General features: G+C 36.6%; 8 protein-coding genes across 9 annotated transcripts in view; 3 read left to right on the plus strand and 5 right to left on the minus strand.

Annotated features, from left to right (window-relative positions):
* LOC128235324 (ETS translocation variant 1-like) overlaps positions 1-11,737 on the minus strand; it is a 29,796-nt gene extending 18,059 nt beyond the window's left edge. Inside the window, exons 1-3 of the mRNA XM_052950138.1 lie at positions 11,645-11,737; positions 10,461-10,851; positions 6,605-6,755 (exon numbers count right to left, since the gene is read on the minus strand). Of these exons, the coding sequence (XP_052806098.1) occupies positions 6,605-6,755; positions 10,461-10,814 (505 nt within the window). The 5' untranslated portion in view covers positions 10,815-10,851; positions 11,645-11,737. The remainder of the gene's footprint in view (positions 1-6,604; positions 6,756-10,460; positions 10,852-11,644) is intronic.
* A 9,950-nt stretch (positions 11,738-21,687) lies between these two features.
* On the minus strand, positions 21,688-61,683 carry LOC128234391 (uncharacterized). Of its 2 annotated transcripts, none has more exons than XM_052948605.1 (26): positions 61,621-61,683; positions 59,942-60,031; positions 58,913-59,130; positions 57,347-57,514; positions 56,176-56,283; positions 55,804-55,875; positions 55,160-55,289; positions 51,721-51,824; positions 50,765-50,896; positions 49,485-49,704; positions 48,462-48,577; positions 47,016-47,151; positions 46,262-46,415; positions 45,116-45,231; positions 44,193-44,332; positions 43,065-43,211; positions 42,429-42,491; positions 35,749-35,978; positions 34,997-35,061; positions 32,407-33,703; positions 32,000-32,063; positions 31,011-31,105; positions 26,873-27,051; positions 25,998-26,186; positions 24,868-25,028; positions 21,688-24,112 (listed from the first exon to the last, which is right to left on the minus strand). In XM_052948605.1, exons 2-26 carry the CDS (start codon positions 60,009-60,011, stop codon positions 23,909-23,911), a joined length of 4,578 nt encoding a protein of 1,525 aa, XP_052804565.1. In that variant the 5' UTR covers positions 60,012-60,031; positions 61,621-61,683; the 3' UTR covers positions 21,688-23,908. The 2 variants fall into 2 exon arrangements, with proteins under 2 accessions (XP_052804565.1, XP_052804566.1); XM_052948606.1 differs by having other exon boundaries at positions 61,524-61,660.
* A 7,555-nt stretch (positions 61,684-69,238) lies between these two features.
* Positions 69,239-72,089, plus strand: LOC128234392 (glucose dehydrogenase [FAD, quinone]-like). The gene has a single exon (XM_052948607.1). It carries the CDS (start codon positions 69,306-69,308, stop codon positions 71,100-71,102), a length of 1,797 nt encoding a protein of 598 aa, XP_052804567.1. The 5' UTR covers positions 69,239-69,305; the 3' UTR covers positions 71,103-72,089.
* A 1,766-nt stretch (positions 72,090-73,855) lies between these two features.
* LOC128234394 (haloacid dehalogenase-like hydrolase domain-containing protein 2) lies at positions 73,856-94,361 on the plus strand. Its single transcript, XM_052948609.1, has 7 exons — positions 73,856-73,966; positions 85,886-86,094; positions 90,438-90,522; positions 91,181-91,263; positions 92,183-92,316; positions 93,598-93,661; positions 94,165-94,361. The coding sequence occupies exons 1-7, from the start codon at positions 73,872-73,874 to the stop codon at positions 94,257-94,259; spliced, it is 765 nt and encodes a 254-aa protein (XP_052804569.1). The 5' UTR covers positions 73,856-73,871; the 3' UTR covers positions 94,260-94,361.
* Positions 94,362-101,716: 7,355 nt separating this feature from the next.
* LOC128234397 (uncharacterized) lies at positions 101,717-105,609 on the minus strand. Its single transcript, XM_052948611.1, has 4 exons — positions 105,213-105,609; positions 104,618-104,820; positions 104,252-104,378; positions 101,717-102,929 (listed from the first exon to the last, which is right to left on the minus strand). Exons 1-4 carry the CDS (start codon positions 105,426-105,428, stop codon positions 101,733-101,735), a joined length of 1,743 nt encoding a protein of 580 aa, XP_052804571.1. The 5' UTR covers positions 105,429-105,609; the 3' UTR covers positions 101,717-101,732.
* Positions 105,610-107,789: 2,180 nt separating this feature from the next.
* On the minus strand, positions 107,790-111,423 carry LOC128234396 (uncharacterized). The gene is made up of 2 exons (XM_052948610.1): positions 111,032-111,423; positions 107,790-107,961 (listed from the first exon to the last, which is right to left on the minus strand). The coding sequence occupies exons 1-2, from the start codon at positions 111,359-111,361 to the stop codon at positions 107,923-107,925; spliced, it is 369 nt and encodes a 122-aa protein (XP_052804570.1). The 5' UTR covers positions 111,362-111,423; the 3' UTR covers positions 107,790-107,922.
* Positions 111,424-114,183: 2,760 nt separating this feature from the next.
* Positions 114,184-117,563, plus strand: LOC128234393 (putative nuclease HARBI1). Its single transcript, XM_052948608.1, has 3 exons — positions 114,184-114,919; positions 115,102-115,713; positions 115,806-117,563. Exons 1-3 carry the CDS (start codon positions 114,564-114,566, stop codon positions 116,167-116,169), a joined length of 1,332 nt encoding a protein of 443 aa, XP_052804568.1. The 5' UTR covers positions 114,184-114,563; the 3' UTR covers positions 116,170-117,563.
* Positions 117,564-134,761: 17,198 nt separating this feature from the next.
* Positions 134,762-137,585, minus strand: LOC128235854 (zinc finger protein 862-like). The gene is made up of 2 exons (XM_052950645.1): positions 137,385-137,585; positions 134,762-136,642 (listed from the first exon to the last, which is right to left on the minus strand). Exons 1-2 carry the CDS (start codon positions 137,583-137,585, stop codon positions 134,762-134,764), a joined length of 2,082 nt encoding a protein of 693 aa, XP_052806605.1.
* Between the last annotated feature and the right edge of the window lie 6,594 nt (positions 137,586-144,179).

Below are 144,179 nucleotides of genomic sequence, written 5' to 3' on the forward strand. Positions count from 1 at the left end.
GCAACTCGAGAGTTAAAGCGAAAAGGTTATATCTGATTCATTATTTAATGTAATTTAGAGCAGTTTCGCTTCCGCGCCTCGTACGATACACGCGTTGGGTGGTGAAGCGAACATATCCTATCTGGTTCTTTATTTAGTTTCAATTAGAACCTTTTGCTTACAATCTTTTATGTATTTCTATCATTCGATTTTCCCGTAAGTTTAAAGCGTATAAAAAAGCACGTACAAAGTGATAGTAACATGTTCTCATATTCATGCCGTAGCTTTAGTAGTGTACAGTTGACACCCTGATAGTATTCATTGTTTTATGTACAAGCGAAACTGACTGCCCCTTTAACAGGATGGAGACGGCAAGATGTCACAGCCTCCATTATATCGCAGCACTTTATTTTACGAGGTAGTTAGTGTGGAACAAAATGATGGGCCAAGGACTGACAATTTAAGGCTCAGTGATTGAATTCAATCGACGACAAATTGCCCGCACGTAGTAAATTGTCAGAAAGTCCCGTAAATGAGTCGAGAACGAAAGATATATATGTTTTATCCAAAGCTTCGTTTACAAACTGGTCCATGCCACGTACATTTGTTTACAAATGTTCGGAAGACAAAGTTGTACTATACTCGAAATAAATGTTTGGTATACGAGCATTTATTATATTTTAAATATTTCTTGCATTCGTAGGATGTTTAAATTAGTTTGTAATTAAATTGTTGAGAACCGTTTTTAGCACAAGCTATACCTTCTTTGTGGTTTAATATAACCATCACGTATTTTTTCTGTATTACGAATGTGCAATATAATGGTGCTCTTTTCTATTGGTCAGAAAATAGATCACTCCGCATGGTTGTAAACAAATCAATTGGAAAAAAACCCTGCTTAATTGGCAATATTCTAGCGAGTCAAACGTTTAGTTCTCATTTCGTATTAATGATGAAGTTTTATATAAACACAGTAGTACATTTTCTTTAGAGGAAAGCGTGCTATTTCGTATTGATTTCTTAAAAAAAAAACATTTTTAAGGCGGTCGTAACTTAAAGTGTTGAAACTGAAAATGACGTCATGACCATACCAAGACATATGATGTCATGTTACTGGATGACGGCACAATTTAAAAGAAAGCAGTATTCGATAAAGGTATAGTGTTTTTTGTTTTAACTCTTATTTGATATCATCTTAGTATACATGGTTCTTATTTATAAAATAAAAACGATCGGATGTGTCTCTGGTTTTAAATTATTACGGGTACCTCATTTCTACAATGCAAGTAGCGCGGGAAATGGCATTGCTTTGTGGTATTCGCCTAATAATTCGGCTCATGACTAATGCAGGTGGAACAGATAGGTCGTTTTGCTATTTTTTACTTCAAAAGCAAGCGATATAAAGAACCTGACACTCGTCGTCATAGAATACAACAGGGTTATTAGTACTGCGTTTTGATCCGGAAGGTTGTATTCGACGCGAGTGGATTTTTGCAGATTCGGATTTCACGAGGCGCAAGCCGAGTAAAATCAAAATCTGCAAAAATCCACGAGAGTCAAATACTACATTCCGGATCAAAACGCAGTACTAATAACCCTTTCATCATATACATTACTGGTATGATCACTTAAAAGCCACATGTTTGCATAATAAATGTCATTTTAACTACGCACTATTTTGTTTTATGACGTCACTTTAACATCGCGCAACGACACTTGTTATGACGTGACGTCACAAGAGTGGAATACGGCCGTATTGCACTGGAGTGGAATACGGACTACCGTATACCGATATGTATTGCGAGTGGATTTATGATGGGTATATATAATAAACAAATTTATTCAACTCACCCGGGAAATATGTTAGTCAGCTCCCCAAAGGCTCGCTTACTAACATATTTTCTGAACTCGTTGAATTAAATTGTGTATAATATGACGACTCGTGGCAGATCCTATATCTCTTGATATGATTTATGCATTGATTTGTCATCATAAACGATAGACATTGATTTTTATGAGATTGGTTAATGAAATACACCATTTATTGCAAGACATTTCTATTTGTTATTTGAATGTTATACTAAATGTATAATAAACCTATGTAGTTACTTCGTATTTTCTAAAAATGACTAATAAAAAGGGACTAATAAATAAAACAGTCATCATAGATGTTAATTGGCAAATGGTTCATTTTTATTAAAATGCTGTTTTTTTAGTTCATAAATTGTACTAAACGGCGTGTGATGAGAAGTTGGAATTATAATCAAAACTAAGAAAACTACCAAAACTGCACAAATGTGTCCACTACAATATTGACCACTTCATTTACATTGACCACTAGACAAAGGACTGCTGTTGACAGGCTAATTACAGACTTCCTCGCTGTCCAGTGGTGTTCAAGTATGCAAGGCAGTAATAAAAGTTAAATTGGATTCACCATAAAAACAACACGTGCTCCGCTATGTTTCTCAGTTCCATAGCTGCTTGCAAAATGAGAGGTTAAATCAAGAAGATTTTATCTGCGTCTTTATTCAATGTCACATAGATCCTTATCGCGTCCATCCCTCGTGTTATAATAGTAACAACCATATTGTTAAAACTCGGAAGGGGCCATTTCTTGATGTCGGGTTAATCAAGCGAAAGGGTTCCCTTTAAGGTCAAGCAATGAGCCGTGAGATACGAAGGGCAAATAAATAGGAATGCCTTGTTTGATAATTTTAAGTGTCATTTCAGGTCAGAAATAGCAACACTTTCACCAAGGGTGAATTAATTCATTAGGAGAGGGAAGTTTAATATTAAAGTTAAGAAAACGTCAGTGAATATGAGGGTTTGTAAATTGTTAAACACAAACAAATTAATCTAATAGCCTCTTGTATCACATGTGATCCATAATACTTTTATGTTTATATGTATTGTCTATATCGTGTTTCTGTTTCTATCCACGTCATTCGTTTTGCCGTAAACATGCTGTCATCAAACAGACGTTGGCATTACTTCCTTTCTAAAAAAAAATTTAGCGCCTAAACATATACATTTAAAAGTTTCAATTACGAAGTTATGGGATATGTCTAATTATGCTGTTAATTTTGATTATAGTAAATTGGTATATAATATAATTTTGCTAATGATATATTTTCACATTAAATCTATCTTTTAAAACTAATTTGGAATCTTATTATTTTTTTATTCTTTAATTAATCATGATTATAATCTACCTTTTAAATGTGTCTTAACTAATATTAGACCAATAACATACATAACGTCAAATGTATGTCTCCTGCCTCCATAAAACACGATATAATAGTCAGTTAAAAATAATGTGTGAAACTGCAATGGCTAAAAAGGCCCCACTCGCTCGCTCCGCCCTTAATAATCGTTAAAATGTTGCTCAATGTGTTGTCATTATTAAACACAACTTATCATTTTTGACCACATCCAGGTGCGATCCTAACTGAAGAAGGGTGCGACGCTTACTAAATGGACTCTGCCCATCAAATACCGCTTGTTATGCTTATGTGTATAATGTCATATTTACCAGCATCACACAAATAGCAATATCATACACCAAAAGTTTTAGGTTCACATCCGTTGCTAGAAAACCTAAAATTTTAAGACATTAAATCCCGTTTTATCACGTCGAGTTGTGAGAAAGTAGCGAAAGTAGATATAGTCCAGTATTTATCTATTTGGTATGAGATTCAACTTTGCAACTTAGTCATTTATTTATGGATACGCGAAGATAATCCGCGGTTAACAGTTAGCAGTTAGAAATTAATCACAAGTAAATGAGGATCAGCCATGGGACTTTTTGTCTGTAAGAATTAAATGACAATCAAGGGCGATGGGATGTCAAATTTTTAACAATCATTCAATTTACAGAGAAAAACATCCGTGCCGACTTGTCTTTCAGGTATCCGTACAAGTTAAGGCACGTGCAGGTCATTGTATTGCTTATGTTATAACATTTGTATTTTATAACAACTGTTACTATTTGAATTAATTATTAAAATGCAAGATATATTATATCCATTCTATATTAAGTATTGATTGGAAACTAAACAATATCTTATCAATGCCCATGAAATTGCAAAATAGAGAAGCCGTACGTAAGCATAGACATGTATAAGCATATGGCACTACAAGCATGTATTAAAAGCATACATTTGAAAACATATTATAAATAACAACTTCACCACATCAAAAATATCAAACATTCTAACTATAAAACTATGCGATGACACAGAGTTGACACGGGGATTTCTTGAATGTCTTTTAATTGGATTAAGTTTCACCGACATCAAAGAAATATAAAATGATTATGTAATGGTGCATCAATTTCAAGCATTCATTCGGCGTTCCTCGGTGGCCGAGAAGCAAATCCTCGAGCGCACGCGACTTTAAGCCGATCACAGGATCTTGGGCAGCAATAATTGACTCTGATTAGAATTTCATTAACGCGCCTTAATCCTAGAACAAGATTGCGACTTGCCGATTTGAGCTATGGCAGGAATTTTAGCCACATTTTGACAGACGTCTAAATATTTAGAGAGGTATGTTTTGTAGTGTAAACTCTATCGTATTAAGAAATAATTCGTCAACGACTGCACACGCCATAAGTTTCATTGTTTTGTCAAAAGAAAGACGCTATTTGTTTCTATTTGTCAAGCAAACCTTTCCATTTCAACTTTAGAAAAGTAAGGCCATATAAATTGATGATTCGTTCTACGGACTCATCTCACCTATTTTTCAGAAAACGAAAGAATAATAATAATAATAATGCGACCACTTCTTTTTAACCTTAAAAAGCAAAGTCAAAAAAGCTTCTTTCATGATTAATACAATGACAACTACAGGGTTGAGCCAAGAAGTAAAGTAATAATATATAAATACTTATAGGAAAAGCTACAGAAACAAGCTCAGAAGCCAAAAGTTTAAACAAAGACCACGTTTAATGGCACAGGGAGAACGCTGAAGACATAGAACGCAAAAACAAAAAATCACAAACAAGAAACATGGAACAACAGCACAAAACTCCACAAACAAAACAGTGCATAAATACTATATAAAAAAACTAGGTGTGTTTATAAGGGACTGTAAGGTACCGCATTGGAACGGTCAGTAAAATGTAAATTTACTTGAGATTTAAACCAGTTTATGAGCACAACCTCACTCTTATCCCAAAAAAGTTAAAACGTAAATGGTAAACCCTATCAAAGTATGCATTAACTTTAGGAAACATAAACTCCGTTTAATGGCACAGGGTAAACGCCAAAGACATCGAACTAAAACAATTACAAACCAGAAACATGGAACAACATGTTTAGACGCACACTGTAAGAGCCAAACATCACTGAACGAGAAACAAAAGCGTACATTCACCACAAACATACGTCAACACACCATAAACAGACCACACACGCATCAAAAATAGCTTTACAGATAAATGATGGGGTAACCGTCTCGGAAGGGTTATTGAGACTCGAGTAACTGGAACACAAGTCTACTGGGGGTTAAATGTTCGTTAATATGACCATAACCTCAAACTTGTCCCGAAACGCTATAATAAATAACAATTCAAAGATCCATCAGTCAAGCAGCACAAAGTCATTCACAAACATCTTATATTATAACGGCTGTGACAATATCTTTATGGATGAAACAAGTATACAAAATGAATAGTTCATTGGTGATTTCCATTAATCTACACTCACACGGGTGAACTTGTTTCAGTTGTTCAGGATTATCATTTTAAGAATAAGTCCCATTAAAGGAAAGGTTTCGTCTTCGCTCACCCCTCTTTTTAAAAAGAAATGGACAATGTGTTTCATTTTTACTGCTCTAGCACTCGCCGAAATCTGTAGAACAAACAATTTGATTTTGCCTTTATTAAACTGCTGCAAACAAATGGTTACATGTCGCAATGTTAACTAATATAAAAATAAACAACTGGAACAACAAACAACACAAAACACATGTACATTAAAAAAAAATATGGATTGCATTTGAAAGATGATGTTTACCGTTAAATGCACACCCATCGGCAAAACCTTCTGCATGTGCATTGCTTACAATATGCAGACAATTATATGAGCACACATTCAGCGGTTCAACTTATACAGGTAATGACTAATTTCCTTATGCACATCAAAAACCTACATACGGAAATGAACAACGATAACAGATTTGTAGACGAATAGTGGTTACTAGCGTGAAGAGATAAAAATGACTAGCTAAATTTGCGATGACAAGCAAGGCAGTTGGTAACACAGACACAAAAAGAAAGCCTGCGCCTTCACACCACAACTACCAAGCGCAAACAAAGCATTGAAAAACAAGCTGGAAGCATAGCAATATATCATATACAAACAATTACTGGGAATACTGTGTCTGCCTAATCAAAGTGGCAAAACACCTAACAAGCAGAGCAGGCTCCAAATGATAATAAGTAAAAAGATAACAGCGCGTAGACAAACATCCACCTCATGCTTACAAATAACTATCAAACGACTCATATAACTTCATAGCCTCGATCTTGTAAATAAGCTTTAGGACCAACGTACAGACAAACAAATGAACAGACGATAAACTACCACCAGTAGGCCAAGAACAAACGGGAAACACATACCTCCTGCTAGCCAGGTCTCCTGCATCTGACTGAGATCCTGAAAGAGTTCTTCTGACTCCTGAAGGAGACCTTTTCCGGTCGAGTCCTTGTAGCTGCGTATCTCTTTCGAGCTCACTTTTGGAGGAGTAGGTGTTTCTTTCGGAGGGTTAGTCTAAATGAAGATTGCAAACAGTAAAAAATAGGGGAAATAAGGCAACTATCGAACTTAGACATTTTTGGTCGGATGAATTATTTAGATAAAGCAATGGAATGGAATTTAGTGGATAGGAAGATTCCATAGACTAGTATATTTTGGAAAATCTACATAATTTGGACCAAATCAATATTGGCTGTAGCGACATCCAAATGCCATTCCATACCTATGGGTTAGATTAAAAAATAACTTGTAAAGATATAAAACAGAGATCAGCAAAAAAGAGGTTTCTTCATTTTTTGAAAACAACCGGAACTTGCCACTTGACAGTAGCATACTGATAAAATTATATTTTAAGTTAATGGTAATATTTGTCATTCAATCTATCAAGAAGACGAGTCAAAATAGCAAACACGCCTAAGCTTTCTTCTGTATGTTACCGCTACGGTCGCTGTAGTTTCAAGACTGTGCGACCTGAAGATTTGGGCGACACGAAAAAATGTGCATGTATGCGATAGAGTACTCGGACAAAACAGCATATAAGAACAATACATAGAGGACATGCCACCGATGGTGAGTGTTTGAGTCGTGATTTTCATGGCTTTTTAGCTATTTGCAATAATGCTTACTTGTCGCTATTTATAGCCATTAGTATGAATCTCATAAAAAAGCTACACACGAGATAGTTACAATGGCTGGTATAAGGAGTTGCAGTGTGTTGAGAGTGTCTGGTAAAACAGGTGTTTAATTGGGAAGTATAACGCGTTATTTGCACTATATGCCTAGTCTATATATTTATCCTTCCAATAAAGTTGTTCCTGATAATAAATAAAGGTGAATAAAATACTATCAGCGTATCCGGAAAGCGGACACAAATTTGGAGTTTCGAGGAGCATGAGTCCTAGACCCGACGGGAGCCTTATGAGCAGAAAAGAATCTAAGAAGCTTCGACTATGAGTGCCAATGATATATATTAGGGTTACGGCTTTGACCCTTTCAGTTAAGAACACGTGTACAGAAGGTAGAGAAACCTGTTAAAATATAAGTAATTTTGGGATGGTCAGCAGTGATCCTTTATATTTGCTTGCTACAATTACAATCGAATGTATATATAGTTTATTTGATTAAGAAAGTTATACATTTTGACTGTACTCAATATAACAGTAAACATAATAACATTTAATTAAATATCACGAAACAAAGCACCTAGCACGATTTTATATGCCCATTAACTTTTTTCTAAATATCCAATTATGAAATACAGCCTTCCTTACTGAAAGACATACCAGGTAAACCTGCGTTTTTTTTCTTTTTATAACTGATCAAGGCTAATACTGTCACTGGTTGTAAGAACGGTGGCGTCGTTAAATAAACGTACACAACCAAATCACGTTCGGTGTTTAAACATGCATACGTCAAGACCGCGAAGTTTACACACCGCACTCGACGTTATACAGGATATCAGAAAAACGCCCTTCCATAATGCCGTCGATATATTTTGAATGAATTATGTTTATTGATACTTGAAATTGTAACCAAAAAATAATCTTTACATTTATATGGAAGTTTAATATGTAACAGACCACCTTCATTTCGATAGAATCATTAATAATTGTACAGATAAAATATTTGGGGACAAGGCAGTGTCCCCTTTTCCTAATGGTCCGAATTGCTTTTCCATTTTGCCAATTTTCCTTTTCCATGTTGCCATTATGAGAGACATAAAAACGGCAATCAAATTTGAAGTGAGAATTTCAGGCTTAATTGACTCATATCAAGCTTCTAATAGACCAATTTAAAAACGGCACGTGCGCCGAAAAACATCCAGGGTGTTCCCTTAACTATAGGGGACATGCGAAAAAATAGGGGCCGTCATAATTATAGGGAGGATACACCGTCTCCTTTAATAGTTAACGAAGCTCCGAAGTATTAGTGTCATACATTCAACACTACAGACAAATCCACAATAGAATCATTTAAAATTTATAGTTACGCTATTAATGAAATTTATTATTGTTTTGATTAATGTGTTCTTTGATAAGTTTTACACGTTTACATTGTATCAGCTAAACATTATGATTAAAACAACTTCACAAAGTATAATTAATTTCAGCGTGTTTAATGTGTCATTTGGAAACAGTCTACGCATAGTGTACATGAACTTTATGAATAATAAAGCAAGGCGACTAATATAAGAATAAAAAAGTTTTAATCAAATAACGTAGTTTCTCGCATACAGGACAAATGCTGGAAAATATGAGTTTACACTTCCCATGTTAGATGATTCACGCCCAACAACGCGCCAATTTAAATATTTTGATGTGGCTTTATATAAATGATGATAATTTAAAAAACAAATCAAAATCCAGTTAAACAATTAATTGAACAAAACAGAATCACAAAACTATTTAAATACTGTAAAATGGATTTTTGCGAGGATCTCTTCAGCGTCAATAATAAATTAAATTAGTGCGAGTCATGACGTCAGTAGACCACGACGCATGCGCTTTTTGGTGCAATGTACAAAAATGATAATTTTGACGATAACTGAAACATGCTTTATTTCGTTATATATTTGGATTTTATAGAAACGTAAAGGGTGCCGCTGTTTATTCGGACGTGCATTTATGGGTGGATCCAGGATTTAATATTTAACGCACTTTAGTGCACCATTTTGTGTGCGCTTCGTTCACTGCATTCCCAAAACATAGTCCCTATACCATTCGGAGCTCCTCTGCCATTTTTATCGAAAACAACCTCGGATGTTTGCCGATACATCAGTTTAAGTAGTTTGTAATGTTTATATCATTTATTAAATGTTTTTTTTTTTCAGGAGTGTTTTAGAGTTGTATTTATTGATCTAAGTTTAAATTGATTACCAGTGAATAGTATAATTGCAAACATAATTAAGATTCCCAAGAGTTAAGTCATAAAGTTTAACTGCTAAATAAAATTACTACGCGATCTACTTGCAGCGGACTTAAACGTATCACTTTTTGAGTATGACCGTCCAAATACATCCGAGGTTGTTTTCGATAAAAATGGAGTTCCGAAAGTCCCTATACATGGTAATGTCAGGTTATGGTTCTCCCCCAATAATTTATTAGCTAAATTTAGTGTCAACTGGCGCATTTCTGGGTAATTGTTGCATATTGTTTTCTTTAAATTATTGACATGAAAATAGCACTTGGAAAATTTTCGGGCATTGTGTATATTATAATTTAGGAAGTCCTCGAAGATTGGAAAAGGTATTGAAGTTCTGAATTATTTGTTATGGAATTTGTACATGTTTAATTAAACGCATATCAATATATTTGATGTTAAAGTGTTACCTGACTTTTTATTTCAAATACATACACAGCTAAATATCGCGCATCGGTCAACGTTTAGATATAGTCATTAGGCAATCTCAGAACTGAGGAGCATTGCAATGTAACTTTCAAACATTACTAAAACCAAATACATTTGGCTTTTTGTTTAATAGCAAAAACAATGCTACTCTTCGAGGCGGCAATGCAACTGTGTGTGATATATATGTTCCTTAAGTCTCAAATTCACTAGAAAATGCGGGTAGCTTTACTTAAGATCATTAAAGGCAAAAGGCGATTTGTCTTCCAAACAACTTCATTGCTGAATCATCCGTTTGGTCTAAACCACTTGAAAAAGGCTTAAAAACAAAAACCGCAAAAGGTGACCACATAAACGTACAGTAATATGACATACCTGTGGTATTTCGTCCTTGCCCGGTGTGTGCTGAGGCTTGTATTTTGAAAATACCGTTTGCGAATCGAAAGTAGCTGCGTTCGACGTCGTGGTTTTAAAGATTTTCTCGGGTTCTGATGGCGACTCGTACGTTTGTCCGGTGTCCGTTTGCCGATATATTGTAGACGAGTCGTCAAGTTTATACGCCGGACAGTCCTTCTGAGGCTTATAAGAACTTGGCGAGTCGGTTGCCTCGTAGATTGACGGGTTGGTTGGATGTTTATAAGAACCGGATGTGTCGGGTGGTTTGTTGGTTGGACGAGTGTGTGCTGGCGTGGGCTCTTGTTCACCTATCGCCAGAGTAGGCATGTCCATGCACAGAAACGGTCCGATATCAATCGAGCTTGAAACACTGAAATTAGTATACAGAACTGTCATAATTACATGTACGCAATACTTATGGAATAGTTTTTCACTTAGATTCAATAAACTTTACTGCTCTCCAATTCTGAAGGAATTGAGCGAATACGTCTACATGTCCGTTGTTCTTACTCGGACAACTCATTGTTTTCATCGTAGGCAAATCCTTTCATTATTGAATTGAAATTCTCAATTTATATCATTTTTGCAGTCCTGTTTTAATCCAAAACGCTTCAGCAATTGATCAAATTGTATTGTTTTAACGAAAAGCTCCATACACACGAAATCGCCCAAGTTTGAGTTGTACGACGAATGCTACTTTTTCATTTATATATCGAACCATAAGAAGGTCACGCCATTCGCGGACAAGGCATATTGTAAGTACTCGTCATCTGTCATCTACAGTTATTTTTGACACCCAGCTATGCCTTTTCGCGGCAGTTAATGCAAGAAATAGAAACAGAAACTTTTTATGGACAAGCCGTTTCTATTTTAAGAACTGTACTAATAAAGCAAGAGAGCTGTTCTGTATTTGATGTACTTTTTTAAAATTGATATTCGCACCTGATATGTAATGTAGATCCGTTACTAATTTAAGAATTGCTTATTATATCTTTAAATTCGTTCGTTCAGACCGTCGAACGGAAAATGAAGAAATGAAATAAATGTTTGTTTTTCATACTTTTTGTTATTCCTAACTAAGCTATCTAAGATATAATACCATATATATACTCAACACAACTATAATATAAGTACATTTTGGAGTAACAATATATCATACTTACACAATTCATTTATATATTTCGTAATAAAGACAAAATCAAGAATTAAATCAAATAGCGACAATTATCAACACCGGCATTAATAATTAATCCTCGGACACCCGCAATGATCACAACGCTGTCACAAATCCGCAAGATAATTATGTCTTTCCAAACTAGAATAAAATCACGCGCTATCTTCTGCAACCCAGAATAGAGTGTTCTCATTGGTCAAGACGTTGCTTAGCAATCAATTGATTGACAGTTGGGTGGTGACTAGTTAGGGAGAATTTAAACATCTTCGGAATTCGTAAACAGATTCAATGACGTTGAGAATTTCATAGAGATGAAACTATCTAACAGATCTCACTAGATTGTTGAATGGGCTCTTGATTAACAGACAAACATGCTTGTATTTTATGTACCTTTCATTTCATTAAAACATAGCCGAGCGATTCGACAATATCTGGTGTGTAAATATTGTGTTCAAAGATGCGTCTGGCAAAATCCATATTATGTAAAGATGTTTGACGGAACCTGCTTTGAAACATAGTGATTTTTTTCCTAAGAAGAAGTTCATCATTTCTCTGTCCAGTAGTCAAAGAAACACTCAGTTTATATCATAACATTTACATCATAATATTAAACAATCCGATCAAAGGATTACTCAGTAATGATGCAAATTGAAACCTGTTACATTTTATTCACTATTAAAAGTGTAATGTTCATACATGTACTCTGGACCCATGATAAGAAACAGTCTCAAATCCAAGTCTAGACTCAGACTCAGAAAAGAAAACTTTTAAAAAGGTACAACAAATCATCTTTCAATTTCTTTCTTTCACCTGTTCAATTTATTGTAATTGTAAAACATTTAAATTGTAATATAATTCAAAAAAAACCACCATCAATTCTTTGCTACAAGGGAAGTTACAATGAAATGAGGATTTGCAATTTGGAGGCGCTCGTCTGAACTAAGACTAGAGGCTGTTTGTAATCATGGCCCATTGTCTCAAATATGCGCTCAGTTCATAATTCTAGTTTATATTTGTAAACTTCACAATTACATGCAAAGAAGAAGAAGAAGAAGAAGAAGAAGCAGAAGAAGAAGAAGAAGAAGAAGAAGAAGAAGAAGAAGAAGAAGAAGAAGAAGAAGAAGAACAACAACAACAACAATAACAATAACAACAACAACAACAACAACATGAGATAAAAATACGAAAAAAGAAGAACAACAAAAGAAGAAGAAGAAGAAGAAGAAGAAGAAGAAGAAGAAGAAGAAGAAGAATACTTTGATACTTTTCATGCAAATTTAAGAAGATGCATTCCATTCTAAATTTGAAGAAGAAGAAAACGAACCCAAACCAATAATATAATACTTTAATATTTAAATCTCCTTAAAATGATCAGAATATTATGGAATTATTATATAATGTACAAATAGTATATTGTTATTATCGAAGTATATATCAAGCACACATATGTCAATTCGGTCAACCTTGAGGCCGGAAACGAAATGTTCATCTGCAGACATTTAAGAAACCACGTGATCAATTGAAAAATGCAATTCTCTAATTGGCCCAACGGTAGATGTGAATTAATTGTGCATCATACTTCATTAGTGAGGACAAGCAAGGTCGGCAGACGTCAGTTTGTAAAAAGTTCCATTTATCACTTGAAAACAGACCGCATAAAGTCCTTCATCATTTGATTAAAAAGGCGCCAGAGCTTCAGTTTGCTTCTGGTTACAGCAACATTGTCAAGAATTTACATTTCGCTGTTACAAGGTGTAAGCTTTCAACACTTTTGACCTTCTCTGACACCACTGAAGATATGAACGTGTATTTCTCGTTTTAAACAACACTGAGACGTCAATATGGTCGTAATTGTGATTTGATCACTGTGTTTGTCCCAATCCACTCCAGCGTGATAACATTGCAGGTTCGTTGCTCCGTCCTGGGGTAGGGTAGACACATAAGCGTGTATACATTCAATACAACTGTTAAACGGAAACTAAGCATTTTAGGAAGCAATGGGCAACATAAGAAGGGTTTAGATAAACTTTCAATTGAGTTCATTTTGATACACTAAAAGCCACGAAAACGTTTTATTAGCAAAGAAATTGCCAAATGAGTGCATGATTAAGGGAAATACTTGAAAATTACATCGGAAAAATAATAGATTGTCAAAAGTGTACGAATGTAAATGCGTGATTAAAAGCAGCATTCTGAACTTGATTAGTAGTTCTTAGAACGAGGCAAAAATCTTATAAAAGTGATACTATCTTTCTGATGTTAGAGCATTTTCTATTTCTTTTCAATGTTCTCTCTGAGCTTTTTACTGCCTCGCCTGTGCTAATGGATTAGGCGAGCAATGACTGAATCGCAATAATTAACATGAAAACTGACTAGAGTAATCGCGTATTTAAGAAACCGACATGAAATGTGCTTTTATCCCCAAAGAAAACAAGCAATACCTGGTAATGTCATACTAGCAATTAGAAGCGTATTATCGGCAGAAATCCATTTTCAATATGAATACGATCTTGTTAAGGAAATGAGTTCTGTTGAAGGTATTTCATATTAGCGTGGTCAATGCGCATAAATTGTAAATGCGCCTGATGGTTTTCATCGAAATGGTTTTTATATGGTTGCAGAATGCAATACAGCGTTGACAGGTAAAGGTCTAGAAACCCCCCTAAGTTTGAAAATATAAGGATTTGATGTGGTTTCTTTCTTGCACTAGTTTCTTCTGACGCAAGTTCTGAAATTTAGTCTTTCTCAATCTATGCAAATTTGAAAATTGTAATTTGAGATTTGGTTAACTAAAATGCAAAAAGAATGTGAATGAAAAATGAAAGCATATTTTTTGCTGAAATAAATATCACTTTCATGGGTGTTTGGTCAGCCCGTTTTGATGGGATGTGATTTTATATGGTCGTTTCAGACGCAAGAGTACGCCTTACACATTTCGGTCAGTTTCAACAATATTAATAATTATTAATGTATAATAATAATACTAATAATACTACTACTAATACTTCTAATAATACTACTACTACTACTACTACTACTACTACTACTACTACTACTACTACTACTACTACTACTACTACTACTACTACTACTACTACTACTACAAAAATAAAAACAATAACAAAAAAGAATATTGATAGATAATGCTGCTGCTGCTGCTGCTGCTGCTGCTGCTGCTGCTGCTGCTGCTGATGATGATGATGATGATACTTATGCTGATGGTGATGATGATGATGATGATGATGATGATGATGATGATGATGATGATGATGATGACGACGACGACGACGGCGATGACGACGATGATGATGATGCTGATGATGGAAAAATAACACTAATAATAATAATAATAATAATAATAATAATAATAATAATAATAATAATAATAATAATAGTCATAATAATAATAATAATAATTATTATCAATATCAAAGAAAGTTTTAGCCGTATTGACCTCGTATGTTTGTTCATGTAATTTGTTTTGCAGGAGAAAAATATCCAGCGGTGGAAAAATGTTTTAATAAATTTTTAAAAAATGACAAGCGTTGTAAGATTCGACACTTAAGAAATAAACCCATCGTACAAAACATTTATGTGTACATAAATTAAAAATAAGTTAAACCCTTAGAAACATTTTCAAACATCTACACTATTTACATCCCATATAAAGCCCTGAGTTTAGCGACTAATTTTTCAAGCAGATTCCTATTTACCATCAGACGCCTGACAGTCGTCTAGCTGTGTATATTCTTACTAATTAAACGTACAAACATCTTTTTTTTATTTCCTCCGTTTCTGATTCAGCAAAGGACGAACTTCACAAACAGTATGTTAGAGTTAAGATTAGGCCCTTCAGCAAAGGAAACCATTAGAATGTTAGGTGACAGTCCCTTGATAGGACTTTAAAAGTCGAGTTATTAATCTTATGCTGTAGATAGTACATCTCCTTTTGCTAACATAGAGGCGAGAGAAAGGTTTTAAAATATTTAATTATCTGTGCATCACTGCGATTTGCTTGTGAATATGGTTATTAAAAAGGAAAGTTTTGTTTACTTTAAGCTTAAAACACATATACTATGCCTTCATCAGGTGGATGCATTCTATCATTTGCTTTTGCCGCCAAATCATATTAGTTGCTCGTTTATTCTTACATAAACGTGACGTATGTGTTTTCAAGGGTGTGATCATTACTTCTAACAATTCTAAAACCAATTATCTGCATCCTCTTTTTCATAATAATTATAATTCTATATTTGATAACGAATGTCATAAAGAACTAAAAAAATCATTTCAAAACATTATTATGGTACAATCTATTTATACATTATGTACAGATATAACCTTACCAGCGCTATTGTTTTGAAGTTTAAAGACTTTTTGCAATCAGATATTTTTGTAAAAAACAACAACAAGAAAGTGCCTGTTGTATAATTAGTAAATATATACGTATGAATATAATTTATGTGTGTGGTCGTATATCTAGAACATAAGTTTTATACCATTTATCAATGTCAAAACATTACAATATATTCCCCTGACGCTGTATTTGACAACATGTACATACTAGTATCTGTTCATCGCCAACCATATGAATGTATTAATCATTGAATTGTGTACTCAATTGCCTAAGCCTACTGCATATGTTTTCCCCAATAAACCAACCAACATATATAGAACACTGTTGCGAATAGTGTGAATGTCAAATGCATTTACAGCATGACTTTCGGCCTTTCCCGAATCCCATGATTGAGTGCAAAACTGATCCAATTAATCATTGGATGAACCGATCCAGGTGATTAAAGCAACTGGATTGTTACCCTTACCGAAAAATATGATATTATCTCCGACGTTCAATTCGGCTTCCGGAGAAACCTATCAACTGTAGACGCTTTTTTTGTCCGAGCAGTATTTGGAAAACTGGAAAAGGTTGAACTGTACTTTTATTGATATGAAGAAAGCCTTTGACTACATTGACGGAAAGCGCTATGGTATAAAATGAGTAGAGTAGGAATCACAGGCTAGTACTAAATATTGCAAAAACTATGAATACGTCAGTGAGACGTAAAGTTCGACACAATGGGTGTTTTTTATTATCTATACGTACAGGATTTAGCCACTAACGGTGACGGTGGTCTAAACCGTGAAACATCACTTCATGGCTACTACTATACGCGAAAGATATGGTGCTGCTGGCTGAAACTTCTGATCACCTGCAAAGATGTGTCGACCAATTAAGTACATATTGTGAGATATGGGGAATGCAAGTTAACAATATAAAAGTGATTGTTTTCAAGAAAAGGGACTGACACATTAATAATGGACGTTGGCTCAAATGTGCAACTAAAAAAGGTTGCTGAACTTTCCAACCTAGGGTCAGTATTCACCACAAGCTAGAAGAAACATTAAGGCTATGCATATGTAATTAACAATTATATTTCCTAAAGTTATTGTGGACTGTTTGTGAACGATTTGTGGCACCGTTAATGAATTACTACTATTTGTGGAAAGCATAGATACATACATACAAAGATAGGTGTATACTAACAGATATGAACGATTGATTAAATTCTGGTTTAAAATCCTTAACCCTGGGTCATGTTTGACAGTGCTCCGTCAGACGGCCGCATTGTGAAAAGATTTGTCGAAGTGTTTAAAGAAACTAAACTTTTAATCAAACTCTAGTAAAGACCGATGGAAGGGTTCCGTATGCGGCGTAGACTGCGCTATGTTTCATTTAAAATGGTGAAAAAATGGTGAAGTTATATTTGTTTAAAGCCTTCATTCGAAGCAAAATATTGCCTTTCGACGTAGCATTTATGACGCAATTTATCATGTGGTTTTACACACATTGGGTTATCAATGGAGATATATACTTTACTGTTTTAAAACAGAATGGTACTGAAAATTTCATACAGGAGTGGTTTAACGATTAAGATTCAACTATTACCTTTACTTGGGGATATCTATTCATAACTTCACTTAAGAGTATAAACAGTGGTAGAAAAAGTAAATACAGACATTCAACCACGCAGATGATAAATAAAATGCATAAACCTAGAATCGAAACGGGAAAATATGAGCGAAATAGGTTTGGCAGGAATCAGCAAGTGTGTCAAATGTGTAACTCGCAGGAGATAAGAGATGAGTTTCGCTTCCTTTTAAATGTAACACTCACAGTGATCAACGGAGAAGACCAGTTAATACACTGTTGGGTCAATCCATGAACATCAAGAAGTTTGGTCGCAATATGTCAACCCTAGTTTTATTAGTACCATCTTTTTTTTCTAATTTAAATAACAGTGACTTTGACCGGGGGCCCCAAACGTAATTCCATGAACTGTCTCCATAAAATCTTCCTATATACCAAGTTTGGTCACAATATGCCAACCCTTAACTTAAGTTATTCAGTACTAACCATTTTTATATTTTTAGTAACAGTGACCTTGTCTTTGTCCATGTTTCTCGGAGTGCCAAATGCAATTCCATAAAAGGCCTCCATAAACTCTTCCTATATACCAAGTTTGGTATGTCAACCCTAACTATAGTCATTCAGTACCAATCATTTTTTTTCTATTTTTAGTATCAGTGGCTTTGACCTTGACTCTATGGGTCCCAAACGCAATCCCATGAAATGTCTCCATAAATTATTTCTATATACCAAGTTTGATTGTCAAATGTAAAACCTAAAAAATACCATAGGTGAGTTTTGTGCCACCCTCTTGCTGGCCCGCCCCAGCAGCGGCATACGTCATTCTAACAACCAGGTTTCATATTTAGGTTGTGCCTGTCACAGAACGGCTATATCCCCCGCCGTTCTTTTTTAGTATGTTTTGTTTTTTCTCGCAACCTGTCTAGTACATTTAATCTGACCAAAAGTGTACACAACCACTGGTCAAGATAGGGAAAGTATATAGCAAATACAAGTTGTGCGATCGGTAACCTAAATATTCTTGGATATATGAACATATTATAAAAGGAAATTTGTTAAATTATTCATATTGTGTGTAGTGTAGGTAAGACCAATGTCAATATTATTTTGGCTTTTCTGAAATTATTTTTTACTAGAATAATAATTCAATATATAACTTGCATTGACAATATGTGATATACTTGCATGGAATGTGTGTGTGTGTGCGTGTGTGTGTGTGTGTGTGTGTGCGCGCGCGCGTGCGTGCGTGTGTGTGCGTGCGTGCGCGCGCGTGCGTGTTTTGTGTGGGTGTTTTTGTGTTTTTTGTTTGCTTTTAATTATTATTTTCTTTCCTTCTTTCCTCTTCATTGTAATCATGGATACTTCTTCGGCGTTTAAAGCGCTAAAATATAAAACAACTTATTATTGAGTGATGTTTACTAAAATCATAAATCACTTAATATAAGATCATCAACTTAGAAATTGTTAAAAACATATCGTTGTTTTGTCTATTCTTTGAACTGTAAACTGTACATGTACGTATATCTTTAAGGACTTTAAAATAGACCCATTTTTTATTCCTTGGAATGTATAACTTTAATATATAGCAAGTGTTTACGTATAAATGTTACTTTTGCTTGATCTATATATACTTTATACTTACTGTTTGAAGCAAGTGTTTACGTATACATGTTACTTTTGCTTGATCTGTATATACTTTGTACTTGTTTGAATATATGAAATGCATGAAAAAACAAACAAAAAACAAAACATAAATTTATGTATACATATATGATATATTTCGTTTCCGGAGTAGGTGCAGCACGGTTAAAGTTTTGCACCAAAGTTACGCCCCTCTAACACCCACACCTTGATCCGCCCCTGACAACTGGCTGATAAGGCGGATATAAACGTGGCGAAGATAAACATTAATGATTGTTATTTATCCAAACCCCATTTTTCGGTATAAAAAACTACGAAAATACCACAATGATATCGTGTTATGTCACTGTGTTCCGTTAGGACCACCGTGTCTTCGCTCCTACGCGAAGAAGCAAATTTAAGACGCAAAGGAAAGACGGCGAAGACTACTAGCTTTGTTGTGTAAAGTTTCAGATTATTTTGGCTAAAAAAAGAAGGAAAATGAGTCCTTCATTTATAACAATGATGAAATAGCAAGCCGTAAGTATTTCGAATAATATCGAAAATAGTAATATGGTAATCCATCAATGCATATAAGTAAGTTATCGCGCGGACACGAGCATGTCTACTCTGACCTTTAAATGTCTCGTGTTACCTTTGAGGTATGGATCCGGGTCAAGGTCACTGCATATCGTCTCAATGAAGACAACATTTGTACCAAGTAATATGGTAATCCACCAATGCATAAGTAAGTTATAGCGCGGACACGAGCATGTGTACTCTGTCCTTTAAATTTCTTGTGACCTTGACCTTTGAGGTATGTACCCTGGTCAAGGTCACTGCACATCGTCTCAATGAGGACAACATTTGTACCAAGTAATATGATAATCCATCAATGCATAAGTAAGTTATAGCGCGGACACGAGCATGTCTACTCTGACCTTTAAATGTCTCGTGTGACCTTTGAGGTATGGACCCGGGTCAAGGTCACTGCACATCGTCTCAATGAAGACAACATTTGTACCAAGTAATATGGTAATCCACCAATGCATAAGTAAGTTATAGCGCGGACACGAGCATGTGTACTCTGTCCTTTAAATTTCTTGTGACCTTGACCTTTGAGGTATGTACCCTGGTCAAGGTCACTGCACATCGTCTCAATGAGGACAACATTTGTACCAAGTAATATGGTAATCCATCAATGCATAAGTAAGTTATAGCGCGGACACGAGCATGTCTACTCTGGCCGTTAAATGTCTCGTGTGACCTTGACCTTTGAGGTATGGACCCGAGTCAAGGTCACTGCACATCGTCTCAAAGAGGTCAACATTTGTACCAAGTAATATGGTAATCCATCAATGCATAAGCAAGTTATAGCGCGGACATGAGCATGTGCACTCTGACTTTTAAATGTCTCGTGTGACCTTGACCTTCGATGCATGAACCCGGGTCAAGGTCACTGCACATCCTCTAAATAAGGACATTATTTGTGCCAAGTAATATGGTAATCCATCAATGCATAGGTAAGTTTGACATTTAAATTTCTTGTATGACCTTAACCTTTGAGGTATAGACCCGGAACAAGGTCAATGCACATCGTCTCAATGTAGACAACATTTGTACCAAGTAATATGGTAATCCATCAATGCATAAGTAAGTTATAGCCCGGACATGAAATGTTACGGACATGAAATGTTACGGACACAGACATACAGACGGACGGACAGACAGACGGACGAAGTGCATTCCTATAATTCCCTCTCCACTCCGTGGTGGGGGGGGGGGGGGGTAAAAAAAGAAATAAACGCAATCAATCAAGGGCCATAATTGGTATTTAGGATGAATATGGAGTTATGTAACCTAATTGTGTGACGGCCATAACCAACTTTGTGAAGTATAAAATCAATTAAATGAAGGGTATAGAAGTAATTTGTCAAAATCCCAACTTGCCCTTGAACTTTAACCGGACATAATGTGCCTTGAAACTTTAAATTCTAAGTCAATCAGAGGCCAAAATTTGTATTAAAGATGAACTGGTTTTGTGTAACCTAATTGTAAGATAGACATAGTGTATAGAAGTTGCCTTATATCTGTTGCCTGAAACAATGAATTCCTTAGTCAATCAGGGGCCATAATTTGTATTAAGGATAATATGTAGTTATGTAACCTCATTGTGTGATGGTCCTAAACCACTGTGTGAAGTATAAAGTGAATTGAATGAATGGTATTGTGTTAAGTGAATTGAATGAATGGTATTAGAGTTATAAGGGAAAATGCCATTTGCCCTAAAACTTTAACCAGATGCCGAAACCGGGGCGAGTAGTATAGCCTCGTTATTCTTGTAAAAGTTCAGCTAACAAGAACTGTCACAGCAATTCAACAAATATGCCCCTATTGGGCATTGTCAGATGCTTAAAATTAATCCTAATGGTTGTCAAGCAACAATTGGAGGGTACTTCATTAACAGAAAAAGAGCATTGGGTCTTCAATTTCTTTATTGAATTAAACTTAACATTTCAACTCAGAACTGAATGAAAGCTAACATACCAGTTATATGTATACACACCAAACTATGGCCTCAGAGAGTAGGGTTTATACAGACAAAAAAAGCTTCAACTCAAAACAGATTGAAAGGTATACCATTCATTCGTATACCCACCTTCAGACAGAAAGGTTACAGACAAATATATATATAAACAAATATATCTAACATGTAAATGTGCATTTATATAGTTTTTCAAGATCTTAAAAAATGATTTTTCTAGTTTTAGGAATAGTAAATGAAGCAACAAAGTTAATATTTCTGAAACAATGAACTTATTCATTAATTCCTTTTATTTTTTTGTAGTGATTGGAAATAGCACCATCCTTACGAGTGAATTTTAAAGCGATAAAATAACAAAACTCTTTGATGGTTGGATATATAGTTAATCATTGATTATGCTACATCACAAATAAATTACAATAATGATAATATTTACAATAAATAAACTCTGAACTAAAACTTAAAAAACACGAATACATGTACACAAATAATAAGTACAAAGCTGATATTTGTTTATTTTAGTGTCAGATCTTATTTAATTTCGCGAGTGTCATAAAAACAAAAACGTTTTGGCATCCTTTTTGCTACCTGTGGGACGCACAGTTTTGATTGCCTTTGATGAAGACTTTCATTCCCACACATATTTGGAAGGTCCAAAGTTGAAACAGAACAAAGTGGTTTAACATTGGATTAACAACACTTTCCAATTCTAAGAGTAAGTTTCATAACAGATGGGTATTCAATCACTCTGGCAGTCATCCAGTTGTAGACGGGACATATCCTTTTGTAGACGAGACATTTATCCAGATGAAAATATAGGTACTCAGTTTTGTTCAAAGGGAAGTAACTACAACTGATTTTCAAAGAAGCCTTTAAGTTGATATTTCACTCCTTAGTGAACACTGAAAATATAACTGTTGATATTACACAGATAAATATCCATATTCTGCCAAAAAGCATGAAAGAAATACAACTCTTCCATCAATGTTTTATAAGCAAGTTTTGGCACACACAAGAATGACGAAACAAACATACTGGTAATATGTAGATGTACAATAGAGCAGTTTGATAAAGTAGTCTAAAGGCGGTAAGATATGATGGAATGTTTCAAATGCATACATATTAAAAGAAAAACACAATATAAACAATAACTGAAAACAAAATCACACAAACCACATGATTTTTTTTCATTTGTTACTCAACTCATACTTACATATATAACTGAATAATATATACATGACTATGAAACCCAAATTGTGAAGCAGTAAAGGTATGCATTGCATAAGCAAACACATGCTTACGGTAATACGTTTGTAGATTTTTACATGAATATTTTTAATTGCATTATTAAAATAACGTAGTGTATAAAACTGACTAATATAAACACATTATTGCCATTCTATACAGATAATAAAATACATTGCAAAAATATCTTAAATAAGTACAAAAATGCATTTATCATAAACTGTAAGAACACACATGTAATAATTACCCAGAATGCCCCCGAAAATATATATACAAAAGAAATACATAGACAAATGTGTTTGAATAGCATGATCCTAATATGGTGCACCATATTTTGGCGACGCTTTAACTGTATCAAACAAGTGTTAAGTGTTAACTATGTCTATCCATTACAACTTCATAGTTTGCAACAAGTACTGCAATATGTTCATATTTTTGTCATACAAAGTTTCAATATAAAAACTTAATAATATCACTGTGGTTCAATTCATTTCCAAGTGGACCCTAAATCACCCAGTGATATCTTATAAGAGTCAAATGGTGTTTGGCCCTTTTTCTGTCTCAAGGGAAAGAAGCCTTTCACACTGGTTCAGAGAAGTAAACTATTGAATATCAATGAAGATTCCCAATTCGCTCTCCCAGAGAAAAAAAGTAGAGGTAATATCCAGTGAAATTTAAATTCGCCCTCCTAGGGATTGCTTATAAAGTCCCAGGTTTTTTCAGCTATATAGGGAATATGAGCCTACTAAGGTGGGAAAAATTACAGCCCTTTCAGCATGGTAAAACCTGTTGATTGGGAAAAACAAGGACTAGAATGCTTTGGAAATCTTACAAAATGGCTGAAAAACAATAACAAAATAAACGAATCCACTGGGGATTTGACCCATTAGCCAGTCTTTGGGGATATTAACCAATCACTCTGGTTCAGAGAAGGAGGTAGAGGTAATATCCAAGGAAACACCAAATTCGCTCTCCCAGGGATCCCTTATAGAGTCCACCAGGGATTTGACCCCACTCCCAGTCTCCAGTGATATGAGCCATTCACTCTTGCCATTGTCGGTGTCAGAAGTCTCGAAGAACGTGACTTTCAGTTCTGTGGGATTTTCTTCATTGTACATCTGAAAATGTATGTCATAAAAACTATTCAATTCATGCTGCACTCTCACAGATTGACATTTTTTAACCATTTTTTGTTTCATTGTCTTAGAATGAGCCAATTTTTGTGTTTAAGAATTGACACCAGTGATATATGACTGCTGATAAATTATCACATAGCAGGTTTTCATATTTAGGTTCGGAAATTTATGTTTTATGTCTAAAAGTGTTTCTAACACTTTAAGAAAAATGAGTTTTACAATCAACTGAGATCGGTTCTTTTGTGAGTTATCTTATAGGATTGAATTAAATGCATTGGTGCCAAAATCAGTCGATTCTGAGACAAAAAATAAAATGAAAGTCAAAACTGTCAATCTGTGAGAGTGAGGCTTTAAAGTGTGCATTTAAGACCTGTATTTCAGATTTTTGCTTGAAAAAATCCAAATCAATGATGTTTAACGGTATATCAATGCCAATTATTTGTTTACATCGAGATAATGCAGAGTACTTCTACTTTACAAGCTCTCTATGCTACCATTATCTCCCTTTACAGTTTAATTTGTCATTGAATTGTCTCCCTTTGTACAATAGTTATTGTTCTCCCCTTGTACATTCACTTTGTCAATAGTGAATTACCTCCCTTTGTAAAATAATGAATGTTGTTCATGTAATTCCTTTAAAGTAAGAAGTCTCCTTTGCCAAAGAAAATCAATACTGTTAATTTACTAAATAACTGAATACTCAGATTTTACCAATACTTCACAATAAATGATCTTACCAGACTCTCAATGTTGTTAATTTTCTCCCTTTGAATGATAGTGAATTGTCTCCCTTTCAGGTTATCTGACAATGGAGCCTGCAGCCGGGGTAACGGCCACTGGTGGTTTTCCTCCACCATTACAATATCGGTGGGAGTTACAACTAGGTTTATCAGCTCTCCTGAATAATAAACAACAGCCATGTGCATAATCTTTGTTAATTTATCCTCAGGTTATCTTTAGGCTAAATTGAAGACTTAAATGATTTAATTGGTTGATAGTAATTATGGGATAAATAATATACAATACATTTTTTGTCTTATTTTGACTAAAACATTTTTTTTTATTAATTCAAACAAATGTTCTATTTTTCGGATTTTTGGAATAAAAAAAACATTTACCATAAGTTTATATATGTATAGAATATATATAAATATATACCATCACAGTATTTCAATTACAAACTTTATAATATCAAGTATATATTATCAACATAAACTCTCCATTCTTGTATTATAAGAAGACATATATTCACTCCATTATTGTCACTGTGTAGTTGAATGTAGAGTTTCAAACGGTACACAGTTTGTGGGTTCAACCCCAACCAGGGACACATTCTCATGGCCTAGGGGTTAATTTCAGTACAGGCCCCAATATCACGAAAACACTCCAGTCAAATCTCAATCTCGACTCAATTTACCACATAAAAGTATAGTATGATTTAAAATATTGCATGTTTTTAAATTTTTGAAAGCAAATTTTCTCAAAGAATGTGTTGATAAAAAGATATAATCAATATTTCAAAGACAACTAATTCTAGAGCAAAGAATAAATTTAATTGAGTAATTGTGAAAAGACAATGTTTTGTGCTTAAATACATGTTTGGCTGAAGAATATTTTTCATGACCAAAGGCATTAATCAACATATTCTATCATACAAAGGTGTAAAACTTCATTTTTAATAACTTCTGATACTATGTGGTAAAATGAGTTGAGACTGAGATTAAGTTATTATCATGATATTGTGGCCTTGTGTCAATTTAAAAAAGGGACTTGAGCAATATAATTTTATATAAGATATAAACTTTTGTCACAATCAAGCTAAAAGACATAAGTTTAAACTAAATGAAAAGATTCAAGCTATACAAACCTTTCTCTGACTCCTCATCTATCAACCTAGCAGCCAGGTACCTGACCAGAGTCTGAGGGTCACCTTCGGGGTCAGGGTCTACGTCAAAGGTCAACACCTGGCTCTCAAGGTTAGATAAGGTCGCAGGGTTACGTTTTATGATCCCTTCTAGCTTGCTGTGGTCTGATAGGGCTGCCGTCTGAACAATGTCTGAAAAGTGTTCAACATGTTTCTCACATTCAATCATACATGTACACATATTTTAATGACCTGTCACTCAATAGTCAAAACTATAGTACAGGTATAAAGTAAAACTATGGATTTTAATATGTTTGCAGATTCTCATAATTCTATGTGAATAAATTGTTTTATCTGTATCTGATGTAAGGCAGCTATCTATATGCAAAAAAAATGTATATTACTGAGTGTGAGTGGACAATATTGAAGAATTGACTAATATATTGACGAAATCAGAGAGCATGGTATCAATATTATTTGTATACTACCAGTACCACTATAGAATGATTGTTGGAGTACAATTAAATCAAAATATTTAATGATTGCAAACTTGGTTCAAAAAATATTAAGATTTTATTGAGTCAATATTATTGTTAATTTTATTGATTGAGGATGGGTCTCATTCAATGAGCTGTCAGTCAAAACTATTCGCACAAGGTCATGGAAGAACCAAGGCCAACTTAATTTGTTTGTTTGTGTTGTAATGAAGTCAATTCTGGGACAACTTTTATCTTAGTGCTGCAAAACTTGCAATCAAAGAAAAGATACAACTTAAATAATACAAAAAAGCAAGAAGGTGTAAAAAGTATAAAGCACCCACAATTGTGGATTTTATTGTTTGCAAATTTTTATACATGAGTACCTTGTGTACTCAGTACCTGAAATAAGTGTTAGGAACTTTTTGCATTTCCCTTCATCAGCTATAAGGAGTGTATAGCTGGCACACTCAGTGTCAAACTCCAGTCTCAGGCTCTGGTAGCCAAGCCCTATGTCAATGTAATGAAGCTCTGTGATTGGCTGGTCCTCATAGCACTTCAACCAATCAGATCCGCTGGAACTGTAATATCAAAGAGATTCAAAATGCCATGACAAGTGCAATTCATTCTTATGTCATTATGCAATTAATGTAGAAATGATATATGCTATCATATGTTTAGCGGAAAAAAGTAATAAGCGTTAGAGATCCCAGAATGTATTCACTTTTAACAAATTATCATTTTAAACAACAGTTTTTCCGCTAAACGAAAACAAATATCAGCATAATTATGATATTACAGGATTTACCACATCAATCTTATCATAGTTCATTTTGGGAGGGCATGTATGTTTTGCCTTGGAATATCTTTGCCACATTTAAGGCTTTCTGTCACACTCCTGGTAGACAATGTGTCAGTAATATTGAGGTGTGTATTTCCTGGTATATGTGTTGTATGCAAACAATGGACTAAATGGACAAACCATATAACTGTTGTCAGATATGTTAACTTATATACAACTATATGTTGCTTGGTGAGAAACAATTATATAACATAATGTTGCTTGATGAGATAGGACAACTTTAAAGAATTATATAACAATAAGATATGGTAACATAAGTGTATAACCAGGGCTTCTAAAAACCGGCAATTTGCCGGTCTGGACCAATTTTGACCGAGCCAGACCGATTTCAGTTTCAAAAAGTGTAAAAAAATCGGTCCGAAATTTTCTCATTTTTTATAATTTCGGTCCAAAACGACTAGGCCATTAAAAGTTGTAAAAACTAGAGATTGCTTTTTTGAAAAAGCGCATGTCTCCCCCATTGTGTGGTCATAGGTGAGAAATAATCAATGATGTACATAAAATTTGTACTTTTGGACTGGAGACGAACAAACATAGGGGTCATCTACTGGTCATGACCAACCTGCATACAAAGTATGAAGTTCCTGGGTCCAAGTATGAAGTTCCTGGGTCCAAGTATGAAGTTCCTGGGTCCAAGCTTTCATAAGTTATTGAGCCAAAAGAAGTGTGACGTACGTACTGGTGACAAAGAAATTGACCTTGACCTACTGACCTCAAAATCAATAGTGGTCATCTTATAATCAAGACCAACTAGCAAACCAAGTATGAAGTTCCTGGGCCGAAGTTGTGTTTAGTAAATCAGCGGAAACTGTTATTTTACCTCAAGGTCACCTTCACCTTTGACCTACTGACCTGAAAATCAATACGGGTCATCTACTAGTCATGATCAACTGGCATACCAGGTATTAAGTTCCTGGGTGGAAGCATTCTTTAGTTATTGAGCGGAAACCATTTTTTACCTCACAGTATTGTGACCTTCATCTTTGACCTTCTGATCCCAAAATCAATAGGGGCCATCAACTAGTCATGACTAACTGGCATACCAAGTATGAAGTTCCTGGGTGTAAACGTTCATGAGTTATTGAGCAGAAACCGGTTCTTCACCTCAAGGTCAGTGACCTTGACCTTTGACCAACTGATCGCAAAATCAACTAGACATCATGACCAACCTCACTTCAAAGTTTGGTGAACCTAGATCAAAGCATTCTCCTGATATTGCACGGAAATATTTTTTTACATTAGAGGTCACAGCGACGTTGACCTTTGACCTTGTGACCACCCAAAATATAGGAGTTTTCTAAACCTCATGATCAACCTCCCTACCAAGTTTGGTGAACCTAGGTCAAACCATTCTCAAGATATTGAGCGGAAATGTTTTTTACATTGGGGGTCGCCGCGACCTTGACCTTTGACCTAGTGACCCCAAAAACAATAGGGATCTTCTACACCTCATGACCAACCTCCCTACCAAGTTTGGTGAACCTAGGTCAAACCGTTCTCAAGATTTTGAGCAGAAATGTTTTTTATATTGGGGGTCGCCGCGACCTTGACCTTTGACCTAGTGACCCCAAGAACAATAGGGATCCTCTACACCTCACGACCAACCTCCCTACCAAGTTTGGTGAACCTAGGTCAAACCGTTCTCAAGATTTTGAGCAGAAATGTTTTTTATATTGGGGGTCGCCGCGACCTTGACCTTTGACCTAGTGACCCCAAAAACAATAGGGATCCTCTACACCTCACGACCAACCTCCCTACCAAGTTTGGTGATCCTAGGTCATGCGGTTCTCCAGTTATCGATCGGAAACGAAGTGTGACGTACGGACGGACTGACGGACTACCGGACAGGGCAAAAACAATATGTCTCCCCCAGAGAGGGGGAGACATAATTGTAATACACAAATATTCATGGGTCATTCACACATTCAAAACTACCCCCAATTGGTCACAAAAGTCTTAGTTTCAAAACTACCCCCAATTGGTCACAAAAGTCTTAGTTTCAAAACTACCCCCAATTGGTCACAAAAGTCTTAGTTACTATGTGACTAATGTGACCTGCTGCTTTTTCCGCTACACTGATCACTCTATAGCCTATCTGTTAATTAGCAGACGCTTGCAATCGGTCCAATCACGTGTATTGGTAGGTTGCAGACGACACAATTAAACAAACTATATATGTGTTAATTGTGTGCTTGCAGCTATCCTGATGAGAATCTCATTTGAATTAAGCCTGTATCAATGACTATCTGAATCGGCTATGCGGCTCTAGAACCCTCTTAGAAATTGCGATATCGTGAAAAAATCTTGACAGAAAAGACGTTGCGAAAATGTGTGACATTTCTAAATAATCAGACTTTTGAACAGGCCTTTCTTTTTTTTTGGGGGGGGGGGGGTCGTCGGGTCCAGACCGATTGTGGCCAGGTCTGGACCGATTGAGGTTCCAAAATTTTAGAAGCGCTGTGTATAACGATGAAATATGTTAACTTTAACACAGTTATATAATGATGAGATATGTTAACTCTTACATTACTATATATGCTAATGTTGCTTAATGAGATATGTTAACTTTTACACAATTATATAACATAATGTTGCTTGATGAGTTATGTTAACTTTTACAACATTATATAACAATGAGATATGTTAACTCTTACACAACTATAAAGCCTAATATTGCTTGATGAGATATGTTAACTCTTACACAACTATAAAGCCTAATGTTGCTTGATGAGATATGTTAACTCTTACACAACTATAAAACCTAATGTTGCTTGATGAGATATGTTAACTCTTACACAACTATAAAGCCTAATGTTGCTTGATGAGATATGTTAACTCTTACACAACTATAAAGCCTAATGTTGCTTGATGAGATATGTTAACTCTTACACAGCTATAAAACCAAATGTTGCTTGATGAGATATGTTAACTCTTACACAGCTATAAAACCTAATGTTGCTTGATGAGATATGTTAACTCTTACACAGCTATAAAACCTAATGTTGCTTGATGAGATATGTTAACTCTTACACAGCTATAAAACCAAATGTTGCTTGATGAGATATGTTAACTCTTACACAACTATAAAGCCTAATGTTGCTTGATGAGATATGAGATATGTTAACTCTTACACAACTATAAAGCCTAATATTGCTTGATGAGATATGTTAACTCTTACACAACTATAAAACCTAATGTTGCTTGATGAGATATGAGATATGTTAACTCTTACACAACTATAAAGCCTAATGTTGCTTGATGAGATATGTTAACTCTTACACAACTATAAAGCCTAATGTTGCTTGATGAGATATGTTAACTCTTACACAACTATAAAGCCTAATGTTGCTTGATGAGATATGTTAACTCTTACACAACTATAAAACCAAATGTTGCTTGATGAGATATGTTAACTCTTACACAATTATAAAACCTCATGTTGCTTGATGAGATATGTTAACTCTTACACAACTATAAAGCATAATGTTGCTTGATGAGTTGTGTTGTCTTAAGCACCATTTTATGACGATGAGATATATGTTAACTTGTTCACAACTGTATGAGCTAATGTTGCTTGATCCGATATGTTAACTTTTACACAATTATATAACTTTATGTTGCTTGATGTGTGGGTCTTAGCACCACTGCTTTAGACAGTTCATGAGGACTTCAACTCACCTATCTCCTGTGATTTCAAATATGAGTATTCTGGATGTTGAGATGACCAGCAGACTTTTGATATCTTTAGGCTTCATATACTGGACAATTGCACACTGAAACAAATAAAAAAAAATATTGGTCCGTATAATGTGACATTGTCTTCCCTTCATAATAATGTTTTCAATTGTAACATAACAATCACAGTTCTCCAGCCAGGATTTGAAAAGGGCAGTGTGCCAGGTCAGAAAGGGTAATTTCGAATTGCATTGGAGGAGCCTGAATGTGGCACTTGCAATGGCCAATGTTCAATCCATATTGAGTATGTTTTGTATCTAGTCCTTTAATACTAATAGTTTGTTACAAATACCTCAGCTGTTATCCATACTGTCTTGAATGTCTTTCGTGTCAAATTTATGTTTATTTATTATTTTTATACTCATTTCTGAAAAATGACTGTCAGCAAAAGGGCACAGCAGGACGTAGTTAAAGGCATCAGGGTGCAGGAAAAGGGCATGAGACTGCCCAACCCTGCTATTAAGGCCTAGCTGAAGCACTGAATCGGAATATTATCATCTATTTATATTATCATCGTTTTTCTTAAAACTCATAACTTTTGATTGATTGTCAAGTACAGCCTGATTACAGATAAGAAGATTACTTTTTCAGAAATATTATGTAAAATGTACAAAGCATGTATAATGCAGAAGTCAGGGCCCAATCCAGGATTTTATTTTAGAGGGGGCGTAACTTAGGGGCCTTACCTTTGACTTGCACCCATCACTCAGAACCAAAATTATTTACAGGGGATTTGAAAATTTCAACAATTCCTAGTCCAGAATGATGCATTTTGGGCGTATTTCTTAAATTATATTGAAATAAAAAGTAAACATGGGCGATTTTAGGGGGGTCGCGTGCCTGATTCGCTAGTGAAAGTTAAATCCAATATTTCATGTGAAATGACATGTCAAGAGAAGTTTGAAGTTTTCAGTGTATGAAAGATCCCATACCTGTATGGCACACTGGGCAGTCTCCTCCGCTTTGAACACTCTCAGCTCAAGGTACAGCTGGGCTCTAAATAACAAAAATAAATAGAGGTTATTTGTTGATTTCAGTGTAAGATACCTAAGTTCCCAATATATTTGGCAACATTAAAAGATCATTTCCGAGTAGAAATTGCAATTCCCTGAGAATCTTTTGTTCAGGCATTGAGAAATAATACAATGCAAACTATGGGGAGCCCAGTTGTCGAAAATTAAAAATAAACCCTTTCTAAAGGCATAAGACATAGGCCCAAATGTCAATGAATTAGCAACACAAAGAGGTTAACACCACATACTTAAATACAAACACCATAACACCATTTTATGACAACAACAAGGCTATAAGAATATCTCAAGCAAGTTAAAATTTATACCTATGATCAATGTTGATGAATTCATCATGGTTGAGACTCTCATTTTTCCCAGAATCCTTTGTTTTGTTTACTTCTATCTCCCATGGCAACATGGCACTTCCTGTTGTGTTCAAACTTCCTGTTGTCTGTAAACTGTCGTCTGCTTTGGATTGTGAAGTGGCACTTGAGTATTCAGACAAAGCTTCAGTGGATTTTTCAAGGTCAGTACCTTCATTTTCAATGTAAGCATCCTTTGGTTTCCTGGCAGAGTTTTTGATTGGTGAAAGATCTGAAGGGAAGTCTTGTAAGCCTTCTGATAGCTCATCATAAAATTTTCCAGCTTGCCTTTTTACTTGCGATCTTTGAGAAGTTTTGTTTCTTCTGATTACTGGTGAAGAAATGTTCGAACTCTGATCGTTTTCAGAATATATGTTACTATTATTTGTATCTAAGTATACACTTGAGTTATTCTGATCAACGCCCATAGAATCTTGTTCCGAAACTGCGCTATCATAAATAGATGTAGCGTTTCTATTACTATCACTTTCATAAATACTGAACTCCCGATTTGATTTGGTTTCTTTTCTTTCAATATCCGAATTCTCTGACTTTCTTTTTAACCCTTCACTATCATCAGCATTGTTATTTCTAGACTGAGATAAAGCACTTTCAGAACCATAAAAAGCCATAGTCCTATTCCTAGAACCCCTGAGCCTGGTTTGTTCTGGTGTACCTAAAGACCTTCTAAGGGTAACAGAATCGGTACTTGACCCTGTCTGGCTTTCCTCAGTTAATACTTCAAAATCGCCACCCTGGGACTTATCATCCCCACCCCCTGCCAGGGTATTCTCATACACACTAGACACCATACTGGAGCAAACACTATTAGACAACGGAGATCCCATAGGAGTTACATGCCCCTTTCCATCTTCTAGCCAATGAACTCCATTTGATTGAGTGTTGTGATCACTCTCTGCAGTCACATGACCATTTTTTTCAGACAAGCTAACAGTCATTGAAACCTTTTGGGAGACATTTTCTTTTGTTGCTTCAGTAAAAGAGTCTGAAATTCTTGATTGACTAGAATTTTGCCTGAGAATGGCAATATCACTCTCTACAGAGTTAACACTTTCCTGTGTAGTATATGCGGTAGATATTGAAATTCTCACATCAGAACATGAAGAGTTAGGTACGACATTGCCTTTTGTACTTTCTTTTGGAGATGTAGAAAGGTAACTTTCAGACTTTATCTTGTCAGGTTCAACTTGCTGGCCTGAATCAGGCTCATCATAGCCTCTAAAACTCTTTCCACTCCCACCTTTAACAAAGAAATGGAAACCTTGTGATTTCAGATAAAGAATGATTATATACAATAACAATCAATATGGTAAAGTTAATGTCTACATCAACTGAACAATATGATGTTTTGCATTATTGTGATCTTTTGGGGTTTAAACTTGTTTACCGTGTTTGCCCTAATGGATGTATGTGTTCTAATAGACTTGATAGGGTCTTACCATTTTCACACATTCTAGACCCTAAATAATGCTTATCCTTATCCCAACCATAACATAGCATAGGGCTTAACTCTAATACAATCTATAAGTCTGAATAAAAATAACTGACAAAAATGGACAAGAGTTTAAGTGGTAGTAATATGCATGAGTAGCTTATAAAGGTTGAATATGGTATCTGTTTTCTGTAGTGGTGGATCTGTGGTCTAGTGGTAACACACTTGACTGTAAATCCAGGGGTCTCAGGTTTGATTCCCCGCCGCACCACTTAAAAACATACTAATCAGCTTCCAGGAGGTTCAATAAATGGGGGTCCCGTGTGACAGTGCAATACACTGGAGCACATTAAAGAACCTGGGTAGCTCTAACAAGGGTAACATGCAGTATGCTCTTAAACCCTAAAAGGACTAAAAAACTTATTGGAGCACTCGCCGAATGGTCAAGGCTCGAGTGCGAGTATAAATAAGCTTACACACAAACTCTGTTTTCTGTGAGTGTGAATGTGATGTTTGCATAATTATATTTAAAGGGGCTGTACTCAGTATGATAAAATAGCGAAAAAAAAGAGAAAATTGTCGAAAACTGACATAAACTTGGCATTGATGTGTACAATGCATTGAAACTTACTAACTGAAGTACCACATAGTTAAAAAAATTATTTAAGTTTAGCAGTTATTTCATATTTTTCCATTAAAAAAGATTACTGGGTATGTCTACCATGTAGAATTCATTCCTAATGCGCGATTGGCTAGTCGGTGTTATCACGTGATATAACCGAGGTAGGTGTATAGCTTAATTATGTCGCCCTATGAGAGTAAGCCGTCGTAGCTCAGTAGATACGACGCTGGACTGCAATTTTGGCGACACGGGTTCGAACCCGGTCTTCAACACATTTTTTTTTTTACATTTTGGCACTTTTTTTTAAAGTTATGATATCAAAGCATAACACTATTAGATAATTGTCCTGAGATTTGTTACAGAAAAAAAAATTTTTTGGTGCCAATCTGGTGAACAGTCCCTTTAACAAGCCACTGAATGGGGAAGTAAAACAAGTGATCAACTTTACACTAAATACTCCAAAGCAGGCATTCACTCACTGTATCTTTGCGGAGATTTTCCTCTAAGTGGAGACTTTCTGCGAATCTTGGGTGACTTGGATAACCTGAAGTACATCAATCAGACAATGGCCAGATTGTTCAAAACTTTGTTAAAGTTAACGATGGGATAAACAACATCGTTGTTAAGTTTTAAAGGTGAAATATTTAATGATGAGCTCATATTATTTAAATAAAACAAGAATAACTGAAACTGTTGTCTCAACTCTGGTTAGGAATACTGCATGAATGTATCTGTGAGTTTAACAGAGCAATATTGCTTTTAAAGTTAAAACTGCACTCTCACAGATTAAACGTTTTGACAACTTTTTTATTTTTTGCCTTGGAACGAGCCAATTTTTGCGAAAATCCATGGAAACCAGTTATATAACTAAAGACTGCTGACAAAAAATCAGATCGCAGATTTTTATATTTAAGTTCAAAAATTGATGTTTTATGTGTTTTTTCTTAAACCGTTCGTACCGGTTTAAGCCATAAAACATTAAATTTCGAACGGAAATATGAAAATGTATGATCTGATTTTTTGTGAGCAACCTTATATTATTGGTTTGCAGATATTTACGCAAAAATTTGCTCTTTCCAAGACAAAAAATAAAAAAGTTGATAAAATGGTAAATCTGTGAGAGTGCGCAACCTTAACAACGATGATGTTAACAAATTGTTAACTTTAAATTTTATTTCGTTAAAAAAAATCCACATATTTAGAGATTTGCACTTTTTCATATATTATTTACTTTGTGTCTGGCTGTAGGAACTTCCCTTGCTCCCTCAAATCGCCCACACTCGGCTTATTTTCCCTGCCATTCCCAGCCTGCATCGGGCTCAAAGTCCCTGCCGTCTTCCCAGAGGTCATGACCTTGGAAGAGCCGATCACCATGTTACTGCCACACGAGGGGCACTTTAGAAGGGAATTTGGCTGACTTTCTTCTGACAACTGCTTGAAATCTTTTTGGCATTTTAAACACTGTAATAATAAAATAAGAATTAGCTAGTGGATATATCGTATTATATATAATTATATGTATTACGTAGCAGGCATGGCAAGCTTTTCAATATGTTTAAGAATCTAAAACCTAATTATTAGTGTACTGATGGAGAAATATAAAAATCTATAGCATGTAAATATTCAAACACCATTATATGAAATACCCAGTACACTCTTGATCCGGTGAACTTCAGTTCACTGATTGCTCCATGGCAGTGAAGCTATTTTAACGTGTGCGTGGTCTGTTTGTTGTGTTTGAACATTTTTGTCACTCATTCAGTGTTGTTTGAGCCCTTTAAATGTTATTCCTACTTGCCTTGTCCCTGTAGTTTTTCTTGTATTATTATATATATGGTGCATGAGTATTATATTATAATATTTCTTTTAACAAAATTGCCAGGGATCAAACACCAATGATTGTATTATTATATATATGGTGCATGAGTATTATATTATAATATTTCTTTTAACAAGATTGCCAGGGATCAAACACCAATGATTGTATTATTATATATATGGTGCATGAGTATTATATTATAATATTTCTTTTAACAAGATTGCCAGGGATCAAACACCAATGATTGTATTATTATATATACCAGTATGGTGAATATTATATTCTAATATTTCTTTCAACAAGATTGCTGAGGATCAAACACCAATGCTCTCCTGTTTGTTTTTACCTAAGTCATTAAGGGGCATCACTTGATAACAATTAAAGCCAGAATTATGTGCCTTCATATAAATGTCTTTTGTAACTTGCCTACCAAGTTTCACTTTAAAATCTTGAACAGTTTTTGAGTTATGGTCAAGGTTAAGGCTTTTGCATGACGCCACTGGTAACAAACAACACCAAGGCTATGACAATATTTTGGGGTTTTTTTCCTTGAAAAACAAATAAGCCAATAAATTGAAACAGAAAATTTGATTCCAGTGATGAAGGCTGTACAATGGAACCTTTACATCAGAAGAATGCACATTCAAGCAATGTGTTTATATATTTCTATAAGCATTGTTTTCAAAAGTATCCACTGTGGCATTTCCCTCCTCAAACATTTCTTAAAGTGACTAGACACCAGATGGTCCCGAAATTGGCAAATGAATTATTCCCACAAGACAAGCCTAGAATTGTCAATGGGAGCTAGTAGGAGGCCAATAATACATCATTTTACATGAGTAAATAATAAATGTGACAATCATAAATGCAACAATCATGGTGCTGTCTCATCTGTGTTTTCCCATTTAAAAATAGCGCACAATGGCTTCCCAGGTTAAATCATATCTGTTATGAGTACAGATAAATATACTGATACGATTTTTAAACTAACAGGGAGTCACGTGGTAGACAACCCGAGTAATTTTCGAATTGGACAAATGCGCAAAAACTATGTAATTTATTTTATATAAGTTTTTGACAATTTTCTTTTTTTCTTGTAATTGTATCTTTCAGTGTCTAGCCCCTTTAAAGGATGTCATTATATTTTAAGGCTTACAAACCTGAATTAAGTACATCACAATAGTTATTATAATTCATCTTTATATCAACAAAAATAAGGATCAGATTGTTTCAGCTATCTAAAAGATTGCAAAATATATAAAACTGAAGATTTATAAGTTACTTTTTATTTCTTAATAACTCAAGGTAACTGGAGAGAAACAATAACCATGTTTTAGACTTGTTGAGACATACAATAGCATACATTGAAATAACCTTGTGCAGATAGCAATTATTGTTAGAACATACATGCCATATTATTGGAGAGCTCCCCAGGGGATTTTGTTAAACAAAACGTGGAATTTTAACATTAGCCCAGTGGTTTTTTAACACCTATAAAAAACATGTCAATATCTCATACATGTCATATTTCTGGAAGGCTTCCCAGAGTATTTTCATGGTTCAGCATTTATCAATAGGGCACAGGCTTTTTTTTGTATGTTCTATTCTTAACAGCATTTATCTAACTACCCAGTAAAAAGCACTGTATTGAATTCATATGTCAGAAGAAAAGGTGATGTTCTAAGTACCTAGTATTAATTTTTTTCCAATTACCCACAAAAATTGAATTCCGGGCAATATTCATTCCCTTACTGGGAACCCAAGGGATTGCTTGAAATTTCCCGAGAATTTCCCTCCACCAATGGGTTATATGGCATGCATGTTAGTTCACAAACAGAGAGAAAAATAATAGGAGGTAACACTTTTCATAAGTATATTATCTGATCCTCAAGTTCTGTTGAGCAATGAGAACACTATATTTAGATGATGTCATCACACTATGTTAGTTAGGGTCTTTATTGGTAAAGTAACCCTTCATGAAATATGCCATCAGTCGCACAGAAGTCTTTATATATTCAGTCACTGGCAGAATGTCCCATAAAGCCATTCAAAGATTTGATTCTCAAGCTATAAAAAATGATCTGTTACAAAGTTTCCCAGTTCGTGTATATCCTGTTAAAGCAAATCATTTGAAAGCTTTTTAGTAAATATATGAATATAAAAACATTCAACTGATTCTAATATTCACTTTTATAGAGCTGTTTTCACATTATCTTTCATTTGTTTCCAGCCCAGATAAAAAAATTGAGGAGAGGGCATGCATGTAAGCCAGTAACACGCCTGTAATGAGGCATAACAAATGCTTGGATCTTTCAATCCAGACTGGAAACACATGATTTTTCTAACAAAACTTAAATAAACCTATTGTGAAAAGAAATCAACTAAAAGCGTGTGCAGCATAAAAAGTGTTAAATGATGTCATAATGAGTTATTTAAAACCAATGTTGAAGTCATAAAATCCTTCTAAAAAATTTCAGCGATCATTTTTTTCCTTTCTTGATTAAAAAAGATTTGTATATTTAAAGGGCTAGACACCAGATGGTCCCAAAACTGGCAAATACATTACTTCCACAAGAAAAGCCTTGAATTGTCAATATGAGCTAGTATTAGATCAATAGAACATCATTATACATGATTAAAATGATTTGTTGCTGTCTCACCTAATTTAACCCATTTAAAATCAGCGCATAATGGTTTCCCAGATTAAAGAGTGTTTATTTAGCATGTGAAAGTCCCGTGTTTAGTACAGATACACATACCAACCTTAATTTTAAATTGACTGGGATTTACAAGGTAGACAACCCCAGTAAATTACCGATTGGAAAAATATGCAAAACTGCAAAAGATACCTGTGTCGTAAGTGATGTGATACATCAGTCAGTAAGATTCAATGCGTTGTACACAACGACATCAATTTTATGTAAGTTTTTGACAATTTTCTTTTTTTCTTGCAATTGTTTCATCTGGTGTCTAGTCTCTTCAAGGTTTAATTTTGGTTTGACATAACATGATGTAATTGTTAAAAACTAAGTATTTTATAAGAAAGAGCTCAATAATGCTTGAAAACACTCCACTCTGTGAACTGTTTTGTATCAATATGAATTTTCTCTGTATTATTATTATTCGCTACTTTCTAGCTTTTTTAATAATCATTTTCAAATAAAGCATACTGTCAAATGAAAACAGGATGAAAGAAATTTAAAATAACTTTATATCCATCTATCCAGAATGATTCAATTTAACATGACATGACATGTAGGAAAACATGCATGAGGCCACCCCATTTTATTTGTTTGTTCTACAAAACTTAGCTTGAAAATATTATAGCAAGCGAGGGCAATGAAAAAAAATCCTTTTCTGTTTCATTTTCCAATTTTCATATTAAAGAAAGTAGTAGTCGAAAGCGAAAACCATTGTTTTTCAATACATAACTTGTCATTAAGTTTAATAATCCTAAATACCGTCAAAACCTGTTGGCTCGATATCCCAGGGACCGGCCAAAATACTTCGAGCCTTGTGAATATCGAGCCAAGCCAGAATGCTTACACAGAGTAAAACAAAATAGGTTCTTACAACCAACAAGGCAATCAAGCCAAGCTGTATCAGGCCAACAGGTTTCAATTGTAATTATATCTTTATACGCCCTTCTGTGTTTGAAAGCATAAACCCCATGGTACATTCATCTTATATAGCTATTTCAGTCTCATTTGAGATGTAAGTGACATAAACGAATTTGTGGCAAAAGTAGGAGCAGTCCCTCAGTTTTTTAACAAACGATTGCATTTTCTGAAAAATAGGTGATTCCATCAAACGAAACATCAAATTGGTGTGGCCTGAATGGGAGTTGTGATGTCTTGACCTCTAACAGGGAGGATATGAAAACTACCGTAAATGACTGGGTATAAGACAGTAGGGGGTATTAGACGCAGGGAAAAAAATCTGTGAAAAGTCCGAGCAAAAAACTTTTAATCTATGTTTTTGGTTAAAAGACGCATAGAAAAAATGTCAAAATCGTCCGGCATTTTCAGCCACCATGTTTGTTGACAGTGACAAAAAAAAAATTTTTCGTGAAAATGGCGATGGTTATCTTTAGGAATGACGTCACCATTACGTCATATGTACTTCTGTTGTGTGGAAAATTCTCAATAATAAAAAAATGTTCTTATGATTGATAGACATGTTTTCACATGCTCCATACACTGTAAATCAAAAATATCATTATTCCTCAAACTTTTAAACCTTAAGTATCTACTCTTGCTTGATTTATCATTGAGAGTAGAGATTAAAGCATAAACCACTGCCCTATAGTTGAAAGGTCATTTTGGAAGAACTGTCATGGCGGATGGTGCAATTTTTAGAGTTTGTTTTTCAAGTGGAGTGATTTTTCTTAGGAATAACTTGACCCCCCTTTTTTATTGGCTTAAAAGGTAATTTAAAGCTTGTACTTTAAGAATATATGTGGTTATCATAGCCTGCATTCGCTCGAAATGCCTTTAAATGTTGTCTAAAAATTATAATTTTACATTGAATTATATAGGGAATAACAATGGTGGTGTGTAACCTTTAAAACCATACAACCATACTGTCGAGAATGAAAAGTTATGTTATGCAAAAAATATTTTGACAGTGCCCAACTTTGCTTTTTTATATGTAAGTTTGATTATTGTTTAATTCAATTTATTATTCAAAATAATATTTTATACCGTAATTCACAAGAGTTCGGACACCATAAATTAATTATTTTTTTCGCTCTCCGAATACATAGAAAATTATCATTTTAACATTTTATTTACATGTTTGTTTAACCTGCCTTTTTTCTTCATGTTTGCTTTTTACCACTTATTAATTTATCCGTAGTAATCAATGGTCATAAACTTATTTATTACGCCTATAAGTGTAAATCCTCCATCAAGTTAATTAAAACACCATTTTATATATGCACTGAACTGAATAAACACATTCTATCGGCTTCAGATCAAAGAGTCACACTGTGTGACGTCACATAACTTACAGTTATACCCACGAGGATCTCGTGGAGAGCATGGACATTGCTATGAAGGATTAATGTATAACTGTACGATTATTGCTTCATATAGTCTATAAGTGTGGTACAAGTTTGAAAGCTTATTGGCAGATCGTTTTACAAACATGTCATGTCGATGTTTTCTTAATCCCTTGATTGCCCTTGTTGTTTGTTTAATCCTCAAATAAATATATCACACTTCCTTTTCAACAGGTCCGCCCGGTTAGCTCAATCGGTAGAGCGTTGGTCTCTGAATCGGACAACCCGGGTTCGATTCCCGGGCCGGCCAGGTCACTTCTGTTGTGATTGGTTATGAAATCCTTTCTACGACCATTCGCACTGTACCACTGCCCATGGCATGTACAGAAGTTGTCAGTTCCTTGCAGAGGTGAAGGCACCTAGTACTGGTTCTGCCCAGGATAGGTGTGCGGTGGTCGAACTGTCACTCTGGGACCCTTCAATGTGCTCACGCTGGGACCCGGAGTATAAACTACTAACACCACCACTTCAACAGGCAATAAATCGTTTAGGATGGGTAGTAAGTAATTAAATTGTCACAGTGGTGTATACGGTTAGGTAATCTAGCCAGGCATTGTAAAGATAAAAATCAATAAACTTCGTATGTGAAACTTGGTAACTATGAAAGTTATGATTGATGTCCTTTGGGTGTCCGAAAATTAGGTACGCAAAATGAATTATTTTGGGAAATAATTATGGGTGTCCAAATATTTAGGGGTCCGAACTCTTAGGTGAATTACGGTAACTTTAATCGAAAAATATTTTTGTTGAAATCATAAACGTCTTACGATATACCGTATCCCGATCTTCAACTGCCGTTTTAACCCGTATATACTCGATCAATATGACGCGAGTAACATCCCTTTCTACATAAATCTAAACAAACTCTCGGCTTGAAACTGACCTCAGAAAAAAAGTTCAAAAAATTGTTACTGGGTATTATACGCAGGCATTTTTTTGCATCAAAATCTAAGGGAAAAAAGTGCGTCTAATACCCAGTCATTTACGGTAATGGTACCTTAACTCTTATAGATCTACTACTAAAACTTACCTCCATGAGATTATACTGTTCATCTGAAGACTGAATGTGTTTGCTGAGTAGAGATTCCAGTGACTGAAGAAAACAAGCACATTATTTTTAAGACTGAAAATTGCTACCAATCCTGAATGACAGAAAGCATAAATTCAAGTAAGATTGTAATTACCGATTTTCAGTAATTGAAAGAATGCTTAAAAGGTATCATATTCTACTATTGCTATTGAAACCCTATTTTATTTCAAAATCAAGAGCGTCTGCTTGTCTGGTTAATGTAGAGGTCAGTGCTAATGTCAAAGTTTTTGCACAGCATCCTCGCCGCCTCAAGCGATGCCGCAAATAATGACAACAACAACACCATGGTTATGAGAAAATCTCTATTAAGATGCATGTATCTTATTAACACTATGTTAGGGTCTTTATTAACTGGACAGAAATGCATTTAAATCTGCAAATAACATTTAATTGGTTTAATTTCTAACACCAGAATATATGTTTGAAAAGTTAAGAGATTACAAGTGGATGTAAATGGAAATCTGCCCATTTTGCCCATTTGCAAGATTTGTACCATTATCACATAATCTGCTTGATACCAGTGATTACTATACGGCAAAGGGAAGTAACTGCTGTGTGGAGTTTGCCTGACCATACCATAGCATCATTCTCATCCTCCAGAGCATATGTTCTCTTGCGCGCGTCTTTCTTCACCATGTCAAAGGTGAGATGAATCACATTGTACATGAGACCTCCGATCTGGTCCTTTCCTCCATCACATATCTCCTCTCGTCTATTCACAGTCTGAAGAAAGATAGATTTGATGAACTGGTGCTCATACATTTTTAATTCTTAATGTGGTCAAACTAAGCATATCACATTATAATTGTGTTTAATTAAAGTACAGTTGAACGTGATGATTGAGTTAAAAATAAGCACTAATTTGTTTACTTGACCTATTTTACGACCGGAACCATGCTGGCCATCGATTAGCTCAGCAGAAAATTTACTCATCATTTTCTCAGCTACTGTTTCTATTGTTTGTAATTGATTTTAATGGTAAATTAAACTGACATAATATATTCAATGATTTACGCATCAATGTTTGGGGGGAAATTCCATACTGTACAGTACTGCTATTCCTCGAGGTTTTATTACGTCACAGTGAGTGGTATCTCACACCTGTGATTGGCAGTATAAATAATAACCTTCAAGTTTTAGCAGACAACATTTTTGAGGGAAAATCAATACACAAAAGGTTAAGCTTCAGCGTTATAAACATCCGGGATATTGTTTATAAAAAAAAAGATGCAAAATTGAAGTATTGAAATGACCCTATTGAAATATGCGGGAGATGCGTTTACATCCAGTAGTGTATAGGGTCGGCCAGATGCGTTTATATCTGCTAATGAGCTATGTCGGCCTATCTCGTATACATGCGCTAAAGGGTTAAACAAAGAAGGAATAAAATCAGGACCAAAATATAATTTCAAAATAGCGATACTTTCGGATAAACAGTGTTCAGAATAGCGGTGTTCAGCTGTAATAATAGGTTTCAGTTGTTAAATATGTCAAGTTTTATGATTTTATAATAATGTTTATAAAATTTATAATAATATTTAAAGTTTTAATCAAAACAAAATATTTTTTATTATCCTAAGCGTTTTATTGTATAAAAGCAGAAGGGTACACATGCTGGTCTCCATGAGGGCAGGGTGCAGCACCCTTCCATAAATCTTTAGCTAAAACTTAAGGAAAAAGATCACAAATTTACAACAAACTGACCAAAAGACACTTCAGATCGAGGGATCCAATCTTGTGTCCATTCTGGTCCTTCTCTATAAGGAAGCGGTCATTCATGGTCAGGATGAGGGAGGTCATGTTCTTCTCCGGAAGCAACACGAAGAACGGCTCACACTCCTCACCTGCAAGAGAAATGTCTTAGTTGTTTCTGGTCTACCATTAGCAGTTTATCTTAACCTACATGTAGTATACATGGGCAAGTCACTGATTTGGTGTTAATGCATCTTTGAAGGCGCTACTTGCCCTAAGAAGTATACACTTTTTATAGACTGAAATGGTGCTATATTAAATTCACTTGGATAATTTCAGGAATGACTGTAGGGTGGTGGGGGAATATTCCTCCAATAAGGATTTGTTGGTCACAAGATGTAGACAAACATGTCATTATCACTAGTTAAGGATATGAATTTGTGATCGATAAAAAATACATGTTAATGTAACAAATGCAACAACAAAAAATTGATTTTATAATTACAATTTATACTACTGCCCTGGTTAAAACATGATTATGTGTATTTGAAAATAACTGTTGGCGAGTCTGAAAAAGAATTTAAGTTGAAATAAGTCTTAATAATTTCGTGGAATGGAATTTTATCATGTACAGTTTAGAGTTGTGGCATTAAAGGGGAACATATTAAATGTCCAAGTGATAAAAAGTTTCCAGGAACATCCAATATTGTGGCGACATATTCGTACTTTTGGCATTATATCCTGTTCAATCCATTTTTTTTCCTTTCTGTTCTATTCCATTCCATCTGTCTTAGTTCTAGTAATGGGCCACTTGTGTATCTACCTTACACTTCAGATAATCATATCACTACACATAAGTAAGGCAGAGGAAAAACCAACATATCTATGACTAAAGCAAAACATTTGTGAGTTACTGTTCAGTTAAATGTACCTACCATATATGCCTGAATCGATTGTTGATGCTGATGTTGTAGGAAAGTCTACGCTGGTCTGAGAGTAGATCTGCAGCACACTGGCGGATGCACTGGCAATGCCACTCTTCATGCTATCCCTGGGGAAACAATCATAAAATACAATTGTCTGGTTAGCGTAGTGGTTAGCGCACTCCCTTCTCACTAATGCGACCTGGGTTTGAGTCATGGCCTGGATGCATGTGAGTTTGGTTAGTGATCACCAAATCGGCCTCTATGGGTTTTCTCTGGGTACTCTCATTTCATCAACAACACAAGACTACACTCATGCACAACACTGTGCCAACGAGAGTGACTTAGTTTAAGTTATCATAACTTTCTTCACAATCATTGTGAAATATATAATGTTTAAACTAAAATACATGAACAGATCTTTACTTTAATTTTCAAGAATAAAAATGCCTGGATGTTATTGTTAATATTCCAGTTCAAATAAGGTCTAAGAATAAAAGCTTTATAAAATATCCAGTATAATAACACAGGAAACAATGGTCATTTTTGTTGTATTAACAACAATACTCAAAGTACTACAATAGACAATGAGTTAAATTGCATAACTTCCCTTTAGTCATAAACTCTATTGCATGCATTGTTGATTTCATACAGATACGGTATACTGTAAAAGCCCTTGTTAATCATACTTCATATATCTCATTACAATGGTTGTCGCAAAAAATATAGAACAAATTTTTTTTTTTAATTTTTCACAAAGATGTAGCATCATTCAAGCATGTTCTGAGAAAAGTTCAATAAGACATCTTGCCAAATATTTTTTATGATGTACAATTAAAAACCTGATATGTATGCTAATTTTTATGATTTATGGCCTTCAGCCCAATCATTTAAACAAGCAAATGTAATGCAAGGTATACAAATAAAGCTGTGTTTCTTTATAATCAATTCATTCTGACATGATATAGCAATGCATGAAAATTTGATGGAGTGCTATGTTATAGGAATACATGAAGATATGATATGGCAATGCATGGAATGCTGTCAAAAACTATTTCATTTATTGATGTTTTTAATGTTTTTGTGAGTCAGATATAAAATATATAAACAGCGTATGATCTTCTGGATTTACACCCCTAATACATTACAAATACTTACTTGGAGGCACTCTTAACTGGCTGGCTGTATATATCCGTGGTATCACTGATATGGGGAGAAATAGAAGACGTAAGTGGTTTGTTGACTGTCGCCTTTATGACCTCTTCTACTCGAGCAGGCTCTGGTTTATTCATGGAAGTTGGGTTAACTGGTGCTGCAGAAGAGGAACATTTCAGTTTAGTGATCATTGTTTATATGTTTGGTTGTCCGGTTAGCGCACTCGTTTCTCACCAAGGCGACCCGGGTTCGATTCCCAGCCTAGGCGTATGTGAGTTTGGTTAGTGGTCACCAAGCCAGACAAGTGGGTTCTATCCTGGTACTCCAGTTTCCCCCATAACACAAGACCACACTCTTGCGCAACATTGTGCCAATGAGAGTGATTAATATAAGTTGCAATGGCTTGTTTAACAATTGTTGTAAAATTAAATAAGTTTAAACTAACTACATGTCCTAGAAAAAAATGAGTGCTAATTGTAAAAGAAATAGAAAACAGACATAGGAAAATATATGACCTCAATTTACTTTTAAATATATGGCTTAATGTACTGGAAAAAATGAGTGAAAAGTATATATTTATGACCTCAAATTATTTTTCAATTTCAGAACGATTGAAATTGAATATGGCTCTTAACCTTATCTCTATCAAATTCAGGAACTTTTTTCAAATTACAAAAAATTAAAATGAAAATCAAACATATCATGCACATGTACATTTATCACCATTTTGGCAAATAAGTGTATAAACAGAACATACATTTTGTCCTTATGTCGTTTTTCGAGTTTCGAAAATTTGGAGAAGGTTCCCTTTTTGCTCTGACATCAGCTTCATCTCGGCTTTTTGACTTGTCGCTACTATCTGTTAAGTCCTGACTCTTCTCTGCTGTCAATGCCTGTCAAAAAATGAGGAAACAATACTTTATAATAAAGGTATATAGTTAACAGTGATATAACATCAGGGCTTTTTTAGCATAAAATGGCCTTTTCCTTTCAGGGAAATTTTAAAGCGTTAAATGCTTCAAATTGGGAAATTTAACAGGGTTTCGTGTAAGCACTTAGAGCTCATTTATTTGAATAAATAAAAGATTGATATATAATGAGAAACAAACACATCCATTATAACAACAGCACAAACAACAATTTCATGATTAAAAAAAACAACAACAATAATTCTGGTAAAAAAGTGTCTATAAATTTGAAGAAAAATTATACTTTTATTTCAATTGGGAAGTACGGTAGCCAAATTTTGACCTCCACTAAGAAAGTTTAAAAGTCTTGAACATAACTTGAGAGCGCAGCACAAAAGGGACAAAACCCAATATTAAAATAAAAGAAGTTATGGCCGTCTTGCGCTAAGCTCTCAAACATGTGTACTTTCAGATTTTGAGCAAATCCAGCAAACATTGTAACATTGATAATTATTGAAAGTCCTGTGACCCTATGTAATACAACACTTGACTTAACATTTTTTTAAGCCCTACTATCTAAATTTCAGATTTCAAACAAGACTGGTTGCTAACATTTCACCAGTGCAGGGCTTGCAAACATTAATTGCTTATTTTGAGAGCCCATGACAACAGTTTACTTTCTCCAATATTCTATATTACAAAACAAGGTCAATTTTCAGACATTTATTTTTATGTTCTCAAGTTCAGAGTTCAGACTCTAGATTTAAAACCACAAAAGGGCATTTTATTGTAATTTTCCTTCTTTCAGAGCATTTGGGGTAAAATTTGCTGTAGAGATTACAGCTTAAACGTTTCACTTTCATTAAAATATAGCAAAAATGAACTGATACTTGCGACTGTTTGAAGAAATTTGCTTAAATTTATTACTATTTGAAAATTTAAAATTATTTACATTTATTTTGTAAAAGATGATTCTTTGAAATTAAATATAAGTGCTTTTTTGAGACTTGGACATGGGACTGTTTGTAAACCTAGCCCCAATTTCTCGAAACTTCTTAACCCTTATAACAGGATCTAGCTAAGCATACAGGTACTATTTTTGTTTTGGTATAATTTGTGTAATGTTTATTTCTTTAAGAGTTTTAAGACTCTAATAAATAAATCCTTATGATATTATAATATAATTTTTTTATTTAACAAAATCAAATTTAAGTATGTATTTTGGCTGATTGAAATAAGCTACTTAAGGCAGTAAAGCTTAAGAAGTTTCAAATAATTGGGGCCTGGGTCCTGACCTTAAGCCAGTCGTGGCTGTAGTGCTTCCTCATGATCTCGTATCTTTTCTTCTCCTCTTCCGCCTCAGCAGAAAGCTCTGTGGAGCGGTCTTTGTAGGACGAACTGGGGGTCGCACCTGGGGTCATTTAATATATTGAGTATCAATGTGGGTATATTGTATGATCTCTTTTTCAAACCTATATTTATCAGGAGTTAAAATTACCTATCTAAATGCTAATGTCTTATTTGCTGGTTTAGGCAAAGTTTCATTTACTTTGCAAGTAAAACATTAAATTCCATTTGTAACATTCACTAAATACTCTACTTATACTCTCGCAGATTTACCGTTTTTCCAACTTTTTTATCTTTTGTCTTTGAATTTACAAATTTTTGCGTAAATGCCTGCAAATCAGTGATTTAAGACTGCTGACAAAAGATCAGATCGCAGATTTTCATATTTCCATTCCAAATTTAATGTTTTATGGCTTAAAGAAAAATGCATAAAACATAAATTTTGGAACTGAAATATGAAAATCTGCGATCTGATCTTTTGTCAGCAGTTTTTCATCACTGGTTTGCAGATGTTTACGCAAAAATTTGCTCGTTCCAAGTCAAAAAAATAAAAAAAAGTTGTCGAAACATTCAATCTGTGAGAGTGCAGCTTTAAACTTTTTTGTTGTACACTAGTCGCTGATAAGATGGTCTCTGTAAATCTTGGTCTTTGTAAAATGATCTTGATGTCATACATGTAAGACTATAATACAACTTGTTCTATGAAAGGATGTATAATAAAAGCTGACTAAATCAGTTCTCTCAAGGAAATTGAGTATTGTTAATTGTATGTAAGTTGAAGATATATGCTGTTATAAAGCAAAATTTTGCCACCCCACCTCCCCTTGTCAAAATTTAATCAAAATTTCTTTTTTATAGTATATGCAGACAAAAAATAAATTTGCCAAGCAAAGGCATTGTGATACACACAACATACATAACAAGATCAATCTATAAGAGTGCCCCAACATGTTAGCAGATTAATTCTTTACCAGTTGAACCTGACAGATGCTGCTCCATTAAAGAGTCCTCTATATTAGAGATGGCTGGTATCCGCTCCTTGCTAGGCACCCTTCTATGGCCCCTTTTCTTCTTCATTGAGTGTTGGGAAACGGCAATGACCTTAACCTCAGTCTCATCATCATGGTCTTCTTGCTCAGGGTCATTAGTGATCTCATTTTGGTAGTTACGGTACTTGTTCTGTTTTAAGACCTGTTTTGAAAACAAATACAAAAAAAACCATAAAACTCTTAATAGTTTGGCTTCATTTTATTTAAGTATGTTTTGTGTGAACAGTATGTAAAAAGTTACCGTTAACAATGTTTAAATGGTAGTTAATAGCTTATCTTCATTTCATTTTAGTAATTTCTGTGTGCACAGTATGAGAATGAGTAAAACCGTTACCGTAAACAATATTAAACACTTACTACATTTGCTTAATTAAGTCAGACTACTCACTTACAAACTTCAGAAGTGTTATACAAAAGCAAGCAGTCAGAATTTCATGGTCAAAGAAAGAGCAGAATTTAAAGCCTATTAGTTTCCAAAATAACTTGTTAGAAAGTTATGGAGTTTTCAAAAACTCAAAAATATTTTAATTTATCCAAAAAAGCATACTGTCTCAATTTGCCTGTTTGCCTTTCCAAGGAGTTTGATGGATTACTAAGCCCAAAACTCTAGGTTTAAGTAGTCTTTGACCGAATTGAGTAGTCTTGGAATCTCTTAAGTGTCAAACCCTGCTTTTAAATATCAAAATATGCACAAAAATTGTGTGAATTAATAATTTCTTCTTCTGAAAAATCCGCAAAGAGTATAATGTCCAGGAATTATGATATACCGGTATGTTTAAGTTTAAGTTAAAAAGCCAGACAGATGAGACTTACTATACATATGCACACTACATGTCATTGTAAACATTACAGTATGTACCAAGAACATTATCTGACACTTTCTTACCCAAAGCACATTACTGACAGCATCAATGTTTTAACAAGGCTGTGATTTTTTTTTATAGAAAAACAGAGCAGATAAAATTTGTTTGAGGTTTGAACAATATAAGCAATACCAAAATACAGCAGTAAGAAATCTTTGAGTAAAACAACGTTTGTTAAATACTTCAATTTATTAAACTATCACACGGTCTGTTGCATTTAAACTGGTCAAATAAATAAATGAACACTGATAAGACTTTATTACCTCCAAAATTAAGGAGAAAATACTTTGTAGAAAGTGAAAAGCCAATGTTTCTCTGTCTCTTATATATCTCACTTACGCTAATCTCCTCCCCATTCAGTCTCTTGCCATCTAGGAGGAAGGCACCAAACCCACACAGGGACGATAGATGGCCAACAGTCAGAATTCTGTGTTGGGGCTTGTAACACATAGGGTTGCCGGACACACACAGCTGGAATAGGAATATCATATCTTTGTTTGGAAAGTCATACAAATATCAAAAGTCAAAATATGTAAGTCCCTAGGGTGTGTTAAAATGAAGGCTACTAAATATCTTATTTGAATCTTATGCATTTAAATAATTCAAAGAAAACTAAAGGAACAAGTCCATTAGACAAAAATTAAAAAATAAACTATGTATAGAGGCACAAGGCAAGAGCTCAAATGACAATGAACTAGAGACACAAATGTATAAACACCACATACACGAATACAAACACCACAAACAAAACACACACCCATCAAAATAGCTTTACCGAAAAATGATGGGATTACCGCCTTGGAACAGTCAGTGAAACCCGTGTTTACTGGAACAGGAGTCTACTGGGGGCTTACACTAGTTTATATGGCAATAAAGTCTTGATGTATAATATAATTTATGTAATACATCAAGACTTTATTGCCATATAAACTAGTGTAATGTATATATTTATTGACATGATGATTATTTCATATGAAGATATAAGAGAAATGAATAAATAAAAGTTAATATTCATTCTGTATATAGTCTTATAATATGTCAATTGCGCGCAAAATTTCACAGCGTAAAAATCCCCTGGTATGTTATCAAAATCCCCTGGAAATCAGACCAAAATCCCCTGGCAAGCCTCTCAGAAATATGGCATGTATGCACAGTATTTCAATAAAATATTGAAAACAATTGCTAATGCACTTATGTATGTAATATCCTTGGAGCATATTAATAACTGCTTCACAAAGACAAGTCTGGTGTGTTATACATATAGTATGTGATTGGATGTTCTAGTTTCTACCCACCACGTTTAGTCTAGTGAGTTCCTCTAGTGGTTCCAAGCATTTGTGGTCCAGTAGGAAATTGTCAGCAATGTCAAGCTCCTGTAGACCTTGAAGCTCCTCAATGCCTAGTAATAGAAGACAGGGCAATATATAAATAATATTAGCCATATTAAACACCACATGTAGTCTATTAAGTCTCTCTAGTGGTTCCAGGCTCCAGTGTGCCCTGTTGCAACTCAAAACCTAGGAATATAGGACAGGGTAAAACATATAAGCCAAAATAAACCCCCATACGTAGTCTATTGAGTCTCTCCAGTGGTTCCAGGCTCCTGTGGTCCAGAAGGAAATTGTCAGCAATGTCAAGCTCCTGTAGACCTTGAAGCTCTTCAATACCTAGTAATAGAGGACAGATTAATACACATTGTATCAGCCAAATCAACCCACCCATGTAGTTTATTTAGTCCCTCTGTTGGCACCAGACTCCTGTAGGCCATGTTATTCCTCAACACATGGAAATAGAGAACAGGGTTTATGATATTAACCATTTTAATTATAAACCCACCACATTTAGTCTCAAATCCTAGGAAAGGTGTTCAGAAGGGGTTGACAATCAGGCAAAACAATAATCGATTATTGTCTATAATTGGAAAACTGACCGATGCACAGAATATTGAACATTTTTCAAAAATAAGTAGCTGACATATCAATGAAAGACTCTTAAAAATGTAAAGATAGCTTTGAAATATAGAAAAGCTTAAAGCTGCAATCTCCCAGATTGGCCATTTTGACAACTTTTTTATTGATGTCTTTGAATGAACCAACCTTTGCGTAAATGTCTAAAAACAAGTGATTTAAGACTGCTGCCAAACGATCAGGACGCAGTTTTCATATTTCCTTTTGAAAGTTGATGCTTTATGGCTGAAAGCGTTACTAATGCGTTGAGAAAAAAGCGTTATTCAGCAGTTTTCTAAACAATTGAGATCTGTTCTATTGTGAGTTATCTTATATGACTGAATGTAAAGCATTGATGACAAAATCAGCTGAGTTTGAGACAAAAAAATAAAATAAAAGTCAATCTGTGAGAGTGCAGCTTTAAGATAGTCAAGGCTCTAGATGTATTTATGTGCATTTTAGTTCCTAGCGGTTCTTGGTCTATTTTGTTAAGTGTTGTCTGAAGTTCACTTTTAGCAAGGGTGGACAGTTGGCTACATGCAGGTTACCATGGTTACAAAGACAACAGCCAAGATAGCTTCTGGTTTGTGAGCCCATGCCTTATCTTAGTTTAATCAATATAACTATTTAGCACAAATATGTATTGACTTTAATTGTGTTTTAAAGGTATGTACAGATGTCACGCTTTCTAACAAACCGTCCATTTAAGTCAACAAGGTCAAGGTCATTTCAAGGTCACATGTGTAAATGTGATTGGGTATTCAATAGAACCAAATTTCTTACATTCAAGATAGTAAAAGCATTCTTTAAATTTTTTGTTGTTGCTTTTTTGAGTTACATACATGTAAAAAATTAAATGAATAAATTACAAGGATCATTTTGATAAAAGTAAAAAGTTGAAGCTTACTTTAGTATTAAATGATTTACACTTGAAACAGACCATTGTGTAAGTACATCCTGTTAGAACAATTGATCGATTCAATTTCATAATAATTACAACAGATGTTTCCGTAAATATGCTTATAACAGGATGTGAATTACAGTTGTTGAAGTATTGAAAAATTTATTGTTGAAGTTGTGCATATCTCACTTTATATATTTCAAAATTTCAGAATCAGCAGAGAGCTGTGTTCAAACAACACAGTAGGCATATACTAGTAAAATATAAAATCAATTTGTAAAAAATATTTATAACATGACTGAAAATAAGACTCATTAAAGTCAAGTCAAGTTAAGTCAAGTCAATATTTGTTTGTTGTCGGATTCCATTTAGTATGAATAAATTAAAAATATTTCTTATGTCACTGGTCATGAGTTATAATTTTTTGACAATATCAAAACAACTTTAATTTCTTAGTATTTAATGAAAGTCTTACACAAATGTAAAAAACACTTATTTTTATATTTAAATTTGACTATTCTTTCCTTACTCATTTCATTTCCTTGATTTAAGTATCTCACTTAAACTTATTGCTGTCATGTATTATAACTTGATTATTTTTGAAAGTCTTGATTTTAATTGACTTAATAATTTAAAAAAACACACTTGTATGTTAAATAAATAAAAAATATATCTTTAAATGTGAAAATAAAAAATTCAAACATTAGCTGTCACAGAGAAAGCATGCTGTACTAAATGTTCCCGCTTTTAACAGAATTAACATTATTTTCATTATATGCAAGATATTTATCTGACTTGATCAGGTATGTCGGTTGGATAGTTGGGAGCCCTTGTGTAAAGTTTCAATGCAATACATCAAGTCATTACTGAGTATTTGTTTTATGAACGCTTACATGCAAATCCTTAAGTCTAATAATAAAGGGCCATAATTTAAATTATATGCATAATAGTGATCTTACTTTACTAATTAAGTAGGTTAGATAGTAGTAAATGCATGTCTTAAGTTTCAATGCAATACATGATGTATTTGAGATATTGAATTAAAAGCGGTTATATGCAAAATCTTAATCAGAATTTCTAAGACAAATATTAAAGGGCCATTAATTGTGTTAAATGCAAAATGGAATTATCGTATTTAATGTTTTAAGTTGGTTTGAGTCACGCTGTATAAAGTCTAAATACAATAGATCACATATTTGCTGAGATTTTGACTTAAATGTGGTTACATGCAAAACCTTAACCAGATTTTGTAAGTTGAATAATAAAAATCCCAAATTTGCATCATATTCAAGAATGTTTGTGTTAAGTTCCAATGCAATTTATATATGCAGTATTTACTTATTAAATAATCTTAGATTCAAACTTTAACCAAGGTGTGATGCTGATGCCAGGTTGAGTAGTAAAGCTCTCCTTATCCTTCTAATAGTCAAGCTTTAAATTGACTTAAGTTAGGAAATGACACCATGCATTATTGAGTATGGCTACATGACCAGGACATATAATATCAGTTATTTCCATTGTCACAGTTCAATTCAAACAGTTCTCAGCTGCCTTATCTATACATGTCAAGTAACAGGAAAAAATGAGAGGTTTTTTTCAAAGAAATTTTACAATAACATACTTGTACAACAGCATGATAATTTAAAACTCTGTTAATGTTAACGACATTGTTAACATCATTGTTGTTAACATTTACTTTTTCATTTTTACTATGGCGTTTCATGACTATACTTATGAGCTGCAATAATACTACAAATTAAGGGACAACTCATTCAGCTGTGCATCTTTTATGCAAACATATTAGCACATCATAAAATATTTCACGTTTAAAAGTTAACAATGATCCGGCTAAAAACATCGAACAATCAGCCCAATGTCGACACATACCATCGATTTTATCCAGCTGATTGCTTCTCAGGACGATGGTTCCCAGCTTGTGTTTACACGTGGATGAAAAAGTGGGAACCACTGACAACATGTTGTAGCCCAGGTTCACCCGCGTCAACTCCGTCAGGTACTTGGGAAACAAACATACAGCATTCTTTTAGTTTATTGGTATACTTATAAGTCTAATTTCCTTTAGCTTGTTTCTGATGAAAGCTGATAAAATTACTCTCAAATCAGTTTCCTGGGTAGAAACCAGTACAGGGCACATTCTCTTGAACAAGATAAAGTCCCTTATAACAGGATTAAGCCAATCCCAATATTTTTTGTTGCGGTATAACTTATGTTATATAAGGTATCATTTTGAAGAGTTTTAAGATAATATTTAAAGGAATTCATTTTCATGATAATCATAATAAAAAAAAATCATTTTATAAAATAAGTTTACAAGAAAATAAGTATTAGGGCTAAATGGAATAAAAGACTAAGCTTTTTCGAGAAATTAAATCTGGTATCCATTTTGAGGCAATGAAAAAGTTTGTCTGTTGGGGATCAAACTCCTGGGTGAGAGGCAGGAAATAATGTCTTTGCCATTTTTTGGACCATCTGGTATCTAGTCCCTTTAAAGAGTACAATGTACTACATACTGTGAGATACTCCTTGGTTTCGGTAAGGTTGTTGTGACTGAGATCTAGCACCTCCACGAACGGAACAAACCTCTGAAATGGCAAGGTACATGGAGATTTAGCTAGCAGTTTAAATATCAAATATTGACAACTTCTATTCTTATTTTTTAGTTTATAGAATACATAATATCAAGCAGATACTATACACTAAACTTTAATTAATTTGAACTGTATTTTTTAAATGAAACAGCAAGTAGAATCTATACAAATACAAACCATCAGGATTAAACAAGGTCATTAGAATATATTTTATATGCCTGAGACAAAACTTTTGATTGCAAAATTTTATTCACAATGTATTTCAATATTTATTTATATAAAATCATTCTTTACCAATGAGGTATCTAGGTGTTTTAGGGAGTTGAAACTAAGGTAAAGATTCCTCAGATAGGACCAGACCAGCCCAGGGCTTCGGTCACCACCACAGATCTCCAGCAGGTCCTGAAGTATAACATACACTGGCAATCATAAATTCAGTCCCTACATGTACTGGAGAGGTATCTTGGAGTATAAGGGAGTTATAACTGAGGTAGAGATTTCTCAAATGGGACTTGATCAGACCCAGGCTTCTGTCACCACCACAAATCTCCAGCAGGTCCTGAAATATACCATAGGCATACACAGGTGATTACAGACTAAGTCTCTTCACGTACCAGAGGTACATGTATCTAGGTGTTTGAGGGATTATAACTGAGATTTCTCAGAAACAACTTGACTTCTGTCACCATCACAGACATTTAGCAGGTACTAGAATAAAAATAGATTATGTCAGGCAAACTACTGTTTGCAAATTACCTCAGCAGACATGCGTGTCAATCATTTGAACAAAGAATATTCAAAACCATGAATTGCAATTTTGCATTGATGATGTAGGTAGTCATCTGAAACAACCCACATTAAAAAAATCAGACTAAACATTTCAAGCAGATTTGAAGTCAGTGCTCCACGAAGACATTCTGACCTGTGCCTGTTGTAGAACCTCAATTGTATTAGTGTCACACCTAAATCAGAATTTTGTCACAAGAAAAATAGCAGGTAAATATTTGGCAAACAGTAGTATGTACTGCAAGACTCATTAAATAGAATAAACATGTATACCAAGTTGTACAGCATAATTTTGCCATACATCTTGCAATAGTGTGCTTGAACTTATTAGGGATAAACAAACCTACACTATGCGGATTTTTGGCAGGAAGGCAGGACGAAACGGCAGGATTCTGCGTTTTATTTGTAAAGCCTGCGAAATTACCGAGGAAAGTTTGGGCTTCTTTCAATAACAACGACGTTATTTCTGAAGTGACCTAACGTATGCATACATAACGTACACATACATTTTGGCACATTTTTCTAATAAAATGCAATTAAATGCGCAAGACTGCAATATATTTACATTGTGAACATAAAAGTGTTTGTCAAATATAACTTAAAGATGCTCAACTGGTAAAATATATGACGATATTACATTGTACACTGAAACAAACAATTATCCTCGGTGCAATCTCACCTTGACATCCTGCAGACACTTGCTAACAGTGATCTCTGACAGTTGACCCCTGACCCTTGACAGACCCTCTACCATGTGGATGGGCAGTTTCTTCACTTCCAGGACAGTTATGCTCTGAAACCTTGCAATCTTCACGGGAGTTCGCATTGTGCTGCTGCCATGGATAATCTGAAAAATGTGATCAGGTTGTGATGGTAACAGTTACATGTAACATGTTACACTTTAATTTGGCATTCTTAAGAAAATGCAGTGATCAAGTTATAAAGAACAGAGAGGCTTTTGGAAACTTGGCTGGAAAATAAATTGATAATTTACAGCGTTTTTTATTATAATAAGGTTAATTAAAAAGGATATGTGAAAAACACAAAGAAATTTTGTCAAAAACAGGTTTTTTGATGTGCTTAGATAGTGCCAGAATACACCATTTACACATTCTCATTCAAAACCTAAAACAAATTACAACATAGAAGGGAATCCCATTCTAGCCGCCCCCTCCATCCTTGGCATTTGTTTCGCCTGAATATCCTTCAACACACAGTCTGGACAATTTCTACAAAACTAAATGCTAAAATCCATTAATGTCATAAATATAAAAAAAAAATATGCAATGTCATTCGCCCACAAATAATTGTAAACACCAAGCTTTACTTTGTCTTACTTGAGGATAAAGTTTTATTTAAGTAACATTTGATCCATTTTGAAATGAAAATGATCTGATAAATGCATTAAAACTTGCGTGCATCAAACTTGACAGGTGTTTGGGAAGATTTTATAGTGTATAAAATTAATGAAATGATGCAATCATATAGTGTTTCCCTATTATCAAAATATAATCCTACTGGTTAACTGATTGATTGACTGATAACTGGCATCTTTTAATTATCCTGGAGAATAACAAATGATATGCTTTCCAGTGGTTTATAGGGACTTATCTATGAAATAAAACTGATATTTCACTGTTTTCAAATTTTAGTTGCTCATAAATTCTTATCAAATGCACACTAGGATCTGGAACACAATTAAAATGACATTGTTCCAAAAATGACATATCAATTGCATACAATGAAAAACTACAATAAATTGTCCTACTATATCCTTTTAGGCATATAATGACAAGAAAAACTGCCTGTTTCTATACATGTATGATTGCAATATATTTCACCTTGTGAACACACCAAAAGTATATTTTTCACTCATGGCTACACCACTTGTGAAATATAGCCTTCAAAACTCACTCGGTGAAATAATACATTATGATCTTATGCTGAAACAAAAAACTATTCTCATTCTCACTTTAATATTTATGATTGAATTGTATTATGCTGAAACAAAAAACTATTCTCATTCTCACTTTAATATTTATGATTGAATTGTACCACAGAATCTAATAGTATGGATTTTATCACAAAATCAAGTTTTATTGACATGCTGAATCGAACAAAAAATACAATTTATATAATTAGATATATTCAAAGTGCTTATGTTTATAATTTTTATCATAAAATGTTGCCATAGGCATAGTTGAAAAAAAGGCTACTATAAATCTTTAATAAAAATGCAATCTACCTTCAATGCTTTTACTTTCAGCACAAAGTCGTAGAGGGCACGTATATTTTCTTTCCATCTCCTTTTTTCAGCCTCTTGTCTGGCTTTACTGACATTCTTCCCCGGAGTTAAAGGCACATCCTCTGAGTTCTCGCTGAACCTTCGGAAAGTGTTGTCCAGAATACAAAGGGAGCTTGGTGTCAGACACAGATTTGTCTCCCCTGATAGGACCTTGCTTTCTGCAAATAAACAGTGGGATATAAATGATAGGCTGAATAAAGATAAACAAATGGTTAAATATATATACATATACGTGTATATATATAAAGAAAATAAGAAGTGCAGAGAGAGTATACGAATTAATGTAGATCCATCCAGAATAGCACTTTGACAAGTAGAGTGGTCAAAATTAGCAAACGCCTGCAAGCCCTGCACTGGTATAATGCATTCCGGCGTGCTCAAATTCTGGGTTTCATACAGCAGGATTTTTTTTAAAAATGTAATGCCATGCAGTAGTATATGAATTCGGGCTTGTTCATCCAAAATACTAATTACGATGACTGCAAGTACTCTGTAGATTCAGTCATTGAAAGGCAACTGCCGCATGAAGTCTTCAAACAGGCAAGTATGTGATAAATAAGCTAGCTATTACTGAGCTACTCACCACTTGCAAATCATGTACATGTATTTAGTTTTATACATTAATAAAAGAATTATTATCTTTAAGCAAAACATGTCCTTATTAACCCAATCCTATAGATTGATATCCTTAGGCCAAAAAACATTGGTCTGTTTAGGGTTACCATTTCAAAACAGGTAGGCTTTATGTAAGAACGTTATTGTCATCATTTCAGAATGGTTTTAAAGTTATCTCCTGTGTAAAACGTTTAATTCTTTAACCTATGTATTAAAACACACACCATTTTAGACAAAAACTAAAGTAAACAACCTACAATAAACAGCCTTAGAAAAAAATAATAATCATAAGACAAATGATTAAGCGTGGCTGCAGTCATGACTTTTTTATTGGAATATATCCTATCTTTTTACCATTTTTCTGAAGCAGGTCTGTAAGTTCGAGGACAATTTTCCTCTCTGCAACACTGGATTGGGCAGTCATGTCTTCATATCAATTTTTTTCTGGAAATAAATAAATAAAAATGTTATTAACAACTTATCTTACTAGGCCTAAAAAAAGAGGTTTGCTTAGGCTTACATCCTTTTCAAAAATAGGTAGGGTAGGTAGGCTTTTTATTTTTTATTGGGCTTTGTATAAGAATGTAATTTTCATCATTGGAGAATGGTGTTAAAATTATTTTTTTAGTTTTTCATTTTTTCTTTCAAACTGACTATAAAAATGGTAGGGTTGGGGCCTATTTCGTAGGTAGGGTCGGGTAACCCGCACAAAATGTATTTTTTTAGGCTCTATGATAGTTAATTTAGTTGGTACATTCAGCATTCCACAAAAATGGGCTTCAGGGAAACATTTTATAGCAAATTTTACATTCTCATGATGCCAGTGACGCAAAAACAGTTGAGAAAACCAAAATTACAGGACAGAATTCCAAATATCACGTTTCAAATCAACTTATATTTTATAAGCCAGGTATCCCAACTACAAACTGATAATAAATCCTTTGTGAGGCTTTCAAATAAATACGAACTATTATAGGTTTATACAGCACTTAGTATAATCTTTTTTTTAAAATATAATGCATTATTTTTTTTTAACATTTTTTGAATAGGTCAAAGTCCAAACAGCTTGCCGTATTGTGCAAGTAAAATTAAAGATTGGTTTTCGTCAGGGTAAAGATATTTCAGGTTATGCATTGTACCTAAAATAAAGCAAATTTATATTTATATGAGCAATCAAAATGGCCCAGCCAACCTTATTGAATTGCTGGGAAATATATGGGGGAAAACAGGCTCACTTTTTCCACTTCAGTTGTATTAATCAGCATCCAGAGTATTTCATATATGAAAAGTCCTAATACTATAACTTGAAAGAATGTATGCCCATCAGTGGAGTCCAGGACCCTCTGTTCAACAAGACACCATAGGCCAAATAATTGTACATGCTTGGATGTTTTAATGATTTTTTGATATTTTAAATCCTTCATGTACAAATTGTTTTTATGCCATTTTTGGGATTCAATGTTAAAACATATTACGTCTATAAAAGATCATAAAAACAAGCTAAATTACCATTTCATGATATTTCATATAAGATCCTTGCATAAAAAGTAAATATCAAAACAAATACATATGAGCTTCAGGTGCTTTATTTTCATTCCTTAGTATCAAACCATAACAATGTTTACATGATCCCCTCCCCCACCCCCACCTGGTTTTTGACAAACATGTTTAGACATATAGGGATTAGAAGAATTCCATTTTGAACGTCTATTATTTTAAACTAGTTGATATCATAAATGTATTAATATACCGTAGAGCAAGCCTGTTAGATGTGCCTTTTAATACTGACTCTTCAATTATTTAAAAATAAAAATAGCCATAATTTCGTCTTTGTTTCAATGAATTAAGAAATCAATTTCAGAACTTATAAAACAGGATATGTAAAATGTCAAACTGTCAAATAGGAGTATCTAGTCACAAGGAACAAGGAACACACGTTTTAGCTGAGGCTCGTCGAAAAGTTCAATACTTGAAGCAATATCCCATCTCCAAAGTGTTGTGATTAAATGATGTACAAGGTGTAAAATCCTCACCTTAATAAACAAACGTAAGACGATCCTGGTAATGGCGTTTATTTCCTTGTTTACTAGTACGACCGGAAATGAGAACGAATATTTTATTAAATCACTACGTCTGTACAAGAAACGGTTTCACGGCTATGACGAGCCAAACACAAGCACGGTGATCTCCCTTAAAACATACGCGGTTATTGCAATCTCTAAAACATCATATACTACAATGCACTATTCTGTAAGAAAAAAATCTCGTTAATTTGAATTTATTTTTATTTTCATAGGTATTAATGTGCTCACGAAAATTACTGCAGTCTTATGACTTGTAATAGGACAATAACAGAATGTACTTATGAATAATTTAACAATTATTACTTGTCATGTTCAAGAAGTGTCCTAAGTCAGACTTATCGCGGCTTGTTGTTAAACAATATAGTTAGTTCTTTGGCTATTAGGCTTGACAGTGATGATAATTTGTGTTTAGATGTGGCAGAAAAAGAAAGACAAAGTTATTATCAACTTGGACCAAGTTTACTCCCACTTATCAAAATCAAGAAAAAAAAAAATTCATATTATTCAATGCTTTGTAATTAAGAATTTATTTTATTTAACTTAAACTTTATCTTCCAGTTGTCAAAACAATTAAAATAAAAACCCACACTTTGAAAATAAGCGTCGTAATTATTGAAATAAATATATCACACAATACATTTTTGAAATAGGCCAACAAGACCCGTGATCAAATCAATGTAATACAATGACATATACATAAATGTATGGCGGGACAGATAAATATATCACAAATTTAGCAACTTTATGTATATAATTTAATATAATTCTCTTAAAGATATCAATTATGAATTTTATCTTTAATGTATATGCTAATGACTTTAAAATAAGTGATAAACGTTACTATTTTACTCATTATGTACAAATAACTTAAATACTGAATGCATCGTCTCCATGGCCTAGTGGTTAACACGTCCGCCTACGTAACGAGAGCTCGTGGGTTCGATCCCTGGCCGCGCCATACCGAAAGACGTTGGTCCAAGTAGCTCCTTGTCTGGCGCTTGGCATTTAAAGGGTAGTGCTTCGAAAAGTGGTGTACTCAGTACTGGTGTAACCCAGGAAAGTTGTACCCCGTGTATCGGTGCTTTACACCGAGCACGTAAAGTGATCAAGGGGCCTCTTCGAAGAATGGCATTCATCTTCAAGTACATGACATGACTAACAGATGCCATTTTCTCTTGTAACATTTGCCCATCGTCCTGTTTCTATCAGTAAACGATGGGAACTAAGTCTTAACTGTGACATAGCAGTTCTGTATTTTTCTACATTAACAATATTCAAGTTTTTTTGAAATTCACCGAAATATATATAAAATATAGCTCTAGATAATTCATAATAATAATAATTTATCCGACTATTAAGACTTCAAATAAAGTTATATTTGACTCTTTGCTGATAAATACATTTTCTCATAAACACCTTGTGCTAACCATACCTCGTTGAACCCAAAATTCCACAGCATGTCACTAACACTAGCAGCCAAGTACTTTTACTTGTTCTAGTATCAATGTCGTTTAACATCATTGTATACACATTGTTAGTTCTTTTTTATCCGAGCACTCTATCACTTAAACCAATGTTTTAGAATAGATACATAACATAGATGCACAAGTCAAGTCAAGAATATATTTTGTAAATAAAGGCCTCCGGCCCAAAATACATTTCAAAATAGTAAACATCATACGTAATGCTTATAGTTGTGTCATAGTACATTTATACATGAGATGAAAAAGTGTACAAAAAGTATAATTATTCTTATTCCTTGATACAATTCATAAGATGAAATATGTACACTGCTAATTTTCTTATTGTGTTCAAGTCATTGAAACGAAATCTAATCTTCCGAGCACGTTATACACAAAATCATTATGTGTTGACGTCTTAACTTTTAATATTGATTTGCAAGAAGTATGTATGCGTTTTACACATAACGCATCTGTAAACCCTCAAACTTCAAAATCATAAAATAAGTTAGGCTTTACCACTTTATGAAAAAGATCTAAAATATGTTCTGGATATTAGCAAAATAAAAGCATGCATCTTTAAATTGAAAGTAGCTTTTTGGGCTTGGCCAGCTAATGTTCTGCATGTGTTTTGAAACGAATCACCAGGCGTGAAAACAATACCCAGATACTAATTTTTTAAACAACAATCTCAATATTACCACCTTCATAAAGGAAGCAAATTATTAGGCAGTCTACAACCTTTTCTTAACACCACTATCTTTGTCTGATCTCAAATAACAACTTATTTACAGCGTTTAATGTATTGCTCCAGAATATGTGACTTTGATTGAATATCTTCTGGTGATGTTGCAAAAATAACTTTACCTTGTGCTTACATCAACAAGAATATTTTTTTGCGATTTACATCAATACCATCGCACCTTTCGTCAAAAGCTCCTACTCTAAATCGTTAAGATACACAGAGAATAAAAATAGACATAAACTTTCACCTTGCCTGACACCGAGTAAGCATTCAAAGGCTTCACCTGTTTTACCTCAAACAAACAATATAGTTATTATTATTTTACCAATGATTTATCAATGCATTTAAAACGAAAACAGTGTCAACAGTGTCACCCATTCTGTGAGGCGAGCATTCATATCTTTTGTTAACAGTTTTCCAATAACACCTAATAAGTTTACTCCTTAATAGAGGTATATCCCAAAAAATAAATTCCTCCATATAACAAGTTCAAAACTATGGGTTTTCAATTTTGAGCTAAAATGAAAATGCTATTTTGATTCAAGTGCATAAGATTTATATAGTTTCCAATCTAAAAGAAAAACTGGAAAGGAGTAAGAGGTTAAACTTAACAAAATGTGTTTTAATTTTGTTGATTTTTTTTTTGCGATTTTCCTTGAACTTTAATCCTGCTTATATTATCTAATATACAGCACAAGAAATGCATCACTAATTTCTATTTTATAGGGTTTAATGAGTTAAAAGATAATTTAATGAAAATGACCTTAAATTATTTTTTACTTGAATTTTCCTGTTGTGGTAAAAGTATATCTGCTATTAGTTGCTTGGTTTCATGAAACATATTGATACAACGTCACGGAAACACATGTACAAAATTCGACCCAAACATTGACAAAATGAAACCAAATCGGACTTGTTGATAATTTGTTTCGTTTGGAAAGCTATAAAATGGCAATTCTATGTTCTTTAGATTAAGCGTGGTAAAATGTCTGATGTTTTTTCGACTTGAAACTTGAATTCATTTAAAATCTATGTAGCTTCAAATCATGTTCTATTTTACTTTTTTTAAGATTACAGAATAGCTTCATCTTTATCTTTTAATATTTGCACCCATCTATGCTGATTAATAATCGGATATATTTGTTCATGCCATGTTTACAGAAGGTGACGATGTGGAGAACATTGTGTATACATACATGTTGTTTTACAATCATCTTAGCATGTTTGTACGGATTTTCATTGGTTGCAGGACCTTTGAAAATGGCCATTGTTTCTCCCGACTTGAACCCGCATTATGTGCACAAAGTTGATCCAGCTTTGCTGGATCCAACCAGCCTAACCAAAACAAATGTAAGTCCATCATACCAGCACTTAAAAGAAGTAGTCCACCATTTATCCTATATACATGTGGAACGTTGGATGAGCGGGAAGTTACTAGCCCCGGTATTAAACATTGAAAATGAATAGTTTATTATTATAAAATGATATTTCCTACTTGATTGTTTCAGTAAAAACACAATGCAAGTCAAGTCATGTCAATATGTGTTTATTGTCTGATATCGTGTAACACTTAATGCCCTTACACATATGCTAATGCAGTAAAGTAAACCAATATTACGCCACACACGTTTGACAGACGGTCCAAAGTACACCATTTAAGTCATTATCAGTACAGATGTGAAGAGTGTAGCAAAGCGACATCTTCATTTATACTCATGATTTTTAAAATGAACTACATTAAAAATGTAATCACTTAAAATTCGGAAATTGGAAACAATAGCTATAAGGTTATTTCAAGCGTACATAGAAATTGATGGAACAATTTTGAGTCACTTATTTATATTATATTACCATTGCATTTCACACAAAAAAACAATTTCATTTTTTTAATTCGCTGATACATAAGTTGATGCCACGTGTCTGTTTAAGATACGATACAAAATACTTTAAGCCTGTTAACCGGTTAGTTTTTCGAGATGACATCTGAAATCACCAATGACAAACAGTTTTACTTCGTTTCAGTCTCATAGTTACTGCAGGTACCTTATTCGTATAAACGTTATTTATACACGTTTCCCTCTGAAAAGTAGAACAAATAAGAACTGTGAAAATTGTAAAATGAGTTAGTTTCTCCAATTGCTGCTTACAGAAATGCACAAAATCATCGAGATCATGTATTAAAGGTACCTAATGTGATGTGGACTGCATATACCTTTTACATTTGTTATAAAACTACACGAGTAACTGTCTATTGTCAAATTATTATTTTAAATTAAAAAATGGTCCCATTCGATTGCAACAATTCAATAAAAAAGAATAGTACTCTAAATAAATTACAAAAATCCAATAGCAATATCTTTTATTCAAAACTAAGATCAAATATATTTAGTTCACAAATAGAATATAAATCTACTGTCAATGATTGTTTAAACAGCATAGTAAATATAATGATAGTTTAACTTCATAAATTTGTGAATTTGAGATACTAGGTTTTCTATCTTACAAAAAATATTGCAAAAACATCCATATTCAGCGCGATAACGGGATGTACTCAACCATACCTTACTAGAAGATTTAGAGGAGGGCTTGTCTAGCGTGTGCCCGTTTATAACCGATAACTTGATTATTTGTGTTTATGTGTTAACAAAGCTTTCATATAAGACGTAAGACTGGCAGGGTAGTTAGGTATTTTTTGTTATACAACGTTCAAATGAGTATGGATGGTAACGTTTTATCCCTAACATGAATTCAGGGATCAGCTTTGTAGTTTATATTTAAATGTAGAACAGGGCACTACGGGAACAAATGGCATATTAACATGGCGTTGTAGATGCTATTTTTGCAGTTATTACGTTTTTGTGGTTGACCTCCTCACCGCCGAAAGAGGGGAAAAATGTGATTGACGGAAATCCAGATACTGAATATGACTTTATCGTGATTCGCGCTAGATCGGCGGGTTCGGTAGTTGCTACCAGACTTGCAGAAGAATCAGGAAATAAGTTTTACTCTTGGAAACCAGTGGGCATTCTGACGAATGTGAAGAGTTTCATATACCTCTGAAGAATACAAAAGCGCTGCGAACGAAGTACGATTGGGCATACTTCGCCGAGCCGCAAACATCATCAAGCCTTGGATTGAATGGTTTCCAAAGCTATTGGCCACGAGGTAAGGTGTTAGGTGGTTCAAGCTATTGGCCACGAGGTAAGGTGTTAGGTGGTTCAAGCTATTGGCCACGAGGTAAGGTGTTAGGTGGTTCAAGCTATTGGCCACGAGGTAAGGTGTTAGGTGGTTCAAGCTATTGGCCACGAGGTAAGGTGTTAGATGGTTCAAGCATAATGCATGGCATGCAGTATACACGTGAAAGTCTATTCCATTATGATGAGTGGGCAGCGGCCGGGTGCACTAGATGGGGTTACAAAGACATACTTTCATACTTTATGAAATCAGAGGATTTGCAGATTGACAGTTTGAAAAACTCGCCTTATCATAGTACCGGCGGGCCCATAGGTATTTCGCACAACCATGTTACAGACCTGCACGAGAAGGTCTTGGAGGCAGGAAAAAGTCTTGGATATGAAATATATGACTACAACGGAGTCAACGAAGATCAACGAGGATTTAGTACGACACAGAAGTTCATAAGGAATGGTGTTCGCAGTAGCGCCGGTTTAGAATATGTAGGCAGAGAGAAAAAAAACAACCTACACGTTTCTCTGTACAGTTTTGTCACGAATATTGATATTCAAGGTAAAGCTCCAAAAGGTGTATACTTTATTAGAAAAGGTAAATTCACATCTCAGGAAAATTAAAAACTTTTTTAAATTTGAAAACCTATTGTAAAACATAATGAACGGTCCAGTGGGAAACCACACACTTAACAAAACTGATGATTATAATGAAAAAGTTATCGTCAGAGGACAGATTACTTGCAGGAAATGATTCAGTCGGATATTTAATAAACGGTTAAACTCGCTAAAATGGTTTGATCAATATGTATATTAAAATACATTGCAAAGTTTAATTTGATTATTAAATCAATTAAAGTACAAACCTAAATAATTTTACAAGATTCCTAAAGTAAAGTATCTCGAATTTTATTTCCAAATTAGACGCATGTCCCAATGAATAATTTACAACAGAACGAAATTAACATGATTTGCATATTAGGTTATTAATAGCTAGCTGAAGATAAAATCTCAATGTTAAATTAAATGACGAAGTAATACTTAAACTTTGTATGAAATTAAATGAAGTATAAATTGCAAAACATACTTATTATACGAAAACCCCAGAACAATGCCAAAAACTTGTATAGCAATAGAAAAAAAGTATCGCAACATCTTTAAAACATCCGGCATCCATCACTGACTTCCGGTAAAGTTTGTGGGTAGATCCCACAACATATTAAAAGGCAACAGATATGTGCTAGTGTTTTTGGTTGTTGTTTTCACTTTCATTTACACATATTTTTTAAAATAAGTTAAACTTATCATTTGATTACATTGAATTTAGTATAAATTAAATAAAGCGTTCTATTTTATTTTCAAAACATCATATCGTATTTTAAAACTAAGATCATAATAACGTTTCACATGCAAAGTTCAATACGAGTAAACGTTACTTTGCGCTAAACCTCATATTAAGTAACTAGGAAAATAACATTATTCGGTACGCAGATTCTTAAATTAGTAAGATATTATTTGTTTGCATGAATCGGGTAGGCAATGAAGCAGTATACGGTGCTCAATGGACAAAGGGTAACTTATTAAGGGTAACTGTCTTATATTACCCAAATCCTCCTTTTCGTTGTCTTAAAAAACATTTTCAAATAATTAATGATGGATACGGCCCCACCAACATGAATATTGGAGCCGCACCTGTTCGAGCCACACAAAATATTGTATGAACAAGAGCATGTTATTGGCAGTGCTCCAAATTGCAAGACTAGTCGATTTGATGTTTATATTTGTAACTTTTATTTTACAATGACAGTATGAATCAAATATATACAATATTTGAGCACAATCAAAGGATTAACTTTAGTTATTAATCTTAAAATGCAAACAATTGATATAAAAGAAAAAGAAACCAATCAGAAAAGAATAGTGCAGGCAGCTTTGAAGCCAATATATATTTATATACTTATACATGTATTCAATTTTATTTCTGTAAAGTATACAAAAGCAATGAATGATAGAATGAAAATGTGTTATAGAGAGTCAAATAGTTTTCTTCACAGTTTTTTTAAACGACGAGTACTTCAATAAAAAAATGACATGTAAATCTAGGTCAAAACTGAGGTTTAACAGCTGTCGCCGAAAAGGGAACCAATCAGGGAAGAAAAGCGCAGACAACCTTGAGGCTTAAACAATGTCTTGCTTCTGTCGATAGTTTATCTTCATTCGTAGTGCACACACCAAAAGGTACATATGTCGTTCTTTAAAGGAACTGTAGTTGCTGTTTTTGCAGTTATTGCATACTTGTTTCTGACCTCCTCACCTGCAAAAGAGCGGAAAAATGTGATTGAAGGCAATCCGGATTATGAATATGACTATATCGTGATTGGAGCCGGATCGGCGGGTTCGGTTGTTTCTTCAAGGCTTGCAGAAGATTCTGAGAATAAAGTTCTACTCTTGGAGGCCGGTGGGCATTACGACGAAATGGAAGAGTTTCATATACCTTTGAAATTCGCGAAAACGTTGCGAACAAAGCACGACTGGGCATACTTCGTCGAGCCGCAAACATCATCAAGCCTTGGATTGAATGGTAAAAGAGCATATTGGCCACGCGGCAAGGTGTTAGGCGGTACAGGCATGATAAATGCCATGCAGTATACCCGTGGAAGTCCATTTGATTATGACGAGTGGGTAGCAGCCGGGTGCACTGGATGGGGCTACAAAGACGTACTTCCATACTTTATGCAATCAGAGGATTTGCAAATTGACAGTTTGAAAAACTCTCCTTATCACAGTACCGGCGGGCCCATCGGTATTTCGGAAGGTTATGTTACAGATCTGAGCGAGAAGTTCATGGAGGCCGGTCAAAGTCTTGGATATGAAATAACCGACTACAACGGCGAAGATCAGCGTGGGTTTAGTACGGTGCAAAAGTTCATAAGAAATGGAGTTCGAAGTAGCACTGGTTTGGATTACGTCGGAAAAGAGAAGAAAAATAATCTCCACGTTTCATTGCACAGTTTTGTCACGAAGATTGATATCCAAGAGAAAGCTGCAAAGGGCGTCTACTTTATTAAAAATGGTCGCAAACTCTATGCAAAAGCCAGAAAAGAGATCGTATTATCAGCCGGAGCACTGAGCTCACCCAAAATTCTGATGTTGTCTGGCGTTGGACCAAAGGAACAAATAAAGAGCTTTAATATACCCATTCAAGCAGATTTGCCTGTGGGGCAAAACTTACAAGACCATCAAGTAGTTTTCCTTTTAACTAACATTAACAGACCGCTATCCATTACTCAAAGTGTTGAGGACAGTATATGGAACAAATTAAACTATGCAATTCGGGGTCAGGGTCCCTTTGCAACGCCCGGATTGGACACATCAGCGTTCATACACATCGACAGATCAATGGAAGGTCGCACGCACCCGGATATACAAATAATATTCTGGGCAAAACTCCTTCGGGACAATATCGTCAATTACAACGACAAAGTTGCCAAGGAATTTTTCGAACATGACCCGAATCAGCATGGGTTCACAACGGTCATGTGCACGGCTCGACCATTTAGTAAAGGAGTAATTAAACTAAAGAGTGCCGACCCTTTTGATGACCCACTTATAGATTCTCAATACTACACGGACAAACGGGATATAGACGCGATGATAGGAGGAATAAGGGTTTGGGAAAAGCTCATGGAAACCCCGGTGATGACACAATTAGGTGCGAGTGTCAATCGGATGAAACTGTCCATTTGCTCACATCTAGAGTTTCAGTCCGATGCGTATTGGGAATGCTTTATCCGTCATTTGTCAGTTACTGAATATCACCACAGCGGAACATGCAAGATGGGTCCAGCTAAAGATTCACGTTCAGTCGTTGATCCACAGTTAAGGGTTATCGGAATTAAAAATCTTCGGGTGGTCGATGCTTCAGTGTTTCCAAATATAACATCTGGAAATATAAATGCGCCAACAATTATGATAGCAGAGAAGGCTGCTGATTTAATTCGAGGAAAAGACACTGTTTCACACTTAAGACGAAAGTTGTAAATGCCATTGGTCAATGAATTGATTATCTTTCTTTCTTGTGACCCCGTTTAATTCCATGCAATGTCATTGATATATTATATTACGCTTATAATATGAATACGAAATAACGAATTGATCAAAAGAAAAGTGATGATTTCTATGTTCTGTTGGTTTGACGCTTAATTATGTACACGTTTCGCCCATATAAACAGACGAAAGAATGTTTGAATATTTGTTTGCAGTCGTGTGTCATTTACAATACACTCCTGTTTAAACTTGCAAAAGTAACTAGGTTACATGCATAACTAGTGCAACTACCGATACGAGGCAAATGGTCTATATTTGAGTTAAGGCACTACCACAGATATAAAAGCGAAAAGTTTTTTTTTTCATTTATTGGTTAAAATATTTACATCTGTAACTCGTATTAACAAGTTAAGACATTAAAATAAAATTTCATTTGAATACATTGGGAAAATGTTATACAATACATGTACATTGATTTCGATTTTTTTCGAAACCGCCACTTTCATAATTAAAAAGAGAAAATCATTAACGTATTAAATATATTTAAAAACAAAATTATTTGCAGTAAAATTTGAATTTGCAATTTCTAATTAATTAACCAAAATACTCCATTGCAAACACTTTAGATGAAGTAAAGATTGCAAATTTCCATTTTACATTTGAAATGCATAATATGTGTATAAGAAATTTATTCATAAACGTATAGAAATGTTCTTCATTTCAGGATTCGTACTACGCGGTTACCTTAAACCATGCCACACATCTGAGTTGAGTTCAAGGGTATATGTTTATCTTTATGTTATGATGATAAAACATGCGGTGTGTAGTATATATAGTTTGCTTTCAAGGTGACATTCAGTATATTGTTTGTCTGTCATTCATTTTTTTTTCATGTGTTTGGAGTTGGCTGTATATGTTTTAACATTCAACATGTATTGATAGATACATAATTTTGTAAATATAAACTCATTAAAATAGCTATCTTTAAATTATCTGTTATCTACTTATACCTGAACAACACATGGTTAGAGTTGAAATATCAAACCTAACAAGTGTTAAGAACGGTTATTATACCATACGAAAGCAAGTTATTGGTGACAAATATATAATAAATACCTACTGTTTAAAAACTAGACACGTGTATTCTGACATTATGTTTATCAATGACATAATTTCAATGGATTTAAGATTTAAACGTTAAGAGCAGCTTCATTTCAGATGTAAACATAATAAGAACAGTTGTCCCTGACAAATAGAAACATAAAACTTAAATCAGCTCAGTCAATAAACACTAGGGTTAAAAATTAAAGCATCGCTAACGATAAGCCAATGTTACAATAAGGTCTCACCAAGGTCATCATCATTAAGATTTCATCAATAAAGAAAAATATCAAATATATTGTAATTCATTATTCTGAGCATGGTATTCCATTTAACATTGAGTGATTCAAGGTAATAATGTTAAATAGTTTAAGTATTATAACTGCTTAATAACATCATGGCAACACATTCAAACTTATTCCGCTGGGATATTTGAGTAAGTCTTTTATGTAATCATAAAGTGGAAGACTAAAATCACTTATAGATTTGCCGTATCTTGCTTAATTCTTGTAGATATCAGTTGTATAATGGTGGTAAACACACGAATAACATGGAATCTCTTATAATTGTTCATACAATTGAATGCAAAAAGTACAATAATATTATTAACAATAGTCTCTGCCAATTAGCCTACTGTGTTACTCACTACGAATTGAAATAATAGCATATTAGTTTTATACTGTATACTGACCTTTATGCTATCCAAACACTACATGTATCAATGTAAATTAACCGCATTCCACTACTTAATAAATACATAACATGTAATCTATTTCCTTAATAAAACGATAACTTTTGCGTTTTTTATTATTCTAAAAATATTCAAGATAAATGTAAAAACAGTTTAGCAGTTCTTGTTGAAATATATCACAATGCTTATTTATAATAATTACATTGCTTGTTTTCCGATCAATTTTAACTTACTATTGATATACTGTTATTTTTGAAAATATGAACTGAATAAATTATGTTAAATCTAAAACATCACCCGAGCCCAGGATAAAGAAAATAGTCGTTTAACTTAAAGTTCATATACAAGTTCATGAATAAGTCAGAGGGGGTGAGGGAGCTTCCCAAGAATATCTTTGATTTTTAGTATAGTTTGGTACGTCACTAGCCACAATAATGTGCGTTTTTGGAACTTTTTTAACATTTGGATATTTATTTTGTTCACTGAAAACAGCAAGTGGTAAATGGACGTGTAGAGTCGCCAAAAATAGAAATCGTCAAATACTCTGAAGCGGCTGGATATATGGACAAGTACGTCACGATCGTAACTTTTTCTTTATCGTATACGTCTTAAGTTCAATTGGACAAATATTACGGGTTCTCCTACTTCTAGGCCATGCTCTGAGACGCGCTTCTCAGCCTTCTGGGTTTATAAATAAGTCACACTGCCTTTTCTAACACGATGGTGGGTCCATTTTAAAGTTTCCAAACAGTTAGTGATATGAGCATATATACAACGTAATGCATATAAAGTTTTTGCGTCCTAAGAGCAATAACTCCCTATGCTCAAGGATCAGCAGAGGTACGACTTTACTTGGTGCAAAATAACCTACCACGTATTACCTCCCTTCAAAGTAATATCCCAGAATTAAAAACCGCGCCAAATGACACGCGGATTTGCTGGGTATGCTGAGAAAAAAAGATACTTGCAAGATGTTTGCAAACATAAAAATGGTTTTGATAGATTTAAGCGGAACTATTCATATTGAAAATAAACAAATTCCGGGTGCAGTTGTAGCTTTGGAACGGTAAAGTTATGTTTAATCAGTATAAACAATTAATATAACCAATCGGATTGTATTTCGGATAATTATTTCGGACATATTTAATTTATGTCAATTTTCCCATTTTGCATATTATTATGGCTAGACTTATTTTGCAATGATAACATTTGCACTGCAGTCATGTTTCAAGTTTGTTTTATGCCCCGAACGTGAGCACATTTAATTCGCATTCGTCCGTCCTGTTCTATGTGTATGGGCCACAGGTAGCCACAATAATGCGCGTTAAGGGAACGTTTTTTAACATTTGGATATTTATTGTGTTCCCTATAACGCCACAAGTTGGTTTATTTATACCAGTGTAAAATAAAATATTAGACTACAGTGTTTTTTTTAGGCCTGATTTGGGGCCGAAATTCGGCCCCATTCCCCTCTCCAAAAAGTATATATTTTTCCCCTATTTTAGTAAAAAATTCCCCTCCCGACGAAGTCAAAATCGTCCACTAAAATAACTTTGCCGATCGTAATTACGGCACTTTTCAATACAGTAAACGCAGTTTGGCGCCGCATTTTATACGTAGTGATCATACGTGCTAGTCTCCCTTGATTGATCGGTATCGTTCAAGCGCTCGGAAAATTAATTATATTACGATTATACGAAAAAACAAGCGTCCCGTCAATGAGTATATATATATAATGAGTATATATGAGTCCCGAATATGTATGAGAGTGCCAAAAGAACTGTCAGCAGGGGACATTGACAACATAATCAACCTTTACAATATGAAACAAAGAGATATTGCTTTGTAGATTGCTTTCACTTTCACTTTGATCTTGTTATGTATATGCATATGATCAATTTATTAAAGAGGAAGGCAAAGCTTTAATGATTTTTGCATTTATACATTTTCCCCTTTTTGCCCTTTTACGACGCGATTTTCCCCTCCTGACGGGCCCTGGCCCCATTCCCCTAAAAGTGAAAAAAAACACTGGACTATTATATTACAACAACACTGAATTGTCAAAAGAAAACATAAAAGGGACACATAAATGATATACTGGTTAATACCTTTTATTTATAACTTAAGTTTTCCATGATAAACTGACGCTGATCGGCTTCTGTCAACTTTTCACTGCCATATTGGGTTAGCCACTATTAGTATATTTATCCTACGCAGTGACCTCCCCTGTTGGGACATCAATATTCTTGATACATTATTCATAAGGTTGATTTTTTTTCGACTGTTTTCCTGGTTAGTATATATATATAAATGTATTTGTTTTATTAAACCTTTTAAAAAACCTTATTTATATGTGTTCACATTTTTATCAAATATTGATGCCCTTAACTGAAGATGACTACCTGATTTCAAATGTGCATTTTATTAGTGGAGTTTAACCGGAACAGGTGCGCGTTATCTTTGCGCTAAATATACTTAGCGCTGGGATCTTGGCTAGGAAAACAACAAGTGGTATATGGACGCGAAGAGTCGCCAACACAAAAAATATCAAAGACTCTGAAGCGGCTGTTTATATGGACTAGGCCACAGGTAGCTAAAGAACTTCAGCGAACACGTTGTATATTACCGTTTTGGACGTGTTCGCTGAAGAGAACGCCGTATCCAAACCCTACCAAAATTCGTGACATTTTTATGTCACGCTGTTATTTCACTTGTATGCATTGTACATGCAAAATAACTGTACCCTCAGGTAAATGAAGTAAAATGTAGTTCACAAACACATTTTCAACACCAAAAAACGCTTTAAAGCATTTTAATAAATCCTATTACAAGCATTCCTTAACTAGGTCATAGTTGTGTTCAAATTTAATCATGTGACACCAAAATTTTCAGAAAATACCCATGTGACCTACATTTGACCTCACAAATGTAGTGTTTATTTTGCTGTTATTTTTTCTATTTCGAATAATTAGTTAATAACTAATACCAAATTTGGAATAAACCAATTGTTTTACTTATCTAAAGGTATTTTCAGCCTTACTGCAATTGGATTCAACTAAATGAACAATGTGATTCCGATACTATAAATAGAATCCATCGACGTCATCATGGTCATGTGATTGCATTGCATCATCACACTCAATTGATTCTGGTTGACTTTACTATGGGAGTTACGCCAAAACTTTAATGTGTTGTAAACATCAAAAAAATAAATATCAACATTAAAGTTATGGAAGCCAGAACTAGGCCACAGGAACTGCTCTATCCCCTGTGTCCAGGGCTTTGTCTTTGGCAGGCAGCGAGGGATTTTAAAATTACTTCATTCATGTGTTCGGGAAATAGAGAAAAGGTGTTGCGTACAAGATCAATGTCCCTTCATAGAAGATCAAGTCATGCATGGAAGTTAGGTACAATAGTGAGCGATCGGGATATCCTTTACTTTTTTGACATTTCTTATTCACCAGTCAATTTTAACCAAAGCTCCCCTCCAGTTCCGGGGGTATACTGGGGATAGCTGGGGAAATTGGCCGTGTTTTAACTATCCAGGTGGCCCTGCAGTGCCAGATGAATGTGGTGGTATTGTCTTCACGTTAAAAATAGTGGGGAAGCCGGGATTTTGCCAGCTGTTAGTTCCCCCAGGGCAGGGATTTTACCCGGCTTGACCGAAAGTCAAAGTCTCCCCCTATTCCCCGGACCTGGTGGGGCCGTGGTTACAAATAACTTGTGCATTATGTATCCCTGTCTCATTTCTGCCACCGTTAAAAAAATCATCAAAAGACTCCTTGACAGCCATTTAGGTGGACTATCACTGGAGTATGAAAAGAATTCTGCATATTTGGTGTGCATATATAAAGTTGGCTGTGTCTGAACCACAGGGGCAGGGTGCATTGTTTTGACACACCCCTTTGACCATGCCCCTCCCACCATTTTTTTTTTATAAAATCCCAGACTTATTAATTATGATGCAGTCTTTGCCTTAATTTTTATGCCCCCCTTCGCAGAAGAGGGGGTATATTGCTTTGCACAGGCATGTCGGTCGGTCGGTCCGTCAGTAGACCAAAGCTTGTCCGAGTGATAACTCAACAATTCCTGGACGTATGGTCATCAAACTTGACATGAAGGTTGGGCCTGACCACTAGATGACCCCTATTGATTTAAGGGCTCATTGGGTCGAAGGTCAAGGTCACAGTGACCTTTAATGGTAAATAATTTTAAAGCTTGTCCGAGTGATAACTCAACAATGCCTAGACCTATGATCATCAAACTTGATATCGAAGTTGGGCCTGACCAGTAGATGACCCTTATTGTTTTTGGGGGTCATCGGACCAAAGGTCATGGTCACAGTGACCTTGAATGGTAAAAGGTTGTCCGAGTGATAACTTGACAATGCCTGCAGCCATGGCCCTCATACTTGACATGGGGGTTGGGCCTGACCAGTAGATGACCCCTATTGATTGTGGGGGTCATCGGGCCAAAGGTCAAGGTCACAGTGATCTTGAATGGTAAAAGGTTGTCCAAGTGATAACTCGACAATGCCTGCACCCATGGCCCTCATACTTGACATGAAGGTTGGGCCTGACCAGTAGATGACCCCTATGGCCTTGGGGGTCATTGGCCAAAGGTCAAGGTCACAGTGATCTTGAATGGTAAAAGGTTGTTCTTGTGATAACTCGACATAGCCTGCACCCATGGCCCTCATACTTAACATGGAGGTTAGGCCTGACCAGTAGATGACCCCTATTTTTTTGGGGGGGTCATCGGGCCAAATGTTAAGGTCACAGTGATCTTGAATGGTAAAAGGTTGTCCGTGTGATAACTTGACAATGCCTGCTCTTATGGCCATCATACTTGACATGGAGGTTGGGCCTGATCAGTAGACGACCCCTATTGTTTTTGGGGGTCATCGGGCCAAAGGTTAAGGTCACAGTGATCTTGAATGGTGAAAGGTTGTTGGTGTGATAACTCGACAATGCCTGCACCCATGGCCCTCATACTCGACATGGAGGTTGGGCCTGACCAGTAGACGACCCCTATTGTTTTTGGGGGTCATTGGGCCAAAGGTCTAGGTCACAGTGACCTTGAATGGTAAAAGGTTGTCCAAGTGATAACTCGACAATGCCTGCACCCATGGCCCTCATACTTCACTTGGTGGTTGGGCCTAACCAGTAGATGGCCCCTATTGGCTCTAGGGGTCATTGGGCCAAAGGTCAAGGTCAGAGTGACCTTGAATGATAAAAGGTTGTCCGAATGATAACTCAACAATGCCTGCACCCATGGCCCTCAAACTTGACTTGGAAGTTGAGCCTGACAAGTAGAAGACCCCTATTGATTTTAGGGGTCAAAGGTCAAGGTCAGGGCTTGACATTAACCACTGCCCGATTGCCCGGGGCAAGTAATTTTTGCAGACGGGCAGTAGTTTTTAGAATCTACCTGCCCGATCGGGCAGTAACAAAAAAACCTCGTCATAGTGGCGACTTTTCGGGTAAAAAATAATAGTCCGTACTCTCCTTCTTGGGAGTATTTATCAAACCGAAACTAATGCACTCATTGGTTGTTGACTTGAAAAATCGGGTCAAACGGCGCTCCTCTGACATTTTCATTAGAAACTGCGATGGCGAAGACTGCCGAATATTTTCCGATAGAGCTGAGTAATTCCGTCTAGATCCGTTGGCCAATCGCGTGAGCTGCACCAAATCCATATAGCTAGCATTCCAGTTAAGGTATTAGCCGCGTAATACACACTTTTTTAAAAGCTTTAACCGACAACATAGTTATAATCACGGTACACTATGGGACTTTTATCCAAATTTTGAAGATTTTTTACCGTAAATTAAAAAAGTTATTTATGTTTCATTACACCCACCCCCAAACTCAAAGGGCTACAAAGAGCGACAAGTAAATATTTTGTCTATATTTGAATTTTTTTCGCATTATCAGAGATTATGAAATAAACACAACAGTTTCTGGTAAAATAAACTTCAGTTAACAGAAAACTAAAGTTCAAACGAACACATTATTGATACACATGGAAAAAAATCATTTTGATTGATCTTATGATTCTTCGGAAAAGACCAGTTTTTCGATGTTTGAAAATATATAGCAGTTTTATAAAATTCATAAAAAATAGTTAACTATAAGGCAAGCTGCTGAAATCATTTTAGATATTATCTATGATGTCTATTGAACAATTTAAAAGACAATTTATGATAGTTTACCGTCCAGTTTTGAAGAAAATATACATAATGTCATGTTACCATACATTTTTATAGCTAATAAAATGCTTAAAAATCAACCTTTTTCTTGTAAAAAATTATAAAGCTTAATTGGACTTATTCATAAAATGTACTCTTTCCAATAAATGAATTTTACTTATGATACTAACTCAGAATACAGAATTTAAAACAAATGAGTGTACTTTTAAACTAAAATATGTGAAGAAACAAGAACACTAAGTGGGCTCGCCCCTCCAAAAATATCAGAGTGAAAGTTCTCAACTAATGTTTTTTTTTAATATTATAACATGTAAACAATCTCTGTGGGTAATTTGATGTATATCTGTTTTATTTTGTCATTGGTATTCTAACAATTAGTTTTTTTCACAATAATTCTTCACTCTTCAACATTTGAAGTTTGGTCTGTTCCCATGCTGATTCAATGAGTCAATGCTGATTTGGTTTTCATGCACCTTCAGGTACTTTACCCATCAAGAATGTTTAGTGCTGTAAAGGAAAAAAGTTGTACTTTAAAGCCTTTTTAACTTATTAGTATAGATAATTATACTGCCATACATGTACAAAATAAAATATAAACAGTTTAATATTTCTCGACATTATTTTGAAAAAACAACAACAAGCTGATACATACATGTATATATATAAAGAAAATTATTAAATTTATCAATAAAATTTATCATCATCATCATCATCATCATCATCATCATCATCATCATCATCATCATCATCATCATCATCACCACCACCACCACCACCACTTGATTATTAGTCCAGGCTAACCATCATTAAAAAAAGAAGCCTGGACGGCATTTTAGAATGACTAGTAAAATATGAACATGCTGTCTAAACATTTAGCTAATAAAAATGATTTAAGAATTCCAAAAATAAATTAAAAAACAAACGTTTTTGAACACATCAACGTACAAAACTGCTCAAGGATACTTACATTCAGAGCCCTTTGATACGAATATCCCAGTTCCATGCCGATTGTTGACAGTTCGTTTTTTCGAGAGAAAATCTTCTCTTACGCGTATATTTCACTTATAATCCATGTTTAACTGTAATGACTCAAATTGTTGGATGTATCGTAATCAACTTTCAGCGTGTACTTTTAGTGTTTATTTATTTTAAACGTATATTCATGAGAAAAACATCACAATGTTTCCAAATCCTACGATGTAGAAATTCCATTATTGACCTATGAATAGCCGGGAAATACCTTCTGTTTCTAAAAATAGCAACATCCGCCCGATGCTCGTCGCGATCTGTTACGGCGAATGGCGATATATGTCGATGTTACCCGATGTTTCCCGAGTTGTATTACATGGCTAATACCTTAATGCCCTCACAATGTACACAAATGGTGTTTTGACAGTCAACACTGTCAAGTTTTTTTAATGTTTCAAACAAAAAAGGATAAGTCATCCGAGAAAAAGACCAGCTATGAAAAGAAACAAAAACGACGCTGGTTCGAGTCTTGGGGAAACAATTTTCCTGGACTCAGACACAGCGAGAATGGTCATTTTGGCTATTTTTCGGACTGCTCCAATTTTCGGATGCTCGGTTTTTGGAACTTTACGATTTCACTTTACATTGCCATAAATTGTAATTTACTTCAAAATAAATGTAAGATTACAAGGCTAAGATAATAAGACGTTGACTCGTTTTTATAATTCAATTTTATTTCATCCTTAACAATTTGAATGTATGTGCTATTAGTTACAAATTTCATGACAACTGATTTATTTCAAATACAGCAAGCCTTGATGTGCAGGTTGAATCTGGAAATGGGTTTTAATGTGAAGTATAACAACAAAATGAGCCCAAAAAAATTGGGCAAGTAAAAAATCCATTCGGGCAAGTGAAAATGGCTAGGTGGTTGCCCAAAGGGCAACCAAGTATTAGAATAAGCGTCAAGCCCTGAAGGTCACAGTGACCTTTAAAGCAAACTCGACAACTCCTGGACTTATGGTCATCAAACTTGACATGAAGGGTTGGCCTGACCAGTAGATGACCCCTCTTGATTAAGGGGGTCATCGGGCCAAGTTCAAGGTCACAGTAACATTTAACGCAAAAAAGTTAACAATTCTTCTCCCTTTGATATCGTAACAATGCCTGAACCTATGATCATCAAACTTGACATGGAAGTTGGGCCTGACCAGAAGATGACCCTTATTGATTTTAGGAGTCATCGATTCAAAGGTCAAGTTTACAGTGACCTTGAATGAGAAAATGTTTCGAGTGATAACTCAACAATGCCTGCACCCATGGCTCTCAAATTTGATTGATGTTGCTGCTGATCTGTAGATGACCCCTTATGATTTTAGGGGTCATGTGGTCAAAGGTCAAGGTCACAGTGACCTTGAACGAAAAATTATTGTCTGTGTGATAACTTGTCAATGCCTGCATCCATGGCCCTCAAACTTGACATTTAGATTTTTTGTGACCAGCTGATTTTGAGGTCAAAGGTCATGGTCGTAACACACTCTTTCCTCACACTTTGAATGGTCATAATCTTAAAACTGCCTCAACGGCATCCAATGTCAGTGACAAACCAGCTGTCATTTCGGTCCATGCATATTTCATTCAATTGTCCATATAATCCTGACAACATGGCGCTCAGGGGGGCATAATGTTTGACAAACATCTCTTGTTTTTCTCGCACTTGTCCTCTGGGGCAAGTAATTGAAGAAAACATCTTGCCCGAAAACTGTTTTACTTGCCCAAAATAATGAAAAAACCCGAACAGAAATCAAATTGTAGTGTTCATTTATTCCCTATAGGATAACAGCAAATTGAAACAAGGTCTTCAGTCATTTCTCGAGACTTGCCCATGTATTTCCCCATATTTGCTGAGATGACCCTGTCTAAGAGGCAATAACTTTGTCAAATCACAACCAGTTGAGTTAATACCAACCTTGTACAAAATGTACACTTTCATCGAAAAAAAATGCAATTTCAAACCCGAAATGCAAAAGGCATGTTACTCGACGAGCCAACTACCTGCTAATTTCACCAAAATTTTCCTGTTTTGCATTTTGAACCAGGTTTTCCCTTTTCTTAAAATAAACCCTTTGTTCGCGACTCACCATTCCCATGCAGACGTTGGCCTTAAAGGCAGGGCTTTTTCACCTTCTTTGTTAGGGGCTGAAATAAGGCTACTTCACAATTGGGAAAAATGACATATTTTTCCAATTTCCAGATATATTTTTTTAACAATTCCCAGATAGTTTTCCCAAAAAGATCTTACTTCAAAAATTTATTCTGTTTGAGCAGATTATTCTTTTAGGCCAAATAAAAAAAATGTCTTGTTTCTGGTCACCCGACCGACCCTACTTTTAACCCCCCGACCGTTTTTTTTTTATAGCGTAAAGACCGTTTTTTATAATTAGCGTAAAGTGAGCCGGGATTCCCGGTCCCGGCGCCGAAGAGTAAACCGCGCTATCCGACAGTAATATTATATTCGTGACGTGTTTTTTATACGGCCGTGTCGAAGATGGCTGGCCCTGCGCAGACGACGTCTGTTACGCATTTGATAGCCATAAAAATAGACAAATGTTCGCACTTCGACGGTTGTAGTGTCATTAAAGTTGCCCATTCGCAAACAACAATAAAAAGTCTTTTCATCGATTTACATGGCGAGCGAGAAAATGTCCGACTTGAAGCTAAATGTTCGGTAAGTTGTATGGTTGTTTAGATATCGTAAAAGGGCCATCGTAAAACAAATAATGCCTCGACCGAGAATGACAGTTTTGGCACCGACATTTTCGTAATTGAAAAGACTATCTATACACATATACAAGGTTTATTTGAATCGGACGAATTAAGGCAAAATAATGCCGACGAAGCGTGAATCATTATGCTGAGTGAATGGATTTAAATACTTCGTCTCTCTCAAATACCGAACGTCATATTAAAACGTTTCATTTTTGGACCTTCGTTTTTAATGTTTTAAAGGATTTAAATTAATTTTCTGTATGAAGAACCATTGACATTACACTTAGTTAGGTGCCCGATACTATAATTAAAGCAGATAGAAGAATGAAGGGGCGATCTCTTATCTGGGTTATTTGATCAGTTTGCTTTTAATAAATAAAGTAGGAACTGTGGTCATTTAGATAAAAAGAGCTCCAGATATAAAACATATTTTGTGTTTTCATGATAAATATTTTCTTTGTGTATCCATCAAATCCTATCTTGTAACACCCAGCTTTTTGAGGCAATACTAGTCCTGCTCACATAGAAGATAGGGTTTGCTGGATAAATATAAAAGAGATTTATGTGACAATTGTTTCTTGAGATTATTTCAAATTCTAGTCTTGGACTTGTTGCTTCTTGTCATGTAATAGTGCTGTTGTTGTTCTGTTAAACTAATAAATACATAAATATGGTTATAAACTTGTGTCCAGTTTCCTTTAAGCCATATTTGATGATGTTGTATTGGCAGACAATATTTCATCATTTTTCAAACGCTATACTATTTCATTCCAAAGGTTTGAATAAAAAAAAAAAAAAAAAAAAAAAAAAAAAAACCTACCTACCGACCCTGTTTTTTTTTGAGGCATGTGACCAGAAACAAGACATTTTTTTTTTTTGGCCTTAAGTTGACATAAGAAGAATGCTGTATTATTTAAACGTTATTGGATGACCTAATTTTAGTCCATAAAATTATATTGTTTTCAATTCTTTCCCTAATTTAGAATCAACTCTATGAAGATTAAAACTAATCTCTCTCCCTCTCTTGTCATTGCGTAGTGTAAAAAAAGCGAAGTCAAAGACATGATTTCCCCCCCAATAAATTAAAAAAATTCAGGTAGAAGTAGACTCACATGTAAGATATGAGCCTGTTTTTTGTAACATGAGTTCCAAGTTTCATATGGATACCTTGACCCTTGTCAAAAAGGTGTCTTCAATCCTCATAATGTGGAATTTCCCATTTTGCGACGTATTATAATTTCCCAATTTGCAGAATTTCATGCGTTTAAATTTCCCAAAATGAAAAGGCCTCTTCACATTTTTTGGTGAAAAAGCCCTGAAAGGTGAATAAATTTAATGTACATTGGTAAAAGATCATCAGATTACAGATCAAATCATAGTTATAATGAGGAAAGAAGGAAGGAAAAAACATGATTTTTTGTTTTCGAAGGAAACAAAAGATGCTGGAGACTGTCATTAATCGTAGCTAACAATTTCATAAATTCTACCACAACCTTAAGCCACTGAGTAAAAGGTTGTGATATTATTGCCCTTAAGCTGACACCAACCTTGACAAATATGAACTTATGTGTTTGACTGTATATACATAATGTTCAGTTACAAGGGGTCATGTTAAATTAATTATGAAATGAAAATATATTTGTAACACATGTTCAGGTTTAAAAATTTAAAATATTAAAAATGCATAATTATTTATTTTTATGTTTAGTATGTGTTTTTAATGCAAATAAAATGCGCTTGAATGAATTATTGCGTTTTCAGTCCCCCCCCCCCCCCCCCCCCCCCCCTTAAAAAAAACACGACATGTTTCATACAGAAATAATCACTTTTAATGCAGAAAAAATGCTTTTAATGCAGAAAAAATGCACTTTTAACATAGAGAAAACACAATTTTAGTGCAGAAAATATAACACAGAAAGTATACAAGTTTAATGCTGATAAAATGCGCTTATTATTGAATTCATGCATTAAGTCCCAAAATAGTACACTTAGAATGCAGAAAAAATGCAGTTATAATGCAGAAATAACACTTTTGTCACAGAAAAAGATGCATTCAGGGCATTAAAGTGCTTTTAGTGCATAATAAATGCAGTCAGCGAAATTAGACTCTTGGATGAACAAGCCGAATTCTTATACTTTTGTTTGAGGCATCAAATTTTTTGAACAATCCCTTTTATATAGATATAAAATTCAGAATTTGAGCTAACCTGGAAGCCATTTTACCTGTGCAGGGCTTGCGGGCTTGTGTCACAAAAAATACACTTTAATGCAGAAAAAACGACACTTTTAGCGCTTCTATCACAAAAAGTGCACTTTGTTTATAAATCACATGCATTTATGCCCCCCCCCCAGATTGTCCTGCACCCCCAAATTTAAGCAGTGGGTGTTTGTACCCAGAGAAAAAAAATGAGTGGGAACCCTAACTTGCTACAATTTGTGTTTGATACATAGAGAAGGCCTCTCGTGCTCAAGACCCACAACCGTACTTGAAAGTTGAAGATGATGACACTTGAGTTAAATAGTTTCGGAATGCTACATTTATATTCACAGAGTATCTGTGTCCAAGCTGTAATGTTGTCTTGCACCGTGGGACTTCATAATATATATATACAAACTTGTTCAATTCTTAAAGCTGCACAAATTTTTGGCGAAAATCCATGGAGATCAGTTATATAAGACTGCTGACAAAAAATCAGATCGCAGATTTTTATATATATGTTCAAAAAATGATATTTTGTGCAGTTTCTTAAACCGTAAGTAACGGTTTAAATTTAAACCATAAAACATTAATTTTCGAATGGAAATATGAAAATAATTATACTATCTGATTTTTTGTCAGCAATCTTATATCATTGGTTTGCAGATATTTATGCAAAATTTTTCTCTTTCCAAGACAAAAAATGTATAAATGGCCAATCTGTGAGAGTGCAGCTTTAAAGGCTTATTATGAAATTAAGAGAATATGCTGCTTGTCATGAGTTCTGTTGTCAATCATTGGAACAATACTATTTTTCATGTTGCCATAATTACTACAGATTGAGAGAAAAGAAGACCAGAGTGAAGTTTGTCACAAATACAACAAAAGAGTCCAAACGTGTCCTGCTAGATCGCCTGCATCATATTGGTTTCCAAGTGACTGCTGACGAAGTGTTTACGTCCCTCACGGCGGCACGAAATCTCGTGGCTTCACGTGGTTTGTCACCGCTTCTTCTTGTTGACGATAAAGCGTTGGAAGATTTTAAAGGTACGATAGTCCAGTTTTTTTCACTTTCAAGGAAATGGTAACAGAGCACTTTGATTGATGAAAAATAGTGTTCTTTTGGCAAAAAGGGGAAAAATACAAACATAAAATGTTCAACTTGTTTTCAAACCTTTTATTCAATAAACCTAATGATCATGAATGGCACTATATTCATTTTTATTGCTACATTTGCCTAATGTTAAAGAGGTCAATGCTCCTCTTCCCAATTTTTTTTTTTATTACCTGGGTAGGGTAAAAATGTTAATTTCTCAGAAGGGGAATGAGGCCAAAATTTAGCCCTAAAAATGGCCGGAAAAAAATCACTGGTGTTCAAAGTTAGTTAGGTTGTATAATTCAAAGGATAAAAATGCACTTCAGGGCTCGACATTAACGGTGGTCCGATGGTCCGGGACCACCAGATTCATGGTCCGGACCAGTAGAAACCAGTTCTGGCTAGTCCTACTGGACCAGTGAAATTTCCAAGAAGAAATAATTTAATCAGAAATGTTAAGCACGATCCCTGATTAAATCTGACAATATGTATAATCCAACAAATAAATGCAGTGCAAGCAGCGTTCGTTGTTTTTATTTACATTCCCTTGCGCATGCGTTACATCTGCGACCGGAAGTAAACAGCACAGAACAGTTTATGATAGCTGTGAAATCATCGGAATTAGGTCAATCTTTATTACGATGTAAAATTCCAATAACTTATTTTAGCAAATCATTTCGTCCATATTTATAGCATTGAATTTGGTTTTTAAGTATTTATCGTATGCATAGTAAATTAAAGCCATTTGCTAATGTGATTGACAAATTTTAATGTACATTCAAGTCAGATATGTACTATATATCTTTTATTGCTGCCTGATAATCCAACGTATATTCTAGTCAATCCTTATACTATTGTTTCATTGTTGTAATGTTAACCAGTTAAAGTTTTATATTAAAATTAAAAGCTCACTATTATTTTCATCATGTGTGTATATAATAAACCTTCACAGGCAAAGAATTAAAATCATATCATCAAAAAGTATCAATTTGGTCAGGACCAGTGGATATTAGGTCAGGACCAGTAGAAAATATATCTACTAGTCCGAATGGACCAGTGGATTTAAAAGTTAACGTTGAGCCCTGCACTTGAAGCTCATAAGCATATCTGACTTTTATGTTGAACTAATATTTTATGTGGATTTCGGAAAGATACGAAACTGAGGCTGCTTATAATTGAAAACTTTTACAATTGAACCTGTACCTGTTTGAATGCAGCTTTTCTTTTTTACCAAATTAATATATATAAATATGATGACCAAAATGTTAAAATAAATGTTCTAATTTGATGTTTTTTAAAAATCAACATTGAAAAACTCCTACAATTGGGCCTTCGAAGAGTTTCTGTATGGAAGATTTGATGTATTCATAAAGCTGCACTCTCACCGATTGACCGGTTTGGCAACTTTTATTTTTTTTTTGTCTTGGAATGAGTTTTTTTTTTTGCGTAAATGTCCAGAAACCAGTGATAAAAGAATGCTGACCAAAGATCAGATCACAGGTTTTCATAATTACGTTCAAAAAGTGATTGCTATGACTAAAAGCTTACTAACAGTAATGCTTTAAGAGAAATAAGCGTTATTTTAACAAAAAAATAAAGTTTTTAAAATGGTCCATCTTTGAGAGTGCAGCTTTGAAGAAACAATCTTTGAATAGGAATAAAATGAATTCTATGAAAAAATGTGAAGATTTTAACAATAATAAGTTGGGACAATGCATTTGAACATAACTCTCACAATTAATTTTTGTGAAACTTTGTCTAAATAAAACATTCCTAAGACTCTTCCTTGTACTTCTTGTCGACTAGTATTATAATATTAAGTTGTAATCTTTTATGCCCCCGAAGGTGGGCATATTAAAATCGCACCATCCGTCCGTCCGTCCGTCCGTCCGGCTCTGTAACTTTCCTTTGTATGGACAGATTTTAAAATAACTTGCCACATGTGTTCCACATACCAAGACGACATGTCGCGTGCAAGACTCGTGTCCCTACCTTAAAGGTCAAGGTCACACTTAGTGTTTATTCACAATGGAGTGCTGCATATAAGAACATAGAGTATAGGTTGTCGTGTCCGGGCTGTCACTTTCTCTTGTATGGACAGATTTTAAAATAACTTGCCACATGTGTTCGACATACTAAGACGACGTGTCGCGTGCAAGACCCATGTCCCTACCTCAAAGGTCAAGGTCACGCTTAGTGTTTATTCACAATGGAATGCTGCATATAAGGACATAGAGTATAGGTTGTCGTGTCCGGGCTGTAACTTTCCCTTGTATGGACAGATTTTAAAATAACTTGCCACATGTGTTCCACATACCAAGACGACGTGTCGCATGCAAGACATGTGTCCCTACCTCAAAGGTCAAGGTCACACTTAGTGTTTATTCACAATGGAGTGCTGCATATAAGGACATAGAGTATAGGTTGTCGTGTCCGGGCTGTAACTTTCTCTTGTATTGACAGATTTTAAAATAACTTGCTACATGTGTACCACATAACAAGACGACGTGTCGTGTGCAAGACCCGTGTCCCTACCTCAAAGGTCAAGGTCACACTAAGTGTTTATTCACAATGGAGTGCTGCATATAAGGACATAGAGTATAGGTTGTCGTGTCCAGGCTGTAACTTTCCCTTGTATGGACAGATTTTAAAATAACTTGCCACATGTGTTCCACATACCAAGACGACGTGTCGCGTGCAAGACCCGTGTCCCTACCTCAAAGGTCAAGGTCACACTTGGTGTTCATTCACAATGGAGTCCTGCATATAAGGACATAGAGTATAGATTGTCGTGTCCGGGCTGTAACTTTCCCTTGTATGGACAGATTTTAAAATAACTTGCCACATGTGTTCCACATACCAAGACGACGTGTCGCGTGCAAAACCTGTGTCCCTACCCCAAAGGTCAAGGTCACACTAAGTGTTCATTCACAATGGAGTGCTGCATATAAGGACATAGAGTATAGATTGTCGTGTCCGGGCTGTAACTTTCCCTTGTATGGACAGATTTTAAAATAACTTGCCACATGTGTACCACATACCAAGACGACGTGTCTCGTGCAAGACCCATGTCCCTACCTCAAAGGTCAAGGTCACACTTAGTGTTTATTCACAATGGAGTGCTGCATATAAGGACATAGAGTATAGGTTGTCGTGTCCGGGCTGTAACTTTCTCTTGTATGGACAGATTTTAAAATAACTTTCCACATGTGTTCCACATACCAAGACGACGTGTCGCGTGCAAGACCCGTGTCCCTACCTCTAAGGTGAAATATACACTTAGTGTTTATTCACAAGGGAATTCTGAATATAAGGACACAACAGTGTAGGTTGTCAAGTATGGGTGGTATTTTTTTATGTTCAGAGGCAATTTAAAATAACTTGCCATATGTATTTGACACGTAAAGGCAAGATCAACTTTTCATGTACTGACCTTGTTCGTAGGTCAATGTCACATTCGGGGGCATTCGTCACATACTGTGACAGCTCTTGTTTTAGAAGTAAAATGATCGTACATTTGAACAAGTTTATCTGTTGTGAAGAATAACAAAGACTTTAATTTCTTCATACTTTATTTGATTGCATACATATTGAATCATGTTCTTGCTATGGAAACAAATGCATTTTAATATTATTGTATCTGGGTTTATGATATGTTTATATTGGCACTTATACTGTCTCACTATAGAGCTTGCTTTTATCATATGATGATGCAGTCGAGTCCACTTGCAGAGTGAGAGGTTGTGGGTTCGAACCCCAACAGGTGCACATAGCAATTTGTGCAGTCTTTTACATTATATATTTGTTTCACAAAGGACTGCGATAAGGGGAAACTATAAATGATTTATTCACAGTATAAGTAATCCTCTATATCCTGTATAATGTAAACCATATAAAGAACAACTTATCAGTTTACCTAAATGTGATTTTTTTTTATATTATTAATTTTTTTGTTTTTTAACCTACCTATCTACCTAATTACCCAAAACATTTTTCGTGGGTTGCAGGAGGGTTTACAAACTTATCTTATTATTGGCCTTAAAACCTTCATTTTGTGTACATTTCCTTCAATATAAATGATGTAACTGTTAATGGCTAAAGGCTTCTTAATTGCGGATATTGCCAATAAAACTTGAAAACTTGACACATTAAATGGCTACATCATCACTCTTGTTTTATGTGTATCATTTTGTTCAATTGATATACGTGTATATATGTAACAGTATATACGTGTGTATTATCGAAAAACTCTTGGATTGGAACTTGCTTATTTATATAATGGATAACTATTCAGGTTTACCAGAGGGACCAACTAACGCTGTAGTGGTTGGACTAGCACCAGACAAGTTCCAGTATGGATGCCTCAATGAAGCTTTCAGGTGAAAAACCATCTCTTTTACAAAGATGATATTCTGTGTATGATGTATAAAAAGAGAAACTTATCGAACAATTCTAAAATGCTATATAAATGCTATGTTTGTATATAGAGTTTTTGTTACTTCATATAAGAATATATAAACTGTGGTGTTAGTCTTATGGTGATATTAAGAAATGGAATAAATTTATCTGTACACTGAAACATAAAATAACTTCAATAGGACAGTCATTAGTACTGTTTACACGGGGAAAATTGAAGATTTGAATTTGCTGTACATACTCTTTCCGACTAAAAAAAACACGAGAATTGGACATTGAATTATGCTTGTTTGTCTAAAGACATTATAGATACACCAACATATCGCACACCATTTTAAAGGTAATTGACTCTTCTTTCCATGTCACTTATTTAAAAATGGATTGTTTATATGTTGGTTGAGAAATTTGCATAAAACTGGACTCTACCGTGAAATCGGGTAAGTTTGAGTTACATACCTTGTTTCTTTTTTGTATATGAAAGACACTAAATATCTTCAGAGGTGTTGTTTATCTCATTGTATGTACCCAAAATGGTTTTAAACAACATTTAAGTGACAAACAATGATCCAGATGCCTGTTGTTTGAAGACATATTTAATCCATATTTACAAACTGTTAACAGATTAATTCTTGATGGAGCGCCACTGATTGCAATACACAAGGCACGCTACTACAAACAATTGGATGGGCTTGCATTAGGACCAGGTACTATACTTAGAGCAATTATTTCATGGTATGAAATTAATTCTCATGCAGCTTGAAACTTGTGAAAGTGAACAAAAAGTAGAGGTATTGTCATAACTGTGGTGTCCTTAGAAGCATCTGTGTCATCAGTATACTAAAACATAGATCTTTAGGATAATTTAAAATCTGTTAACATAATTATGCAATTGAAACTTGGTACAAATGTTGCCAAAGTATGCACAGGTTCAGCAAGGCCCATAACTCTCATAAATAATTGTTGAGTTATGCCCCTTTTTCATCTGAAAAATAGCAGACTACAGTTGGTTTTTGTTCTGCAGTGCTCTTGTTTGTTTAACAATAAAAGATATTAACTGGCAAGATTTTTTTTGTAAAAAACAGATTATGGGATTGGTACACATGTTAAAGGATAGCCTACATTTTTCTTTGGTATTTTGCATCGTTTGGATCACTGTTTTAGGGAACATAATTGTGTCATTGTGTCAGGTAAAAGTTTTAGGGTAAGTTGGGATTTTATTAATAAGTTCTATACCCGTTATTCAGTTGACTCAATACTTCACACAATTATTGACGACCATTGTAAAATCCAAGAACAGCTCTTCTTTTATAATTTCCCTTTTTGTCATGCAAAACCCTTTCAAATGATATACAATAGTATGGGGTTGCTAGGCATCCAGATTCACATATTTCATTGTCAGAGTACTTAATTTGGAACATCAAATGTACATCATTTAAAACACGAATGTAATGTTGCAAGTAGTCTCATTCAGAAATTACAAGCTCCAATTCTTACATTACTACATGGCCTCAGAAATTGAAGGTATAACAATTGCAAACCTTGCAGGTTGCGAATTGGTACCACAAGTTCATTCAATGAGTTACTTGCAACCATTTATAAAACGAAACATTTAAAATATTTCAGGACCATTTGTGACCGGGCTCGAGTATGCAGCAGATTGTAAGGCAGAGGTAGTCGGTAAACCAGAGGCTGCCTTCTTCTTGTCAGCGATTGAAGGCATGGATGTTCGACCAGAAGAATGTCTTATGATTGGTGATGTGAGTTGTAGAAATTCCCTCTTTTTATCTGAAATGAAATTAAATGCTTAAAGACCTTAAAGGTTGAACGTTTTATGTAGAAGTGTAAACTTTTGTAAGAGGTAAAACTTACTGCATTTTTTAATGCACATGTTTATATCTTGAGAACGGTTTGAACCAGTTGATAGGTTTTGAAACAGCGTAATAAATATTAATTCCTTAGATGTGTCGTGAACAATTCTTGGTACACATGTTGCAAAGACAATGTCCACATAAGTAACAAGGTCAAAAACTCTAGCTTTGATAACTGTAGAGTGATTCCCCTTTTTTGCTTAAAACAATCTCAACATCCAAGTATGAGCATTTGCTCTGTTATGTCCTTGCTTAAAGGTGTACAATAAAGGTTGATTGGTTTTATTTTCTTTTTAAGCATTCTGTTTAACTCATTTAACTCATTGACTTTAATGATAACAAAAACAAAGAATGTAAGATTTAGGCACAAATAAAAAAGAATAAGCTTTTACAAACTTTTTATACGCCCGAAGGGTCGTATTATGTTATGGCCTCCATCGTCTGTCCGTCTGTCTGTCCGTCTGTCTGTCCGTCCGTTAGCAATTCCGTGTCCGGGCCATAACTTGGTAACTAATAAAGCGATTTTCAAATAACTTTATACAAATCATCACAACATTAAAAGGATGTGTCGCGCGCAATTTCCAGGTCCATACCTCAAACACTAGAATCACCATGGGGGGGACGTTAGCAATTCCATGTCCAGGCCATAACTGGGTTACTACTAAAGCAATTTTCAAATAACTTTATACAAATCATCTCTACATTAAAAGGATTTGTCAAGCATGCTTTCCAGGTCCGTACCTCAAAGGCTAATTTCACTGGGGGGCGTTAGCAATTCCGTTTCAATATTGGAAGTTTAAGCCTTTGTTGTAAACACTTCACACCTAGTAAGCAGTATACTAGCATAACCTAAATGTTTATTAAAGACCTCGAGCCAAATCTTCTTCGGGCGCATAATGCTCCATTTCGCGGTGCTCTTGTTTTAATTAATTGCTACATGGCAACAACTTCTCCAATTAAAAAAGTGCCAAAATATTACCACTATATTTTTATCTGTACCTAAATCATTTGCATTTTTTGTTTATAATCATTGAAGTCAAATGAGTTGATCACAATAATACATTAAAAAAAAAAATTATTTTTTGCATCAATCTTTATTGTGTGCCTTTAAATGTATACAGGTAGAATGTTTTAGATGGCTTATATAATTATGCGTTGCTCCACCTACAGGATGCCCGTGACGATGTAGTCGGAGCAGTCAATGCAGGAATGCAGGGTGTACTAGTAAGAACAGGTTAGTTGTCTTGCAGTTAGAGTTTCCGATTTCAACAGTCTCTGCAATTCTGAAATATTAGTCTTGTACACAAAAAATTTGAGCCGTTTCGGTCTGTGTGAGTATGAAATTCATGACGGACATCTTTCTATAGCAAATAATAGCTCATATGGCCAGTAACACTGTTATTCATAAGGCCAAAAAGATCATTTACCTTCCCCAGGCCATGTAAGAATGACTGCGGCTGATTTATTATCCATACTATTCATATAAGAAGTATTTTTTCAAAAAAAATAATGAGTGAGGGACCCATTTAAAGAAATATAGATCAATAACTTATCAAAGTCACAAAACTTGTTCAGTTTGGTGACAAACTTGTAAGTTGCTTATTTCATAAAAAGTAAAATGATAATTGAAGGCAAGTTGTACACTGATTTCCTTCGAGTAAATAATTTTTTTCAGGCAAATAGTTTATTTCAGGCAAGTCAAATACTTAATTGAGGCAAGTGAACTGTTTGTTTCAGGCAAGTACCGCCCAGGAGATGAAAACAAGTTACCCTCAGGTACACAGGTAGTGGACAGCTTTCCTCATGCAGTTGACCTCTTGTTGGATTCTTGACGCCTGTGACATCATGGCTGATGGAGGTCAAAAGTTACCCTCAGGTACACAGGTAGTGGACAGCTTTCCTCATGCAGTTGACCTCTTGTTGGATTCTTGACCCCTGTGACATCATGGCTGATGGAGGTCAAAAGTTACCCTCAGGTACACAGGTAGCGGACAGCTTTCCTCATGCAGTTGACCTCTTGTTGGATTCTTGAAGCCTGTGACATTATAGCTGATGGAAGTCAAAAGTTACCCTTAGGGACACAGGCAGTGGACAGCTTTCCCTGTGAAGTCGACCTCTATTTGGATTCTTGATGACTGTGACGTCATAGCCAATGAAGGTCACAAGTCACCCTCAGTTAAATGGACAGTGGATTGGATTCTTGATGCCTGTGACATCATAGCCGATGAAGGTCACAACTCACTAACTACCCTCAGTTACACAGACAGTGGACAGCTTTCCCTGTGAAGTTAACCCTCTCATTGGACTCTTGATGCCTGTGTCATCATAGCTGATGGAGGTCAAAGTTCAAGGACAGAAATAGTACCAAACATAGCAGCTGTGTGGGTGCCTGGTAACGAGTAAGATGTTGTTTGTTAAGGCAATGGACAGTTCCAATATTAATTCAGTTTAATTGTCTTGCAGATGATTTATATTTATTTTTGTATTATAAGCTATATTTTCCAGTAATTGACAAAAGGGCCAATCAGCAATGTTACTAATGAAGACTGATAAGTCCTTTTGGCATCAATGGACAATATGCTGGCATGAGTTACACATTTCCCTAATGCGGAAAACTGAAATCCCCTACAAAAACATCCGGCTAAGGAATCCCATTACCAACTGAATTTGCATTGCTAGGATCCCTTTAATTTCCTTGATTTGAGAAATTATTGTTATATTGGGACCACAGCATTTATCTGAGACCTGAGACCTCCAATGTCAGCCATGAGGGTTCTGGGGATGGTCCCCAAACCCCACCGGGAGGTTGTTTATTTTAGGTAGAAACCTGTATTGGTATGGTGTCCATTATGAGGGGCCATTGTCACAGTGAGTACCCATTCTGTTGACTCTTAGGATAAATATCCAGTTATTAATTTATGTTTGGAAAATAAGGAGCTAACATTGTCATAGGTTAGTTTAATGAAAAGCCTAAGAAATGAAGAATTAATTTCCTGTCTCTATTCATATTTGCTCAGTTAATGCAAAAAATAGTAATTATGTTGCTGATTTTTTTAGTTATGTTTATATCTACAGATGTACATGTAGGCCCATATTTACACATGCAGGGCTGTCTTTCCACTGGAGGGGAACTTTGCCGACAAAAAAGAATGTTTAATGCACGCGATATTACTTAATCATATAATATCAGATTAATGAATTATTTATCTCAGATGAATGCCAATGACAGTCTATCTAAGGCCATCCCAAATTATTCATTGTTTCAATTGTTCTTTTTGTGCCATAAATAATTCTGGGAAAAAATAATTAAGGTGTGAAACACTAGAAAGACAGTCCAGACATGTTTTACTTGTGATGATATTTGTGAGCAGTAGACCTGCACATGTTATAAGTATAACCTTTCATTGTTAACACTTTCCTTCATAGATACGCCTGTTTAAGCCTCTTGGATACACTTTTTGGCTCAGGACTATATCCATAATCTCACACACAAGATACACATTTTTTCTCAGTTATGTAGAGAGGGGATTAACAATGTGAGGCAGATTTGGCCACTGCTCTATGAAGAAAAGGGTTAACCTATGCCTAATTTAGTCACAAGGTGGAACTGTCCATTTACCAGTCGTAAGTTGTAGTCCTATGATCAATTACTGTTAAATAATCAATTAGAGAATATGCCTTGGATTAACTCTTGGCTTAGAGATATACAACTTGGCGACTGGTCACTTGCATGAGTTTAAATATTTTGATTTGAATTATTTGTATTCATTTTTGAATTGTTTTTGAAATCTTGAGTGAAATGTTTCACAACTGATTATTTATGATTTTATTATGAAAAGTTGAAAGTTGTATGTTAAGGTAGATTGCTTTAAGTTTGTGAGGGTAACTTTTGTTCTGAATATTTGTGATTCAATTATGTTGTTAACTCATAACCTTATGCCCTAAAATTGTTGAAACAGAAAACACTTGAGAAAGGGACCTCACAAGTTTAGAGCAGACTCCATAATGCAACATGTAACCATCTTGGATAGAAGTTTCTTATCAGTCTTCTTGCCTTTTGAAACGTTAGAATGAAAGTGTAGATAGAGAGGGATTTATACTGGGTTTAACATTTTGAGAATGATATTCAGATACATACTCTTTGCTGGAGTTGTACATTGATTTAGATGGATGCTAAGGTTTAACTCTTTCAGAATGATATTCAAATTTAGATAATACATACTCTTTACTGGAGTTGTACTGACTAGACATTCAATGATGATCGTCTTAACTAGGAACTTACACATTCAGATGGATTATGAGGCTTAACATTTTCAGATTGATATTCAGGACAAAAAAAATAAAATACATGCTTGATTCTTCAGTTGTATAACTACTAGACGTTCTATGATAATAGTCAATATTCACAATGAGATCAATGACATTTTCTGATGCTAGATCAAATTGATTTACTGTACCAAAAGGGGATGATCGTGTAATGGAATGTTGAAAAAATCATTTGATTGATTTATAGTGTTACTAATTACCTGATGAGTTGTTTCTTCATTATTTGGATAAGGGGCTTTTTCTCTTTCAAATTCATTCTGTAAATGTCATTTAATCAGCTGTCAATGAACATGTCCATGTTTTTTTTTATCTTCCCCCTATCTGTGTTGTTTGACTTATTTATATTGAGTACATAACTGATGATCACTTCTGATTCTGAATTTTTGTCACTTGTATGAAAAGTTGATTTGTAAAGTTAGAACTTGAGAAGACGGGGAGTTTTTTCCCCGCTGTTTAAGATGGACAAAGAATGGTTGTTTGTGGTGTTCATGCCTGTGAACAGGCAATGTTGTTGGAGTGAAATTGTGATTCAAAACACCTTCGCCTTGAATGGAGTCTATTTTTTGAATCTTTTTCTGATCTATCTTCAAAATGCTAAAAGCGCAAAACACAATTTAAGTGTTTCCATTTACATGAATTAGAATGCTTATTGCACAATAACAAAATAGGAAATACTAATTTTATAACATGAGAAACACCATCTCATGATCTGTGTTGTTTTACATATCAGTCCCTAAACTGGCATATATCACACATTAAAGCTACTTGTTGATTGAAAAACAATTGTGAAAAATCACTCATTCATATTATTAAACTGTTTATATGGTTGCTTTGTTAGATGACTACATCTGATTTTCTTTGAATGACTTTTGCTCGGACTTGGCTCATTTGTCTACATCCGGTGATGTCTGTATCCAGTCCTTGATCAATCGAAATTACATAAATTGGATGTTTCTATTGAAGTGCTGAGCAGCTTAATGCTGCTTGCACAGTTGTCCATATGTGCCAATGGTGACCTACCCATAATCTATTGTGATAGTCAATAAAAGAGTTAAGAGATATTGTCATAATGTACATGAATTCAAACACCACACAACTTAAAAGTCCAGGTATTTTCTCAGTCGTAAAAGCATTATAACTAACATGAAATAAACACAACAATTTTGTTGTTTCGCTTTGTTTTGGAGGTATTTCATTTTTCGGACTTTTGTTTTTGATCTCAGTGACTTGTTCACTATTGTTGCCAAACCCTTTTGTATTGGATTTCCATTTTCGACGTTCTGGACAAAAAACCTCTGATATGGCATCCAATTCATTCACTCCCCCGTCACAGACCCCTTCATTCTTATCAGTAAATGCTGATCCTCATCTGAACCCGCATGATCTGTATCACGGCTGATCTATTTCTTGCACACGGCCAGGGGTCACCATCTTCTGCTTTCATGCTTTCCATCATCGTCATCATAACCTGATAATTGACACGACCCGATTCCTAGAGTAGCTCCACCCACTCGTCACGTGACCAAGCAACCTGATGACCTGCGACACACATAAACCAAAACAGCAGCCTCACGAAGTTTACATCATTTACCGAGTGATTTTGGCGAAAGCTTTTTACCGTATCTGCCAACTCTTAGGCAACGAATTCAGGGCAGAAAGTATGCAAATGAGAGCTACTTTGCATCAGTGGATGATGCAGAATGTACTGTAAAGGGAACAATGTACTGGTCGCAGCGAAAGAATGAGAAGCCGCATGTTCATATTTCGATGAGGCTTCACCAAGTCACTGATGCACACTGTTCTTGTAAAGCGGGATAATTTAACTCTTTAATTATTATCAAATATCAAATAACCAAGTGTATGTTTTTATAATATTCATCATGACTGCCTTATTATTGTTCCATGAGTGCGATCTATACAGCACCTCTCAAGATAGGCATTAGTTGATATTAAATATTTTTAAGTTATATAAAAAGTTGTTTTTTTAAAGTTGTCATTGGATATGACATAAAGTCAAAGAATTTAAAGATTTTGTGGCAGGTGTGCACTACGTGCCTGCACTACATGCACATCAGTGATAATAAAATTGGGGGTTAGGCCAAAAAAAAAAATATGTCTGGTTCAGGAAACGTTTGTCCCAAAAAATTAGGAGGGTAGGCATTTTTTCCATTTTTTTTTTTTTTTTTTTTTTTTTTTTTGGACGTATGTTGTCTATGTGTAGACGATGCACAGAGCAGTCAGATCACTTTGTAACTCCCAGCATGTGGTATTGTGATGTGTGCTTGTTTCAATGCAGTCATTTAACCACATAATAACAGAGCATTTCAACCCTGTATTATCTGTAAGGACCACAATGGAAATAAGGTTTTATTTTTAACTCTTTTTTTGTGTTATCCTTGACATAAATGTTATATATGTTTATACATGTTTAAATTTGTATTTGTCATGTTATATGCAATTTTTATGTCGAATAAATCTATCTAATCTATCTAACCATGTATCATCTTTGTTTATTCACATTATTTTCCTTTTCTACGCTTGCTGTTTATGTACCCTATGCCTTTTAGTCACCCTCTGTACAATGCTAACCTGCACAAAGAGTTCACAAAAGAGATTCATGTACAACCTAGTATTTTATAAAAAATCCATTTTTTAAAGATTTCTGTCGACAATTTTGTTTAAAATATCTTGTAAAGATAAGTCACTTTAATACATCTCTTTTGTGAATTCTGTCATTGTAACAAATGCACATTGTGAGTGGTGTTGCACAAAATCATATAAGGCATTAGCTAGGCAACCTTAGTGCACTGAGGACCTAGGGGTCCAGGTTAATAGAAGAGCAACAAAAGTATTATCCAATACTTTGTGAGTTTAATATTATTAATTGACTGTTGATATATTTCCCAAACACAATTATTAAAGTACAAAATGCGTACATTCAATGACATGGCAATTTTTTCACTGATATATATTTAATGACATTCACTGAAAATCTTCTGATACTTTTACTTAAAGGGGTTGGTACTTTTTACTTTATATAAGTTTTCAAACATATGACAGTGTACAATTCAACACTCCAATGATAAAATGTTTGCCAAAAAATCTAGCAGTGATAGATACAGTTACTTGTCACTGCATTTTCAACTACATGTACTGACAGAAAGCACATGGAAAAAATCTTAAAAAGAGTTTTACAGTTTAACATTTGCCCATTATGTATTCATATTCTTCAATACATACACTCTAAAATTATTTTGACTTTGGCTTTCCATATTTTCTCTGCACAATGGGCTCTTTCTTCAATTCTCTGCATTTCTGACAGATAGGCAGTACAGTTTTGTATAATTTTTTAAGCTCTGCATCTGTCTCAGATTCCAAGTCAGCACAGTAGGTACACAGATCCTTGCGACCAAGGTCAGCGCCGTAGTAGCAAAGTTCGATTGGACTCGCGCACTGAAGGAATGGCCTGATCACAACTGAACTTTTTAGAGTGGAGGGTGCAGATGGGGGAAACAATTGAGCCCCACATGAATAGTCATAATCACTCAGACAAGTAGCCAACAATACCTCTTTTCTCTGGCTTAACTTTGTTTTTGAATAAACAACTCTGGGTTTTCTGCATTCAATACAAGTAGCAATTGCCCGTGCATTTTGTGTCGAGAGTGGCACATCAACTCGCCGATTTATTTCCACAGGTTCTTCATTCACAAGAGTTGAGTTTCCACCAGATCTACTTTCTTCAGAGTTCTCTGGTCTAGTTACTGTAGAGTTCCCTGGTCTAGGTTCATTCGAGTTTTCTTGTCTGGATTCATTTGAAACTGCTGTTCTTGGTTGATTTGTGGTCTTCTTTACCTTTTGAACTTGAAGTGAAGGCCTGTCTTTCTCTGTGGTTTCCTTCTGCTTTGCTTCTTCATAATTAAGAAAGTGTTCACGTGTTTCATCTAGTTCAGGTTCTGGAAGCCACATTAACTTTTCTTCTCCCAGTTGCTTTGGTGGACAACACGTAGAATTGCTACACTTTCTAACCTGAAAAGTGTATTGTGTCTCCCTGCAATGTCTGGTCTTCCAGTCAACATACTCAGCACATCTGTTAGTATGGACTTTCTGCAGCTTATCTAGGTCTAAGTCAGGAAACAGCTCCCTCAAATGCCTCTTCAGGAGATCAATTTCAGCATCAGAAACTGGTGTCAAGCAGCGTATTGGTTCATCCTTTAATCTTAGTCTCATGAATCTGTTTTCAATCAAAGACTGTATTGGTTCAATTGATTCAACCCATTTTGGCTCTAGATCCGGTTCTTTCTTGAGTAACTCTCTCACCGAAGACATACCGTTACATCTGTTCAGCTTTTTCTCTGTCTCCTCGTCAAGTTTCTGTCGCTCGGTGGCTACATTCTGGAGACCATAATTGAGAATTGACATAATTCTCTCCGCTGGATTGACATAGCTTTGCCCTGGGGCGCATCTAACAGTGATCAGCATATCAAGGTTAAGTTCTTGAAATAAACAAATGTTTGCGCATTTCACTTGCTCTAACGTGTTCCGCTGGTCCGTGCCACCATCAGTATATTTCAGTAGAACTTTTGGGTTTGTTTCTTGGTTGCTCTCTAGTATTTTCACAATATGCGCTGCATGTCTAAATGGAGATGACGTCTGGGTAACTGTGTCATTTATAAATGTTGTCACCTGTCCCCGAACAAATGATTGCTGCACAGTGTCAGGAACTCTACACTTCAGCACAACACTTGGAGTTAGACTCGACATCTTCATATCATGGTCTAGGCTACTCAATTCTATGTCGACAGGAGCAATACTCTGACGCCCTCGAACCCCTGTAGACACTGGTCGATCAGGTTCTCCTATAGGCACCTTGGCCTTGTCATCAGCACAGAACAACACTCCATCAGTTTTCAATTCAACTGACCTATGTTTAAGATACTTGAACAAGGCTGCACAGTAATGGTCATCAACATGTTGTGCTCTTAGCTGTCTTCGTTGTATTTATATTGGACTGGAATTCGTGATGTAAATGTCAGGGCAGTTGACGCATACGGGTTACGAGGAGCAAACTGTAAACAGACAAGACTCTTAGATGGTACAGGTGTTTCTTCTGGGCACAAACTTACTGTTTCTTTGATCATATCTGACAAAGATATCCACCTGGATAAATGTGCAACACCGGAACCGTGTCTACGTTCATCAGCAGCAGAGTTATCTTCAACCAGCTCACAAAGCTTCTCAAAAAACGAATCATACCTGTCATTTGGCCTTCCAGGATTAAGATGTCGTAAGTCATTCACCAATCCTGATTCACCCAAGGACATAACATGCAATCTTTGCTGCATATCTGGATTGTCAAATGCAGATGCATCTAAGGCCAGTTCAGAATACATGTAATCAAGAAGACTAGGCTGTACTTTTGCAATATTAGACACTTTCCTTTTGAACTCCTTTTTCTGCGACCTAGTATGGAACTCTTTCAAACTTCCTCTCATTCTCTGCACAAGTCGAGCTGCATCAGTCATCATTTGTGGTTCAGACCTGTTTTCTGGCACCTGTGAAATAATAAATGTAGTACCAACCCCACCCCCAGGACAGTATTTGATTACATCTACAGAAACACTTAATTGTAAATTATCAAAAAAGCGAAATCTCTGCATGGTATTCTCAAAAGGTTTATCAATGTGCAAGTCTTCATCAAACAGGACAGGGTTTCCAATGTCAACACTAGTTACAGCTTTGTCAAGCACTTTGTACTTGTCTTTTACAACACATAATACTGATTTACTGCAATGGTATACAGATGCATTTTGATCTACAGTTCTACATGGGTGTGGTTGAACCTTGTTCTTTGCACTTGTGTTTGATTGAGTGTACAAATATTGTCCGTAAGACGACAAACATGATGCCAGGGCCTCAATACTTAAGCGAAGTTCAGGCCAATTTCCTACAGTAGAGTTCAAGTATGGCTTATTCAATAAACCGAAAAGACATTCTGCATCTGATCTTAAGCCCCTTGAAGACATTGGCTGACTTTTCTGCTTTTTCCGTTTCGTCTCGTTGTACCCACAGAAATTGTAGAACAGTTCAGGTACTGGATTAACGTCTTTCTGTTGTCGTGCTGCTTCATTGATAGTATCCATTTGGTTTGTAATATACCAAAGAGAATTGCAGAGTACCTGAAATTGCAACAGCAAAATATTAAAACGACTTGCCACATCATGAGAAAACCAACATGTTGTATTTGCGACCAGCATGGACCCAGACCGGCCTGCACAGTGTTTGAAGCCTACATTAATTCAATAGAGTAGCAAACAGCATGGATCATGATCAGACTGCGCAGACCCTTGCTGGTGGCAATTGCAATATGTTGGTCTCATGACATGGCTCATGTGGTGTTGTACAATAAATTTAATTTTAATATATAAATTCTGAATACATTTCAGACACTTGACAATTACTTCCATATCAAAATTCTGTTTTAATACAGTTAAAATGGTTCATTCCAGTTCTATACTTTTTTCTAGTATATTAAAAGCAAAGCTCTAAACAAAACAAAACCCAATTTCTAATTCTACTTTTAATTTTCTAGCTAGAAAAGAACCCATAACAGAAGAGTTTAATATATTAGTAATATTAATGAAGCACCACAACACACAAATGAACGGCATTAAACAAATATGACAGATTGTGCAACCAGTTAAATACAATTTTTTCGGATCTGTTTAGATATCTTTTCAGACAGGTATTAAAAATGCCTCTATTCACAACCAATACTTTAATATTGAAAACCAAGCACTTGTGATTTCCAAGAATGGTGAAAGTCTAGAGACATGTGAAATCTGTATCTATGAAAGGCAAACTCAGCCTATAATCAAATCTTAGTACTGAGGATGTTGATGTTTCTGGTTTATATAGCATTAGTGGAATTCCATATATGATACTGTTTTGAAGTTAATTTTGTAAAATATTAAAAGTATCGTTTGTAAATCCCCCATTCTAGTTGCACAACTACTTTGCTTCATGCTGCTCAAGCAGAAAGAGTATATGTGTACAAATAGTGAAAAGAACAAAATGCACGTATTAAAGACGACAATTTAACCCAGCACCTTTTATTGCATTATCTATGATTAAAATATACATACTTATATCTGAATTCCACCTGTATTTTCATATAAATGTAAATATTTTTGAAAAATATAAAAAATACTGAATTTACCATCAAGTCTTGCAAGTAGGAGTATCAATGATTTTCAAACCTCAAAATATTAGATCTTTTATTTAAATATTAAATATTTTCAAACTTGAGTAAAAATTAGTTCCAGTACTATATTAAAACCACCATTTATACCACCATTGGGAAAAGATGGTCAAAGGATCAAATCTGTCAATGTTTCTATCAAATATGCCAGGATCATTGACTGTGTTTTTTTTCCATTGATATATTTATATTCTTTTTAAATCTTTAATACACCTTTACCTGCCCATATAATATACACACCTGCACGAAGTACCTGCCATCAGACTCAACAGTGTCTTGGGAAAATTTGGCACCCATCTTGTCACACAGGTCTACAATATCGTTGAACAATTCATCCTTCCTGTTCAAACCAGTCTGAACGCCAGAACTGAAAGAAAAACACTTCGACAGTTTAATATTAAATAAATACAAAAACTTAGACCCAATGTTGTTTTTCAAATTTAAATTCAAATTTTAGGTGCCATTTTGATATTTTAGAATAGAATATTAATATCGTCACATACTCTGAAATACAAACATTTATCACGTTTGGCGAACAAGGACAACTTTTGGACAGCGTGACCCAAGTTTCAATATTTTTTAAATATATTTAATATATCTATAAACCTTGAAGTCTTTTTTGACGGTATTGAGGCTTGTCTCCCCATCATTAATACTTCGAAAGCATTCACTGTTTTCGCGGTGGCTTCTTCAGAAACATTTTGCAGTGTGGACATCAAACCTCCCTTAGGAAGTAGGGTACAGCTTAATCGGATCACTTTCACATCAAATGAGGCAATGAGGTCCCCCATTCTAGTAGTGGGCTCAATCTGAAATGTTCAAACACATACGAAATATTAACAGATGTACAGACATACTGGACAATGTCCGGACAATCATTATACTTTCAGTCTCCTGTTAGAGCACGGGTTGGAACCCAGAAAGCAGATGACTTTATTTAATTGTCCGACGGTCATTCGCCATGCCTGCCTTGGTCGGGGTATAATACCCCGATGGAGGATATACCTCGATCAGCAAAATTCCCCAGCCTGTAAAATACAGGTATGACAGATCTGACTGGATGAGTATTTATTTTAAATAAATCTGACCTCCTATGGCTTTATCAACTACCTGTACCTTTCTGGTATTAATTTTAAAAGACATCAAAAATACAAATATTAAATTCGATCTTTTTTCAAAAGCAAAGGAAGGCACATTTCACCTGCCAAAACGTTCCGCCCGGGCCTAAACTAGTTGGGGCTTCATATTTGGTGGCAAACAGTTTGGGGTTGGTTGGCCCATGGAGCTCCTCGAATACTTCCGAAGCTGTGCAACCATGCTGGACCGCTTTCATAACCTGCCGCTCTGCTCCATGTTCACATTTTTGGAGTTTTATGGCCATCAAAGTGGCTGGTGAACACGCCATGGGCGCCGCCATTGTTGTGCGCTCTATTAACCCAAAGATCGATATAAACGCGCTCTATTAACCCAAAGAGCAATAACTACAGAAAAGAAAATTTTCAATACGCAGTATAGCGGTTTTCGGCCGCGATTTCGAAAAAAAAGTTTAGGGTCGGCGGGTAAAAAATAGGGTCGGTCGGGTTTCCTGAACCAGACATATTTTTTTTTTGGGCCTTATATGTGACATTGGCTTTCATTAATTTACATCTAACTTATTTGTATGTCAGGGCTCGACATTAACTTTTAAATCCACTGGTCCATTCGGACTAGTAGATATATTTTCTACTGGTCCTGACCTAATATCCACTGGTCCTGACCAAATTGATACTTTTTGATGATATGATTTTAATTCTTTGCCTGTGAAGGTTTATTATATACACACATGATGAAAATAATAGTGAGCTTTTAATTTTAATATAAAACTTTAACTGGTTAACATTACAACAATGAAACAATAGTATGAGGATTGACTAGAATATACGTTGGATTATCAGGCAGCAATAAAAGATATATAGTACATATCTGACTTGAATGTACATTAAAATTTGTCAATCACATTAGCAAATGGCAATAATTGAGTAAGTTCAAAACATGTGCCTTTAAAGAATCTATCTTAAATACATCTGACCCGGATGCCAACGAGGACCCATGTTCGTCTGCGTATTTTTCGCAAGACTTGCAAAACATTTTGTCAGTTTCCTCATCATATCGTAACCACGGATATTGGTCCAGCCATGACGGGACGAAATGTCTCTTTCTCTTATTTTCATAGGCCTTTTTGGTCACCGCCAAACCTTTAACAGTTTTTGATTTTTCCGTTTCTTTACTCATCGTAAACCCGAAAGAAAGTAGATTCTGTTTCGACATCTTTTACGCTGTTCAGCAGACGATCATTCCTCCATTGTAAACAAACCGTAAATAGGTCAACGGGTCAACTGTTGTAAATTCTCGCGTTTTTTTGTTTTGCTTTAATTTACTATGCATACGATAAATACTTAAAAACCAAATTCAATGCTATAAATATGGACGAAATGATTTGCTAAAATAAGTTATTGGAATTTTACATCGTAATAAAGATTGACCTATTTCCGATGATTTCACAGCTATCGTAAACTGTTCTGTGCTGTTTACTTCCGGTCGCAGATGTAACGCATGCGCAAGGGAATGTAAATAAAAACAACGAACGCTGCTTGCACTGCATTTATTTGTTGGATGATACATATTATCAGATTTAGTCAGGGATCGTGCTTAACATTTCTGATTAAATTATTTCTTCTTGGAAATTTCACTGGTCCAGTCGGACTAGCCAGAACTGGTTTCTACTGGTCCGGACCATGAATCTGGTGGCCCCGGACCATTGGACCACCGTTAATGTCGAGCCCTGTATGTACATCAGCTGAAGCTTGATGAAGTATAATACTCTATATGTTTTCTTATCTGCTATCTTTTACGTGTTATTGTATTAAAAACATGAGACCTTTCTATTTGATAAATCAGATAAGAAATAATACAAACATTGAACCATTTTTATTTCATATTAAACTAAGAACTTAGACTTGTATACAGCTAGTAAATGGAAACCAGTGTTTCACAATGATATATTGTTCGCAAATGTTTTCCTTTCAACAAAGTCACAAAAGAGTTAAAGCTGCACTCTCACAGATTGACCATTTTGACAACTTTTGTATAATGTAGTGCTCGACTTATAGTCAGAATAACATTGTCTTTGAGATCGCAAAGAGCTTGGCCGCTCAATTTTTGATTCAGTTCCATCTAATATGAGCATTGTTGTTGGAAAATCAGTTTTAAATTTTGGTGGCATATTGTCTATAATATTTCTCGCTCTTGACAAAGAGGCACAGATCCAAATCAATAGAACATGATTGTAGTTTATCCATTCTCGGAAAACTACCCCTGCGTATTGAGGCGAAATGTTGAACAAGTGCCCAAGGTGTTTAAACTGGTGGTTGAGTCTAAGTTTCATCATGGTTAACAGTAACTGGTCTTGTAGTTTCATGTTTTTTACAGAAGAAACTGTTCTCTTCCAATTGAATGGACACTCAAGTTTATTTGGCTCTAGGAAGTTGAAAATGGTCATTAACTTAACATAAACAAAACCAGTGTAATACTGAAAGTTGACTCTTATTAGACAATTCCAAACCTTTTCAACTGAGAAGATAAAGTCATGGCTTTTCTTTTCTTCTTTAGGTTTGTCCTTCAGAGCTGCACATTCCCTTTTCAAATCAACATTTTGTAGTTTCTGCTCAGCTAGTCTTTGTTCCTGTTTTATATTTGTAGTAGTGCTAACGTAAAGTCAACACAAGGGTGAAGGCAAGTACAAAAGGCTATGTCTATTTAACAGTTTAATACACAATCTACAGTTGCATGTTATCCTATCGAGCTATAGTTAATGACTGACGCTGGAGCGTGCCGGGCTCCGCGGGCTCTGGCCAATCACGTGGTCAGTCTATCTATAGTCCGTTCCATAGATATAGAACATCTTCCTCGTTCTGGAATAAAATAAGTTATTGCATTACAAAATGAGATGCTAATACCAATGTGGATTAGTTGTATACATTACATGTAAAAACAATAAATCGTGCTAGTTAACCACTGCTCCTACATTGTTCAAAGCACAGGTAAAGGAAAATGTGCTTATCAGCATTTGATCGCTGATTAGTGGTTAACCCAGTTCTGATCATAGTTGGGCACATTCCTTCTCACAAATCTGCCAGACCGTGTTACATAAGGGGAGCCTGATTCACTGTTTGAATTGCTTGAAGTCGGAATTTGACCTGAGCTGACCGACTGGGGCGCATCTGGGGAAATCGGAGAGCTAGCCGAAATGTTGTAATCTAAAGGCAGGATGTCTGACACAATTTCATTTGTTTTATGTAGAACTTTGCGATTTCGGCGGTAAATTTTTCCATCTCGTGTTTGTACAGTGAATGACCTCGGTCCATTTTGTTGCGCGACTTTTGCAGGAACCCAAATTTTTCCTGTTTGAACTCTAACAGAGTCATTAATGGATATGGGCTTTAATTGCCTTGATGATGAATCGTGATGCTGCTTTTGCTTCGATTTTGTATGAATAGCCGTCTGTTTCACCTTGCTAGCATTCACTATTTGGGGCAATAGAGCTTTGTTTGTGATTGGCAAAACTGATTTGGTTCTGCGACTACAAAGTAGTTGAACAGGGGTGTATCCACAATCTAGTGGAGTATTTCTATATTCTAATAAAGCAAGGTATACATTTTGACCACTATCTCTTGCTTTTTTCATAATTTTCTTCGCAATACCTACTCCGCGTTCAGCCAAGCAGTTACCCTGGGGATGAAGAGGTGAAGACGTTTGATGTTTTAAATTCCATGATTTTGCAAAATCAGCGAATTCTGAGCTCGAAAATTGAGGCCCATTATCACTATGTAAAACATCGCAAATTCCATTGCGAGCAAAATGTGCCTGCAGTTTGTGAACAATCGTACTAGATCGTGTATTTGTCAAATGGTCAACTTCAAAAAATCTTGAATAATGATCAATCGTAAGTAGATAGTCTCTGCCGTCCAAATGAAACAAGTCTGTTGACAAAACTTGGTACTGGTCTGGGAATTCTAGAGAGATCATGGGTTCCTTCGTATTTGAATCTCTGTGAGTCAAACATATAGGGCATTGCAACACGTGTTCTGTGATCTGCCTTTGCATGCCAGGCCAAAACAAACAGTCTTTGGCGCGCTGTAAAGTCTTGGTTACACCTAGGTGACCTGTGTGAACCTGTTTAACCATTTCTACTTGCAGGGATTTTGGAATGAGGAGTGTTTGACCTCTGAAAAATAGTTCATCTTCGAATGACAATTCGTCCCGGTGATTCCAGAAATCGGTTACCGCGGACTCGCAGTCTGACCGCGATTCCGGCCAACCTTGTAGTATAGTCCGTTTCAATACTTTCATGTCATGATCGTCTCTAATAGCCTGTCTTATTTTTTCAAGTCGTGAGTCGGTTACAAGAAGCTGTCTTTTAACCGAATGGACGTGTGTGTCCAAACCTTCAATCAGTGTCGGGTAAGTTTCATTTACTGAGTGCCTTGACAAGTAATCAGAAACGGGAATGTCCTTTCCGCGTACGTGTTCTACTGTTACGTCATACTTTTGCAGAGATAGCAGCAATCTCTGAAGCCTGGGAGGGGCTGCCGACAGGGTTTTTTTCATTATTGCAGAAATCGGTCGGTGGTCACTGTGAACTATTACGTGTCTACCATACGTAAACTGATGGAATCGCTTACAACCAAACACGATTGCAAGGAGTTCGCGTTCAATATTTGCGTACATTTTCTCAGTATTAGTTAAGCTTTTTGAAGCGTATGCTATGGGCCTACCGTCCTGCCATAAGGAGCATCCGAGCCCGTTTTGTGATGCGTCACATTCTAAGACTAAGGGCTTCTTTGGGTCAAAGTAACCTAGAACGGGTGAGCTTGTTATCGTCTCCTTGACCTTTTCGAACGCGCGTGTCTGCGGCTCATCCCAAAAGAACTCGATATCTTTCTGCAAGAGGCTCCGGAGAGGGGATGTGGTTTCGGCGAGTTTTGGCGCGAATTTGGCCAAGTAATTGACCATGCCGAGGAATGTTTCTAACTCTGCGCGGGAGTCCGGCGTTTTGAGTTTCACAATGGCGTCTATTTTGGCATTGTCGGGTTTGAGGCCATGACTAGAAATGACGTGACCAAAGAAAGGGACTTCTGTCGCTCCGATAACGCATTTGTCGGGATTAAATTTAATGCCTATTTCGTGTGCTCTATTGAGCGCTTTTCGCAAATTTTCGTCGTGTTCTGACCGTGAGCGACCATGTATCAAAATGTCGTCTACTATGGCATGAATTCCGGGCAAGTTTTCAAAGATTTCATTGCATTTCTGCTAAAATATGTCGCCTGAAGATGTGATGCCAAATGGGAGCCTTAGGTATCTATATCTGCTGAAAGGCGTACTGAACGTTGTAAGTAGGGAAGACTCGTGATCTAGTTTGACACTCCAATACGCATGCGTAATATCTAGAATACTGAAATGTGTAGCCCCACATAGCTCTGACGTCACGTCGTCTAAAGTCGGCATTGGGTAATGCGGTCTACGGATTGAGTCATTTAGAGCCTTTGGGTCAATGCAAACCCTAAGTTTACCTGTCTTTGGCTTTTCTACCAAAACTATCGAATTTACCCAGTCAGTGGGTTCGGTGACCTTAGTGACAATTCCGTCTTTGACCATGCGGTCGAGTTCGTCCTTAAGTCGTGGTTTAAGAGCTTCGGGCACTTTTCGCGGGGGGTTCACAACGGGGACTGCATTTTCCTTAAGGTGTAATTTCGCAAACCCTGGAATTTTCCCAACTCCATGGAAAAGCTCTTTGTATTCGGACATTACAGAATCCCTAGTCAGTACTTGGGGCTCTTTGGGGGAGTTTTCTACAGAGTAGGTCAGCTTGATCAAATTCAACTCTAGTGATGATCTGAGTCCTAACAATGGAGGGGCACGATTCTCAACAACATAGATTGTAGCCATGATTGTATCAGATTTGTGGCAGCAGGGAAGACTCACTTTTCCAAGAACCTTGAGAAGGTCGCCTGAGTAAGAGGTCAGTTTGCTGTCGGGGGGCTCGAGAGGGGCACTTAATTTTAGGCGTTTGAACGTTTCATGTGAAACTATGTTGCATTCACTGCCTGTATCAATTTTGAAATGTATTGGTACTTTGCTAGGACCAAGAGTGATGGGAACGAAGGCACGGTCTGGCGATTGTGATAAAGAACGTGTGCTTACCATGTCGATGTAGTATTCCGGTGTGTCACATGAATATCCACATGCACCGTCTACAGCACTAGCGTCAATGTCATGTACAGATTTGTGGTAATTCTGGTTACTTCTGCACATATGTCCAAAATGATTTTGTTTTTGGCACTTGTTACACAATTTGCCAAATGCTGGGCACTGAGTTTTGGTAGGTCCGTGCACTCGTCCTCAATTGTCACATGATTTCTCATATCGTTGATATGAACGTTGTTGTTGGCGCTGCTGTGGTGGTTGGCGCTGCTGTTGGTGGTAATCTGGCGGTGGCTTACGTCCGTTACGTCTGTGTATGGCGTCCACGGGTGTTGGGGTGACTGGCGGTGTGTCCGTTTGCGTTGACGTCAAATTCATGGTTGCCATTTGAGTCTGGCAGTACTCAAAGCTTTGAGCTATCTGGAGTGCTTTGTCAAGCGTTAGCTTTTCTCCTTCATTGATGAGTTTTTCCCTTATTCTTGAATTGTTCGTGCCGAAAACGATCCTGTCTCTGATCATTTCGTCTTCGTTTGCGTTGAACTTACAGTCACGTGAGCGTAGTCATAGTCGAGTGACAAATTTGTCGATAGTGTCAGCTCCTTGAACTTCGTTGTAGAATCTGAAGCGCGCGAAAATTGGGTTGAGTTTTGGCTTGACGTGAGCTTGAAATTTCTTGTAAATGGATTTCAGGCTCTTTTTCTCGGCTTCAGTCAGAGTCCACGCTTGATGAACGTCGCGGCCTTTGTCGCCTATCCACAAGAGAAGATATGACACTTTCTCTATCTCTGATTTGGAGCTCAAAGGTCCAGTGAAGATGAGTTCCACGTGTCGCTTGAACCTTTCCCACGCCTCCGGGAGGTTTGTACTGTCCCAATCCATGCACGGAGGTGTAATTCCTGACATATCCATATTTCGCTGTTATGAATTAAGTCCAGATAATGTCAAGATCACTGTCACAGGACTACGTAATTCGTCTATTTTCTGACATCATGTTTTATATTTGTAGTAGTGCTAATGTAAAGTCAACACAAGGGTGAAGGCAAGTACAAAAGGCTATGTCTATTTAACAGTTTAATACACAATCTACAGTTGCATGTTATCCTATCGAGCTATAGTTAATGACTGACGCTGGAGCGTGCCGGGCTCCGCGGGCTCTGGCCAATCACGTGGTCAGTCTATCTATAGTCCGTTCCATAGATATAGAACAGTTCCAGAGCCTTTTTTCTTGCAGAAGCTTTTCACAGATTCCCTTCTGTTGCTCATTTTCTGAAACCAAGGCTAACATCTCATGCGGTGATGCTCCTGAAATATAATTTTAACCCTTTACTTCATGTAAAACTAAGCCATATCAGGCTGCCAGTGTATGGCTTATCAGTTCATATCAGTACCCCTACTTCATAGGAGATTATTGGTTATTATTGGAATTTGACCCTCCTGTATTACAAACCTATTTTCTTAGTATTTCTTTTGGTTTAATCAATAAGTCATCAATGTAAAGTTTTTATAGAATTAAATTTCCAATCCAGTCATATAAATTTTATTTTGTTATCTAAATTATTTCCGCATGATATTCATAAACAAACAGAAAAATATGTCAAATTTGATGAAAAATAATTTTTATTACACTTTTATTTATCAAACATAACAAAAAATATTATATAAGCAACATATTTTTATAATTCATTTAATGCAACCTGAATTGAAACAAAGATGGACAGAATTAAAAAATAATTCAGAACAAAGAAACACAGTATATTATATATGAAACAGAAGAAAAAAAAGTTGAACAACAGTCACAGTACGTACGACTTTTTGTAATTAAACACACTAAAATGAACAAATAAAGTTATTATTCAACTACTAAATGAGGCCTACATGTTGTTGTTTACTAAATTTATCTCGTTTATTGCATGTCCAGGTATTGTCATAATTGGGTTTGATTTGAAAAATCCTTATTTCTCGTATCCTTGTGTGCGTTACGCTGAGGTCCGAATTCGCTATCTCGACGTCATACTCAAACTCATTTTAATCGAAGCCAGAATGTTCTGATTCGTCAGACAATCACTGAAATATAAATGACATTATTCAGCAATGTTGTTTTAAACTGTAGTAAACAAGGGCAGAAATTAGTTCTACATTGCATTCTTGTGTATTCGAAAAGAGCGACAATGCCAGGAGCAGTGGTGTCAATCAGTGGGGCAGTGCTGTGTGCTGCCCGTTCTTCCTGCTCTTCTATACCTAACATACTAGGAACAACGGGCGAGGATGTGCTGGCGACTGGCCGGGTGGCTTTTGTGGTGGTTGCCAGCTCCTCCTTCTGTCCTTTCTCCTGAGGAGGAGCTGACGGTGCTGATTGACTGTGGCCGGGTGGCTTTTGATTGTTTGTCCACTTGACCCTGCTGGCCTTCTGCTAACCCTAAGCTCTGAGGGTCAAGTGGACATCCAAGTGCTTCTGTGGCTGATTTTGTGCAGGTTTTGGCCTTTTTGGCCGTTGGCCCACTGCTGGTCGATGAGCCTAGGCCGAACAGCCAGGAAAACGTAGCCTGGCTACGCGCCTGCTGATCAGGCAGGTCGTAAAACATGTCCGCCGTGCTTTCCCGATGACACAACATGTGGGCCACGTTTGCCTTCTGGCCACTGTCCTGGCGCCTTGAGGAAGTTGTCATGAACTTTCGGTTGGAAGTCAAGTTCGCATGGTGGGAGGGGTACAGCTCCGCCATCCCAGACTTTTTCCAAGCCGAAAGTACCCACTTACTAATATAGCTGAGGGCAATTGGTTTGCTTTTACTGGGATCTGTATCCTTCTGAAACACGTATAGGCTTGGACATTGGGCCAGTGAATCGACCGAGTGTACATGTGTGCCGCCTTTTTTGTCACTTAACGCCCGCACGTTACACACTCGAACTGACGCCGGTTAAGGTGGGTTCCCACTGCCGATCAGATCAACTCGATCATCCCGATCACCCAAATTCCCCGATCAGGCCCGACCATGCTCGACTAAAGGCGAATACACGACTTCTTCTCGACCTCTTGTCGATCACACACGATTTCCACACGATTATTCACGACTCCTTCACGACGTCAACCCGACCACCTTTCCGATTTCCGCTCGATCATCCCGACCTTTACACGATCCCTACACGATCTCAACTCGACCTACTGGATCTCTGCTCGATCGGTGTCAGATCTTTCCCCGACCCGATCGTCATAGTCGTACTCGAGTCGTAGAAGGTCGTGAACAGTCGTGTACCAAAACTTTTAGAATAAAAACTTCAAACAGTGTTGATCATTATCACTTCATCCTGAAACTTCATGGTATATGTTGTGTCCAGCATAGTATACATATTTATGGAGATTGAGCAGTTGCAGATGTGGGCCAGATGGTTAGAGCTCCAGAGAGACAGGGCCATTGCAGTGCTAGAGTTGGAACAAGAGGAAGAGGCTGAGGGTCGTAGGCATAGACGTAGGCGACAAATGCGCAGGAAAATATGGATGAAGCAGTGGCTTGCACGACGACCCCTGTATGGGCATTATGAGCAACTGCTACAGGAGCTAAACAGGGAAGACCCAAAAGGATACAAAAATTTCCTAAGGGTAGACGCTGATATGTTTGGGGAGCTTGTTGATCGCATATCACCCAGAATTCAGAAAAAGAACACCAACTTCAGGTAAATCATGGGTTTGATCCCCATCATTTTCACGTATTTCTGAAATAATTAGTCATCTAGTTACTTTTCCAACCAATTGACATCAACAGCTCTGTGCAATTGTCACTAATATTTAAGAAATTTTAATACGTTGTATAATAGCAGGCTAGTTATTACTTATCATTGTTCAATCTCTATTTCAGGGAAGCCCTGGAGCCTGGATTGAAGTTGGCGGTCACTCTTCGTCATCTCGCAACTGGAGCCTCGTATTCAGACTTGATGTACTCATTCCGAGTGGGAAGTAACACAATAAGTAAATTCGTCCCTGAAGTTTTGGATGCTATAATACAGGAGTACTCTGAAGAGGTTTTGCCAGACGTCGTCACTGCTGAACAATGGCAGCAGATTGCAGATGACTTCCGAACCAAGTGGAATTTTCCTCATGTCTGCGGGGCTCTTGATGGTAAGCACGTGAGGATAAAGAACCCGAAGAACTCTGGATCTCTGTTCTATAACTATAAAGGCTTCTTTTCCATAATACTACTCGCACTCGTAGACGCAAACTACAAATTCATCTGGGTAAGCGTTGGTGCTAATGGCAGTGCATCCGATGCCCAGCTATTCAATAACACTGAACTCAGAACCATGCTAGAAGAAAACAACCTTGGTTTGCCTGACCCTGATCCACTGCCTGGCGATGACATGAACACCCCATACTTCCTCATTGGAGATGACGCCTTCCCGTTGAGAACTTGGATGATGAAGCCATACTCCAGACGCAACTTGACCAACGAGGAGCGCATATTCAATTACAGGTTAGACAATCTTTTGAATTACTATTGGCAAAATAGCTATGCATTTAATCAGAAATTTGTTCTTATAAACCATCACCATCCTTTCATTTTAGGTTGTCCAGGGCTAGACGAGTGGTAGAAAACGCCTTCGGTCTTCTCGCTATGCGGTTTCAGTGCCTACTTGGCTGCTTGAACCAGATGCCCGAAACCGTTGACTTGATTATTCTTGCATGTGTCACACTGCATAACCTTATCAGCATACGGTACCCTGCCATTGCAAGACTGGCCGTCGACCAAGAGGACGAGCATAACCAATTAGTACCTGGTGAATGGCGCCAAGGAAGACAGTTGGCTGATGGTGATCGGACCCATGGAAGAAATGTGGTGACATCCGCTGGGGTCAGTCAGAGGAACTACATTAAACACTACTTCAACTCCCGAGCTGGTTCAGTTGAGTGGCAACAGAATATGATTTAGTGTGTTAGTTACTTTGGAAAGATATTTTGATGAAGTGTATAACCTATATGATGCGAGTATGCACAAGTTATGTAGTTATTAAAGTGATTTCCGATATGTTTAAGTATATTATAGTAAGTCATCTTCTATTTGGATATGATAGTTTCCATGATATGTTTGTTAATGGAGGAAATAAGCTTCAAGTATACATGTATATACAATAGAGTTGATTGTTTGTTTCTTGATTTTATGCCCTTTTTCGAAGTATTTCAATCATATCACGGTGGTGAGTTAACTTAGAACATGACCTAAGTCGGCAACAAGAAATAGCCACATACCAGTAATTTACAACTTTCATTTATAGTTCACCCTAGTTTCTGAGCCAATCACCGTCCAGAGATTTTTCAAATTTCTGCTCGAATATGTTCCATATAAGAACACTTCTGCACAAATAAGTTCGTATTATAACTAGGTCAGCAGACATGGCGCGCGCCAAATAGCAAGCCCAGCCTACTGTCTGGAACGACAGAAGTGTCGATTCAAAATGACGTCACTTCTGCTTTATCAAGCGGTAGTTACGTCATTTTGAATCGATAACGACTTATCCAAGTTACCGTTCAACCAATTGGCGCGCTGTATACGGATGGCGTGATTTTCCCCCGATCACATGACTTTAATTGAAGGCACAGGAATGATAGTGGGCGGGGTTAACTATAAGTCGGTCATAGTTCATATAATGGAAAAATAAACAAACTTAATACGGCGCTTCGCTTCGCTCGCTTGTATTAAATTTGGTTATTTTTCCATTATATGAACTATAACCTACACGTATAGGACAAGTTGCGGTAGCAGACATCTCTTCATAAGGTCGAACGTTTTAACTACCAGAACACAACGCTCACTTTTAATTGATTGATTAATTGTTTAGGGGCTGAAGAAAAATATTAAATTTTAGAATACATGTATTCTTAAGTAATTGCTACCAGCATGACCAGCCTTGTTTTGTTATAACAATACACATTTAAGTTCAACTTTTAATACTGACAGAAACCTACATAATAACAGGGTTATTTTGCCTTATGCCAAAAGTAAGCTAATTAAGTTTCTAAGTAAGATAAATTGCTATCCAAACAAATTTTACGAACAGTTTACATTGATTTACTTAAGAAGACTCAACAGTCAACAGTAATATTTATCAAGAATGAGGCTATTTAACCTTTATTCAAAGTAAAAACCAAAACGTCGAAAAACTAAATTCACAATGCACATAAACTTGAGTAAAATCACATCATCAAATCACTTGGCTGGTTCAACCATTTTCCAGTTACTTTGTTCAGTCCTTGGGTGCGTCATGCATCTCCTGGGTTAGGATGGGGGAACTATTTGGTGTCGAGACCATATCCATAGCCTGGCGGATGATAGATGCAGTTGTGGTTGGGGTTTCTATGGCGGGTGTAATGGACCTGTAAGCACATGTAGGCTGTTGCAAGATTGCCTGCACATTTGGTGGTTGCAGGTGAGTAAAACTTTTCAGCAGTGGTGTAAGATGGGCTGGTGGTGCAGATGCAGCTATATTGGTAGCTAGCTGAAAATCCTGCTGCATGTGATCCTGTTGCTGAAACTGATTCTGCTGCCATGCTGAGCCGAACGCCGCTGATATGGGAGCCTGTCTTCTGTATATAGATGATGTAGGAGCGGGAGGGACAGGCATGGCAAAAACTGGATCTGCTATCTGTTGACCTACATGCCCTGCTGCCTCTTGGGTGGCTAGTCGTCTCTTCTCCTCTTGGCTTTCCTCCGCAAGGTCCAGAGCCAGCCTTGTTGCACGTGTGACAAACACATTCATTCTCTGCTGGTCCATTTGGCGCATCAAATACACCAAAAACTGGCCAGTGTGTGCTGCTGGATCTTGCGCAACTGTGATGGCACCACGCACGGACTCCAACTCGGACGTCAATGAGGACAGTACACGCGCTGCTTTGGGACGGCAACCAGATACTGCTGATGTAGAGGGTGCTGACGATTCGGAGGCGGCGTCATCATCCTCTGTCTCCTCCAAGACAAGTTCCTTTCTCTTCTCCGCAAACTGCAAATATAGAAAGTACACAGAATAAATACAGACTTTTAAGAAGGTGCCCCGATGGCAGAGAGGTTAACGCCTTGGACTGCGAATCCTGTGTCATGTGTTGGCTTGAGTTTGAATCCCGGCTCTGAAATGAACTTTTCAGAAATGTTGTATGGTATTTCTCTTGCACAAGACTTAAAACATAGGTCCACATATGGCCTTGTATAATAGAGATATGGCCTTAGCTGTCGTTAAATCCGAGTCAAACTTAGGCAAAAAAAACTGAACTCCCTTTTATACCATTAAAATTTAGAAATAATTTAATGCTTGATTACGTATATTTCTTTTAAGTGTATACACATGATTTATACAGGATTTTTATTACTACATGTACTTACTTTGGATCCCCTCTGAGTTCGCAGCTGTACCAGATAAGGGCGCAGGAATTCAAAGTTGTCCAAAATCCACTGTTGCCTTGCTGTGCGCTCTCCAGCACCAGATCCAGATTTGTTGGTAAGCTTAATTAGTTTCGAATACTGTGTTCTCATATTCGTGTACCAGATTGACGACAGGTCTCCAGGTTTGAGGCCCAACTCTGCCTCTTTCGCGGCCCATGTACTGTTCTTCTTCTCCTTATACTTGAATCCTGCGGATGATTTGTCGAAGAGGAACGAGTTCTCTCTTAACCACGCTACAAGGTCATCTTCTTCATCTTGCGTGAGTGTACGATGTAGTGTCTTCCGGGGCCTGATATCAGTCTGTAAACATTAAAAGTATACTTATGAATAACAAGGAAACTTCCAATTATGTTTGTTATTTTGCGCCTAAAATATTGCCGAAAAAAACATATACATGTAGAGTACTAATTGTAAAAATACATGACAAACATAGCAGTGTGTTATGATAAAATAAACAAATTATGCATTATATCCTTATAAACACTTGACACACAAAATATAAGTCTAATGACAGTTGTTTGTTCGTATTCGAAGGGAAAGCAAAATCAAAAGCTTAGTACCTCTATCTCAGGAGAAGTCGGACGTTCTTCTACTTGCTCTTTTCTGGTTTGCTCGGCAGAAGAGTCAGTAGGGGGTATAGGCGACTCATTACTCTCTTCCTGGGTGGGTTCCACGATTTCAGGCTGAGGCGCAGCAACTGCACATTTACTCGCAATTGTACTGCCTATCGGCCTTTTGCCTTTTCTCGGCATCTTAAGTTTGTAGTAGAAATGGCTTGGCTGAAGATGTTTTAACAGATATTGGTTTGCTAAAGATGTTATATCTTCAGCGTCCAAACAACTTATGAGACACTGGTCAGCACGCTTTTCTTGCTTTAGTCACGTGAGCTCGTGTATGGTCGAACAGTGATCGGGGTTTGATCGTGTGCGGTCGTGTGTGGTCGTGGAGTAGTCGGGTAGCAGTCTTGATAATCTGGACAAGAGATCGAACAGAGATCTACTTAATCGGGATGCGATCGTATATTACTCGAGTAGAAGTCGAGAAGATCGGTTACAGATCGGGTAAAAGATGTCAATCCGACCAAACAAGATCGCTACACGATTGTTTCTCGATTAACTCGATCTTCAACTCGATCAATACACGATCGCTTCCCGAGCTCTTCTCGACCGCTTGGCTACACGATCGCTACACGAATTTTTTTGACATGTCAAAAAAATTCGGGTAGAAAGCCCGAGCGATGCCGACCAAGGTAGACCTCCCCGACCACTCCCGATCAATCATGCCGACCTACCCAGACAAGTACCCGATCGCTTGATCGGGCTTGATCGAGTTGATCTGATCGGCAGTGGGAGCCCAGCTTTATCGGCCGATCTGCCGGTCTTGTGTTTCTGGGCCGACGACATCGCACGGGACTCGGGGGGCCCCCAATGCCATGGCTGGTCTGTAAGTGCTGAGGAAGAGGTTCAAAGAGAATCTGTTTAACCCTATGCCCGTCCTTCCGCCTTCTTTCCTACAGTACGCACTTCAGCTTCACCATCTGAATAAAAAACAAACAAGTAAATTAATATCAAATTAAATTACTAACCACTTTTTTTCTACTCAAAATTTACCCCAACCCCAATTAGGGACCATTGGTTAATATCGCTTTGTCCACTTTGGGGGCGTGGGGTTTTGGTTATTTTTCGGCGGAAATCTAAGTTTGGGTATCTTAGAGGGGATTAAAAAAAATGGTTCAAAACTTTTCATTAATAAATTCACAGGAGCCGTCAACTTTGGAAGGCGTTTTTAACCACCTAGAGGTCGATCCCAGAAAATATTAAGACGGCTATGGTCTTAGATAAATACGTATTTTCACATATATACTAATCCAACTAAAATCGTACCAGAAGTTTTTTTACCGGACATGAATCTGTCAAAAATCTCGACTTCCAGGTATATGTTCTGTGGCCACCCAGCGTCACTTCGACCAAAAAATCGCGCGCCAAATCTTCAAAGTCTGGGGTTTTCACCTTAGACCCCTCGAACCTTGGTTTTTGTGTCGCCTGAAAAGACGACATATAGGGGTTACTTTTGTCGGCGGCGGCGGCCGCGTCCCATTTTCGCTTGTCCGGGGTCTATCTCCTAAACTATTAGTGGTATCAACTTGAAACTTCATATGTACATAGATCTAAATGAGGGCAAGTGCAGTGCACAAGAACTGTTACTCTTGCTTCCATATTTTTAGAGTTTTGCCCTTTGTTATTTTTCATGCTTAAAATTTTGTCCGGGGCATATCTTGTAGAATATAAGAGTTATCAACTTGAAACTTCATATGTAGATAGATCTCATGGAGGCCAAGTGCAGTGCACAATAACAGTAACTCTTGCTTTCTTATTTTTAAAATTATTGCCCTTTGTTAATTTTCATGCTTAAAGTTTTGTCCGGGGCATATCTTGTAGAATATAAGAGTTATCAACTTGAAACTTCATATGTAGATAGATCTCATGGAGGCCAAGTGCAGTGCACAATAACAGTAACTCTTGCTTTCTTAGTTTTAAAGTTATTGCCATTTGTTAATTTTCATGCTTAAAGTTTTGGCCGGGGCATATCTTGAAGAATATAAGAGGTATCAACTTGAAACTTCATAGCTAGATATATCTCATTGAGGGCAAGTGCAGTGCACAATAACAGTAACTCTTGCTTTCTTAGTTTTAAAGTTATTGCCCTTTGTTAATTTTCATGCTTAAAGTTTTGTCCGGGGCATATCTTGAAGAATATAAGAGGTATCAACTTGAAACTTCATAGCTAGATAGATCTCATTGAGGGCAAGTGCAGTGCACAATAACAGTAACTCTTGGTTTCTTAGTTTTAAAGTTATTGCCCTTTGTTAATTTTCATGCTTGAATTTTGTCCGGGCCATATCTTGAAGAATATAAGAGGTATCAACTTGAAACTTCATAGCTAGATATATCTCATTGAGGGCAAGTGCAGTGCACAAGAACCGTTACTCTTGCTGCCATATTTTTAGAGTTATTGCCCTTTGTTAATTTTCTTGCTTAGGTTTTGTCCGTGGCATATCTCGTAAACTATAGGAGGTTTCAACCTGAAACTTATTCCGTAGGTATATCTGATTGAGGGTTCAAATGCCACCTACACTTGAAAGTTAAATGGCAACATCATTGTCTATAAATGAATAAAATGCCAATCTAACAGCTATAATGACGACAGTAAATAATTCGTCAGGCGACACATCCGACTCACGGAGTTCTAGTTATTGTTCAGTAATCCGTGAAACAAAATCTAACACCAAAGGGACGGGGTTTCGGCCCCTAACTACCGAGATTATCGCCCTTTTGCTAACCCTAATGCGTTATTAACCAATTAGGGTTAGGGTTAACTCCTAAAAGGCCCGGAAACTTCCAAGAGCGCAATGAGAAACCGGGATATCCCCCTAACTTTTGCCAAATATCAGTCGCCTTCGGAAAATGAGGGCCTAAAGGCTGGCTAAGGCTATCTTGGGGTCATTTTGGCCAAATGGGGGTTTTGGTAACCCTTAATAGCCCCCGCTTTTTAACATTAAGACACTAGGAGTGCCGGAAGTGCTCTTAAACACCATTATTATTGATTTACTAAAGAGAAAACCACATTTCTTTCTGTCTCCGGCGGCAGGAAATTTACTAGCCACACCCTGCAGGGGGTGGGGCTTGGGTGTAGGTGCGCGGCCAGTTTCTGACTTTTTTTGTACAAAAACTTTTGCATTTATAATTATTTCTCTTCGCTTAGACCATCTATGTCGCGGAATCGGATACCGTAAAAAAAATGGTCAGGGCGATAATGACCAAAATGTCCCTAGCCCACCCCCACCCCCAAACACACAGATGGGGTTGAGTTATCGCAAAACGGATTTCGGATTCGTGTTCGGCATCAAATCTAACTACTGAATACAACTTTGATACAAAATCCATGATTTTTGGCTAACCCCAGAAATATACCCTTGGTGAAATTTTGGGGTTAAATTTTTGGATTTTAATATCGACTGATACTTTGATATATTGTGCGCTGAGCACGAAACTGAAGTCCGTTTTGTCATATTTAAAACGGTTAAAAAGTTATGAAAGTTGAAAGCAATAATGACCACTTTTTTCGACAGCCCGGCCCCCTCAGGTTTAGGTGGAACGGACACCGATATTAAAAAACGGTTTTCGGATTTCGTTTCAGCGCTAAATCTAACCACTAAACACACTCTAACGTAACCCCATACACCACCAGTTTATTTTTTTCAATTTTCACACAGAATAAATAAGGCTGATTTTTTTTTTTTCATTAACACTAATATTGCTCGCTTAATATGTATTGTATGTGTTTTAGGATACGCTGACAAAGAATCTGAAATCAGAATCGCAATAACTCATTCCGTTCTCGAGATTGATCCACTTCCGGTACGAAGGCCCCCAGTTCAGGGTGCCGGAAATAGTTTTTTGGGGTGATTTTGACCAACAACTATTAACGCCACAGCAGCAAAAGCAGTTTTTTCACGTTCAGTAAGAAAAAAAAACACATTTAGATTTAAAAATACTTTAGTAAATAATTAAAAATATGAAAAGAATCAAATCATGGCAATCAAGCAATAAATCAATTACAATGAAAAAATGAAACAATACAAAAACACGTGAAGACTTAATAAAGAAAAAAAGACCCATTCACACAAGAACAAACACACCAGTCATACATAACACATACAAACCTATTTACAATAAAACAAACACACTATTCACACAGAGTATAATACACATTTACACAAGAACAAACACACCAGTCATACATAACACATACAAACCTATTTACAATAAAACAAACACACTATTCACACAGAGTATAATACACATTTACACAAGAACAAACACACCAATCATACAAAACACATACAAACCTATTTACAATAAAACAAACACACCATTCACACAGAGTTAATGACACCACTCTGGGTGGTAATGTGGTAATGTGGTACAGAGTATGATACACATTTACACATGCACTGGTTGCACTATCCTACTTCTTCTCTTCAAGTCTTGACTTTAGTTTTTTCACCAGGTTACGGATTTTCTCCCGGACTTGGTCCGTAGTTAGGTCCGGCCAGCGGTCCCCCTTCTTCTTCAACCAGCTTCCTTGGTATCGTGCTGAAATGTAAAAGTGAACGATTGTGAATAAAAGACCAAGACAACAGACAATACTGATGAATTCAATATTACTGTTGTAACACTTACACGTTCTTTAAGAGGGAGGCGTGCATCTCCATCTTGAAGTGTTCGGCTATTTGCAGCTCCACCTCTGGCGATATGCGCACGCAAGCCTTAGCCGCGAACGATGACACGGTGACCTTATCGATCTTAGGTAATTCGGGCACCGGCTCCGACATCTGCTCGTCGGCGTCGCGCATGGTGGAAGTATACTGATGAGCCGAGTGTCGCAAAGCCTCAACGCCAGAGTCGGCGGAGGCAGGGATGAGGGCTCCGGTGACCGCAACGGCCGGAAACCGGCTACTTGTTCATCCGACGTGTCTTGCTCGGTTGGTGTTCTCTGGCAAAGACAAACAGGTCCGACCTCTTGTCATCTTTCCAGTGGAAGAGCCTCGTGTAGAGGGCGTAGGCCCGCAGGATTCCGTATATGCGCTCCGGCATGTGGATTGACACCACGAAGATAGCCGACGTCTTATGATGATCGACGGTCATGGTCCTGTAGGTGCCTTCTGCGAAGGGTTCCGCCTTCAGCACGTGCGAATATCTGAAAGACATTAAAACATAGGCTTATATTACATATCTCAAAATGATTAAGGTCTACTTTTATGTCTATTAACAGCAGTAGTGTCATGAAAGTATACAATAACTTACTAAATGTTCGCGAATTCGGCGGCTCGCGAACCGTTCATCAATCCCAGCAGCTGAAGGAGGATGCCATGTACCTCCCGCCAGTTGCTACGCTCCCCTGACTCGAAGAGGTCCAGGTTCGTCTTTACGTAGCAACTGGCGAGGTAGGCCCTGGCGACTTCTTGTACCGTCTCCGACTGCAACATCTCCTGGTCTTGGCGACGCTTCTCGACCCGCCGCTTCACGCTCTGACGGCGGACTGCCGTGATGAGGTTTGTGATGAGACCCAACACGCTGCTCGATAATTGCATGGAAATGCGGTCCGTCCGCCCCAGCCATTCCACAAACTTCTTCAGATAGGTGTAGGCGGCTTTGACCGAGCCGGGCTGGAGGTTCCATTTTAGGTACTCGTCCCCATTCACTCTAACTCGCTTGGCTCAAACTCGCTTGTCTCGAAGTCTTCCAGACTCGAACTATTTCGCATAAAGACAAAAACTTAACATGTATTAGTTCCCCGTTCACTCGAACTCGCTTTGCTCGAACTCGCTTGTCTTGAAGTCTTCCTGGCTCGAACTATTTCGCATAAAGACAAAAACTTAACATGTATTAGTTCCCCGTTCACTCGAACTCGCTTTGCTCGAAGTCTTCAAGGCTTGAACTATTTCGCCGTCCCTGAGAGTTCCAGCCAGCAGAGGTTCACTATAAAAGTCCTGAAAACGAAATTTAAATCAAGTAAGTACTTAATTCATACGTACAATGGCGGCGGCCAGCCATAACGCGGGCGTTACTCTTTTTGGACAGAATGTCCTGCCTCGTCAGCAGAGGAGGCGGCTGGTCCGTTTCCGACTCCGATGATGGCTCATTGCCGTAAAGTGCGTCTCCCTCGCTGTCGGTCGCCGTGCCGGTGTCGTGGTCTGCCTCAGGGGTTTCCCGTGCAACCATCTGCTTCAGTTCTGCCCTAGTCCTATGGACAAAGTTACTCCAGGCCGCTCGGTAGCGCTCCGAGTCTTTTGCCACGTTCTGGAGCTTAGGGTGGTAGGTCTTGGATTGCAGGTGAGCTCCCTTGCGGGTGACGATCCTTTTGCATGTGGTACACTGAAACTGCTTGCGGTCGTCCAACGACCGCCCTGTGCAGTGCTTCATTAGTGAAGCTTTCACTCGCGCCGCTTCGGACTGGGTTCCGTGTGATACTTGCATGTGTTGTGCCTGGCGTTCGTAGTACACCTGCCGCACATGTTGGCCGGCCTGGCGCTGTGCATCGCAAATTGTGCACTTCAGCTTGACAATCTGAATAAAAAAGAACAAGTGAATTTATATCAAATTGAATTTCATTGGTACTACTTACAGGTATTGTCAGCGCAAAACTGACCACTAGTTTTCCTATTGAATATCTAACCCCAACCCAAATGGAAAAACTATTTGTTTGCAAACAGTACATAACCAGATCTGAAGGCCTATAGGTGCAGTGAATTAAAGTTCTATACCGGTAAGTTTTGTGTACCCTCTAACTGGCACACATTCGTAACAAAGTGTGTAATTAAACTAAACTTGTCTTATTTCAGTACCAAAATTGTACACTTCAAAACCAAGCTTTGTGAAGGTAAGATTCCAAGAAAACTTTTCAGCATTAATTGGTTTCTGCATTCAGTAAAGTATCTAAAGTTTGCTTTACAGCTATGTACACATCTACCCCAAAATCATCACTTGGCTGAAGTGGGTCAATTCTGGCTTTCAACTGATTTTCAAGTTCCTCTTCTATCTAAATCAAGTCATTCTGGTCAAGATGAATATCCTCATCAGATGAATCCGCCATTTCATCAGGGTCTATACCAAAATGTTCAACTGTATCTGACAGGAACTGATGGTCATCACAGTTTTGTGTACTGCTGGACAGCATTCCATTGATCCAAATTTGATATGGCGTCCAGTTATGTTCGGTCCGTACATTGTGGTTATTGTATGCTTCCATGAATTCGGCAAGTGCTTTGTTCAATCGTGGAATAAACACAAAATGCAAACAGAACAAATCCTTTTCATTATCAATATCAAGCAAGCTTATACTCTCTAGATAGTAAAACAGAGCATAATATGTCTGTACTACTGCGTAGTACACATCTCTCCAAAGGTGCTCAATGCGGGTGTTGTGCACCGATTTCCCTGCAATGAAACTCCCTCTGTCTGTGCCTCTTCTCTCTTCCATATACTGTGCTACTGCAACATTTTCACTCCCTCTGTCACCTCTTACACGCTGTGGTAAAGAATATTTCTGAACTGCCTCAACAAACACATTTAAAATTGTCAAAGCTGTATTGCTATTACTGAATGCAAATACACTATTACCCTAGAAAATCCATTGATTCCATGTGTTACCATCTTCCAACGTATAAGTGCATGATGGCCATCTACATGCCAAAGGGAATTGGGCCCAGGAACACTGTATTTCCTGCACACTGCAGTCAGTCCCCATCGAACTACACAGCCTGCAGGATCAATCGTTTTCAGCAAATTTCTGACACGTCTGTGTTGAATTAACAACCCTCTTGCCTTTAAATGTCCAAGCATCATATTAACACCAGTATGAGGATGATCATTGGTGATATCTTTCATTACGGATATTAAATCTGTGTCACTGATTGTTGAAAATTGGTTTGAGTCAACATTTTCATGCTTAAGTCTACGCCACAAAGTAGTCCTGTGAACTAAAAACATACGGGCTACATTTGAAAGCTTAAAACCAATGTTTAATAGATATATAACTAGCTCAACATTTATGAATGCTAAAGGCCTTCCAGGTAGTGATGAATGTTGTGAGTTTCCAGCACCTCTTTCTACAGTTAGTGAACTAGGATCCATATGAGGGAGAGTTTTTTGATCCCAGTCCTTTTTATGCCACACGAAGGTGGGCATATTAAAATTGCACTGTCCGTCCGTCCGTCCATCTGTCCGTCCGTCCGTCCGTCCGTCCGGCTCTGTAACTTTCCCTTGTATGGACAGATTTTAAAATAACTTGCCACATGTGTTCCACATACCAAGACGACGTGTGGCGTTTAAGACTCGTGTCCCTATCTCAAAGGTCAAGGTCACACTTAGTGTTTATTTACAATGGAGTGCTGCATATAAGGACATAGAGTATAGGTTGTCGTGTCCGGGCTGTAACTTTCTCTTGTATGGACAGATTTTAAAATAACTTGCCACATGTGTACCACATACGAAGACGACGTGTCGCGTGCAAGACCCGTGTCCCTACCTCAAAGGTCAAGGTCACACTTAGTGTTTATTCACCATAGAGTGCTGCATATAAGCATAGAGTATAGGTTGTCGTGTCCGGGCTGTAACTTTCCCTTGTATGGACAGATTTTAAAATAACTTGCCAAATGTGTTCCACATAACAAGATGACGTGTCGCGTGCAAGACCCGTGTCCCTACCTCAAAGGTCAAAGTCACACTTAGTGTTTATTCACAATGGAGTGCTGCATATAAGGACATAGAGTATAGGTTGTGGTGTCCAGGCTGTAACTTTCCCTTGTATGGACAGATTTTAAAATAACTTGCCACATGTGTTCCACATACCAAGATGACGTGTCGCGTGCAAGACCCGTGTCCCTACCTCAAAGGTTAAGGTCACACTTAGTGTTTATTCACAATGGAGTGCTGCATTCAAGGACATAGAGTATAGGTTGTCGTGTCTGGGCTGTAACTTTCCCTTGTATGGACAGATTTTAAAATAACTTGCTACATGTGTTCCACATACGAAGACGATGTGTTGCGTGCAAGACCCATGTCCCTACCTCTAAGGTGAAAGATACACTAAGTGTTTATTCACAAGGGAATTCTGAATATAAGGACATAACAGTGTAGGTTGTCCAGTATGGGTGGTATTTTTTTATGTTCAGAGGAAATTTAAAATAACTTGCCATATGTATTTGACACATAAAGGCAAGATCAACTTTTCATGTACTGACCTTGTTCGTAGGTCAATGTCACATTCGGGGGCATTCGTCACATACTGTGACAGCTCTTGTTTAGACTTCTAAAACAGTATGTGAGGCTCTGCACACTTGATACTAAATGATCTGGTATAGGCTGCAGACATAACAAATTCTGTTCTAAGCACTCTAATGCATGAACTGCAGTCTGCAGACTAAATTGACAGTACTGTACATCTTCACTATTGTAATGCAGGCATTTAGCATCACAGAAATTAAAAAGTTCTTCCAAATGCTGGAAAAATTCAAAGAACATTGCTTCTATCCTAGTTCAGGTTCCTGTCTCTGAGCATCTGAAAGAAAAGAAGCTTGCAGTTTGAACATGTACATCAGCTAACCATATTTAACCCATTACCTGATAGAGATGTATTTTAACACGTCTGAGAAACACAAATTTTTAAACAAGAGCCCCACACGCGGAGGCCAACGCTCGTCTGTAAATTTTCAAGTCCGTAACGGGGCATAATTTTGTCAAAAAGCCTTGCAGAGTTATGGCCCTTGGTCTGATTGTAGCCCTTGTAATGTTTAACAAGTGTGTGAAGTTTCATAACATTAGCTTCAAAAGTTAAGAAGTTATGACCAAGGTTAAAGTTTTTCACGACAATGACACCGACGACACCAGGGTGATGGCAATACCTCGACTTTTTTTCTTCGAAAAACAGACGAGCTAAAAAATCAAGAAAAAATGAGAATTTGCTCCTTGGGAGAAACTCTCATTTTTTCATGTTTTCTAAATTATTTGTCAAATTTTATCAGTTTAATTGTTTCTTCTTTTTTTTAAAATTGAATTTAAGTATAGACAAAAGCTGTTGCAAGACAGCACACTCGACTAATCTTGGCTTTGACTCAATATAATAAGGTGGAACCACAAGATAACAAGAACACCGTGTTAAATAAACGCTTATGCACCCGGTATCATCCTTGACATTATATTTGGAAAAAAATTATGGTCCAAATTAGGTCAAGGTCAAATGAATGTTGGGCAATAATGTGGATAGGAATGGTCCATGGCAACAACAATTTAACAATTCAAAACATTATAGCAAGCGGTGTTGATGCTAGACTAAGCGGTAAAATCTAGGTAACCAAGAAATAGCCTACTTGAAACTATCTAAGTCCAAACTAGGTCAAGATCAAGGTCAAATGAACGTTAAGCAATATATGTGGATTGAGATGATCCTAGACAACAACCATTTAACAATTCAAAACATCATAGCAAGCGGTGTTGATGCTAGACGAAGCGGTTAAATCTAGTTAACCAAGTAATAGCCTACTTGAAACTCTCCAAGTCCAAATTAGGTCAAGGTCATATGAACGTTTGGCATTTATGGCAATGTGGTAGTGTTTGACTACGAATCTGGCGACCCGGGTTCGAGCCCCGGTCTGGTAAGGGTATCTATCTTTATAACAACACCCGGTTACAAATGAATGGGGCACATTATAATATAAACCTACATTTAGTTTTAGTATCAGAAAATTATTTTTATAGAAATTGATATGCCATGTCAAAACTATTGGGTTTGCTATAGAAGATTTTCTATTGCAAACAGTGTAGACCCAGATTAGAGAGCTCCTCTGGGTCTACACTGTTTGCATGCACAACTATAGCAAGCACAACTATAGCAAGCGCAACTATAGTGGTGCTAGTCCGCGACGGTGAGCTACTTTCAGTTCTGGAACTCAGTAGATCTTGCATTACAAAAAATAGCTTATTATTATATACACGTATAGTCTTCACGACGGCTCATTAGTCATTAAACTGTTACAGAGAGTATTATGGAGCCTTATATTTTATGGCTAGAACCCGCAACCCAAGGTGCTGGTAAGGGTTAAACACTGGTGGCCTAAACGGGAAAACCGGTCCCCATGGCTGCGGTAGTGTTGGGGCGGCTGGGGCTGCTGGTGCTGCTGACGTGGCCATGGCTCCTAGGGGCTGGCTGGCCTCATCCAAGTCCATTTTCACACTAACCCAGTCCACGGTGGGGGTTACATCATCTGTCGGTGACGTTGACCGGCCATTGTCAGACGATTCCGTAGTCAACAGTAACGGCGACATGGTAGGGGTAAGGCGGGCGGTCGCGCTCTTCTCGTCTGAATCGGAGATTGTGACTGGTGAAAAGAATGATCCAATTTCCGAAACACTGCTTCTGTCGTCGCTTGTGTCAAGCTCCATTTTGATCCTCGGTCTTTTCGGAGCCGACCTCATCTCGTCTTCCGAATAACTTTCAGAATTCATGATTGCAACTGAAAAGATACATACAATAACGACAAACCAATCAATTAATCTGGGTTATGGTATATAAATAAATCAGTAACGATCTAACCTTTACTTCAAATATAATTATTATAGTATATGTAGTCGCCATAGGGTATAGTGAAATGAACTTCAGACTAATTAAATCCAACTCACCAGGGGTCGTCGTATGGATCTTTCCTTTATGAGTGACCGGCTTGTTATGAGCGTCTGAATTTTCGTCCTGCCTTATATAGGTACGATGGACTAGTCCACTTCTCGCCTGAAGGGCGGAAAGCAGCTTAAATAATGGTTTGTCCCTTTTATCGGGCGTGTTCGTACAGGCGCACGAACACGCACGCAAGCATGCACAGTTATTTGGACATTAAATAAATAATGAAAAAAAAAATCAATCAATGAGTGTTTTCAAAGCCACACCGATTCACCCTTAAAAGACTTTACCTATAACCAGTAAAAGAGCCTACCAAGGCACGGACATTTCGAGCATGATGACGTACGGTCGCATGAACGAACGTGCGTCCTTAAAGCTTTCTGCGATAAAACCAATACAGTAAATATAAATGACCCAAGTTTACAAGCATTGCTCAAAGAATAAAGAAATACTTGTTTTATATGAAGAAAAGAGGCGTGATTTTTACAGAGGGAAATTATACAAAATAAATAACAGAAATGAAGAACATGATGTCATTTTACAGAAAGCTGGTATGATACATTTCTGAAACTAATGTTGAACATTTATAGAAGGCTCATGCTAATTTCTATTACATGTAAGTATGCGTTGAAGTGTTTCAAATATACAGGCGGATTTGCAGCACTTTTCATATGCCCCTCATATACTGAAAAGGAGAGTAAACTAGATATAAGGTAAAAAAAGAAGTTCTGTCACATGTAGTTTTAAAACCATTGTGATAAATATAGCATTTTGAGCATCATAGTTCATCTTTAAAATTGTCCATATTTCAAAGTTTGTGCTGTATATTGTATTACCGGTACATGTATTTAAAAAAAATGACTTGGGATACATGTATCATGCTACGTCTATGAAATGCAGACATACGTTTTCTAGTGAGTGTTGACTGGTGATCTCGGTCTTCTCTGTTTGAAATGGGATTCAATACAGTAGTCTTTGAAAACACACACTGGTGTAAAACAATTCCACCTCAAAATAATTTCCTAAATATTACTAATTATTGGCACTGAATGTGATATGGGGGGACAATGTTTTCTTTTAACCCTTCACCCGCTATACACTTATTGCACTGTAATATGCTCCAGTGCTGAATTTTTAATTGGAAAACAATAAAACTACACACAAGATTTTCAAATGATAACAGATCTTGAACAATGTTGAATTACAGGTGTTAATTAGATTTACCTGTATTTTTTTTTCAAATTTGTTGTAACTTATATAAACAATATAAAATAATGCTGTTTTTGTTTCTAATATATCATTTTTTGTTAAAAGATATAGGTAAATTAATTTTGATGTTTTATTTGATACCTTTTTCATGCATTTGATATGTTTCACCTGTACAGGTAAATAAAACAATATTGGTAACACTTTGTTATTCACCTTATTTTTTCAAATGTCTACATGGCATATGATAGCATTTGAAAGCCAATAGATTAACAATCATCTTGCATGTCTTTGTGTTAGTTTTTTTCTAAAACTTTGACACATTATAAATCTGCAGTCAGTTCAGGACTAATCACTGTCCGAACTTGAGCTGTCCTGAACTGACTGCGGATTCAGAAACCTTTTGTAATGTTTGTGAGTGTGGTACAGTCTAAAACAGTCTGGAATGCACAATGCTCTTTCACATTTCCCACACATGTAAATTGTTTGCCTACGCTCGTGTCCATTGCGTTCTTTCACACCCACATTGCAGGCAACACAATCTCGTTGCGGATGAGCACGTTTTGCGCCAGGTTTTGCTGGAATGTACATTGGGGTAATGTCCTTCAGGTGCAAGTCTGTCTATTGGTTCAGGCTTCCTGCCTGAAGTACTTTTTGGCTTTGGGGCATTAGGTGCTGATTTCACAAGTTCTGCGACAAGCAATGACCGAAAATTCTGATGAGACTGTTTAGCACTTGAATTGCCAAACTTTATATAAAGTTTATAAGCATCCAATGTCAACAAATTTAACAAATGGAAAAAAAGTTTCTTCCACCATTTCACTGTGCGTCTTAGGCAATTATAATACTGTAGCATTTGGTCGGACAAATCCACTCCGCCCATATTCTTGCAGTAATCGACTATTGGAGTTCTATTGGAGTTACGGCTTAAAGATTGGGTCCCCAGTTGTTCGGTTTCGTTTGTCTAACACGGTGTGTGTTGCATTGTGTCATGTAGAAAGCATATGAACATCTCTTTTCTGGTGATATTTCAGAACCAGAATATTAGATTTTCTTCTGAAAACAGTTTCATTTGGCTGTAGCTTCACAGATGGAAAAGCTTTGGGCATACCTTGTCTGTTTACACGAACTGTGCCGCAAATGTAAGTGTCGTGCGCATCAAGTTCCTCGGCAAGTGTAGGGCTATTACAGTAATTATCAACATATATAACGTGTCCTTTGTCCAAGAGTCCACGCCGAGCTAACAATCCTACAACAAGTTTAGTGGTCTGTCCATAGTCTGGATTTGTATCTACAAGTTCTGAATACAAAGCAGCACCCCGAGTACTATCATAAACGTCAAAACAAATACAGTATCCGCTTGAACTGATATATCTTTATTCCAAATTTATTTGGCTTTTGTGGATTGTAAACTTTGAAAACCACTCTTCTCTTGAAAGGACATGTTGCTTCATCCATGGAGAGTTTCTGTTCAGGATCATAGACTTGAAATGATTCTTGACACATACTGAGGAATGGACGTATCTTATACAGCCTATCTGTGCTTTCAACATCGTTGTCATCCAAATGCAAATTACCTAGTATAAGTAAAAACCGATCTTTTGTCATGTTCTTGCCAAAAAATGGTGTAAAAAGTTTTTCATCTTTTGACCAGTAATCGACTATGTCGGGTTTTTCCGTTAAACCCATGGCAAGAACCAACGTGATGAAAACTTTCATCTTGTCAATATTCACAGGTTCCCATTTTCTTTGTCTAGAAAATTGGCTCAACACATTTAGTGACCGCCTATCTGCATAAGAATTTGTCTCATTAACTAATGTATCCCACATTTCATCAGTAAAAAGTAAATTAAAGAAGTCCAATGCGGTGGAATTTTCAGGTAATTCTATGTTTAATCCGGTGTTCCCAACGAAGGGTGAATTGAGCGGGGGCGAATCCTCCCTAAGCCATCCATTTTGTACATCAATCGCTGGTTCTAAGTCTGTTTCGGCCTGGTTAATTGAAATCGTCGTTCTAGCATTAAATAGATCATTCAATTCGAATCCTTCGAAGTCGCTATCGGAAGAAGAATCTGTCAAAATAGCTCTTTATTCGGCCTCGCCTCGACTCGATGGGCGCTGCCATCTTGGATTTTGCGCAATGTATTGTGGTTTCATTCTTCAGTCTATAAATAGTAAATTACGGCCTAAAAGTAGGAAAATTTATGACTAATTGCTATTTTTAGATGGGATTACACTCCTACAATCCAATGAAATATCAGTTTGGTGTCATAAAGCATCCTGGGTAGTCACGTGGAAGCTATTTTTAAACCGGGTCAAAAACTGTAAATGTACGCGATTAGCAGTTGGCTAATTGACTGAACTTAACGTCAATATACGCGATTAGCAAGAGAAGGGTTAATATGTATTGTATAGGTTTTAGGATACGCTGACAAAGACAGGGTTCGAATTTAACTTTGAAGAGCACTCGCAAAATTTTGCGAGTGCTTTTTAAGGCAACTCGCAAAATGAAAAATCAACTCGCAATTTTGTTACTTGCTTTATTCCTTTATGAACATGTCAAACGAATTATGTTTGAAGGACCTGTTTAACAGTGGTAACCTTTAAACATAGATAAACACAACCATACCAGTCTTAAAGATATTGGCAACTAATTTCTGGCACCGTATGGCTTTATAGTCGGTCTTTTTTGGCGTTCCCCAGTGTGCCACCATCTGTATACCGCAGGTCGAGGATCGAACTCCTTCAGTGGAACGCCTGCAATTTTGATCTTCATGAGTGTGTCCAATGTGTCGGTGTCAAGACGGCACCTCCAATCAGATTTTATCATATTCATAGTAGAGAAAGCTCTCTCACAAGAAGCATTAGATAATGGTAAAACACTTGTAAGATGAATGATCTTAAGAATGTCATTGAAGTCACCCTTATCCTGGTCCATCTGGCTGACCATCTGCCACACTAGGAGAGGATGGAGATTTGCATAGCGTGGGTTGCCTGCAACGTGGAACTTAAGATCAGTCCATTGACTCAACGCATCTATAATGTCACAACCAGCATTAGTAAGGATCACTTCATATCTTTGGAAAACTACTCGGACATCATCTTTGCCATACAACAAAAGCGCTTCTCTGTTTTCAGGAAGAGGCCAGTTTTTTTGATCAAATGCATAACATGAAGTAAATATTGGTTCTACTGTTAAATTTTCTAATCTGGTATTCATACAATCTAACAATGACTGAACGATTCTGGCCCTATCTGCAGCAAGTGACTGGTCTTGAATAATGTTGATTAATGTGTGACCACGTAGCTTTCCATCAACAATTTCATTTCTGATTTCAACAAGCTGATCCCCTTCGTTATCAATCATATTTCTCAGCACTGATGACACACTTTGGAGTTTTGTGACAGCACTGGAAACAGTAATATCCTCCCTTTGAAACAACAAACTGACCTTGCTTACTTCATTCAGAACATCTTTCACAAATGCAATGTACAAAACCATTTTGTGTTGTCGCAATTTATTCAAATAACCCTTAACTTTTGCTCTGTCTTGGCTCCTATTTGTATTATCTTCAGCATAGTTTTCCATTTGTGAAATTATAATGTGCCAATTTTTAAGAAGCTTGCTAACAGCTTTAAGTTTATGATCGACCCATCGTGTTCCATTGGCCTTTTCAGGTTTCAGAAAATGTTCTCCTAATAAATCTGCTATATCTTTAGCTTCTTTGAATCTTTTGGCAGATCCCTTATAAAAATAATAAATACTCTCCAGCAGTTCGATAACATTATCCATATATGTTGACTTGAAACAGTCTTTTACAGCAAGTTCAAGTCTATGGGCCATACACCACACAGGCAAGATCCACTCTGCATTCCCCTCTTCTCTCATTAGTTGAATCACTCCTCTTCTGGCCCCCATCATGACACTAGCCCCATCTGAGCAGAATCCTACGGTTTTTTGTTTATAGTTTTGCAAATCATTCACAAAAAAGGCATGATCAATAGCTGCTAAAATTCCATTGGCCTTTGTATTCTCAGGCTCCTCGAGTTTAAAATATTTTAGTTTCGGATAGAAGTCTTCCAAGACTTTGATCATTATGACCTCCTTTTCAGAGTCAGACCGGTCTGTAGAGCCATCACAAAATATGCTAAAATAATCTGCTTTATCCAGTAATGACACTACTTGATCATGGAAAATACCCCCAATATTTTCAATAAAATTTTTGGCACTTTTATCATTGTGATAGGTGTCCCCCAGTGAAAGCCCATTGCTCTCCTGCAGTTGCAACAGACTAGGGAAATCAGAAAATGGCCTCTCCTCAGCTGCAACATAATAGGCAGTTTTAAAAAGTTTGTTAAGTGTATCAGAGTTTTTAATTTCTATGTTTTTAAACCCTTTTTCTAGGTCTCCAGGTTGACACCTTTTTTGCTTGTCACATGCAGCCTTAACACTCAACGCTCTCGTGTGCATTTCCGACTTGACATGGTACACCACAGACTCCCTCTTCACAGTTTTATTACCAGTGATAAACTGAAAAAGACAACTTTTTTTATTTCCTCTGCAAAATTAATCTACATCATTTGATGTAGATTTATTTTATTCTGACCATGAGAAAATGACCACTTCTCATGATAATTTTATAAACAGTCGTAATATTAAGAAGGCCTGCCCACTGGCACCGGATTTTCAAACTCAATCATATTTTTTTTTAAATCACGAAAAATCTTATAATTCCTCACTAAAAATTATAATACCGAATATGTGAAAAAATATTGAAAAATATTTTTTTTTTTTAAATATGCACTTTGTACTGTATAGTATAATATACAGTACAAAGTGCATATTTAAAAAAAATATTCAATATTTTTTCACATATTCGGTATTATAATTTTTAGTGAGGAATTATAAGATTTTTTTTTATTTAAAAAAAAAAAATGTTTGAGTTTGAAAATCCGGTGCCAGTGGGCCTGCTGAATGTTTACAAAAACAACTTAGCGTTCTCATATTTAACCTCTTGATTTTATCACTGTGGGAATTTCCAATACGTCATAATACTGTGATACAGTCTAAATGGAGTAAGACTTTGGGTAATATTGGTACAATAAATAGTGAAAATAAAAACCTGTTTCATGCCGATTGTTGGAAAAATTATTGTAATATTAAAAGTGTTGTTATGTTAAATAAACTTTGCAAAACTGGGAATGGCTCTTACATTCGAAGACATTGATGAGGGTTCATATTGTTTGCAAAGCTTGCAGGTCATGCAGTTTACCATGCCTTTATCGATCGCAAGCTCCAAATCTACATTTAATTCAAGCATCCACTTTCGAACGGTTTTTTCACTAGCGGCATATTTACTAGCATAAGTGATTCCACTACTAGTACTGGTGGAAGGCTTGTTCTTTTTGGGGGTTTCTGATGACTCATCAGATGCGGCTGGTCGCTTTTTTATGACGAAGCTGTCCATTGACATTGTTAACTTTGACAGTTGGGCGGAAATATTAAATGTTGATAGGGTTTACATATTGTGCGCGAAGGCGCTAATTTTAGCCAATGACTGAGCTAGGTGATTACGTCATTTGTACTTACTTTGTATTCGGCACGCGTCGGAGCATCCCAGCAAGATTCGATATTATGCTCGGCCTTTTCCGTATTCGTTCTATTTTTAAAATCATTATTCAAGCGCGACTTCATGCTGCTTTTACATATTGGTAGTATAAACATGCTATTTATAAGCTGTTTACACCAAGCTACGTAGCGGAGTTAAGTTTATGTTTATTCTACTTTCGTTTTGACATTTAGTCGTCTAGAAAAAGCCACTCGCAGAATTTCGCGAGCTTGAATAAAAGTCACTCGCAATTTGCAAATGTCGCTCGCATTTTGCGAGTATGCGAGCCTAAATTCGAACCCTGAAAGAATCTGAAATCAGAATCGCAATAACTCATTCCGTTCTCGAGATAGATCCACTTCCGGTACTAAGGCCTCCAGTTCAGGGTGCCGAAAATAGTTTTTTGGGGCAATTTTGACCAACAACTATTAATGGCACAGCAAAAGCAGTTTCTTCACGTTCATTTAGTAAGAAAAAAAAAACACATTAAGATTTAAAAAAAATTTAGTAAATAATTAAAAATATGAAAAGAATCAAATCACGGCAATCAAGCAATAAATCAATAACAATGAAAAAATGAAACAATACAAAAACACGTGAAGACTTAATAAAGAAAAAAAGACCCATTCACACAAGAACAAACACACCAGTCATACATAACACATACAAACCTATTTACAATAAAACAAACACACTATTCACACAGAGTATAATACACATTTACACAAGAACAAACACACCAATCATACAAAACACATACAAACCTATTTACAATAAAACAAACACACCATTCACACAGAGTTAATGACACCACTCTGGGTGGTAATGTGGTAATGTGGTACAGAGTATGATACACATTTACACATGCACTGGTTGCACTATCCTACTTCTTCTCTTCAAGTCTTGACTTTGGTTTTTTCACCAGGTTACTGATTTTCTCCCAGACTTGGTCCGTAGTTGGGTCCGGCCAGCGGTCCCCCTTCTTCTGTTCAACCAGCTTCCTTGGTATCGTGCTGAAATGTAAAAGTGAACGATTGTTAATAAAAGTCCAAGACAACAGACAATACTGATCAATTCAATATTACTGTTGTAACACTTACATGTTCTTTAAGAGGGAGGGGTGCATCTCCATATTGAAGTGATCGGCTATTTCCATCTCCACCTCTGGCGATATGCACACGCGAGCCTTAGCCGCGAACGATGACACGGTGACCTTATCGATCTTAGGTAATTCGGGCACCGGCTCCGACATCTGCACGTCGGCGTCGCGCATGGTGGAAGTATACTGATGAGCCGAGTGTCGCAAAGCCTCAACGCCAGAGTCGGTTGAGGACGGGGATGAGGGCTCCGGTGACCGCAACGGCCGGAAACGGGCTACTTGTTCATACGACTCATCGGCAAGGCCACTATGCCTCTTTCTGCCGTGTTGAAGAGGGGCACTTCGCCCTGGGCCGCCCGTTCTTGTTTGGTATCCTGGTCCAGAATACGCTGAACGGGCGACGAAGTTGAGGGGGTTGGCCTGGTATATTTTGCCAGCTCCTCCTGCTGTCCTTCAGCTAACCGGCCCTGAGGAGGATCTGACGGTGATGTTGTCAAAACCTGTAACGAGCTTGCTAGCTCCTCCTGCTCGCCTTCAGCTAACCGGCCCTGAGGAGGAGCTGACGTTGCCGTGGCTGTCGTTGTTTTTGCCTTTTGGCAGCTGGTCCACTGCTGTCCGCGGAATCGATGCTGTAGAGCCAGGAAAATGTGGCCTGGCTCCGGGCTTGCTGGTCGGGCAGGTCATAGTAAATGTCGGCTGTTCTCTCTCTGTGGCACAGCATGTGGGCCACGTTGCCCTTTTGTCCGCTGTCCTGCCGCCTAGAGGACGTCGTTATGAATTTCCTGTGGCTGGTCAGCGTCCCAGGGTATGACGGGTACACTTTGGCCAGACCCGATTTATTCCTCGCGGACACGAACCACTTGTTAATGTTACTGTCCGGTATCGGTGTTGTCTTGCTCGGTTGTTGTTCTCTGGCAAAGACAAACAGGTCCGAGCTCTTGTCATCTTTCCAGTGGAAGAGCCTCGTGTAGAGGGCGTAGGCCCGCAGGATTCCGTATATACACTCCGTCACGTGGATTGACACCACGAAGATAGCCGACGTCTTATGATGATCGAAGGTGATGGTCCTGTAGGTGCCTTCTGCGAAGGGTTCCGCTTTCAGCACGTGCGAATATCTGAAAGACATTAAAACATAGGCGTATATTACATATCTCAAAATGATTAAGGTCAACTTTTATTTCTATTAACAGCAGTAGTGTCATGAAAGTATACAATAACTTACTTAATGTTCGCGAATTCGCCGGCTCCCGAACCGTTCATCAACCCCAGCAGCTGAAGGAGGATGCCTCGTACCTCCCGCCAGTTGCTACGCTCCCCTGACTCGAAGAGGTCCAGGTTCGTCTTTACGTAGCAACTGGCGAGGTAGGCCCTGGCGACTTCTTGTACCGTCTCCGACTGCAACATCTCCTGGTCTTGGCGACGCTTCTCGACCCGCCACTTCACGCTCTGACGGCGGACAGCCGTGATGAGGTTTGTGATGAGACCCAACACGCTGCTCGATAATTGCATGGAAATGCGGTCCGTCAGCCCCAGCCATTCCACAAACTTCTTCAGATAGGTGTAGGCGGCTTTGACCGAGCCGGGCTGGAGTTTCCGGTTTAGGTACTTGTGATGAATCTCCAGGTGCGCGTCCCAGGTCAGTGCCTCCTGGTAGTTGCCCGCAAACGCCGACAAGGCCAGGCATCTGGATACGTTCATGCAGGCCTCGCTGGCCTGCAGCTCGTCTTTCATACCACCAGGTCTGCTTTACCCCAGAGCTGGACATCACAGACTGAAAAAAACATAAAGAAACATAAAGACAACTTAACATGTATTAGTTCCCCGTTCACTCGAACTCGCTTGGCTCGAACTCGCTTGTCTCGAAGTCTTCCAGGCTCGAACTATTTCGCATAAAGACAACAACTTAACATGTATTAGTTCCCCGTTCACTCGAACTCGCTTGGCTCGAACTCGCTTGTCTCGAAGTCTTCCAGGCTCGAACTATTTCGCATAAAGACAAAAACTTAACATGTATTAGTTCCCCGTTCACTCGATCTCGCTTGGCTCGAACTCGCTTGGCTCGAAGTCTTCCAGGCTCAGAACTATTTCGCCGGTCCCTGAGAGTTCCAGCCAGCAGAGGTTCACTATAAAAGTCCTGAAAACGAAATTTAAATCAAGTAAGTACTTAATTCATACGTACAATGGCGGCGGCCGGCCATAACGCGGGCGTTACTCTTTTTGGACAGAATGTCCTGCCTCGTCAGCAGAGGAGGCGGCTGGTCCGTTTCCGACTCCGATGATGGCTCATTGCCGGAAGGTGCGTCTCCCTCGCTGTCGGTCGCCGTGCCGGTGTTGTGGTCTGCCTCGGGTTTCCCGCGCAATCATCTGCTTCGGTTCTGCCCTAGTCCTATGGACAAAGTTACTCCAGGCCGCTCGTTAGCGCTCCGAGTCTTTGGCCACGTTCTGGAGCTCAGGGTGGTAGGTCTTGGATTGCAGGTGAGCTCCCTTGCGGGTGACGATCCTTTTGCATGTGGTACACTGAAACTGCTTGCGGTCGTCCAACGACCGCCCCGTGCAGTGCTTCATTAGTGAAGCTTTCACTCGCGCCGCTTCGGACTGGGTTCCGTGTGATGTTTGCATGTGTTGTGCCAGGCGTTCGTAGCACACCTGCCGCACATGTTGGCCGGCATGGCGCTGTGCATCGCAAATTGTGCACTTCAGCTTGACCATCTGAATAAAAAAGAACAAGTGAATTTATATCAAATTGAATTTCATTGGTACTACTTACAGGTATTGTCAGCGCAAAACTGACCACTAGTTTTCCTATTCAATATCTAACCCCAACCCAAATGGAAAAAGTAACCAAATTATTTTTGTCATAATTATAAATTTTCATGTAATATTAACTAAAAGAAATAACCAACCAGTAATAATGATAAAAATAAATTTAAATGCGTTTTATTTTCTTACTTTTCAGGTAATGTATTCCAATAATAATTCCAATAATAATTCCAATAGTCCGAATTTTAATCCTTTTTATGTGCCACACACGAAAGACACTGTGATACTGACTCTGAGCGCAGAAAGCAACGCCTTATATAGGATTACACGGCGCATGCGTGAACACATCTTCGGAGCCAATCGTATGCTTCCATTCAACAGTGCAATACAACTGGTTTTCAGATTCGTATTCAGTGCACAATTTTACACAATATATCAAAGTATTAGTCAATATTAAAATCCAAGTATTTTCTGGGGTTAGGCGTAAAAATATGTTTTTCATCTTTTTGGTTTTTCAGTTGTTGGTTTTGATGCTGAATTCAAATCTGAAAACCGTTTTTTGATATTTGTATCCATACCAGGTGAACTCGTGGGGTCCGGGGTGTCAAAAAAGTGGTCATTTTTGCTCTAAACCTTAATAACTTTTTATATATTTTTTGTGTCTCGTATTTAACCAAATTTAACCCTTAATACCAAGTTTCCAGAGGGCAGCAGTCCATTTCACATTGTCAAAAGTTTTCATTCTCATACAAATGGTCAGAACCTCACAATATTTGATTCGTATGATTTAATTGGTACAAAAAAAAAATACAAACATATATACATACATACTTACAAACATATTAAAATATTTACACATGAAAAGAACAGAAAAAATCAAACTCACAGGCACTCATACCAGTAATTAAAATGAAACATACGAACAAACTTACATACAAAACAAAATAGAAATAATTAAAAATTAAAAGAAAAACACACACACACACACACACACACACATACGTGTATTGCATGCGCTTTGAGGACCTTGACATATATCGACGCTCGGAGGACCCATTGTTAATATGGACGCTACATCGTCGTCTTTTTCAGTATATATTGTTCATGAACGGCAATTTCCAGTGTTGAAAATTATATATTGTTTCTATTTTTGGTTTCTATGAAATTGCCATTTATTTATTTGTCAATGTTTTCGAAGGCAATGAGGACCCCCATAACCTATCGGCATTACGAGGACAGTGCTAAATATTACAATGCTTGCCAACTTTGAGAGGCCTTTAAACAAAACATTTAATATGCTTCAGTTGAATATCTGAGTTCTCAAACACTATAACAAAGAACATGTTTATGTGTGTGTTTTTAAAGAAAGAAACAGAGCCGAGACAGCGGCCGCCATACAATCTTCTTTGACAAATATCAAATATGCATACTACTCAGAAGTTCTAAACCGCCATGGGCCAGCAAACCTATTGTTTAATTCCAACCATATTTTCTTACCAATTTATTTTCATTCCATTTTTTAATCATATATCTTAAAGATATTTCAGTGGCTCTTCTTTTCTATATATGTATCTGTAAGGTAGCATTTTTTCTGTAAATGGCATGATGTTTCTTTACATGGGATAGAAAATCAGAAAAGTTATATTTTGTCTTTTTATAACAGTGAAACTTAAGTTTAGTGAATCACTCATGGAGTCATTAAGTTACAACCAGTTTCGCTTGGTATTCTTCGATTTTATTGATTTTAACATAAAACATACACTTATCGTAGATATAGCGTATTTTAAGAGACTCAAATGTTTATCAAGGAAAGGTCATTGTCAACATTAGTAGAAATATTTGACCTTCGTTTTCAGGGACCATGGTAATTTTTTTCTATTTGTGGGGACTTTCCTATATGGGGAATTATCCTGATGACAGAAATTGCTTAATCATGATAACCTAGAAAATGTGTCCATATGACACAGATGCCCTAAACTTCTGCTTTTTCACAATAATGCCATATTTTCACAAAATAGAGGTCCAAAACTCCGTGAATAATAATTTCGGACGGATGAAAATACCCAGGTGTACAAGTTCACACCTTGAATATTATATCCATATGGTTTCAAATCTGTAGAAAAAACACTTTTTTGAGTCACGCGAGACACAAACTGTTCGGGACGTACATACATTGTGCCACACACTGAACACACTGCAACAACAAACAATCAATCTGAGGACTTAACATTTTGAGGACTTGCACAAATATTGTCAACTATTTGCACAAGTTCATTTAATATCTGCAAATTATGTGATGCAGTCTGACAGCAGAACAAACAAGAAATTGTGAAACAGAAATGCCCCCACAGGTTATTGTCACAAAAACTATGGACACAGATGCCCCCACTAGCGCTTTGTCAAAAATGCAGATTTTTCACTAAATCAAGGCCCATAACTCCGTAAAAATAAAATTTAGCTGACTAAAAATACTCAGGTGCACAAATTCACACCCTGAATAATACATCCATGCAGTTTCAAGTCACTACTACAAACGCTTTAAGAGTTTTGGACGACACAAACTAAAAATGCCGTTTTTTCACTTAATCAAGGCCCATAAC

This window comes from Mya arenaria, chromosome 5, assembly GCF_026914265.1.
Source record: "Mya arenaria isolate MELC-2E11 chromosome 5, ASM2691426v1".
In the NCBI taxonomy this organism is placed as follows: Eukaryota; Metazoa; Mollusca; class Bivalvia; order Myida; family Myidae; genus Mya; species Mya arenaria.

What these genes read in the sequence shown, in the direction of transcription:
- LOC128234396 (XM_052948610.1), bottom strand. Translation starts at nt 111,361, where the DNA reads ATGTGCAGAAGTAACCAGAATTACCACAAATCTGTACATGACATTGAC. An exon ending in TTCTCAAGGTTCTTGGAAAA is followed by an intron (nt 107,962 to 111,031) that starts GTGAGTCTTCCC and finishes ATTTTATTCCAG; the next exon opens with AACGAGGAAGATGTTCTATA.
- LOC128235854 (XM_052950645.1), bottom strand. Translation starts at nt 137,585, where the DNA reads ATGTCAATGGACAGCTTCGTCATAAAAAAGCGACCAGCCGCATCTGAT. An exon ending in TTGCGATCGATAAAGGCATG is followed by an intron (nt 136,643 to 137,384) that starts GTAAACTGCATG and finishes TGTCTTTTTCAG; the next exon opens with TTTATCACTGGTAATAAAAC.
- LOC128234393 (XM_052948608.1), top strand. Translation starts at nt 114,564, where the DNA reads ATGGTATATGTTGTGTCCAGCATAGTATACATATTTATGGAGATTGAG. An exon ending in AAAAAGAACACCAACTTCAG is followed by an intron (nt 114,920 to 115,101) that starts GTAAATCATGGG and finishes TCTCTATTTCAG; the next exon opens with GGAAGCCCTGGAGCCTGGAT. An exon ending in GAGCGCATATTCAATTACAG is followed by an intron (nt 115,714 to 115,805) that starts GTTAGACAATCT and finishes CTTTCATTTTAG; the next exon opens with GTTGTCCAGGGCTAGACGAG.
- LOC128234397 (XM_052948611.1), bottom strand. Translation starts at nt 105,428, where the DNA reads ATGGCGGCGCCCATGGCGTGTTCACCAGCCACTTTGATGGCCATAAAA. An exon ending in CGGGCGGAACGTTTTGGCAG is followed by an intron (nt 104,821 to 105,212) that starts GTGAAATGTGCC and finishes TGAACATTTCAG; the next exon opens with ATTGAGCCCACTACTAGAAT. An exon ending in ATGGCAGGTACTTCGTGCAG is followed by an intron (nt 102,930 to 104,251) that starts GTGTGTATATTA and finishes TTGCAATTTCAG; the next exon opens with GTACTCTGCAATTCTCTTTG.
- LOC128234391 (XM_052948605.1), bottom strand. Translation starts at nt 60,011, where the DNA reads ATGACTGCCCAATCCAGTGTTGCAGAGAGGAAAATTGTCCTCGAACTT. An exon ending in GCATCTGTCAGGTTCAACTG is followed by an intron (nt 48,578 to 49,484) that starts GTAAAGAATTAA and finishes AAATGACCCCAG; the next exon opens with GTGCGACCCCCAGTTCGTCC. An exon ending in AAAATCTCCGCAAAGATACA is followed by an intron (nt 33,704 to 34,996) that starts GTGAGTGAATGC and finishes TCTTTGTTAAAG; the next exon opens with GTGGGAGTGGAAAGAGTTTT.
- LOC128234394 (XM_052948609.1), top strand. Translation starts at nt 73,872, where the DNA reads ATGTTTGCAAACATAAAAATGGTTTTGATAGATTTAAGCGGAACTATT. An exon ending in GCAGTTGTAGCTTTGGAACG is followed by an intron (nt 73,967 to 85,885) that starts GTAAAGTTATGT and finishes TAATTACTACAG; the next exon opens with ATTGAGAGAAAAGAAGACCA. An exon ending in TGCCTCAATGAAGCTTTCAG is followed by an intron (nt 90,523 to 91,180) that starts GTGAAAAACCAT and finishes AACTGTTAACAG; the next exon opens with ATTAATTCTTGATGGAGCGC.
- LOC128234392 (XM_052948607.1), top strand. Translation starts at nt 69,306, where the DNA reads ATGTCGTTCTTTAAAGGAACTGTAGTTGCTGTTTTTGCAGTTATTGCA.